The 141,581-nt window shown below is 41.9% G+C and overlaps 10 protein-coding genes across 18 annotated transcripts in view; 7 read left to right on the forward strand and 3 right to left on the reverse strand.

Annotated features, from left to right (window-relative positions):
* Window positions 1-5,723: 5,723 nt before the first annotated feature.
* Window positions 5,724-12,473, reverse strand: LOC139917207 (uncharacterized). The gene is made up of 5 exons (XM_071906291.2): window positions 10,447-12,473; window positions 8,172-10,404; window positions 7,574-7,638; window positions 7,341-7,486; window positions 5,724-7,232 (listed from the first exon to the last, which is right to left on the reverse strand). Exons 1-5 carry the CDS (start codon window positions 12,378-12,380, stop codon window positions 7,210-7,212), a joined length of 4,401 nt encoding a protein of 1,466 aa, XP_071762392.2. The 5' UTR covers window positions 12,381-12,473; the 3' UTR covers window positions 5,724-7,209.
* Window positions 12,474-26,432: 13,959 nt separating this feature from the next.
* Window positions 26,433-30,812, forward strand: LOC139914437 (uncharacterized). The gene is made up of 10 exons (XM_071902767.1): window positions 26,433-26,520; window positions 27,041-27,172; window positions 27,326-27,362; window positions 27,476-27,559; window positions 27,725-27,907; window positions 28,057-28,098; window positions 28,211-28,289; window positions 28,597-28,711; window positions 28,984-29,083; window positions 29,930-30,812. The coding sequence occupies exons 1-10, from the start codon at window positions 26,433-26,435 to the stop codon at window positions 30,810-30,812; spliced, it is 1,743 nt and encodes a 580-aa protein (XP_071758868.1).
* Window positions 30,813-32,997: 2,185 nt separating this feature from the next.
* Window positions 32,998-36,161, forward strand: LOC144537864 (uncharacterized). Its single transcript, XM_078281724.1, has 3 exons — window positions 32,998-33,258; window positions 33,883-34,194; window positions 35,089-36,161. The coding sequence occupies exons 1-3, from the start codon at window positions 33,127-33,129 to the stop codon at window positions 35,227-35,229; spliced, it is 585 nt and encodes a 194-aa protein (XP_078137850.1). The 5' UTR covers window positions 32,998-33,126; the 3' UTR covers window positions 35,230-36,161.
* A 350-nt stretch (window positions 36,162-36,511) lies between these two features.
* LOC139914512 (uncharacterized) lies at window positions 36,512-43,371 on the forward strand. Its single transcript, XM_071902853.2, has 8 exons — window positions 36,512-36,622; window positions 38,153-38,262; window positions 38,519-38,603; window positions 38,711-38,906; window positions 39,024-40,096; window positions 40,305-41,116; window positions 41,889-42,092; window positions 42,339-43,371. The coding sequence occupies exons 1-8, from the start codon at window positions 36,531-36,533 to the stop codon at window positions 42,581-42,583; spliced, it is 2,817 nt and encodes a 938-aa protein (XP_071758954.1). The 5' UTR covers window positions 36,512-36,530; the 3' UTR covers window positions 42,584-43,371.
* A 382-nt stretch (window positions 43,372-43,753) lies between these two features.
* On the reverse strand, window positions 43,754-48,970 carry LOC139914550 (butyrophilin subfamily 1 member A1-like). The gene is made up of 8 exons (XM_078281832.1): window positions 48,946-48,970; window positions 48,614-48,679; window positions 47,704-48,057; window positions 47,323-47,597; window positions 47,032-47,128; window positions 46,625-46,654; window positions 46,441-46,530; window positions 43,754-45,968 (listed from the first exon to the last, which is right to left on the reverse strand). The coding sequence occupies exons 1-8, from the start codon at window positions 48,947-48,949 to the stop codon at window positions 45,370-45,372; spliced, it is 1,515 nt and encodes a 504-aa protein (XP_078137958.1). The 5' UTR covers window positions 48,950-48,970; the 3' UTR covers window positions 43,754-45,369.
* An 845-nt stretch (window positions 48,971-49,815) lies between these two features.
* mfsd8 (major facilitator superfamily domain containing 8) lies at window positions 49,816-55,822 on the forward strand. Of its 2 annotated transcripts, none has more exons than XM_071902642.2 (12): window positions 49,816-50,219; window positions 50,475-50,557; window positions 50,952-50,995; window positions 51,678-51,918; window positions 52,249-52,362; window positions 52,566-52,710; window positions 52,936-52,994; window positions 53,150-53,258; window positions 53,400-53,534; window positions 53,628-53,731; window positions 53,883-54,109; window positions 54,620-55,822. In XM_071902642.2, the coding sequence occupies exons 1-12, from the start codon at window positions 50,161-50,163 to the stop codon at window positions 54,824-54,826; spliced, it is 1,527 nt and encodes a 508-aa protein (XP_071758743.2). In that variant the 5' UTR covers window positions 49,816-50,160; the 3' UTR covers window positions 54,827-55,822. The 2 variants fall into 2 exon arrangements, with proteins under 2 accessions (XP_071758743.2, XP_071758751.2); XM_071902650.2 differs by having other exon boundaries at window positions 50,187-50,219; window positions 50,475-50,553.
* Window positions 55,823-56,618: 796 nt separating this feature from the next.
* LOC139914558 (uncharacterized) lies at window positions 56,619-67,468 on the forward strand. Of its 2 annotated transcripts, none has more exons than XM_078281700.1 (18): window positions 56,619-56,784; window positions 56,961-56,983; window positions 58,551-58,617; window positions 59,053-59,267; window positions 59,384-59,464; window positions 59,582-59,650; window positions 59,801-59,992; window positions 60,667-60,834; window positions 62,101-62,164; window positions 62,295-62,385; window positions 62,520-62,661; window positions 63,055-63,159; window positions 63,438-63,537; window positions 63,853-64,105; window positions 64,228-64,302; window positions 64,645-64,747; window positions 65,337-65,452; window positions 66,347-67,468. In XM_078281700.1, exons 1-18 carry the CDS (start codon window positions 56,760-56,762, stop codon window positions 66,444-66,446), a joined length of 1,989 nt encoding a protein of 662 aa, XP_078137826.1. In that variant the 5' UTR covers window positions 56,619-56,759; the 3' UTR covers window positions 66,447-67,468. The 2 variants fall into 2 exon arrangements, with proteins under 2 accessions (XP_078137826.1, XP_078137827.1); XM_078281701.1 differs by having other exon boundaries at window positions 59,056-59,267.
* A 5,149-nt stretch (window positions 67,469-72,617) lies between these two features.
* On the reverse strand, window positions 72,618-104,518 carry LOC139914477 (zeta-sarcoglycan-like). 3 transcript variants are annotated; one of them, XM_071902807.2, is made up of 8 exons: window positions 104,419-104,518; window positions 95,709-95,903; window positions 93,518-93,619; window positions 87,254-87,341; window positions 85,855-85,977; window positions 85,632-85,704; window positions 73,521-73,644; window positions 72,618-72,812 (listed from the first exon to the last, which is right to left on the reverse strand). In XM_071902807.2, exons 1-8 carry the CDS (start codon window positions 104,455-104,457, stop codon window positions 72,618-72,620), a joined length of 939 nt encoding a protein of 312 aa, XP_071758908.1. In that variant the 5' UTR covers window positions 104,458-104,518. The 3 variants fall into 3 exon arrangements, with proteins under 3 accessions (XP_071758908.1, XP_071758916.1, XP_071758923.1); XM_071902815.2 differs by lacking the exon at window positions 93,518-93,619; XM_071902822.2 differs by lacking the exon at window positions 85,855-85,977.
* A 2,149-nt stretch (window positions 104,519-106,667) lies between these two features.
* On the forward strand, window positions 106,668-108,785 carry LOC139914497 (dynactin subunit 6-like). 2 transcript variants are annotated; one of them, XM_071902835.2, is made up of 7 exons: window positions 106,668-106,713; window positions 107,105-107,169; window positions 107,265-107,370; window positions 107,625-107,713; window positions 107,858-107,905; window positions 108,022-108,164; window positions 108,284-108,785. In XM_071902835.2, the coding sequence occupies exons 1-7, from the start codon at window positions 106,679-106,681 to the stop codon at window positions 108,380-108,382; spliced, it is 585 nt and encodes a 194-aa protein (XP_071758936.1). In that variant the 5' UTR covers window positions 106,668-106,678; the 3' UTR covers window positions 108,383-108,785. The 2 variants fall into 2 exon arrangements, with proteins under 2 accessions (XP_071758936.1, XP_071758944.1); XM_071902843.2 differs by lacking the exon at window positions 106,668-106,713 and adding an exon at window positions 106,721-106,880.
* A 7,352-nt stretch (window positions 108,786-116,137) lies between these two features.
* The window catches only part of LOC139914409 (RNA-binding protein with multiple splicing-like), a 33,965-nt gene continuing 8,521 nt past the window's right edge, over window positions 116,138-141,581 (forward strand). The window contains exons 1-7 of one of the 4 annotated variants that reach the window (XM_078291824.1): window positions 116,138-116,557; window positions 129,280-129,357; window positions 130,169-130,207; window positions 133,342-133,404; window positions 136,558-136,708; window positions 138,447-138,574; window positions 141,279-141,348. In XM_078291824.1, the coding sequence (XP_078147950.1) occupies window positions 116,495-116,557; window positions 129,280-129,357; window positions 130,169-130,207; window positions 133,342-133,404; window positions 136,558-136,708; window positions 138,447-138,574; window positions 141,279-141,341 (585 nt within the window). In that variant the 5' untranslated portion in view covers window positions 116,138-116,494 and the 3' untranslated portion in view covers window positions 141,342-141,348. The remainder of the gene's footprint in view (window positions 116,558-129,279; window positions 129,358-130,168; window positions 130,208-133,341; window positions 133,405-136,557; window positions 136,709-138,446; window positions 138,575-141,278; window positions 141,349-141,581) is intronic. The other 3 variants (XM_078291825.1, XR_013507998.1, XR_013507999.1) reach the window with 3 other exon arrangements.

Genomic DNA, 141,581 nt, shown 5'->3' on the forward strand with positions numbered 1-141,581 from the left:
TTCATTCCTTTCTTATGAAGATTTTATCAAATTGCCTTTGATATTACTGGGGTCTTTCTACTTGGCGTTTCGGTGCACTGAAAAATGATCGGATGTCTGTTTTTCTTTTCTCTGCCATTTTAACTGACCTGGCTGGCTGACAAATAGACACACACACACACACACACACACACACACACACACACACACAGCATGCAGGTTATTTACAGTAGTAGGTGAGATGCAACACCCATTAACTGAACTAAAGCTAATATATGCCTAATTAGATTTTGTTTTCCCGAAAAAGCAGATCTCTAATGTTTTGCTGTCAATGTGTAAAAGTCCAGAACGCTATGAAGCCTGCCAGAAACGTACTTATATTTAACATAATGTTTGTTGTAATTATGTCTTTTTTATTAAGTCTTCATTTATTTCCAAAATTATGAACAAAATAACATAGTGGCAGCCATTTTACATGCAGTAAGAAAAAAATAATATACTTAGAACCTAATTACATAGGGTAAGTTAATCTTAAATAATTTTGATATGAAAACCCGCATTTTAATTTAACCAAGTATCCTGTATCATAAATACATGTCTGGCATTTGTAACAAACCAAACCGCTTGAAAATCGGTCGAAAATTCAGCGAGTTATGATGATTTTAATTGTGGACAGACCTCCTGCCTCCATACACATACATGCATTAGGAGACGCGGCTCCGTACCAACACGCTGACGCACGAGATTCAACCGCGAGGTAACGGAACAAAATGTAGTCTGATTACAATTGTGAATGTGTTTTATTCTATTGAGTGGTAGAAGTAAAGAAAAATGTCTGACACATCCTTTGTTTTAAGTTAACCTCAGCTACTTACTGGAGGTCTGCCACCACTGACACACTTCCAGAGATCCTCCACACACACTCGTACAGAGGGCTAATGTGTGTGTGTGGGGGTTCGGGGAGGCAGGTAGGCAGTGGACCAAACCACTGTGAGGCATATGAGAGAGGGACTCAATCTTTCGAAACTTAAAAACGCATTGTTTTGCGTCTATAATTAGCACAAGTGCTTTCAATGCATATTATTATATTATTTAAAATTATATAGTTATGTTTACAATGATATATTGAGGGGGACAACTCTCTGTTAGTCCCAGGAAGGGGGGGTCCGGACCCCCCTGTCCCCCCCGTGATTTCCGCCCCTGTACACAATCATTAATTTAGGCTGCTTTGCTGCTTCAGTATCTCAGTGGCATAAACTGATGCCATCTCATTCCAGGATCTAAAGGCATAAAAAAGTTGTATCTATTCTAGATTTTTATACTGGGTGGGACTGAAAATGGGACTCAGAGAAACTAGATACCAATAAAAAAGTACACCATATTACTTGTTAAATCAGTACAGGTATGAAACTGCACTGCCTCTTTTTGCTTGCTTTTTCAGTTACCATTTAGCCCATAATGAGAGTCTCTGGTTGAAGAAGAATTACAGTTAATTATGTATTTGTCATCCAAACCTATATGTGAATAGCTGACAAGCTAGTTATCTGTGATATGATATGAAAGTAACAAATACGTTATATCAACTTACCTATGGGTTTAAAGTTGGACTGAAATAAAAGCAGAAAAATGGTTGTGAAAAGGCAATGCACAATTATGTTACAGGGTAAATCTTTTGTTTTCAATAATAATGAAATGACAATAATAAGTAAATGTTATTCTGCCACCAAGTAATATAGGCCTTGCACAGTAGCTAAACAAAGAGGTGGCTCGTTAATAAGTTAAAAGTTATATGGTTATTTTACAGCTTCTATTTGACTCAGCTAATCAGAATTGAAGATTAGATCTATCCGGTTCATGAATGAAATTTATTTGTGGGATATTGCCAATAAAAGGTTGTAGGAAAACAGTGCACCGCTTACTGTAATTTAGGTGTATCATTAAACTGCAAATTATACTGAATTGTTTGAATTCAGCCAATTGGGTGTCAATTGTGGATATGCACAGCAAATCCAGTTACGGATTCCTTGAAATGAATATTCATTTCTTAGGTGAACATTCCCTTTCAAACTAAGCTGCTCTGAGTGGAGGATGTACAAATATTAACCGAAAATGCTTTGATATAAATATTGTTTAAAAGTGCACACACTGGTAACACATTTCCAGATTCTAAACAAAAATAATGGTCATCAATTTCTCATTTCATTTGAACTTGAATGTACTTGAATTTGAACCATTTATACTTTACTTTTGACTTATTACGAAAATGTCAATGAGATCAGATGGAATAAGCTGCAGTTAACGCATGACAAATCATGAAGGATTAAATCATGATCTAGTCATAGTTGAAGCAATCACACTAATATAGAACATTCATCATCATTACCATTTTCTAGGGCTCTGTGATATGTATTTTTTTTCTTCCTGTTTTTGTAATGTAATATTTCTTTCCTGTCTTGTTCATATGTGTCTGTCTTAAGAACGGATTGCTGTAAAATTCGGCTCAGTTTCAGTCTCTGCTGCTAGCACAAAGCTCAATTCAAGTCAAGTCAAATCCTGGTTGAGGTCTTATTCCAGACAGGCTGTTTGTCTGCTTCTTCATTCCCCACTCGCAAGAATCTCTGTCTACATGAAGAATATTAGAAAACGAGCTCATGCAGATACCGACAGTAGATGGAAGAAAGCGTATGCATGCCTCAGCTTCCCATTTCTCCTTATTGGGATAAGAGCGTATCCAGGTTATTGCTGATGGGATATGATGTCTAAATGCTTTAACTGTAGTATAGTGAGTAAGGAGACTGCAGGATCCAGGTTCAATCAACGAGCATCTGCCCTGCTGAAGTGTCCTTGAGCAAGACACTGAATCCTTACAAGCTACAGAGGAGCTGTTGTCTAGCTGACACTGATTTTTTAATATCAATAATTATATCCAGAATGAACAGGATATTGGTGTACATGTAAATAATTGTGTTTTTATCATTTTGGTGAAAAAAAAAAGGCTCTTTGTGTCATCATAAGCTCTCAAATTGTCTAAGTGAGTTGTAGCTACAGGATGGATGAAAAAAAAAAAAGAAATACATTTAAATTCTAAAGATAAGATATTAGGGGAAAAAAATAGTACATTAATAACAACATGTAATGTTAAATATATTATAATGAGACATTATTTACAATTAAATTAAAAAGTGAAGATTTGTAAAGATGAGGGTAGAAAAATCTGTTACCCTTCACTTTCAGCTATGGGAGAATATGGTGACACCTAAGAAATGCCATTTGATTTATCTGTTAATAAAATAAAATAAAATTTAAAAAAAGTAGAATATCGACATAAAGATGTACTTACCCAAAAAGAAAGTCACCGATTATAAATTCTGCTGTTTGACGTATTTCAAATTCGTATTCTTTTTTTTAATACTATTTCCTGATATACCGATTTAATCCATTTTACATCTGTGGTGCACACCTTTTGTGGCAGGCCACAGTCAGGCCTTATATATTGTGCAGGGAAGGGAAGTGACGTGACGTGACAGACAGGTGATGACTTTTTTCAGAAATGGTTTCACACATTAGTGAAAGACAAAACAAAACAAAAAAAAGAAAAATCACAGGATATAGGCTGTCAGTTACCAGCTCTGTCAGTTCCTTGGCTCAGTCCCATACCAGAGAGCCTTCCTTTGTTCTGCCCTTTAAGGTGTGTTGTTGATGCATTCCACTTACGTGCCCTAACCAGATGTGTTATCTCGTGTCACAGGCTCGAGGAAGTTCCACCAAATGGGACAGTAAGTGATGGCATTATGGGTGCCAATCAATTTAATACAATAGAAATGTAACAAAATAAAAAGTAACAGGGAAAAAAGGTGTCTAATGTGATCCTTTCATCAAATTCCTCCAGACAAAGAACAAACCATGATGCTAACCATAAACCAACACAGCATCATTACTTCAGTCCTTAAATTTCTACTTGATGGATGATTATTTAATGTACAAAACTTATTTCCTGGACTCTTTCAAAATCAGATGTTTTGAAAAAAAAAACAAATGGTGAAACTGCTCCTGTATTCAGCTGCCAACCTCAGTGTCAGTGGAAAATACAGAATTTTGAAAGTTGACTAATGCAGCATGTGGGGAGTAAATTGAAGATTATCAATGTACAGATACACAGAAAATGAAAGGGAAACAATGGACAAGGCAACTCACTGATTATATAAAGCTAAGTTGAATATACAAATTCATTGAAATACTCAAACTTGACTGTCCTATTCCATAGAAATAACATAAGAAGTATAATTCCAATTTAGCTTTTCTTCTTTTCATGAAAGCCGACATTGTCCTCCACATGCAGAGTGTGACCCTGTGACCAAAGCAGCCTATTGAATATGCATAGTAAAATGTGGCCAGTATTTTATTATTGTATTTTAAAGTGGTAAATCCTCAAGATCTTTATTTTTTTATTTTGATGTCATCTTTGGTGCTAATTGATCACTTGTCAATCAAACAGTGTGTCCAGTACTGTGACGTCTTTTTTCCTTGGATTTCCTGTTGAAGTTTGAGTTTGTGTGGGCAGCGCTCTTTTCTTCGTCTGTTCAGTCATTATGGCTGTCGCTGCTCATGCTAATTACCCAGTTCTTCTGTTTATTTCAAACAAACCGCTGTTGCTGCACTGCAGGAAACAGAAAATGCATCACTTCATGTGTGTCAGAGGATTTTTCCCGGGAAAGACCTACCCGACCCGAACAGCCAAGTGGACATAGGCTGAATCATTCGGCGATAGAGTGAAATGGACATTTATTTCTATGAAAATGTCACTGATTATTACTTTAAAACTCCTTTAGTTTTTAATTTGAGTATATATTAATTATTTGCAATGAATGTACGGAATTGGATAGAAAACAATAATTCAAGGGACATCGGTGCAACTGCAATTTTCTTTCTCCTCTCTCTCATTTGAAGGTCATTGCAAGTCATGGATTTTAGTTTGGTGATAAACCAGTCTTGATAAAACCTTGACTTGTAAAATACTCACACAAAGAGAAGGCAACAACATTGTTTCCTTCAGTCTGACCTGAGTATCGAATCCAAATTTAGCATCGACTCAACCTGTTTTTAGATTGTAAATCGTAGATTATGAGATGTCTTTGGTAGGCAGGGGTTACTGCAAGTTTATGTCCAAATACTTTCATACAGTACCTGGTGTGTCTGTACGTCACCTTCCCAGCTCAAGACAATAAAGCACCAGGATATATTTTTATTCTGTGAAGGAAGTAATGACGGGTTTTTTTGCAGCCTCAGAGCCAACGGTAAACACTTCCTCCTTTGTTCTCACCTGATGGGATCTTGAGATATGGCTCTGAATCCCACTAAAGATCTGCTGTGAGAAATGTTATAAGATGCCTAATGCTTGTCATGCACATTAACAATAAAATGGGAAACTCAAGTATTCTGTATAAGAGATGTATCATAAGCTCATATCCCAATCATAGAAAACCAGGATATGAAAGCTGTGACTTCTGCTGTTGCAAAGACATTATGGCATTGGTTGTTGTTTGTAGTCTGTAGTACATTTTGTTTCCGTGCTAATGTTAAGAACATTTTCTTTAACCATCTATACACGGCTATTTGTGATCAGGATGTGAAGATACATATGGATCATCCTTAACACGACCTTAACAAGAATATGATTTAATATATGGAATACTGCTTGTAAATGTTAATACACTCACTGGGTTCAAAATATTTATTTCCTTAGTGCACCTATATAGATCAAAAGCCTCGGGCTCAGGATCAATTGACTGCCAAAATCCTGTGGATTGAGAGTGAAATGCCTTTACAAGACACATTTTCATAACGAATAATTTTAATGGTGAATCAATAGTCTATAATCATGACAATATCAGATACAGTAGAAGTCCATTTCACATAATTATGGTGAAAGGTCTGTCTTACAAGTACATATTCAACAACATAAGGAATATAATCATAAGGTAATAAAAACCAGACTAATACATGTAACTACAACAATTAGACCAGAAGTACACATATTGGGATGTGAGCATTCATACATTTAAAGAAAATATGTATCTTTCGAATCCTTCTTGCTGGATTCGAAAGAGGTGACAGTGCAAACCGCTGAGTCACTGCGGCGACCTGCAGCTAAATAATTAAACAAAAAAATTCATGATACATGCATGCACTTTTCGTGAGCAAACTTTGTATTGGAATTGCAGTTGATTACTGTGTCTTCAACATTTCATTTTCCCACACAACCTGAGGGGTTTGGATAATTAAGGTCCACTGTAATGTATCTTTACATATAGAAATGATAAAACACAGAAATTAAAAATCAAAAGATCTCACCTTAAGATAGAAAAAAAAATGCAAATGACAGAGACACAACTGAAATGTACACTAAATGGCAACAAAAAGAAAACAATAAAACAAAAAATTGCATAAATGTCAGGTAAGAGAATAAAATCATCAAGGCCATTCCATATAATATGCAGAGAATGATTATTTTTGTGTTCGCCTGTGTTTAAAAATAGAATTAGCATTCAAGTGTTCTGTTATCTTAAAACACAAAGGACATCTTGCTGAAACACATGCTCTATTACCAGTAATGCCTGAGGTACAAACTCAAATAGCACACGGATGAAGCATCACACACACACACACACACACACACAGAGGTAAAGTAACAGGCATACCGACGCAATCACGCAGGAAGAAAGTACTTTGACGTCATTTAATGCTTGACTTTACGTTCCACAGCATTGTATTAGGTGACAGACAGATCTATTTGTAGCTATACACTGTATGCTTGACAGCTGCCTCTTTACAGCGCTTTACAGTCCAGTGCACTTGAGGTTTGGACAAGCTAAGAATTAGCAACAGTGTGAGAAAATGTTGGTGTAACAGTGTTGAAAAGATCATGGTGGTTGATGTTGTTATATCCACCTATTTTGAGATGCAGGCATCCTTCATGTTATATAATATCGCTTCAGTAAACCAGTCACAGTTCTTGAGTGTGGCAAGTGCTTTGTAATTTTCAGTTGGACTTGTTTTTCTTTCTGGATTTGCTCATGTTATGAGTCATTTAGAAACATTCAAGTGTCTTCCACACTTTCCTCAGAGTGTGCGGTGGTTTGGGTGTGTAGGTGGCCCATTGAAGAGTGCTACTGTAACTCCAGAGACCATCAACCAGACTGACACCCCATCCTCTCTAGAAGGCTTCAGTGTCTAATTGTTCTGGCGGTCTGTATCTGTGTATGAGAAAGATGAATGTGTTTACTGCAGAGAATGCCTTTACACGATTGGTACAACAATCTGTCCATGGCTTGTAATATTTTATATGATTGGTTGGTACTTACTTGCGATGATGCTAGTTGGTATAATATCCAGAGAAGTCTCTCTAGCATTTAATGAGTCTTTAATGACTTGTACTGCTGTGTTGCTGCTTGGAACCGATTCCTGATTCCTGAAGGTTAGAGTCATATCCACTCCCACCGAGCCGTTCCTGCAGAGAAAACAAAATAGTTAAAATAAAGTAATATGAAAGACAGATTTAACCTATTGCATATTTAATTCTGAAATCAAATCTTACCAGAATCTGTTTATTGTGCTTTTAAGAAACGACTCTGGATATTTCTTCCTGAAAGCATTGCCAACCTGTGAACAAGACATATTAAGGACACACACTGAGCACATAGCTGAACACATACACTCACACTCACATATCACAACATATATACAATATACAGTACCAGTCAAACGTTTGGACACACCTGATTGAACATCTGCTATGTTTTTCATTATCTTAAAGCCATTTTGATCTAAAGGCTTATGCTTAAATGTTTGAAATTTGTTTCTTAGATAAATATAAATAGTGAAGTTGATCCTATGTATGAATTTCTTTCCAAAGCATTTGCCTTTCCATCAAGGCAAAGGGCGGCTACTTTAAAGAATCTAAAATATAAGATAGTTTTGATTTGTCTAACACTTTTTTGGTCACTGCATAATTCCATTTGTGTTATTTCATAGTTTTGATGTCTTTACTATTATTCTAAAATGTGGAAAATAGTAAAAATAAAGGAAAATGTGGTGTGTCCAAACTTTTGACTGGTAGTGTACACACAGCATACCCACATTGTTTAAAAAAAAGAAAAGAAAAAAGAATAAGGTAATAAGAATAAGGTAATTACCTCTCTTGTGATGTTCTGAGCGAGCCTTTGGTGCTCTGCGGTGTTTGGATTCAAGAGTGCAGAGTTGAATTCATCATTTAACCGCATCTGCATGTGCAGCGTTCCCTCTGACTCTTCTGAGTCCTCATTTCCCACATTGCTGCTGTTGGATGTTTTGGTGAGAGGAAATGTCCCAGAGTTCGTTGCATTAAGGGACTCAGTGGCCAAGGTTGTATCATTGGCCTTTGAAACAGGGAATGTGGCGCGGATAACAGTTGGATAAGCAAAGACAATGGGCCTAAAAACAGCAATTTTTGGGGTATGTCTGAAGAACACAATGGTTTCCCTAGAGGATGGGATAAAAGTAGGCGTTGCTTGCTCTTGTGTTGTGTTGACTGCCGTAGGTTTGAGGGCTGATGCTTCAGAGGAAAATGAGGATGTCGGCTCCAGTGAACCTCTGTCGGTGGTAACATCCGTGTTCGCTGTCACAGGGTGGAAGGTTGAATTTGATGTTTTTCGGGTGGCGGCTAAAGTGGTTTGAGACACAAGTTCAGGTGTAGGTAAAGAGCTGGCATCCACTGTCTCAAGTGTGGGTCTTAGATCTGATGAAACGGGGGCAACAGTTGAAAATGTCTGAATCTCGGTGCTTCTCAGAGCGCTTACTGGAGTTCCACTTTTGGGAGTTGTTGAGGTAGCTGTCGAAGAGCTACGGTTCATCACTCCTGTAACAGTAACTTGAGGGCTTTGGGTAGGCGTCCCATCTGTTGATACAGGCATTGAAGTCCTCTCCACATTTGTAGTCTGAACTGAAAATGAATCCACTGTTCCTGATGTTGAGGAAGATGTAATGGATGTCGAGTTTGGAGATGTGGTGTTGTACGGTACTGTGTTGGGGGCAGATGAGCCTGTTTGTGTAGTTTGTAATGGCAAAGCTGATGTTGCGAGGGATGTCTGTAATGTAGATGATGACTTTAAAAATGTTGAGGATGAGGATGATGCTGCCTGTGTGTTGTGTGTCATGGATGCAGCTGAATCTAATGAGTGAGTGGCTGTATTAGTTGGCAATTCAGTGGATGATATATGGGCGGCAACTGAAGAGTGTCTAGTCTGTGTGTGTACTGGTGTAGTCATTGTAGCCGAAGGGATACCTAACGATGCACTTAATGTGATGGGAGATGCTGATGTTGACCTCTGTGTAGGAGTGTTGATCACAGCCGAATTTGGGGATGTTGTTCCTGGTTGTTTGGTAGTCTCTACATCTGTGCTCAGGACCGGTGACACAGTAGATTTAGTTTGTAACACTGCTGTAGAGGTGTTGGTTTCAGAAGTCACTTGTGGCTTGTTTGTGGTTTGCGCTGCTGTGGAAGTAGTTGTCTCGGGGATTGGTTGTACTGTTGTGGCTACTGAAGGTTGTGGTGATATTGCTGTATTGGGAGTACTTAATGTAAAAGAGTTTGTTGTTTGTGATGTATTTCTTAAATCACTTTTAAGATCAAGAGTAGATGCTAAAGTTTCTGTTGGTGTGGTGAATACTGTCGCCACGGGCGGTGTAGTTTGTGTCATTATTGTGGTTGACTCTGTTGTGGATGCTGTGGGTTGTGTTGATGTTGCTGTGGATACTGTTGTCAAAGATGCTGTAGCTTGTGCTGGTGTGTTGGTGTAATTTGTTGTAGATAGAATATTTTGTGTTGGTGTTGTGGTTGATGTTTCTTCAGATGGTACAATTTGTGTTAGTGATGTGATTGGTTCTGTTGTTATCGATGCTGTAGTTTGTTTTAGTGTTGTGGTGGATTCTGTTACTACAGATATTGTTTCAGCTGGTGTTGTGGTGTAATCTGTAGGTGCTATAGATTCTGCTGTTACAGATGCTATAGTTTCTAGTGGAGTTGTTGATGGCGTTGTTACAAATGCAGTTTGTATTGGTCTTGATTCTGTTGCAATAGACGCTGCAGTTTGTACTGGTGTTGTGGCAGATTTTGTTGTTATCATTTGTGTTGGTGTTGCGGTGGAGGCTGTAGTTTGTGATAGAGTTGAAATGTACTGAGTTATTGCAGATCCTGTGGCCTCTTCTGGTGGTGCAGTGAGTTCTGTTGATGCTGTGGCTTGTGGTGGTGTTAAGATAGGTACTGTTGCCACGGATCCAGTATTTTGTAATGGTGTTGTGGCAGAAATTGTTCTTACAGATGTTGTACTATGTGTTGATACAGATGGTATAGTTGGTAATGGTGTTGTGGTGGGTTCTGTTGCCACAGAAGTTGTAGTTTGTGTTGGTGTTGTGATTGATTCTGTTGTGGATGTTGTAGTTTGTGTTGGTGTTGCTGTGGATACTGTTGCCACTGATGCTGTAGTTTGTGTTAGTGTTGCAGTGTAATTTGTTGTGGATATATTAGTTTGGGTTGGTGTTGTGCTTGATACTGTTGTGGATGTTGTAGTTTGTGTTGGTGTTGCTGTAGATGCTGTTGATGGTGTAGTTTGTCCTGGTATAGTTGCTGATTCTGTTGTAAATGATATACTGTGTGTTGGTGCTGTGGTGTGAATTGTTGTCGATGTAGTACTTTGTTTTGGTGCTGTGGGTGATACTGCTGCTACAGATGATGAACTTTGTGTTGGTGATGTGATTGATTCTGTTGTAACAGATGCTGTAGTTTGTGCTGGAGTTGTTGACTGTGTTGTTACAACTGTGGGTTGTGTTGGTGTTTCCTCTGTTGTTTTGGTAGCTGTAGTTTCTAGTGGTGCTGCCATGGATGGTGTAGTTTGTGTTGCTGTTAAGTTTGATAATGTCACGGATCCAGTATTTTGCAGTGGTGTTGTGGTGGATTTTGTAGCTGTAGATATTGTATTTTGTGTTGGTGTTGTGGTGGATTCTGTCACTACAGATGCTATTGTTGTGGCTGGTGTTGTGGTGTAATTTGTTGTAGATACAATAGTCTGGGTTGGTGTTATGGTTGATACTGTTGCCAGATATGATGAACTTTGTGTTGGTGATGTGATTGGTTCTGTTGTTATCGATGCTGTAGTTTGTTTCAGTGTTGTGGTGGATTCTGTTACTACAGATATTGTTTCAGCTGGTGTTGTGGTGTAATCTGTAGATGCTATAGATTCTGTTGTTACTGATGCTGTAGTTTGTACTGGAGTTGTGATTGATTGTGTTGTTACAAATGCAGTTTGTATTGGTCTTGATTCTGTTGTGATAGTTGCTGTAGTTTGTACTGGTCTTGTGGCAGATTTTGTTGTTACTGTTTGTGTTGGTGTAACAGTGGATGCTGTAGTTTGCGATAGAGTTGAAATGTACTGAGTTGTTGCAAAGCCTGTGGCCTCTACTGGTGGTGCAGTGAGTTCTGTTGTTACTGATGCTGTGGCTTGTGGTGGTGTAAAGTTAGATAATGTTGTCACGGATCCAGAATTTTGTAATGGTGTAGTTGTGGATATTGCTGCTACAGATGCTATACTATGTGTTGATGCAGATGTTATAGTTTGTAACGTTGTTGCGGTGGGTTCTTTTACTCCAGATATTGTTTCTGTTGGTGCTGTGGGGAATCCTGTTGCTACTTTAGTTGTAGTTTGGGTTGGTGTTGTGGTTGATTCTGTTGTGGATGTTGTAGTTTGTATTGGTGTCGCTGTGGATACTGTTGCCACAGATGGTGCAGTTTGTGTTGGTATAGTCATTGATTCTGTTGTAAAAAGTATACTGTGTGTTGGTGTTGTGGTGTAAATTGTTGATGCAGTAGTTTGTTTTGGTGCTGTGGAAGATACTGTTGTTACAGATGCTGTAGTTTGTGCTGGAGTTGTTGATTTCCTTGTTATATTTGTTGTTTGTGTTGGTGTTGCCACAGATGGTAAAGTTTGTGTTTGTGTTGAGGTGGATAATGTTCTCATGGATCCCGTATTTTGTAATGGTGTTGGGGTGGAACTTGTTACAGATGTAGTACTATGTGTTGATACAGATGTTATAGTTGGTATTGGTGTTGTGGTGGATTCTGTAACTACAGATATTGTTTCAGCTGGTGTTGTGGTGAATCCTGTTGCCATGGACGATGTTGTTTGTGTTGGCATTGTGGTTGATTCTCTTGTGGATGCTACAGACTGTGTGGGTGTTACTGTGGAGACTGCTGCCATGGATGCTGTAGTTTGAGTCTGTGTTGTGGTGTAATTTCTTGCAGATACATTAGTTTGGGTTGGCGTTGTGGTTGATACTGTTGCCACAAATGGTGAACTTTGTGTTGGTGACATGATTGATTCTGTGCTTACAGACGCTGTAGTTTGTGCTGGAGTTGTGGTTGAAAGTGTTGCTATGAATTTGGTAGTTTGTGTTGGTGTTGGTGTTGCTGTGGATACTATTGCTATGGATGCTGTAGTTTGTGTCTGTATAGTCGCTGATGCTGTTGGTGTTGGTGTTGTGGTGTGAAGTGTTGATGCAGTAGTTTGTTTTGGTGCTGTGGGCGATACTGTTCTTACAGATGATGAACTTTGTGTTGATGATGTGATTGATTCTGTTGTTGCAGATGCTGTAGTTTGTGCTGGAGTTGTTGATTGTGTTATTGCATTTGTTGTTTGTGTTGGTGTTGCCACAGATGGTGAAGTTTGTGTTGATTTTGTTGTTATAGTTTGTAATGGTGTTGTGGTGGAGGATGTAGTTTGTGATGGAGTTGAAATGTATTGAGTTGTTGCAGATCCTGTGGCCTCTATTGGCATTGCCACCGTTGATGTAGTTTGTGTTGGTGTTAAGATAGACATTGTTGCCACAGATCCAGAATTTTGTAATGGTGTTGTTGTGGATTCTGTCACTACAGATGCTATAGTTCTGGCCGGTGTTGTGGTGTCATTTGTAGATGCTAAAGTTTCTGTTGGTGTTGTGGTGGAGGATGTAGTTTGTGATAGAGTTGAAATGTACTGAGTTGTTGCAGATCCTGTGGCCTCTACTGGTGGTGCAGTGAGTTCTGTTGTTGCAGATGCTGTAGTTTGTGCTGGAGTTGTTGATTGTGTTATTACATTTGTTGTTTGTGTTGGTGTTGCCACGGATGGTGAGGTTTGTGTTGGTGTTAAGTTAGATGATGTTGTCATGGATCCAGGAATTTGTAATGGTGTTGTAGTGGATTTTGTTGCGACAGATGTTGTGCTTTGTGTTGCTACAGATTTTGTAGTTTCTGTTGGTGTTGTGGTGGATTCTGTCACTACAGATATTGTTTCAGTTGGTGTTGTGGTGAGTTCTGTTGCCATGGATAGTGTAGTTTGTGTTGGTATTGTGGTTGATCCTGTTGTGGATGCTACAGACTGTGTGGGTGTTACTGTGGAGACTGCTGCCATGGATGCTGTAGTTTGAGTCTGTGTTGTGGTGTAATTTCTTGCAGATACATTAGTTTCAGTTGGAGTTGTGGTTGATACTGCTGTGACAGACACTGAACTTTGTGTTGGTGACGTAATTGATTCTGTTGTAACAGATGCTGTAGTTTGTGCTGGAGTTGTTGACTGTGTTGTTACAACTGTGGGTTGTGTTGGTGTTTCCTCTGTTGTTTTGGTAGCTGTAGTTTCTAGTGGTGCTGCCATGGATGGTGTAGTTTGTGTTGCTGTTAAGTTTGATAATGTCACGGATCCAGTATTTTGCAGTGGTGTTGTGGTGGATTTTGTAGCTGCAGATGTTGTATTTTGTGTTGGTGTTGTGGTGGATTCTGTCACTACAGATGCTATTGTTGTGGCTGGTGTTGTGGTGTAATTTGTTGTAGATACAATAGTCTGGGTTGGTGTTATGGTTGATACTGTTGCCACATATGGTGAACTTTGTGTTGGTGATGTGATTGATTCTGTTGTTACTGATACTGTAGTTTGTACTGGAGTTGTAATTGATAGTGTTGTTACAAATATAGTTTGTATTGGTCTTGATTCTGTTGTGATAGTTGCTGTAGTTTGTACTGGTCTTGTGGCAGATTTTGTTGTTACTGTTTGTGTTGGTGTAACAGTGGATGCTGTAGTTTGCGATAGAGTTGAAATGTACTGAGTTGTTGCAGATCCTGTGGCCTCTACTGGTGGTGCAGTGAGTTCTGTTGTTACTGATGCTGTGGCTTGTGGTGGTGTAAAGTTAGATAATGTTGTCACGGATCCAGAATTTTGTAATGGTGTAGTTGTGGATATTGCTGCTACAGATGCTATACTATGTGTTGATGCAGATGTTATAGTTTGTAACGTTGTTGCGGTGGGTTCTTTTACTCCAGATATTGTTTCTGTTGGTGTTGTGGGGAATCCTGTTGCTACTTTAGCTGTAGTTTGGGTTGGTGTTGTGGTTGATTCTGTTGTGGATGTTGTAGTTTGTATTGGTGTCGCTGTGGATACTGTTGCCACAGATGGTGCAGTTTGTGTTGGTATAGTCATTGATTCTATTGTAAAAAGTATACTGTGTGTTGGTGTTGTGGTGTAAATTGTTGATGCAGTAGTTTGTTTTGGTGCTGTGGAAGATACTGTTGTTACAGATGCTGTAGTTTGTGCTGGAGTTGTTGATTTCCTTGTTATATTTGTTGTTTGTGTTGGTGTTGCCACAGATGGTAAAGTTTGTGTTTGTGTTGAGGTGGATAATGTTCTCATGGATCTCGTATTTTGTAATGGTGTTGGGGTGGAACTTGTTACAGATGTAGTACTATGTGTTGATACAGATGTTATAGTTGGTATTGGTGTTGTGGTGGATTCTGTTACTACAGATATTGTTTCAGCTGGTGTTGTGGTGAATCCTGTTGCCATGGACGATGTTGTTTGTGTTGGCATTGTGGTTGATTCTCTTGTGGATGCTACAGACTGTGTGGGTGTTACTGTGGAGACTGCTGCCATGGATGCTGTAGTTTGAGTCTGTGTCGTGGTGTAATTTCTTGCAGATACATTAGTTTGGGTTGGCGTTGTGGTTGATACTGTTGCCACAAATGGTGAACTTTGTGTTGGTGACATGATTAATTCTGTGCTTACAGACGCTGTAGTTTGTGCTGGAGTTGTGGTTGAAAGTGTTGCTATGAATTTGGTAGTTTGTGTTGGTGTTGGTGTTGTTGTGGATACTATTGCTATGGATGCTGTAGTTTGTGTCTGTATAGTCGCTGATGCTGTTGGTGTTGTGGTGTGAAGTGTTGATGCAGTATTTTGTTTTGGTGCTGTGGGCGATACTGTCCTTACAGATGATGAACTTTGTGTTGATGATGTGATTGATTCTGTTGTTGCAGATGCTGTAGTTTGTGCTGGAGTTGTTGATTGTGTTATTGCATTTGTTGTTTGTGTTGGTGTTGCCACAGATGGTGAAGTTTGTGTTGATTTTGTTGTTATAGTTTGTAATGGTGTTGTGGTGGAGGATGTAGTTTGTGATGGAGTTGAAATGTATTGAGTTGTTGCAGATCCTGTGGCCTCTATTGGCATTGCCACCGTTGATGTAGTTTGTGTTGGTGTTAAGATAGACATTGTTGCCACAGATCCAGAATTTCGTAATGGTGTTGTTGTGGATTCTGTCACTACAGATGCTATAATTCTGGCCGGTGTTGTGGTGTCATTTGTAGATGCTAAAGTTTCTGTTGGTGTTGTGGTGGAGGATGTAGTTTGTGATAGAGTTGAAATGTACTGAGTTGTTGCAGATCCTGTGGCCGCTACTGGTGGTGCAGTGAGTTCTGTTGTTGCAGATGCTGTAGTTTGTGCTGGAGTTGTTGACTGTGTTATTACATTTGTTGTTTGTGTTGGTGTTGCCACGGCTGGTGAGGTTTGTGTTGGTGTTAAGTTAGATACTGTTGTCATGGACCCAGTAATTTGTAATGGTGTTGTAGTGGATTTTGTTGCTACAGATGTTGTGCTTTGTGTTGCTACAGATTTTGTAGTTTCTGTTGGTGTTGTGGTGGATTCTGTCACTACAGATATTGTTTCAGTTGGTGTTGTGGTGAGTTCTGTTGTCATGGATAGTGTAGTTTGTGTTGGTATTGTGGTTGATCCTGTTGTGGATGCTATGGATTGTGTTGGTGTTGCTGTGGATTCTGTTGTTGTTGATTTTATTGTTACAGATGCTGTAGTTTGTCCTGGAGTTGTTGATTGTGCAACTGTGGTTTGTGTTGGTGTTTCCTCTGTTCTTCTTGTAGCTGTAGTTTCTATTGGCATTGCCACCGTTGGTGTAGTTTGTGTTGGTGTTAAGATAGACATTGTTGCCACAGATCCAGAATTTCGTAATAGTGTTGTTGTGGATTCTGTCACTACAGATGCTACAGTTCTGGCCGGTGTTGTGGTGTCATTTGTAGATGCTAAAGTTTCTGTTGGTGTTGTGGTGGATTCTGTCACTACAGATATTGTTTCAGTTGGTGTTGTGGTGAATCCTGTTGTCATGGATAGTGTAGTTTGTGTTGGTATTGTGGTTGATCCTGTTGTGGATGCTATGGATTGTGTTGGTGTTGCTGTGGATTCTGTTGTTGCTGATTTTATTGTTCCAGATGCTGTAGTTTGTCCTGGAGTTGTTGACTGTGTTGTTGCAACTGTGGTTTGTGTTGGTGTTTCCTCTGTTCTTCTTGTAGCTGTAGTTTCTATTGGCATTGCCACCGTTGGTGTAGTGGTGTCATTTGTAGATGCTAAAGTTTCTGTTGGTGTTGTGGTGGAGGATGTAGTTTGTGATAGAGTTGAAATGTACTGAGTTGTTGCAGATCCTGTGGCCTCTACTGGTGGTGCAGTGAGTTCTGTTGTTGCAGATGCTGTAGTTTGTCCTGGAGTTGTTGATTGTGTTATTACATTTGTTGTTTGTGTTGGTGTTGCCACGGATGGTGAGGTTTGTGTTGGTGTTAAGTTAGATAATGTTGTCATGGATCCAGTAATTTGTAATGGTGTTGTAGTGGATTTTGTTGCTACAGATGTTGTGCTTTGTGTTGCTACAGATTTTGTAGTTTCTGTTGGTGTTGTGGTGGATTCTGTCACTACAGATATTGTTTCAGTTGGTGTTGTGGTGAATCCTGTTGTCATGGATAGTGTAGTTTGTGTTGGTATTGTGGTTGATCCTGTTGTGGATGCTATGGATTGTGTTGGTGTTGCTGTGGATTCTGTTGTTGCTGATTTTATTGTTCCAGATGCTGTAGTTTGTCCTGGAGTTGTTGGCTGTGTTGTTGCAACTGTGGTTTGTGTTGGTGTTTCCTCTGTTCTTCTTGTAGCTGTAGTTTCTATTGGCATTGCCACTGTTGGTGTAGTTTGTGTTGGTGTTAAGATAGACATTGTTGCCACAGATCCAGAATTTCGTAATGGTGTTGTTGTGGATTCTGTCACTACAGATGCTATAGTTCTGGCCGGTGTTGTGGTGTCATTTGTAGATGTTGAAGTTTCTGTTGGTGTTGTGGTGGAGGATGTAGTTTGTGATGGAGTTGAAATGTACAGAGTTGTTGCAGATCCTGTGGCCTCTACTGGGGGTGCAGTGAGTTCTGTTGTTGCAGATGCTGTAGTTTGTCCTGGAGTTGTTGACTGTGTTGTTGCAACTGTGGTTTGTGTTGGTGTTTCCTCTGTTCTTCTTGTAGCTGTAGTTTCTATTGGCATTGCCACCGTTGGTGTAGTTTGTGTTGGTGTTAAGATAGACATTGTTGCCACAGATCCAGAATTTCGTAATGGTGTTGTTGTGGATTCTGCCACTACAGATGCTATAGTTCTGGCCGGTGTTGTGGTGTCATTTGTAGATGCTGTAATTTCTGTTGGTGCTACTACAGATGGTGACATTTGCCAAGATGCTGTGGTTTGTTTCTGGGTGATTTGACTAGATTGCAAATTTTGCACTTGAGTGACGTTTGTGGATAAGGAATTTTCACCACGAGTGGATGATTTATATTGTGGGAATGTTGTACTGTTCCTGGTGGTGGAGGAAGTAGTTTGCTGATGGAAAGTTCCTTGTGTTGTTGTGTTAAGGCCTGAGGTTGACTTTGTGTTCTCGGTGGCAGTTTCATTGTTAAGACTTGGACTACTCATGTTCTCATTTGTAAATGTTTGGTTAAGCGTTGAAGCCCTGCTTGAGCTATTCCTAACCAGTCGGGTTTTCACTGAATTCAGTGTATCTACAGTGGAAACATTTTGAGTAGAATTTGTTAAAAACATGGAATTCATGGCAGATGAATTTACAGTTGTTGCATCTGATGGATTGGAGGTTTTTGATACCTCTGAATCTGAATTAATGGTCGCAGCAGTTAAATGTATGCTTCCATCTCTCAGTGTGCTTGTAGTGGATGAACCATTCTTTGATCCTGCTGGTACTGGGGTAAACACTGGTGTTGAACCTTTATCAGTTGAATATCCAAATGCCGAAGAGGATAAATTCAATACTGCATCAACAGAGGCTGTATTTGACTGTGTGCCAGGGAACCCAGAAACAACTTCTGTAGCAGATGAATTCAGAGATGCACTTCTGGTTTTGAATGTGGTCACAATTGATGAATTCAGTGAAGTAACTGCATGAACTAGATTTCTTGATTTGTTGGCAGGGGTTACATTCAGATCCTCTGTGGCATTTTTCATGGATAGGTTTGTCTGTGTTTTGTTTAGGAATGTGTGCGTGGCTGTGGTTGTGACGACAGACAGAGTTCTTGTAATTGTGGATGCTGAATTGTTGTCTCTGGCATCCAAATCCCTAGGTGTGGCTGGCCTGGCCATCACAGAAGTCTTTGTAGGTGAGTAACTTGTGTGTGCAGTTTGTGTAGAGTTCATGGTTGTATGTGTGGGAACTTGATGCATCGATGCTGAAGGGGTGTCACTGGTTGTTGATGTATTCACCACAGTTGAATTCAGCATAGGGGAGGGCAGGGTCAGAGCTTGGGTAGAGTGAGTTTTAGTTGAGGCTGAGACTGTCGGTGCATTTGTCCCATTGGAGCTAGTATGAGTCACTTCCCTGTCATGTTCCGCTGCAGAAGTGCTAGGTCCAACAAAACCGTCCACTGGGGTTGTCGATAGGCTTACAGATGTCGAAGACAGATTCTGATCTTCGTCTGTCAAAGAACTGCTAAGGTTTACTACTGATGCCTCTGAAGCCAATTTGCCTGTGGTCATGTCAGGTGAAGAACTGGTTTGGGCAGGTGTGTGGAAAGCAGTCACAGGTGTAGAGTCAGAGCGCTCAGTGATACTGGAAGCAGTATTTCTTTCATTGGCAAAGGCTATATTCTGACTTGTCATTTTCTCTGTTGATGTTGCATTCATTTCCTGCTTTGGGTCTGATGTAAGTCCCATGAACTCAGATGTATTTGTCATGGCTGGAGCTCCTGCTGTATCTTCTTGTCTGTTAGAGCTAGATGTGGATACCCCAGTTGGAGTATTCATATCCGCCTGTGTGGTTGCAAACATTGGAGTGGTCTGTGTTTTTGGTGTCGGCGAATATTGCCCATCAAATGATTGAACAACTTGTGTTGAAAGTGCACTGACCTCTGTCACTGCGCTTGTCGGAGAAGCCACATCTGTTGTGTTAATTTCTGGAGTCTCTGTATGGGATGTAGCACTGAGCTGAGTTGGAATGAAAGCTGAGAGAGAGGGAAAAGTGGAAGGTTTCATATCAATTAATAATGCACAAGAACCGTCATTTATTACAAGCATTAGCGGCAATCAATATTATGGCTAAGATATATGACTTTTTATCTTGGAAACTGGGTACAACACTGTAACTGGGCAAATTAATTGACTGTATAATCCCTTAGGTGATTTTCTTTTTCCAGGTCCCTTTTTTTCCAGAATGTGGCAGTCTGATAAAGGCATCTGACGTCAGCTGAGGAGTGTATTTTAAGTGCAGCTATTACGTCTAGTCATGGAAAAGTCAGCATTGCGTAACCTGACTCACCCATTAGGAAGCTGAGCACAATTCCACAATTCATGGTGGCATTTCATGGGTTTGCACAGGCAGCGGGGATATCTGATCACAAAGCAGACAAAGTTAGCAATGTATTCAAGCTATCCGTCACCTGTTATTTGTAGTTACACACCATACAGATACAATAGCATACCATACAGATACAATAGCATACCATACAGATACAACAGCATATCGTACATTTCTTGCATATTTCTTGCATATTTCCATACTTTGTGTGTCCCCCACTTTAACAAAAGGGATGAGATGATGCACTGGAGATTGCATTCTGCATTCTTCCACCCAGACTGGACAAATTGCAGCCCTATGTTATATGGCAGCTCCATCCATCCCCAGTCAGTACTTTATACATTTTTACAGGGTTTGCATAGTAGGAACAAGGTTCACCACTTGAAGGATAATGCTGGTGGTTTTTAAAGTGTGTGCTAATTGTCTAGGTTGCCCGTCTTTACATTATTCCTGGTGTTGTCTGCACCGTCAGCATAGTTGGAGATATCAGGGCTCATTTTCCTCCCTTCAGAAGAAGCTGTTTGCTGCTATGAAAAACAACTTCCACAGATTTGAAAATTGCCTATAAGCTAAATAATCCATCACAATGAGCATGGAGCCTTAATTTGGTTTTGTCAAAGTTTCATTGTCAAAGTACATTGTGTACTGTGAATCACCTAACACCCACAGGAAGAAATGTAAGTCTCCGCCAGGAAATAATACATTAATAAAACTTGTTGCCTTACTTACTAATCGTCACATCTATGTCTTTTTTTATTTAGGGCGTCTTTGATGGCCAGGACAGCAGTTAATTTCAAGCCAGGTTTGACACCGTAAAGTTTGTATGTAAAAATGCTAAAAGCCAAGTATGCACTGCAAAATGACTGTAATCTAGACATGGCCAAAAGTAAATGGTTATATAACTCTATATGACACAAGTATTCTCGTTTAATGCATGATACATTCAAATAAACAACCAGCATTCATATCGGCTTCAATGTACATTTCCGTCACAACAAAATTACATAGCTGTACATTACTATCAAATTTGTATGTTAACTGGTCCTAAACAAGCTGTCTCTCTGTTGGGATCAAGAATCATTTCTGTCAAACTGACTTATGCCTGTACAGGAGAGTGGAGGGGAGTCATTTTGTGAAATTGAGAATGATTTTGAATGATTTCATATACAGTAAATGTGACAAATGTGTATTGAAGCTGGTAAATCGTGATTGTTCCATGAATAGCATGAATCATGTTATAAGACTGAATGTCTCATATGTTCCTTTACTCATTTACAAAACTGTTTGCCCCAACACCACAGTTCAAAACTTCAATTTGGAAAACAGCTTTTAAACAGTCTGGTAGCATGTGTGGGGATAATTATATTTTACAAATATCCCTATTATCCAAACCTCATCTCTCACCTCACTTGAACTGCTGACGTTTACGTATTGCAGTGACCATATAATATGTTTTGTGTCAGCCCCATTTGAGATAGATGCTTTCTGCTTTCATTACCCTGTCAAAGTTGTCATTTTCCGCAACAATTACTCTCCAACATAACATCAATTAGCATGCTTTTATTTTGCTTTTCAAAATAATGTGTCTCTGGTGATGGATGTGAAAGGGTTCTTCATTTCCTTGTAGTGAAAAATTTCAGTAAACACAGTACGGGTGTGGGAAATAACCTGCTGTCTTGGGCAGAATGTTGCTATGCAGGGATGGTGAAGAGAAGTCTGCACACTGCTCTTGCAACGCCACATGGATCATTTCAGTGAACACAGTACTAATGTTTCAGACCCATCTCGTCTTTCATCAGAGTTTATCAGATACAGTTTCAGATTTTGATTAAAGACCAGACTGGTCTGAAACGTTAGTACCGTGTTCAGTAAAATAACTGATGTATTGCAAGAGCAATGTGCAGAGTTCCCTCTACCAAGTTTGATGTTTTCCCTCGTGCATCTGCACCAAGTCTAGATGCAAATAACTACCTGCTGCTATATGTCATTAGTCAGGAAAGTGAGGTCTCCCCTTGTCCCCTTAAATATCACTATTGTTTAATTGCATTGTCAGAATCTATTTATGTCTTTCACTCTCTCCACTTTTAGTTCCCTACCTACAACATATAAAATATGATTCAGGACAGAATAATTTCTAAAAGCCCAAAATATTATCAGAAAGTGGTTCAGGGCTTAGATGGCAATCTTCGAATGTTTATTATTTTATGGTTCTTGGTTTGAAAAAGGTTTGAGAAACCCTGATTTAGTTAAATCAAAAGTACTGTTGGGTGGCACCCAAGGAAAATGACAAAATGCATATTTGCCACAAGAGATAATTACTATTCAGACTACTATTAATTACTATTAGCCTATAGTAATTCTCAAGAGTTTCCAGGAGGTGTGGAAGTCCCACCCCACCCTGCCAGAAAGACTACATTTGATTCCTGAAAATGCCAAGTCATTTGGACCGATCAAAATTTACTGTCTCTAACATGTCCTCCCAGATTTGAAAACTGATACCTGTGTCGCATGAGCCTCCGCTTTCCTGCCTCTCCCTAGTTAGACTATTGAATAAAGCAAAAACTCCCCAAATCTATTACAAGAAAACCCTCAGCGAAATGTAACTTCCAAACGATGCAACTTAAATAAATGGCATCTCAACTGGTCTTTGAGTGGGCAGGTAAAAGAGTGCAAAGAATGTGAAGGTTGTCATTGCAAAATCCAAAAATCACTCACCTTTCAATACCAATGAACCGTCACCTTACGCAAGTCTAGGATAGACCGATAAAGCTAGACAAAAATAAAGAAGCCCATCTTAGCCTGTCTCATCACACCAGTTTTACCTGCTGTAATCACGTCACTCCACCCTGTTCTGTGTTCTTGCTCTTAAACTCTGGTGTCTGCCTCAGCCCTTGTCGCATTCATACATGAAAATATCCCATCCACTAAACAACATATAGGGAATGCTCTACAGCATATGAAGGAAGAACTGTTTATTTTCTTTATTCAAAGTTAGCTAATACCATGTTTCACTACATTCAAATGTTCATTTCGGTTTGTCAAAGAGATGCTCTGATGGTGATAGCAGTGAGCAGGAAGAGGTCCAACCTGTTCTGCAGCAATCCGTTCAGTGCCAGAGTTTGTTCCTAACTTGGCCAATGCCAAGGAGCCATGAGACTGCAACTTAAAAATACCCTTGAGCTAAGTTAACCATGACCTGATGCACTTGTCAATGACTTGATTGTGGATAAATAAACAGCATTGGGTCTGTACAAGTGTCTTGTTTCTGTTGTTATTAATATTCCCATGATTGAAAACATTTCATGCTAGATTTGTGTACATAAAAAAATCTATCTAATCCCAAATCTAGAAACAAGAGAGCCAACACTCTTGTCTGATGTCCTCCAGAGACACAGCCTGTAGTTGCAATGTAGATAATAAATAGGAGAATGTCTTTATGGACGGTTGACTACCCAGGGCAAGTTGTCAAATTCTGTTAAAGATAGAAATAACAAATATGAATATTGTTTTGAGGTCAAATGTTCCATTAATTGAATACTTTAATTATACCTCTACTCTAAATTGCAGCAACTCAGGTAACAAACAACAACACAAGATAGGAATGACAAATATGGATTTCGTTTTCCAAAAACTAATAATTTAATTACACCTTTACTCCAAACTGCAGCAATGCAGATATTCTAGAATATGTGACTGGACAAGTATCGTTTAATCATATGAGGCTTTATGTGACTGACGCATCAAGCTAGATTTGATTATACTTCTGTGCCAAGTTTCATCAAACAACAATAGCTGACTGTTTCTAAGCATGTGCGTTGATCTAACCTTGACTGACAGGGCAGTGTTGGCACATCAAGGATTAGCTGGAAATCATTTTCAGTATGTGTAATGTAGATAACTATCGTATTTACATGACTCAGATTGGCCTTCCTGTAAACGGAGCACAAGATTTAGAGAATGAGGAACCTAACCACACTGTCCTACCCAACACATCTCACTACCTGAGCCCGAGCCCCACCCTACCTCACCACATTTTTCTCATTCAGCTGAAGACACTATCCGTGCTATCACTTCATCTGTGCCTACCCACGTAGGTGACACGTCGTCCAGCACAGTCACAATGGTTGAAGCAGCCATGCCTTGGATCAAACTTTGAGCTTTTTGTCTGGAAGTGAGACATTTTAAAGTTTTAACTTGTGAGTCATTCCATGTCAAATCATCATGATGCCATGACACCCACCACCTCTGATTGCTCTGAAAGGGTTCCTGTAGTTACAAACCAATGACACAGGTTTTTCTGTGACATAATTTTTTTTATTTTGAACTTAGAGAAATTAAGCTAACTGACTGCACCCAAATTGGACATTTTAATTGGGAAGGATTCATATAATAGTGAATATGGTATCCAACATACGATTTGGACCAAAGTCATTCTTGTTAATGATTCAGATATGAGTCCAAATAAATTGTCATAATCAACCCACATATCCCCCCAACCCCATGTCAATCCCACCCCAACAGACAGTGTAACATCAGTTCTCCATGTTTGAAAAGTGGCATGAAGCTGGGCCTTACATGTTTTGCTTCTTCATACTATCTGATGTATTCTCAGTGAATATGGTGATGTTTTTATTTTTCCCCTGTGCAGATTAATGAGATATTAAGTTGTCATTTCATCTTCGTGTGATAATACTAGGTTCTAACGACCAGATGGTTCTATTCCTGTTATTTAGTAAAAAAGTGAGAAGCAGAAATTTTTTTTTAATTTAAAGCTTTACCTTTAACTGATAATGATTTAGACATGTAGATTTAAGAAGTAATGTTAGAGAATTTATTTGTCAACCGTCAAAGCAACATTTCAAACAGATTATCATTTAGTAGCCTCACTAGTCAGGCATTAAGGATTCATGTCATTGTCACTTTTGGACATATCAGCAGGGCATGTTGGACACAGCTTGTTTCCAGGGATGACAGTGACATTTAACATGTCTTGTAATTCTTAGCCACATCTTAGACTAATTTCTCTGGGTGATCTTTTTGCTTGTTTCTTATGTTTGTTAAACATAAGATCACAACAGTTTGTGTGAAATTTGGGCTAGGAAGCCAATATGTTTAGCTCATGATGAAAACAAATTGTGTGGTCATCTTCACATGCTGACCCAATCCTTCATGACAGCAATTTGGTTTGTTCATCTCCAAGCAAACTCAAATGCTACCTCCAATAAATGACAGCTCTCTGAGAGGGCTATATACCGTACAGAACAATCTCAGATGGTGTCGAAAGTCACTTTTCTGTATTTTTTTTTGTACAATTGTAATTTTACTTTGTATCTATTCAATATTCTAATCCTGATTATTTCACATTTAACTGGTAAATTGCTATTTTTATTTATTTTTAGGACCTGATTGCTCTGTTTTGTGTGTCCCATGGAGGGATGGTGGAAGGGGGATGGGGGGCGAAATATAATCTTTTTTTGTATGCTCTTATGTATGTAATCACCCCCTTAAAGGGAATAAAAAACACTTAATTACAAAAAAAGAAAACGATATTGTAGAACCTCTTTAACTAAAATAAATTATTTTGAACAGAATGTACATGTGCCAAATAAACATACTAGAGGCTACTTAATGTATAACAGTTAGAAACATAATAATCTGCCATTTCATTATACATAGGACCAAAAAACCTGGGGGGGACGTTAACAGGTTTAGTGTCATTGTCTGTATGTTTGTTATGATTTATGCATTCTTAAATTGTCACTAAATGTGTTTGTATCAATGATAACTACATTTCCCATGACCACGCTAGTTCATCAGTATGGGAGCCTGTGTGTCCAAATGTGATAGTTGCGTGCACTGTTTGTTCTAACCGTTCTTAAAGGAGACGCAACTTATACAGGCCTTACCTCGGCCAAAGGAAATTTCAGGTTTGCTATAGCTTTAAGAAAGACCGTAAATATTGCTGAATCTTTATAACGTAAACATTTCTTATAAAACGTAACTTTTTTATTTAAAATGCTGGTAAATGTAAGGTTTGCGCGGAGATGGACAGTTTAATATTGACCTAGCTGGTCCACCAGGGCCTTACTACGTTGCTCATAACGTTAATTTTCCTATTTTGTCTCGACTGTATTAATATTACAAACTTAACTAATTACCAAACTCAGTGAAAGGCGTAGCAAAGAGGGGCATGGACTCGGGGGAAGACGAGTTTCCCGGCTCCAGTCCTGGGACAGGGACTAGCAGAGACACTGGGGTTTGTCCAGCGGAGGCCGCAAAACCATCCCCGATCTCGAGTGAAACGTCAGCCGGGAGGAGAGGGACTAAGAGGCGGGTGAAAGCTGGAGTAAACTCCCCGGGCTCCACTGACGCTGGGTCTGGTACCGGGGGTCCTGGACGTGTTTTGCGAGCCCGGACAGCCCGGGGAACTGTGGCTGACAGGACTAGCAAGTCCAAGAATGACTCTGGCCAGAGGAAACCTGAAAATGTCCACCGTCGCCGTGGGAGACCCGCCGGACCACGCTCCAAAAACACAGATGCCATGGAGTAAGTGCATGCACAGGCACGTGTTGCTGCCCTTTACTGTTCATAAGTATCACAACGAGATACAGTATTTGTTACATGCTGGTTAGAAGCAAGCACTCATCATTACTGGGTGTCAGTGCGATTGCAGTAGGAGGCTTGGAGCTGTAATTGTAGGAAGTGTCTTGTATCGCTGAGGGTTCTTAAAGCTATAGGTTAACCAAAACACTGAGTTCAATACATGTGTTTTCGTGCCTGTGTTCTTGTTATAATATTCTTGTACATAGTCATAGGGTACTGCATAAACTGTGTAACATTGTCATATACTACAGTAGATTTATTTTGCTTTGCACCTGGCTATCACTTACTGTAGACCTTTTTTCTCACACAGTGATGCGAAAAAGAAATCCACAGCCAAAAAAGGTAAAAAGACACCCATTTTATACAGTGTCACTTTGAGTCTGTCTCACCCTATGGGGAGGAGACCTCTGCTGGTAATTAATTACACTTGTCAATTAATACGTGGCCATACTGTCTACCTCAGCATCCTTGCACACTCTTGGACCAAAGCTGTCCAAGTCTAGAAAGGGCCAACAGGGAGCCTCGACCCGAGCGCCTCGCTCCGCACCAGCACCGGTGTGCAAGACTGAACCAGAGACGGAGGCTGCATCATGTGGTAGGAGAAAGTTGACATTCATACATTCATCAGCTTAATATGTAATCTACCTAACCTGTCTAGACTGCAAATGCCCCGAAATGACTTGGCAAAATGTTAAATGGAGACAATCATGTCAAAATGAGGTGACAAATCATTACCTGTTTTTTTCAGGAGTGGAAAAAGGAACTTCTAAAGGAAGCAATGAGAAGTGAGTGATATTGAACTTATCAAAGCACTAGCAGAAGAAATTTTTGACTTTTGTTTAATTTGCCATTGTGAATTTCATTGTGGCTAATATTCTGTTGTTGATGTCCATGTTAGTATTGCAGATGAGGAGCCTCTTGACGAGGACCCTCCATTCAGAGACAACCCAAATTATCTCATCGATAAACCTGAGGCAAAGAAGTACGCTGACTTGACTGCCTTTCCATTATGAATATTAGTCTGTTATTATGTGAAAATACTTTGGAGTTGAAGCATCATAATGAGAAAACCAGTATGATGAATGTGATATATTAATGTTCATTTCAAAAGTAATTTATGCTTTATCTCCCTCTCTCAACTCTTTAGGGAGAAATCAAGGCGACGTCCGACGTTAAAGCAGAAGGAGGACAAGAAGGAGAAGGAGTCAGAAAAGGAGGATGAGGAAAATGAGATTAAAAAAGAGGAATCGCCAAAGATGGCTGTAAAGATGGAAGTTGAAATGGAAATGGGAGACGATGAAGTGGGAGATGATGTAGAGCCACCCAGGAAGTAAGTGAAGTATGGGTGGGTGACTATTTAGTTGAAAGAAGGCATAGAAGGACTGAGGGCTGAATGCAAGTTTAGAAAGAGGGACGAATGTATGAACTGTTAAACAATGTTAAGTCCATACTAAGCTGTTGAATTTGTTTTCATCTTAGGAGAGGAAGGCGACGAAAAGATGAAAAGCTGCCCAAACGAAGGTAATGAGAAGGCTGCAATGTTAGACCTTCTAGTTATATTATATATTGTTAACAAGTATTACTTGAATACAACATGTTTATTACATGAATTTCCTCTTTTCCGTGCTCATAGGAAGAAGCCCCCAGTGCAGTATGTCCGCTGTGAGATGGAGGGCTGTGGTACTATCTTAGCCCACCCACGCTACCTCCAGGTCTGCCATCCTGTCAGCTGTAACCATGACAACCCCAATTCCTATAAATATTTTTAAAGCCACTATCTGTAATTTGACACGGTACAATGGCTACAGTATCAGCTTACACTGAGGTGCAAAACATCAGAAGGTCGGTGTGTTGATTATAGGATGTGGAAGGAAAGCCAGTGCTGTTAATGTTTTAAATAGCAGTGTTATTTCAGTGCACACCAATTTGGCTGCAGCAGTTTCACCAGTAAAGGATTCTGACTTTCATTGTACCTTTAACCAATTTGCTTCTTCTTTCTCCCCCATCTCTTTATTTCAGCACCATATAAAATACCAGCACTTGCTGAAAAAGAAGTATGTGTGTAGTCACCCCTCGTGTGGTCGCCTGTTTCGTCTGCAGAAGCAGCTGCTGCGCCATGCTAAGCACCACACAGGTGACGCCATGGCACACTTGTCTATTTACACAGACTTTGCATTGGCACCATACGGTGTATTTGTTTGCATTTCATTAGGCAAGTAATGTTACCACTTCCGAGGCTGTTGAAATGCCTGGCAGGGCAAATCAAGGTCAACTTAATTAATTCAAACAATTTTGCAAGATATTATTTGCCAGTCTAATGAGCTTAACACCACTACTATCTATATATCCCTTTCTGTATTCTGTCGTCTAATTCTTGTCTATTTCTGTTTGTCATCTGTCTTTCAGATCAGAGGGACTTTATTTGTGAGTACTGTGCCCGCGCCTTCAAGAGCTCCCATAACCTGGCTGTGCACAGGATGATCCACACAGGAGAGAAGCCAATACAGTGAGTAGGCATGACATTTAACAAAATGCCATTCAACAAAATGTCATCATACGCACTGTGGGAAAGGAAGATCTTTTACAATACACTGCTTACAAAAACTTTTGCTACAGTCAGTCCACTCTTGAAAAAAGGAAGCCAACAGGCGTGAAACTAATTCCAGTCGGTGCACAATCTTATTTATTTAGGCAAGATCGATTTAAAATAATCACATAATAAAAAATCTTTTGTTAAGTGCAATTCAAACATTCCTAGTTTTGCTTACATATTTTGTAACTAAGAAAGAAAGAAAGTAAACCTTTATTTATACAGCACCTTTTAAAACCAAAGTTACAAAGTGCTTTACAAATAATAGAACAAAAGCAGGAGAAGCATAACAGTGGTCAAAGGTAAAACATAAAACATCATAAGACAATTAAAATGAAAAGTGTAAAATAGAGATATAGTAAAAGGGTAAAAGGATCATGAAACTATAAATGAAAAGAATAGAACTGTCAAAGGCTAAATAAAAAAACAGAGGCTCTCAACAGATTAGAAAAAATAATATTCACATCAAACTTGGAACTCAATATGTATTGAAGCTAATTGTGTGCTCAGCCCATCATGTCACTCTAGTTGACATGATACAACCTCAGCCAAGTGGTGCTCAGTTACTTGAATCCTGTCCACTGCATGGGATTCACAGTATAATAATTATTTACATTGTCCGGTAACAATTTACTGTCTTAGTTACAGTTCAAACCCATTGGAATGGAGAGAGAGGGAAATGCCAAGGAGAGAAAAGTGTCATGGATGAGCTTTCCAGCCAGTGTTGACTATAACCCGTTCTCTGTCTCCCCCCTGTGGCAGGTGTGAGATCTGCGGCTTCACCTGCCGTCAGAAGGCCTCCCTGAACTGGCACATGAAGAAGCACGACGCTGATGCCTCCTACCAGTTCTCTTGCTCCATTTGTGGCAAAAAGTTTGAGAAAAAGGACTCCGTGGTCGCCCATAAGGCCAAGAGCCACCCCGAGGTGCTCATAGCCGAAGCCTTAGCAGCCAACGGCGGCACCGTCATAACCAGCCCCGCCCCGGTCATGGAGGCCGTCCCTGAGCTCACTTCGCCTGCCGCCCAGCCCTCCATCAGCCAGGAGAGCCAGGCAATGGAGCGCTCGACCCCCTGCGAGCGCTCCATTCCCTGGGTGGAGCGCTCGCCAGGTGGAGCGCTCGCCCCCCTGCAGCAGGTGGTGCTGCCCCTCGCCCCGCAGACTCAGATGGTTGCGTCCCAGGGCCAGCTCCTCCAGCTGGCCCCGCATCACGTGGCGCAGGTGAGGCAGGAGCAGGAGACCTCCGCCCTGCTGCACCTCACCGCCGCCACCACTTCCGCCGCCTACCTCTCAGCCACCTGCCACCCGCAGCTCGTCCAGCTGACCGCCCTGCCGATCGCCACCGCCGTGCCCATGGTCACCACGGACTGCCAGAGCACCCTGCTCACCCTGAGCTCTGTCACCACCCTGGCCCCCCAGCAGCCCGTGGAGTGGGTCAGGGAGGCGGATGAGGAGGTGCAGCTGGCCGGGGAGGGGGACCTGTGGGAGAGGGTGATAGTGGACGGGGATCACCAGGATGTGGGGGAAATGGTGTGGGAGGGCGATGGGGAGAGGAGGAAGGAAGACGAGGGGATAGTGTGGGAGAGGGAAGGCGAGAGGCAGATACTGTTAGAAAGTGCCGAGGTGCATGGCGATAGATTGATCTAGATGGGACGGGGTGGAGAGGAACCGTAGGTATGGCAAGCTGAAGGGGACACAAAGAAGTGGAAGTGGAAAGGATGGGAAGAGACAAGAGCGTGTCAGAATTTACTAAGCTTACATATGAAGAACAATTCAAATGTATATGAGTTAATTAGAGTTTGTCTCCATGGAGTGTATTGCAGTACTCACTTAGATACCTACACAGTACTACTTTATATCAGGGAGTATGATTTACAATAGATTGTGTACACTGACTATTTTATCACTTATTGAATATTTTAACACATAGCCTAGTTTGGTTCTGTCACCTAGTGTGTGTGTGTGTGTGTGTGTGTGTGTGTGTGTGTGTGTGTGTGTGTGTGTGAGGGAGAGAGACCTTAAACATATAATGCATATATTTACATTTGTTAGCAATGCAAAGACTGAAAGACGATTGTGCATAATGCAAGAAAATCCCTCATGCCGTTTATATCCCCAAAGTATTCCCATTCTTCCAGTTTGTATGGCTTTCATTGCAAGGTGAATGATAACGTACGAGTGTCACTGAATTACAGCTCATTCAACTTTTATTTATTCAGCATGCTTGTATATATGGCAATATAATGGTAACCTAAAAATAAAAATAATTTTCTGTTTAATTTTACAAATGGGCAATGTCACTCAATGTCATGCAAAAAAGTATTGAGAGCCACAACTACAACCAAATGAGGGTGTCAGAGTATAAGAATACATGAACAATCTTTGTAGCAATGTAGCCCAAATGACACAATTATAAGTTTCTATGATTTGAATTTATACCTTCAAATACATTTCTAGATTTTCCCTTTTACTTGACATGGATGACAGACACAATATCCCAAATATATGCATTTTGAAAGGTGCTCTTTTCAAGTAGCTGTATATTCTCCGTACCATTATGTGTGCTTGTTTTTATGTATTGTGTCACCCCAGTAGATGATGGCAAGCCGCTGACTGTAGGCTCTGTCAAATACATTGGGTCCCACTAATTGTCCAAATCTCAACTATAAAACTAAGCAATCAAGTTTTCCTGCTGTGCTTTGTGAAGCAACACTTCGATCGTCTTCCTCACCTGGTTGTGTTTGTATACGTATTGTATGTATTCCTCATTTGGTTGCATTTGTTCACTTTCCTGCACTTAATTGTACACTATGCCATCTGTTATAATTCTTCATTACAGATGCTTGCTTTGATATGTTTTTTCCATCGTCAAGATTTTGTCAACAACAGTTTTGGAACAAAAATATGTCTTTATTTGTCAAAATCAAAGAAAGAAAGTTTGCTTCTGTACGAAATGTTGTCCATTTACGCATTAATTGTTGAGAATAGGCTCTAAAATACCTCTGTACACTGCCACTACTACTGAGCACTCTTATGCCTGCAACCTTCATTTTAATTTATCAGAAAACGTGTTCAGAATAAATATAATAAACGGATTATGTTGTGAAGTCTTTGAATGGGATTATTCTGTTAGACACATCTTTTATGTGGTTAGATGATAAAAATCTAACATTTGTAAACTGATGATACTCTGCAGTGTCATTTGACCATAAAATAAGATAACATCCTAATTAAGATAATATCCTAATTAATACCCCCAACAAAAAAATCACAATAATATCCCAATAATATATTCCTGTAGGATTTACGTCTGTGTCTGTGTTACTCAATGGTGAGTTTATATTGACCTTATCTAATAGGCCTATTTATTGATCCATGACATCGCTATAATATTCCTATAGGGTATTATATGCACTTTATAGTTGTGCTGTGATATTTGTAAATCATTCTAAAATGTATCATGGGATTACTATCTTTTTTTTAAAGAAAAAAAATCCCAAATTGATGACACCTTCTAGCTTCAGTTGACGTCACGACAACGAAATATCCTGATTAATCCTATTTACACAATATGCAACGAGTGCAAAAGCTAGGATTTTGCTAGAAATTTCAAACAGTTATTCCCATTATTTTTCTAAGAATGGGTGGGCCACATGGTGACGTTTTTGGGGAAAAACAACCCTCCTGTGCGTCCCCCTAAAAACGCCCCTGTGGCTTGCGGAACCAATTAAATCCCACTGCGTTGCGTGCATGCCAACATGAACATCGACATAAACATGCTTCATTGACAACCACAAGGCACCCGGCTCGTGCGCAAAACCGTCAAGAATTCAAAAGATTCGCTAAAGGAGTGAAACTAACATTGTTACGGCTTCTGAATTCACCGACGTGGGGGGAATTATTTTTGCTCGGTCTCCATCCAGCTCGCCGCTAACCCACCTATAACAGGGCTGGAGTGCAAATGGCAGAGCAGGAGCAGCGGATAACCGTGGACGTGCTGGACATGAAGGTGCCTGGCCGCTCGCGGACCGGGAGAGCGGTGGCCCTTGCCCGGCTACTGCACCAGGAATGCACTCACCTCCTCCAGCTATACGTGAGTATCAGTTTACACGCTCATTACACTTCGCTCCTATTCGCCTGGCTGTGTGTGATAGACGCCCCGTCCCGTTACTTGTCAGAGTATGCGCGAACATGCCATATTTTCCATTCCATGTTTTTGTATGAGGTAGCTAGCTACCTGTCGAGTTTGAATGATATATTTGACTCTCCCAGTGTAGGCTCTCTACATTTATAAGTGTGCACTGTTTTCTTAAAAGGATTGAGTAATACTGCAGGGCATAATTTAATCATCCTAAAAGACCCCCCCCCCCCCCCCCCCCCCCCCCCCCCATCCATTTTCCCTGGGGTCCCAGCCTAATGGATATAGTGTATTAGATCTTCCTGCTGTCATGCTTCTCTACCTCATCTAACATTTAGAACACCTCTTAATTGATCATTATAATCAATATTGTTGTCACTTAGTCTTAGATTCATAATTGATCTTACACAAAATTAAGGACAAAAGTGCAAGGCCAATGGTGCTTTGTATCAGTTCTCTTGCTTTTCACTCAGCATCAAGTAAACAAAATTTCTCCACCATCAATTAGCCTTCTACCTCTCGCTCCTCCTTTCCCCACGCCTAATGTCTCCCCTCCTCATCCTCCTCTTGTCCTTTCAGAGGGATAGGGAGAGCTTCCTGTCGGACCACGCCCCAGATGGGGGCCGCATTGTGTCCCTCTGCCCAGACTCGGAGGAGCCCGGCACCGAGGAGCAGGTGCAGCTGCTGCATTCGGCTCTGCGCCAGTGTCTGGGGCTGCTCCACTGTCTCATCCTGAGGGAGGAGGAGGAGATGGGCGAGCTGGAGGGCGATTACGAGTCCATGAGGAAGAACGTCCGGGCCAGGCTGGAGCACCTGCTCCACAGCACCAGGGTGCTGGTGGAGACTGAGGACACGACCGTGGATGTCACTCCAGACGACCAGTGCAACGAGGTACAGTATGTACACAAAAAATAGGGCAGGTAGTCCATAAGCCCCCGAGGTAGTCCATAAGCTACCAGGTAGCCCATAAGTCCTTGAGGTAGTCCATAAGCTACTAGGTAGTCCATAAGCCCTGCAGGTAGTCTATAAGCTACCAGGTAGTCCATAAGCCCCTCCTTTCTCCATGTAGTTAAAGTTTTTCACCAGCATGCTATATGCCTTCATCAGGGTGTCATAACAAAAATTAGCGCCTAGTTCACATTCATATTCAGCATAAAAGGGCCCCACAAAGTAAGTATTAGTTTAGGAGTCAATACACCACACAGCCCCACGTTATACAGTGCTCTTTCATGTAGGCCAACAGTGGAATTGATTAATACCTACACTTGAATATGACCAATGTTAAGAAAAACATCATCCATGTACTTTTAGACCCAAGTCAGTCACTTAATCCCTCCGATGTCACAGGGCATCTTTGCTTGTATTTGAATGCATTTGACTTAGGGACTCAGCCAAACTATGACTCAGGTGCCAGTATATTCAAAGTAGAAATGGCCATATAGTGTCACAACCTGTTCATAAGGTGTGTTGCATATTTCCCTCCTCCTCTTCTTCCTGCTCTGACCACCCACGGTTTTCTCTGATCTCATTTTCCTGTTTTTCAAAGAAAGTAGACAGTCTCCCTCAGAATAGTATGAGTTTATCAGATAGTACAGTCAAAATGGACAGTGAAAGAGAAGGGATAATAATATGAACACAACATGAGCAAATTTTAAAGGGTAGTTACAGCACATGGATGATAGCACTATCCTATTTATCCACTGGACACCCTGTGTTATTCTTGCTTTCATATGTACATACCCAACGTTTATGTGCCAAAGACCTTCATCGCTGTCTTCTGTGTAGGAAGTTGATGGTGCTGTGGGGTCTTTCGCGGCCAAAATGTGGACCCATCGAGTGCTGCTGGAGCTCATCCATTGGGCGGACCATGCTGCGCAGACCCTTCACGTCCTACACACAGAGAGGGAAGGGACGGAAGAAATATAATGTGTTTTTCTTTTTTTATCCAACAGCAACTATGAACTGACCCCAAATTCTAACAGCCAGCTTTGATGTATTCCAAATGGAAAAAATATGTGATATTAAAGTACTCTGTGAATGCTGGAGGTTGCAAAATGTACTGCTTAACTAAAATCACAGCTAAGCCCTTTTTAACAAAGTCCACCAGACAGCTTTTCCCAGACATTGGTATTTCCACAGCAAGTGTTAAAATGACCTCTAGTTTGCCACAGTTGCCTATTCCTTTGACATAAAGGTGTGTGCAAACTTTTAGTCCCATTAAGGTTGGTTTGCTTTGTGCAGTGGCAGAGTTGGTTGAAAAGGTTTTTTTTTGTATACAGTGTATAAGTTATTTTATTTAAGTGGATTTACTAGGTGATGACAAATTATCTGCTGTTACTAACATGCCAGAATCAAACTAATTGCTAGAATGTAGCCAGAAATGATATGACTGATAAACTGTGACTGAAGTGCAACTGAATCTGTAGCCATATTGGCAGATGAAGTTGGCTATGTAGCTTTTAATGTACTACATTATCATATCTAAGCAAAATAATTCCAACTCAAACCCAATATGTTTCATGTTTTCATGTACAGACTGACTTTATGCTTGTGTTGTTTTTGGTTTGGCACAATCTGTGATTATCGAGTGTAATGTTTGCTGCTGTGTCCAGAAAGTTCTCTTAAAAGTTACAGCCTATTGTATAATCATACTTGAACGTGCTGCTATATTGTTTTAACAATTTTTGGACTATTAGATTAATATTGTACAGTAGGATTGTACCGCCTGTAGCCAAAACTGTCAAATAGTCTGCACCAAACTCCTTCACTGTAGTGTTTAATGTCCACCACAGCATACACTGACAGAATACTCTGATAATGGATGAATGAGATGTGACTTTGTTTCCAGACCTGCTGGTATGGTGATTTTTTTCAATGCCATGTTTTCCTTTTATCTGTCTGTTGATAATTGGATGTGCAGTGAAGATTAAAACTGAGTCATATCCATTGTGCCTATGTTGGATTCTCTTAAACCTGAAATAGGCCAACTTGAATGCAAAACACTGGTATGACTGCACTTCCAGATGGATAGATGAAAGATCACAACGCCCCATCAAATACAACAATCACATTTCATTCGCAGCATCCAATAAATCTAAATCTTGGGGTATTAAGTCTTTATTTTCTTTAGAAGTGTACCCCATTTTACCATTAGAACCCCCAAGGATATTCTGCACATGCGCATTGTGCAATCTACCGGAGCGCGAGAGGTAGGGAAGGGAGTCCTAATGGCGGAGAACGTACGGTCGCCTTTTGACTACCGGGAGCCACCGACCCTCGACAGCGACGGAGATGGGAGCAAGCCGCCGCCGCCACGGGGGTGAGTGAACCGAGCCCCCGCCGCCGCACCGGGTGTTTTCACTGGGGATTTGTAAGGAAATATCAAGAGCCAGAAACGCACGCGCTGCGAGCGTGCATGTTTGTTTAGTTCCAAGCCTTTATTCGCGTGCATGATTTTAACGTTATGTTGCAAAATAAAACGGAGCAGGGAAAGTGATTTTTGTTTGGTTTTGGGGCGCAGTTGCGGCGTTCTGCAGGCTTGCATCTTCTCGTAGCCGCCTCGGTCCATAATCAACAGTCAGCTTTTGATTTTTGATGTTTTGTCGGGAAAGAAGTCATTCTGTTAGCTTAACGTTAGCTACTGTAAGCTAGCTGGCTAGCCGTGGTTTAGCAAGCTTAGCATGCACCCAGCAGAAATCACCAGCTAACTGTTGGGTGTTTAACCTAGTGGTCTGCTCGCCTCCCGGTCATCCACTTGTGGACCAGCCCCGTCGTAGCTTTGATTTCTCAGATTGCAGATCTCTGAATATAATCTTTATCAAAGCACGCACGTCAGTATTACTATACTATAACACTGGTTGGCTGTGCAGCTGTTGTAGATGACTCGTGGCTATTTAGCTTTGGAGTAAACAAAGTTGCTGACCATGAACAAAATGCATCAGAAACAGTTGCACTCTGCCTGTCACGAGTCTGAATGAATGATGGATGGTTTGTTGTGTAAATACAAGTATCTGTAACTGACTTACAAAGTCTGACTGACGATAGAACGAAGGGGTGGAGTCAGTTTCAGTGTTTTAATAACAATCATAATAAAACAGATAAAAACATATGTTTAGTTGTCTGTTTACACTACCCAAGGTTGGTGGTCAGGCCACGATCAATGTAGTTCCAGTGAAACGGATTTCATGTCGTGTCGTGATTAAATGACACCTGCGCACTGTCTTCACTTGCACATATATAAATCTAATTTTGCACATCAAAACTCAAACATTCAAAATTTAAACGTTCATGTCAAGACATTGTGTGTGTTCTCAGTCTTTATTAAAATTTATTGGGGCATGCGTTTCTTCTCCTATATGCACCAGATACGAAAACTAGCAATACCAGTTGTTTGGAAGATTCCCACATTAAGTCATCCATGATGGCATTACAAATAGATCATAGAATTTTCATTTTTCTGAAGGTTAGAATTCCTCAAAGTTGAAAAATGTTGCAAATAAGACTAGACTAGAAAAAGACTCACAATGAAGCAGAGGCTGCACATGATCGTCATCATCAGCACCACCATCATCATCATCACTGTCTTTAAGTATCAGTATCATCTTCATTATCACTGCTACTATCACAATCAGTTAAACAGTTCAGAGCCTTTTGGTCGATGATTTGAATGATTCACCTACCTGATAGAGAAGTACTGTGAACAGACTGATGTATTGATTTGCCACAGACATTGCATGCTTGGCTCACTTCAGCTGCCCTCTGTCCAAACATTTACAGGAGTACAATCTTGAGCATTGCTTTGTCTGAATGTATCACTGTGCTAAATGAAGCCCTGGTTGTGTTTTTGTAGGCGTGTGTGTGGGAGAAAAAGGAAGGGAACACCTGTGAAGGTGTGTGACCGAGCGTATGTAACAGAAGATGAGGAGGAGGAGAGCATGTCAGAACACAGCTACAGCCCTGGTATATATATATATATACAGACACACACACACACACACACACACTCACACACTTTGTCACCTGCTGTTGGTGTTTTTATCCACTCCCGGTACTGATGGAGAATGTAAAGTGTACCAATGCACTTATTCGTAGGTTGTTGTAGTGAGTAGGAAACCTTCTGTCTCTCAAACACAAGCCTTGGGTCAGGGATCAATAGAGAAATCACAAAAGAATTTAGTGAAGATGTACTAGATTTAACCAGGCCACTCTTGCCCAGGTGATGGCCAGTACCCAGAGGGTGCAGAGGACCGCCTCCCTCCACCTGGCAGTCCCTACTACCTGGCTGACCCCGCCCAGCTCTGGTAAGGAAGACCCTCACCATGGTAACTGCGATGGGCCGCATGGCTACCATCAGCCGTTGCTGGTAGGTAAGGGATCTGCATTTCTAATCTCAGTTTATGTTCCTCAGTGTGCCGGAGCTGGGTGAGGAGGGGGCCAGTGGCGTCCGGGGACCTGTGCTCTTCCACCCCCCACCCAACTGCCGGATTCGAGAGGTCCACTGCGGCACGCAGGTGCGGTTGGTCGTCATAGCAATCCGAGACATCGCCAAAGGGGAGGAGATCACAGTGGACTACAGCCTGACAGACTGGGGCGAGAATGCCATGGTCAGTCACTTTATAACTTAAATACTGCATTTGGTACAAGGAATGTTTAACTTGTGTGTATTCACTTAAAATGTACGACCTGTTTATATTTCTTCTTTAAAATCTGCATCTAACCAGGAGGAGGAGGCTGGCCCCCACCCGCTGTCCCTCTCCGTCTCTGATTACCTCACCCCCTCCTGGTCGCTATCGCCCTCATCCTCCCCGCTCACCCACTCCGAGCCCAGTGACTCCGACCGCGAGGAGGACGAAGAGGAGGAAGACGATGATGACGACGACGACGATGAAGAAGAGGAAATGGAGGAGATGAGGGGCCGGATTCTACGCCGTCGCAAGAAACGCAAGATTGCCACGGTGGTCAATTCGAAGAAGAAGACCACGGCCACCGCCTCCAGAGGGCCCGGGCGCCCCTGTTCGTCTTTTTCCCGCCCAGCACCCGTCGCGCCCCCAGCCAGATCCCAGTCGCAGCCCCCGGTCGGCGCCCTGGCACCCCCAACCACCAACATCAACAATAACATTAACATAAACATTGGCGGCTCCAGCGGGGCCACGGTGAGCCGGCGGCAGCACTGCCCGTACTGCGGCCGCCACTATCGTTCTCTGGCGCGCCACCTGGAGAAGCACCACGCCAACCAGCCCGAGGTCAGAACAGCCATGGAGCTGGCACACCTCCACACGCACAGCTCCTCCAACGGCAGTGCCTCACACCCTCACCCCTCATCGTCCTCCACCTCCACTGCTCACAGTCACTCCTTCGCTGTCCCTCAGCCCTCTTCCTCCAACCCCGCCCCGCCCCCCCTCTTCTCCAGGGAGAGGGAATCACCCGCTACTCGCTCAAGCACGGGCGGCGTCTCGTTCTCGCTCTCCCTGTCCCCGCCCTCTTCGGCTCAGCCAGCCGCCACCAAGAAGGCGCCCAGCTTAACACTGCCCACCTCTAAACGAGCCGCGGCCCCGATAGCGCCACGGGTGAAGAGTCCGTCGCCGCCGCCTCCCCCGCCCGCTCCCAGGAGGGGTCGGAGGATGAAAAGAGAGAAGCAGGAAGAGCAGCAGAAGGTGGAGGAGTGCTCAAGAAGTAAAGAAGAGCTGGTTCCTCCTCCAACTCCAGAGCCAGACGTAGATCCAGATGAAGATCTAGAGCTGAGTGGAGAAGGGGAGGATGATGTCCCAGAGGAGAAGAATGGAGAAGTTGCAAGGTGTGGTTGGATAAATGTTGTTTTACTTTGGAAAAGAGTAAAGCACTGTTGTCAGTGATACTCCATTCTGAGTATCTGATGATAACCACTGCTGAAAAGTAATACTTTATTGTTTTTTTAGCAATTATAGATTTATCTGTGATGTTTTTGGGTGTTGGGTGGTGCGATGTGCTGTTTAAAGCAGTATTCTCTCTCTCTCTGTTTGCAGCTCTCACAGACATCACATGTCTCCACTTCTCTCCTCCCTCTCCTGTTTGGTCCTCTACCTCCGCCGCCAGCAGCACTCGTCCTTCCTGTCTCTAACCCGCTCCCCCCATTCTGCTGAGGCCTGGCGCCTGCTCTGCCACTCCAGCCTCTCCCTGCTCATCCTCTACAATCGCCACCGCGAGTGTGAGGTGGCCAAACTCACTATCCAGGACTACCGCAACCGTACCACCCCCCAGGCCAGCTCCACCATCAGCTCCCCATCTGGCATGGAGGCCCTCCTCTCCCCCTTCGAGCGCCAGGTCCTCTGTCACCTTCCGCGGGCCGGTGTGTTGGGCAAGCGCGGCCGCATCCAACCGCTCATCCTCCCGCCACACTGTGAGTCCTGCCTGGAGCTGCTCCTACAAACCAGCCCCAACGTGGGTGTGGACCCAGAGAGCCCCTACGTCTTCTCCCGGCCCTACCACTCGCCTGCCACCCCACTACGGGGCACGGACCTTCTGCGAAACCTGGCGCGGACCAGTGGGGCCAAGAACCCCGGGGCGTTGACAGCGACACGGGTGCGGCGGCAGGTGGCCATCCTGACCCAGTTGTTACTACTAGAGGAGGGAGAGGGCCAGGGCACGCCAGGGGCCGGCGCCGCCAAACGTCTGGAGGATTTCCTGGAGCGCGAGTACCATGTGACCCAGAACTGCTCCACTATCGTCCGGGACCCGGCGCTGATGGGCCGCGTTGGTCGGGTGGTGCTTTATGGAGAAAGGGAGGGCGTGCTTTTCCGAGGAATGAGCCTGCAGCACATCTGTCTTGAGTTGGATGGTAAGAAATCACGTCTTGCATTTTTCTTTTTTCAGTAGAAAATAGTGAAGCCTCTTGGGTTCCATCAGTAGGTATTCCACGCAACCTAAATAACATTTAAGTGCAACTTCTGTTTCTGTAAACAGTGGGCAGTGGTGGCCTAAAGGTTAGAGAAGCGAGCTTGTGATCGGAAGGTCGTCGGTTCAATCCCCCAGACCGGCAGGATAAATCTGGGTGGGGAAAGTGAAAAGCAGCGCTTGCCCCTCCCTCATTTCCACCACTGAGGTGCCCTTGAGCAAGGCCCTTAACACCAACCGCTCCAATGGAGCTGCTCAGTGGCCAGCAGATCAGACTGTGGTTGTACTGGTCAGCTTCCAGGTGTGCATGTGTGTGAATGTGATCAGGGCGTTCCTGAAAAGGAGAGCATTGCTCTCAGTGAAACTCCCCCTGCATAAATAAGGGCGGAAAAAAAAAAAAAAAGTAAGAACCAAAGGGTGAGCTCGCAGCACGTCCGTCTGAAGTTAGATCACAAGAAGTATCAAGATATGTGCATTTATTTCATTTGAGTGGAAAAATCATTGTTTATACAGTGAAACCAGTTACGTGTATAGGGCTCTAGGTGGTATTTCATGCCACTTAAATGACATTTAAGGACAAAAAGGAACCAATTTATTAACAGTATTGCAGCTTGTCCCTGAGGTTTACTCCAGATCACAACCAATTTGCCAGAAATTGTCAGTTGTGTGTTAGTCATTTGAGTTAGCTACCTTCTCTGTTATATGTCTGTCTACAGTGATGTCTGGCAACTCAGCAGACTCCTTATCAGAGGATTCGGAGGCGGAGGGAGAGAAGGAGGAGGTTAAGGAGAAGACAGAGGTGATGGTGAAGAAGAAAGGACCGGGCCGACCCCCACGGAAGAAGAGAGGACCCCTTCCTTCATCAGTTAACCCATCACTAGCCAGTGTCCATAAAAGGAGGTGTATTCAGCCCAAATCAGGTAACCATCTGTGTTTTGGTGTGTAGGTTGATAGATCTGTGTCTGTTTGATCTTGGCTTCCGACTAGCTTGGCAGACTACCTCCGATTTGCCAAGCGTCAGACAAGCTGTTCATGTTAACTTGATTCTATACAGGCTACAGATATGTCTTAGGAACAGGATCAGTGGAGCACATATACTACACCAGGCATTTGTTCTTTTGCATTTGTTGTGTACACTTTGTAACACCTCCCTCCCAATCTCTCAGGGAAGCGCGGTGTGCTGAAGCGTCCCTGGTCGGAGGCGGAGCGCGTGGCGGTGGAGACTCACCTGAAGAGGAACATCGTGGAACTGCGCGTCCCCGCCAAGGCAGACTGCGAGCGCTGCCTGGAACTCTGCCCCCTGCTGGTCAGCAACCAGCGAGACTGGCGGGCGATCAAGTTTTACGTCCACAACCGCATCCAGCTGCTGAAGAAGCAGGGGAGGAGAGAGAGCGCGGGCTCGGTCTGCTAGGTCAGAGGCTGAGGGCAAAACAAAGAGATGGAGGAGGACACGCACCATATTGTATACGCCACCAGCAGTCACGATGAAGAGAATAAGTCCTGGTTATGGTGGAGTGCAGCTTTTTCTTTTCTTTTTTTCTCTCTCTCTCCAAACGTGACTTTGTTTTTTAAAACTCCATGGATGCAGTACCTGGAATTAGGCACACTATCAGGCCTAGCCCCGTCACCCTGGTCGTAAGGGATTAGTGTAATAAAACTGACAGAACTGAGAACAGATGGGACGCTGAGATTGAAGATTATTTGTCGGAGATGCATGCATCCCATGCCTGTTTTTGACAGATATTTTGAAGTGGTTGGACACGATGTACTGAAAGTGTGAGTATGAGTTCAGACACGGTGAACGCTCTTAGGTCTAGTGTCCACTTCCACAAAAGGCTGATGACCAAACATGAATGTGTAAAGATATGGAGGAAGAAACCAATGGCTCCGACCCTTAAAGTCCCCATAGTTAGCCCGCGTCTTCTGGACTGAGACATTTATGAACCTGTATAGTTTGTGTTTGATATCGATAATTGACTGGCATTGCGCCCCCAACCCATGGCTCTCATAACTGACAAGTGTATTAAAACGTATTCTTCAAAGTCTTGGACCATGATGCACCTGTGAAGTGGTTCTCGCATACCTCTATACCACGATCGTAGTCAAACTAGTATGTATCAAGGCACGCCTACTTGAATTTGTTTATTGCGTATCAGACATTTTTTTTTATTCTTTTACTTCAGAATCAACATATGGTCTTATTCACAATGTAAATACTTACTAATCAATGAAAAGTATACAGTAGTGATGACAAAGTTAGTATTGTGCTATGGTGTACATATTGTAAATACTACCTGTACTTATTAAAGTGTATGACATTTTGCTGTGTTTTCTTAAACTGGATTGTAAAGTGAGGTTTTACATTGTGGACACATAATGAAACAAAGAAAATAGAAATCATGAATAAATATAAAAATCACAGATTATTGATTGTATTGGTTGATACAGTGAAAACTACACGGGTTAGATATTTTACTTTTTATTTAAGTATTTAAGTTGTACACTACATTTTCAACACGAAACACAAAATATCAAAAATTTCAAAATGAAGCAAACACAAAATATCAAAAATTTCAAAATTAAACAAAATATCACAAATTAAGCAAACGCATAAAATACAAAAATCGTCAAGAACATTCTTGGGTAGTAACTGTCTTAAATAAGACCAGCCTAAGACCAGCATAAGACAATAAAATTTCAACAATTGTCAGTGAATGTCACAAGGATGGGTTTGGGAGATTAACTGTCAAACCTTGCTGAGCATCAAACCCAGCTACTCAAACCAAGCAGCTCAGTAGCTTTGTGCTATTTTTCATGGATTATTTGGATCTCCATTAGTTATTACCACCAAACAGCTATTCTTCCTGGGATCCACAATAACATTAACCATTATTTGAGCTAGATATTAAGTGTACAAATAAAATTCAGACTTCAATGCTATCCTGTACAATATATACAATTATGTTAAAATGAGAGTCATAAAAATTACTTACTGACAACAGGTCCAAGAAACTCTCAACTTCAGAGGAATTAAGCTGCCTTGTGCTATAAGTATTAGCAATATATAGAAATATAAAGGCACAAAGTTTCCTAGCTGCCTTAAAATTCTAAGTTGACTGAAATAGCACTGAATAGTTTGGTCAAAGATCATTAGTTGCTCTAATGTAGTGAAACTGAGTGAACTTAAGACAATAAGTTCAATCATCAAATATCTAGTCACACTGACAAGTTTTCATTTGTTTAATCCATTAATTGATGAGCTGCAGTCCAGTGTTGTTGTGTAATGGCGGTAGGGATTGAACTGGATACTAATTTTCATCATGGTTCTCATTTTCATTTTTTATCAGACCCATGATTCACCTAAGATACAAACAGTACATAACAGTGTCCATCTTGTAACTTCATTCTAACCAGAAGAAGGAAGGGTTTATGGAGAAAGTCTGCTAATAAGCTAACATTGTTTCTTAATAAACTTTAATATGATGAGTTTAGTGAATGCTTCGTAAGGTGTTCTTACAACTCAAGTCACAAGACGTTAACTCATGATTATAAGTCATGAAGCAGATAACTAGCAAAGTTGACAAACATCTATACATTAATGATTAAACTTGATTTCACTAAATTTCACTATGAGTTTTTACAGTGTGGTATGAGCTACACTGGCTCAAAAATAATCCTTAATATTAACAACTGTTAATAATAGTAACATAATTGTTACATAGTAGTGGTGGAGTTCAAGTTTGGCTTGTTTTCATTTTTGTAGTTCAATTTCTAAACAGTTGATTACTGTGTGTGTTGGGCTAGTGCCAGTTATTGGATAGTGCCAGTTATCAAAATACTCCATATATCAGTACTGTGCCAATTTGTGGTGTCAATATTAATTAAGCTGTTGAAAAGATTGGTGAATTTCTTAAATCAGATTCTCAGATTTTCGACTATGCTACTCTACTAGTGGAAGGAACAAGGAACATTAGATAGATGTCAAGAGGACATTTGAGTCAGTCCTCAGCTTTCCCTGCACTGACATGAGCAAACCACATTTACACTTGGTTCAATTCATTTTGTGTATCCTGTTTTTTGTACCTTCAGCGCAGGAAAAGGTATATATAGTCAATCCCAAGTATGATATTCTCCAAGTGGTTTGCACATTATTTCATCTTGCCCTTCTTATAACAGTTGTTACTGTTGACATCAAGACTAATATTTGGTGGCTTTTGAACCTGAATCTAAAGTGTGCTCCACTTCAGAGGGCTGACACGGTTTGTTTTCCCTATGTAATATCTCCATAGGGGATAGGTCACCTTTACCAGGATTGAAAAAAGGAAAGACTTCTCCTGTGAACCTAGCTGCTAGAGTGACAATATGTCTCTTTTCTTCTACGTTGTAAAAGGAAAGCTCTCCACTGTCGTAGTTCAAATGCACACCAAGAGTCTTCGGTCTGGAATGGATAGGAAGTAAAATGGCTGGTTCTGCGTTAAGCTGGAATCTGTCTGCTGTGTTTGAGGAGAGGAACCAGAAACCATTGGATGGAGTTGGTGGTATCTTCAATTCCTGAAGGTTGACAGTTGCATTCGTCACTCCTACCCACCAGGACTTTTTGAGGCTTACGTTTTCTTTGCCCAACAAAACCTCCCAGTAGTGCTGTCCAGAAGAGAAGCCAGGTGTTCCCTTTATAGACGTGAGGAGAGTGACCTTGTCACCATCAGGAAAACCACCTGCGACTTCCTCTTCTCTCACAAGTTTACCACCTATGGTTTTCAGATGTGGATTTTCTGTCTTGTCAAGCGTGACATTCACTGTTGAAAACAGAGAATGAGATCAGGATGAAAACAGGAAAGTTCAGGATAGAGCAATACTTGATAAGTGCAAATCTCAGCAGATTGTCAGCAGATTACCTTGATGTTTGCTGGCCTCTGCTAGAGATGTGTCTTGGGCCACATCTGAAATTGAGAACAAATAAAAGCGGATCTCACACTCCAACAAAATGATTTGTTCCCAGATAAACTGACTGACATCTCATTAGTGCAAGAGGTCTGCATGTTGAGAAGCTGTCATGGATTGTGCTTTGCTTAGACTTTATGAAGTAAAACAGAGTGAGTTAATCCTTACCTACTGATAGAAGTTTTTGAGTTTCTGGAAGAAATAGACAAATGGTTAATAATTCTTAGGTCTAAACTATGGGATCGGGTTTTCCTTAATTATTAAATCACACTGATAGTAACAATGCATTTGATCCACTGAGTATCATCACTTGGTCATCATGGGCACAATTGTGGATTTTTATTGAAATGCTGAGTATGAATGAGACTGTGGTCAAAGTGACTGTGTGGTCTTCCTTACCCTCTGAATCGTCATTTCCTGAAATACAAAGCACAAATTACCATTTAAGGTATAAGTATAGTATAGTTTTGAACTTGCAAAGTAGCAGATATCTCTTTTAAAAAACTCTTACCGGTTTCAGGATCCGATTTGGATCTGCTCCCTGAAACACAAGACAAACACATGAGGCTTTGATTTCAGTCAGTATTCATATTTCCATCAACATGGGACACTGGCCACACTGCCAACATCAAGATGGGGGACGCTGCCAGACTCAACAAACTGGTTTAGCTGGTCGACTGCACACACACACCCTTCAACTGGACTGTACACCTGTTTGAGCACACTTGTTGTATTACCTTTATGTATTGCACTGCCAGATCTACAGTCTACTCTCTGCTTTTTGCTGTCGCTATCTATATTATTGCCTTAATATGTTTGGTTTTTGACTTGATTCTGCTGCTAAAATGATGCGATTTCCCCATGTGCATCGATTAAGTTTTGTCTCATTTCATCTCGTCAAAACCATTAGACATTTACCTCTGTTTTTGAAGTACATCGCTCCAAGTACAGCCACGGCAGCTAAAGCTATGAGGGTCACGATGAAGGCCACCCATCCAGCCATCGAAGACTCGGGCTCTGAATAAAAAGAAATGTATTCGTTTCAAGTTATAAAAATCACCAAAAAGGATAAAGACACACACACACACACACACACACACACACACACACACATATATATAGACACACACACACACACACACAAACAAACACACAGTAAACACATTTCCTGACAAAACCAGCTCTTTCCCCCTGTTCACCTGGCAGGACGAGGCTCTCCAGGCGCACCCTTGCCTCCCTGACGTCCTCCTCAGACAGGCCTACGGAGCAGGAAACCTTGGAGGGGCCGGAGACCAGCAGCCAGCTGTGGACGGACACCAGGCCGCCGGGGTCGCTGCCGTACACCAGGCTTTCCGGGGCCAGAGGCCGCTTGTGGTCGGACCAGCGCAGCCCGGGCTTCGGGTGCCAGCCTTCAGACTCACAGCTCACGTTCACCTGGCCGTCTTCTCTCCACACCGCCGACAGGAGGGGAGAGCTGCCCGTTTCTACGAAAGAGGGAGAGAGACGCAGCAGGGAAGGACATGTGATTTAAAGGTGGAGGGGATGTGATGAAACGCAGTGGACTTTTTCCCTGCTTTTGGTAGCGCTCACCGGTCACGTTGAGACTGACGCTGGCCTTGTCGTAGCCCTGGTCGCTGCTCACATAGCAGGTGTACTCCCCTGCGTCCTCCAGCGTGACGTTCACCAGCTCCAGGGTGACGTCGCCCGCCTTCAGCCCCTCGGACTTCGCGTCCCGCAGGCCGAAGGACACTCGCCCCACGTACTCCGCCTGCTGGGTGCCGTCGGTGAGCTGTCTGAGGACCGGGGTGTCGAACAGGTCGCCGCGGTACCAGCGCACCTCCAGGCCCTCGGCGCTCTTCGGCGGGGTGAGCCAGCAGGGTAACGTGGCCGTACGGCCCCGCCGCGCTGAGACCGGGGCCCCGGGGACCGAGACTATGAAGTTTTCTGAGACTGTTGAATGGGAAACATGAATGTTGTTAGTTTTGGGAGACAGTAAAGATGAGAGTGGGAGGGGGGTGACATGCAACAAAAGCCCCAGGCCAGATTCAAACCCAGGAGGTTGCAGGTACATGGTATGAAACTTAACTTAGGTTATGATATGACTATAATATAATACTAACATAGATGTAATTGATGATCACTGCCCTTTGAGCCATACAATCATGTTTTGTTCGAATGTGGACATAAAGCTATTCAAAATAACTGAGGCTTATAACAATAATAATAGCACTTTACTAGAGTTTAAAAAGTGCTTTAAAAGTCAAATAAAAGCAAACATTATAGACTACTCAAAAAAATAAAAAATAAAAAAGTAATATCAAGAAGGGACAACAAGATAAAAATGTGAATGAGGGTAAAAAAACGGGGGGGGGGGGGTTAAAACAATATACTAGTAAAAATAATAGAATAACAATAATAGTAATAGGATAAAAAGATAATAGCATCACATAAAAAACAACAGACTGCCTTGTCAAGTGTGACGAGACTTCTTCAGACTCACCAGAGGCGGCAAAGCACATAGATGCGCAGAGAGCAGCAACAAGGTACAGCAGCGTCATCTGAAAGCCTACGGAAGAATAATAATTAGTATTTGCTTTCATAGTAATACAAAATCACTGTCCAAACTGGACAGTGATTTTTTGGCACTGGCACAAACGCTATCGTAAGAGACGCAGGCCTCCACGTGCACATTCAGCGTCAATGGAGCGTAAACAGAAAAAAATATCGACATTGTATGACGTTCTTGAAATGAGAGGCATAACATACTGCAGTCGACAATTTTTTTATTACGTAGACTGATGATCAACCGCGCAAAAATGAAATCAGGCCTACCCATAGTGTTGATGTGAGTCCACAAATGTAGTCCTTCAGAGTGCTTCCAGCAAGCTGTAACTTATATAGAGATCACTATGAACTGTAAATCAGCTTTAACTTGTAGTCGGCTCCTCTTCTTTGTCGTTATTTCTGGATGAAATTGGAAAATGAATGAAATTTCCGCGCTAACAAAGAAAATGCGACACCACTCGATAGATTTTACTTTCACTTTTATTCACGACAAAGCTGGGGTGGGAGTGGGGGGGGCAATACTAAGGATGCCAAATGCATATTTAATTCAGATGAGTAATTCGCATTCTTCGCTTCCTTAAAACAAAATTCACTACGTTTTGTTGATTCTTTTAGAGGACTGGTCTTTGGACTCTGGTTTTTTATAACATGGGTTAAAAATGTTTAACGGCTGCAATTTTATTCCACACACGCGGGGGCGCTCAAACATCAAGGCTCACTAAATCAAATTAAGCAGAGTAAGAGAGGCGGAAGTGTTTATAAATATGTAGTCTGTCGATTTTCACGTGAGTAGGACCGAGCTGCGTCAAGCTACCCAGTAAGGGCAATAGTAACACCGGAAATTGTGTGTATTTCCTTCAAAATAAAAGCGCAAAGTTGGTCACGTTTGAAAAATGAAGGAATATTGGGGTATTCATTAACAAAAAACACTGTGCTGTGTGTGAAAAGTCCATATTGGAAACAAATAATTGTATTTTCATTGAAATACCGATTCTTTCTTGAATATATTCCTCATCGTCTTCTCTCTCGTACTCGCGTTACACAAAACCGTTGCAATTTTGAAATCTGTTCCCGGAAGTCTTTTTTATTTTGTCTAACTCATAGGTCTAACTTGACATTGCTGCTGTCTAGTGATCTCTGGTAATTTACCACATCCCACGTAAAGCTTTTGCAGATTGTCGTATTTGGATTTTAACAGCGGTTAGAAAAATACCCCACTTTACCATCGTGTGCGGTATAACTTAGGCTAACGTATAGCTACTAAGAGAGTGTAATGTTAGCTCCAGTGGTAAACTGATAGGCGAGAGCTAGCTTGCCTGGGTGAAAGGACTTTGCAGAAAAGAGCTATCTAACTTTACGTCTAGCTAACTGTCTCGGCTAAGTTACATGGCGACTTAACGTTAGACATATTGTCCTATATCTTGAAAGTCCCGTGCAGCTGCATAGCTTCGTCTTTGCTTTGGCTTGCTGTTTTTAGCAAACATGTCTCATCTTGTTGACTCTGACGAGAATACTCCATTGCTGAAGGATGATGCAAGCAGGTGAGTGCAGAGTTCACTGGCCCCTGGCTGTTGACAAACTGTTGGGTAAACATTCAACAACTGTTATGATCGTGTTTAAAGAAATATGAAGTCAAAACACCGGTACTAACCCTATATAATCTGGACCATGCGTGATGCTGTAAAACATAATGATCACATTGTTTTGGTAGAACCTTTCATGTTGATCAGCACCAGGAACAGTCACTCAAACTGCAAACTCCACCTTTGCTTTCTTGTCCTCTTGCCTGGAAACAGTGATGACTCCCAAGATGAAGACTACAAGAGTCGGTGGAGGTCTATCCGAGTCATGTACTTCACCATGTTCCTCAGCAGTGTAGGTGAGGATGCCATCACTGCCTCCCTAGTACCCCATGTATCAAACAGACTTCTGAGACAAGAAGTTCTGTGATGTATAAAGCATTGCTCCTACATTACTTTACTAAGGTTTTAGAGTAAAGAGTTGGTCACATGAATGTAGAAGGGCCTCCTGCATGCTTGGGTGCAGAGTGATCAGGGAGACGGTCCTTCAACTGGAAGGTGTTCAATTCCCCACAACAGCAAACATCTGCTTTTTTGCAGATTTTTTGAGTGTTGATTACAATCATAAAATTGCAATGAATATGATGCTTCCGTGACTGTGCCTGGCTTGTGTTTGATATGATTTGGTGCATAACTTAAGGCATAGGAGCTTTGACAGCATGTGACACTTGTTTGTTTCATGTCCTGTTTTAGGCTTCACTATTGTCATAACATCACTGTGGCCCTATTTGCAAAAGGTAAGCATGACTCCCCCTTTTCTTAACTGTTGACGCCATTAATGCAAATTAAGATACTGTGTGTCTAAAGGATGGTCTTGGCAGGGAAAAAAAGAAGTGAAAGAAGCTACATAGAAGGACATTTGGGTACATTAATTTCAGAGGAACAAAAACAAGCCACACTGCTCATGCTAAGTGTCACATTTTGAGGCATGGAATATTTTTTTTGTTTTGATTTTGTAATGCACAAAAGAAAAACAACACAGATTTACAGAATGGACAAATGAAACTATGGTTATGTATAACTGCTTAGGCCCTGATTAATATCTTGGAAAACTTGAAACCAGTTGGTCAATTAAACATTGTTGATGGAAATACTGGGTTTTCTGTCCGAGCAATTCTGAATACATGTGTGCAATGTTGCAGTAAAACATGGTTTGTTTTTTTTGTCTGTTGTTTGCTCTCCAGTCCCCTCAGGTCTGAATACTGAAATATGCTTTGTGGTCTAATTTGCAGGTTAAATGTTTTGAGTTTAATTGCATGTATCAGTAATAGAATTCCAACAATTGCTTAATAATATACAGTCCCATATTTTCGTATTATAGCATTTATTATAGCATTGTCAGAACGTCTGATAAAAGTTTACTGTAGAACATTCCTCATACCCATTACTAACACTTTGCTCGGTGTGTGTTCCTTGTAGATAGATGACAGCGCCAATGCCAGCTTCCTGGGCTGGGTGGTGGCGGCCTACAGCCTGGGTCAGATGGTGGCCTCGCCCATTTTTGGCCTGTGGTCCAATCACAGGCCGCGCAGGGAGCCGCTGGTGTGCTCCATCTTCATCAACGTGTCGGCCAATATCTACTACTCCTACGTCTACCTGCCCACAACAGACAACAAGTTCCACATGCTCATGGCCAGAGCCTTCGTGGGCTTCGGAGCAGGTGCTGTATGGGGGCCATGTGTTCAGCATGATCATTGGATGTTTAGCAGGTTTAAAGGGGAATGCCACCCATTTTAAGAATTCACATATGTTATTTTATTTCTGTGCCCCGGGACAGTTCATTCAATGACTGTGAACTTGCACCACTCTTTCCCAAAGCTAGAAAAAACCCTTGAAGTTGTGATGTCACTGGGATGTAAAATCAGGGGCTGCTCCAAAGACAATGAATGGGACACCGACTTTGTTGACCCATAAGATTGGGAGGTGTGGGGGGGGGGTGATGCATGACGGCATGTATCCCCTAACATTGGTGTTGGTCCTGTCTTGGCAGGTAATGTTGCCGTGGTGAGGTCCTATGTTGCTGGAGCCACATCTCTGAAGGAGAGGACCAGCGCCATGGCCAACATGAGCGCCTGTCAGGCCCTGGGCTTCATCCTGGGACCAGGTAAAGATGGCTGTGTTTTATTCTCATTTAATCTGGACAGTTTACTGAGCTTCCAGTCAGAGTAACTGGTCTTGGGAATGCAATCAAAAGTTCCAAATATTTAAGGACAGTATGGAGAAAGGCAGTGCAACTAGCCACTATGCTATGTAGGTTAGGAGAGGTTGTAGACTTGATTTTGATTCGTATATACTTTGATGCATCAGCTCTGCAGGCATGCCTGTCGTTCATTGGTGAGCAAGGCGTCACCGTGAAGATCATCGACCTGCAGCTCAACATGTACACTGCCCCAGCCTTACTGGCAGCAGCCTTTGGCGTCGTCAACATCCTGTTAGTTCTGTTGGTGCTGAGGTGAGGCTTTCCCCCGCATCCGAAAGTCACTGTCATGTATAAACAGTATGTGTGTGTGCTGGGGAGAGGGTTTCAGGATTTGAGAGAATTGAATTGAGAGTACTTAACTAAACAAAACAAAAAAATCTATCCTGGAGTTATGCTACACTTCTGTCAGTGAATTTGTACATGTTTTTTTATCCTATCATAATAAGCTAAGATGTCTATCTTGACTCTCCTCATCAGAGAGCACTATGTAGACGACCATGGGAGACAGATTCGAGCCATCAACTACCTGTCAGAAGGTATGTGCTGTCCTACTCTTGACCTAATTTGACACATTCCCATTCGTAATTACTTAGTCCAATAATTTGACTTGATATACCTGAAGTGCTTGTTGCAGGATATTGGTGAGTGTTTTGTGGTTGACGTCCATATTCTCCCCTTCCCTCTCCTGTAGATAGAGTTGACATTAGCCAAGAGACTGAGGAATCCATTGACCAGGTAGCGGTCCTGACCTCCAATGTCCTCTTCTTCATCATCATGTTCATCTTTGCTGTCTTTGAGACGTATGTATTGAATTCCACAGAGTATGAAGGCAATCAAGTCAGAATGAGGCAAAGGCATTTCTTATTACCTTAAGCCTGCCTCTTTGTACTCCACTGTGTTATTTGTTTGAGATCTGACTGGATGTTTTTTTAATTCCTCAGAATCGCCACCCCTCTGTCCATGGACATGTTTGCCTGGACGAGGAGAGATGCGGTGCTGTACAACGGCATCATCATCTCCTGCATTGGATTTGAATCCATCCTGGTGTTTATAGTTGTAAAGGTGGCCTCTCAAAGGTACCTGGGCGATTTTGTTCCACCGCACATGTGAATGAACCGGGTGAATAAAAAGAGATTGGCTAATCGAGGGGAGTGTTTGTTCCCTTCCAGAATCGGGGATCGTCCTGTGTTGATGGGAGGCTTGGCCATTATATTCTGTGGCTTCTTTATTCTGCTCCCATGGGGGAACCAGTACCCTAAAATCCAGTGGGCAGGTATGGAATTTTTTTATTTGCAAAGTTGGGTCCAGTTTCCTATGTTGTAGTGATTCATTGCTGCAGATGGAATGCCACTGGCATTGAATCTGGCTGAGAATCTGAGCATTTACTTAGCATGCGCGTGTTTGCTTGTCTTTTCAAAATGCAGACATCAGGAACAACTCAGTGGTCAATCAGACCTTTGACGCCACACTGGCCACCAACAGCTCTTTGGAGCCAACGGGCTGCCCGCCTGAACAGACCTGGTGCCAGTATACTCCTGCCATCCACCTGGCACAGTACATCACCTCTGACACCCTGATTGGAGTGGGATACCCAGCTTGCAATGTGATGTCTTACACACTGTACTCCAAAATCCTTGGACCCAAGCCTCAGGTAAGAACAGCTTTGGGCGACAGTAGCCTAAAGGTTAGAAAAGTGACTAGAAGCTCTTAGGTTTGATTCCTCAGACTGGCAGGGAAAGTCTTAGTGGGGAAAGTGAATGAGAAATGCTTTTCCTTTCATCAACAACTACCATCATATTGCCCTTGAGCAAGGCATTTAACCGCCCAGCTGCCCTAGTGGAACAAATCGGTGGCCAACAGTAGAAGGCTGGATGGCTCCTTTTGTTTTGTTTTTCATGGCTGTGGGCTTGAGATCAATGGGTCATTCTTATTCAATATCTTAATAGGAATGAGTGTGTTTGGCTCTTCTCTTATTGCTTCCTACCTGTACGAATCATCTTTTAACTCTCCACTCCTGAAAAGGTTTTAACCATTTTGCCAAATGACATTTCCAAAATTTTTGGTGTGCTTCAGACCACTAGGAGTGCATTCAGATATTTCTCAAACATTTATGCATTTTACTTATAAGTAGCAAGTGGATGTTTACCGTTTGTCTCTGCAGGGTGTGTACATGGGCTGGCTGACGGCCTCTGGCAGCGGGGCGCGGACGTTGGGCCCTGTCTTCGTCTCCCAGGTGTATACCATCCTGGGACCCCGATGGGCCTTCAGCCTGATCTCTGGCATGGTGGTGGGGGCCATCGTGCTCCTGGCCTCGCTCTACCACAGACTCATCGCCTTCTCTGTGCGCCACGGAAGGATTGTGGATTAACCATGGTGATTCCCTCACTTTTTAAACTGCAGGGGCTGAGGGCCATTTCCCCACTTTTTCTTTTAACGACTTGTAGCCAAAATGTTGGCTATAATTGAGGCTTTTTGTTGCTGTTACTTTGGGATGTGGTAACTGTTGAGAAATGCCTTTTAGAGTTTGCGACTCAGGGTTGACCTTTAAACTGTTCAGCGGAGAGATAAGGTCAGATCATTCCTTGTGAGCTGACCAATGATGGCCGCTTCGCTAGTTAAAAGGGACTAATGCTAGCACTACAGCTGCTCTTTCACTCAGTGTAAAAGAAGCCATCTTGTATGAATTGACTTGTATGAGGTGGACCATTGATATCAAATAGGCGGTACTTTTTTAATTCAGGAGTTGCTGAATAATACTTGTTACTGAATTATCATTTTTAGTACATGTATGTAATTGCGTTGTTGGTTTTAAAGAAATGAATTTCAAAGCATTTGAATGCACAGTCTGTCAAGCATTTGTCAGACCTGATAAAGTTCTCGCATTGAATTATACAGTTGTGGAATCCATAGGCATGTGGATTGTGTAAAGGAGCACCCATGATTTACATTAACTGTACATCAATGTAAACCTGTAATCAAATTGTTTAATATTCCATTTTTATAAACAGAAAATGTGCTGATTACTGAATTGCATGATTGGTTGGATGCGGCATTCTCGTTAAAATGTGCCGATTGAGCAACTGTTTTTAAGTTGTAAATATGGAGAATATTATGAATGAGATTTCAGAATTTTAATTTATCTACAATGATTCTTGTCAGTCAAGAAATGTGACTCTCAATCTTGCGAGATAAGCAAATTTTATATAGACGCTACAAATGAAAACATTTCCAAGCTCATGTATTTACCTCTACCTGAACAGGTTGATATTTATTGTCTATTTTCGTTAACAGCTTCATTTGTTGTTTAAAACTGCAACTACTGTTTTTCCCCACCTGAAATAGTTCATAAAATGACAGAAAACTTGTGTGTTTGTACTCATGACTAACTGAACGCATTGTGTTAAAGAATGAATGTTGTCTCAATTTTAAAATGGCACTTTCTTAATATTATATTGTGTACTATTCTTTGTTATATTTCATACGGACTGTTATAGCAATAAGTACTCTGTTACATCACCACACGGCCATCTTGGTAGGAAAATAACAGGTGATTGTAATCAATGAGCAGGTGATTAGAATCAAGTGACAGCCACACCCAATGAGCTGTGTATGTGGTAAAGCACCTTATTGGAAGAGTGTAATATGAGCTGAAGCCATGGATATTATTCTCTGGCCTTTTTCTACAGTTGACCACAAGACTAAGCTCTAATGTTGAGGGACCAGACCCTGTATTTACTGTGTACACTATACATACAGCATGGAGCGGATATCAAAAGTATACACACTCTTAAAGAAATCTAGCTTTTATTGTCTTGAAGGCTTAAATAGAAAGTGACTTTTCCCTTTTCTTTTATATATAGTAGCCCACTTAAGATGAAAACAATTTGTGACAAGGCATTAAAATAGAAAACTAAAGGGTATTTAGAGTTGTAATATCTGTGTATCAGTATATCAGTACCTATTGGCTGGTAACCAACCAGTCAGTCATTTATGTGACAAACGGGGTCAAACAGGATTTTATGGAGGGAGTGCAAGTAGATCTGTGCGAGTATGTGTCCAGTAGGGAGCAGCCAAGGGTCTCTAAGAGGACTAAGTGAATAAGAGGACAACAACGCGCATGCGTGCAGCAAAAGGCAAGTTCCGTTCACGCGGAGAAGCTGGTTCAGAAAGAGCGCACAAAGAACATGCGCGCAGTGGTAGTTGGAAGTTACTGACGTTAGCGTTAAAGTTAATGCAACTTATTATGCATTAACCCGACTTTCAGAGTGTGTCTAACTATAGCAGCATATGTATTATTGAATATGGCGATATTTAGGGAAGACGCAGGTAAGAAAAATGTTGACTTGCTTGTTATTAGAAGTTAGTGGCTAATGTGGCTAACAAGCTAGCTTGCGTTTACAAGTTGGGTTTTATACTGATAAACCAATCTGTCTGTTCCTCTTGATTTGATATAACGTTGTGGGAACACGTTTTGACATGGGTTGTTTCTTCATCTTTTCCAGATTTTAGAGAAGTCCGAATGGTCGTAAGTACACAATTTAACTGTCCCCTTTAATGCTTGTTTACAACAAGCTATTAAAAAAACAGGGAATCGCCCACATTTCCGCACTTGGTTCATGGTTGGCTAACGTTAGCTAGCTAACATGATGGTATTTCGAGCAGTATGGGGAACTGGCCTCCCTCTAGCAGCAGCTTTCGGCCTCTCTGTTGCTGCCTTTTACATCATATGCTTGGTGTTACTAATGGATTCTCCAGAGAGCCCTCTCCGACACCATAAAACTTTGTTGAGTGTGATTTGGACTAATAGTTTTGAGAGTTTAAACGGTACACCTCATTCACTTCCTGCGTGTGAAGTACCGTCTACCCCACACTGTTTGGCACTCAGAAGTGAGAAAACGCCCAAACTAAGTGTTTTGCGTTGTCATTAAAGAAAGTAGTCAACAAGTTAAAGGGCGTTTTATAACGCAACAAGAGACCGTTACTCAGTGGCTTCTTAAAAGGAAAATGCTTTCCCACCCACATTGGTTTGAAGAGAGACAGTACTTTTTTGTGTTTTGCTTCTTGGCTAGCAGGTACTTACATTTTGCCATCACCTCATACTGTCTGGGCTTTAACCTGAGACCCAGTTGAGGACTTGTGTCTTCATGAACAGTTCTTCAGATACAAGGAATTGATGTGCCAAACAAATTTAAGTTATAATGTATTTTGACCCAGTTGCAGTTTTTTTTTCCATTTGTGATATTTGTAACTCGTACTCGTCAAGCTTGTCTGTTAGAGTGGGGGCTGGGTCAGTGCGGGGAAGTGCGCACCTCACATCACTGATGATCACAGGGCTTAAAGTAACTTGTAAAATGTGCGACCTGGAAAATAAATGTGGACGCTCTGGTACCTGGCTTACGCGGGTACGCCCCTTTCCGTGTCCCATACACAGCTGGTACACCTACATACAATTGTCTTGGTGCGGTTTTTTCAGTAGAGAGCGAGCATGGCAACTCCTCTCTCGTTCTGTTGTAGCCAATCAAACGTTAGCTTCACTTTCTTTAGCTGTTTTTAATTGGCTGAAATTAAATCTCCTTCCTGAGCCTTCCTCTCACACGAAAGTAGCCTATTTTCCACAAGTGCCGACTGCCGGCCAGATGGCTAACAACGGACTTATTTCCAGACAGCTACTATTTAAAGGTAATGTCTGTTTTTAATACCGGTCATTTCGCCGAATCTGATCCCATCTCCACGCTGTTTCACTTGGGTTTAGTGCGGTGCCAGTGCAAGGCAAAGTGTTTGCCCCAGTTGTAGTTTAACCAATGAGTCAGAGCTTCCACAAAAACGAAAGTGAAAGTTATCCCTAGCTCCACAGTGCTTGCATGTACTTGTGCTAGACAATAACCTGAGACTTTCTAGTTGTCAGTGATGTGTAAAATTGCCCAACTCTTAATTATTATAAGGTGAAAGTGGTTGCTTCAAACTAATTGTAGGCTAATTGAAAGCTTTGACACATTTTCCCGGCAAAAGAAGCTGGGAAAATGTGATGGGTGTGAGCAACTATGTGGAACTGACATTGTTGACATCCCTCCCTCTTTCTCTTTTCCTTCCAGCAAAAGGTAGTGGATTTGTTTGACAGAAATCCTCCTGTTCAAAGGATAGTAAAGATTGGACTTCTTGGTAAGGAGATACTTCATAATGCATCTAATACTAGTCATGATTATATGTAATGATTTATTTTGTGTTGTATTTGATCTTAAATTCCTTTTTCCAATCATTCTCCTTGTTGAGTTTTAATTACATTTGTAGCATATTTATTTGGAGTGAGATGTAGTTTATGTCTTTTGGTCGTTTCTTGGGCTCATCTGCACAGTCAATATTCCTTTTTTTGTTATGAAAAGTGTTTAATTTGTGAAAATACACTAAACTTGAGTGTAATGAAATTACTTTGCTGTGCACATTCAGTAAATGGAATTTATTTGGCTAAAGTTGTCCAAAGCCTCAATCTTAAATCTCAGCAAGCAGCCCTAACTTTGCTTACGGCTCTCACTTTGGTACTGTTTGACCACTGCTGTTCACCCATTCAGCACTAAACGTCTTTCTCTTCTCTTCTAGCAAGTATGGATATGGATAATGACCTAAGTGTTCCTGGTGAAGACGATCTTTGGCATGGCAACTTCCATGGATTTCCTGGTCTTAATAGAAGATTAATTGGGAATCCAGCACGGTCTTCCAACTCTATGTTTCTCCCCCCACTGCATCGCTTCACATCATCATCAGCCCACCACCTTTCTCACCTGTCCTATGTACCGGCTGAGCCAGTTGAAAGCGTGAGTTTAGATTTTGTTTTATCTCATGAAGTCATATGAGTGTTTTCCATTTGATTCTGCTCAGTTGAAATGGTTGAACTCTGTGTAATGTCAGTTGCACCACCTCTCCCCATTAGCATGCCGAAAGAAGAGCCAGATTATTACAAGAGTCGAAAAAAGGCAAAGAAAAGGCTGAGAAGAAGCGGCTTAAGAAACAGGCAAGTTGTGCTCTTGTATCTCCCACTATTTCCCAACAGGATCTCAGCAGCAATGAGTGAATGTTAGATTGTGCAGATGAAGTCTAATCGCCTGACTCCTGTATTCTTGCCCAACAGAAACAGAAGGAAAGAAAACGGCTTGAGAAGTTGGAGAAGGAAAAACAAAATCCACAAAAAAGCGTAGAGGTAATTGTCACCTTGCAGCTGGATTTGTTTACCACATCTGTAAAAGTTAACCAAACCAAAGCCTCAAACAAAAAAAAAACATCAATGTGCATATTCATATCCTAACTGTTTTGTGTTTTTGTTTTTGTTTTTTTTCTTTCTGTTTCACAGGTAGAGGATGACTCGCAGCAGTCGAAAGCAGAAGAGAGTAAAGAGGTTAATGATAAATCTAACACAGGAATTGAAATTATCTTTGGTAAACCTGTGACGTCTTCTGGAGATACAGACAGCAGTGACAGCAGTGAAGAGGAATCCAGTGAAGAAGAAGGGAGTGAACCTGAGAGTGAATCAGGCGAATCAGAGGTACCAACACCATTTCCTTTGGGTTGGTTTCACCACAGTTCAGATTCCTATTCAAATTTGTTTCCATCAATGAGTGATGAGCAAAAAGAAAGCTTTTTTTTGTTCTTATTGAACATTTCTGAATTGTTATGGCATTGAACCCAACTTCTTTTTTTTGGGATTCATTGATTTGTTTATATTTCTATAATAACTTCTAAATGGGGTTTGTTGTTGTTGTCATACTACAAGTACATTTAGCCACTTAAAAAAAAGGTTTTATTTGAAATGGGCAGTGAAGCAATGATTTTTCACGCCCCTGGGAAAAGGTGGCCATGGGTACACAAATTTTAGTAACTTGGATTTTCTTTCAAATCTTGGTTGAAGCTTATTTTACATATAAACCATACATGATCCACACCCTGTATGCAACTGTTTTTATAGTGTAATTTGTAGTTCAGGTGCATGCCAACAAGACTGGTTCAGTGATTCTGTTCAATAAGTTTGTCACGCAATTAAGAAAAACCGTTAAGCCCCTGAATTTGGTTTTACATCACTTTGAATGTAACCATCACATTTGTTTTCTGTTCTGAGTGTCCTAACTACTTAGAAAAGTGATCTATTTGAATCATGGACCAACCCTATGTATGCTTTTTTTTTTTTTAACTGATCTTGGCTGTTCTTTTTGTTTTTGTCAGGAATTGGATATGAACAGTACTTTTGTGAGTAAAGCTGCTCTCATAGTTAAGCGTAAATTGGAGCAGAAGCCTAAGCCTGAGAGGAAGGAGAAAAAGAAGAGCCCGGTTAAAAAGGAAACTCGACCAGCCACTGACCAACTTAATGAAGACCAGAATGATGTAAACAAGGTGGGAGCATGGCAAATAATAGTCAGATTCTGTAAACACATAGTTAAGATTTGACATCATTCTTGCTCTTTTGCCCTTCCTAGCATGAAGGGAAGGAATCCTTTACTGGATTTTATCAAGGCCACTGCAGGGTAGATAAGAATTTCCAAACAACCGTGCCTGGTGGTTAGGCATTTGTACCGATACAGTTCTTTTCTCTTTTATTCATGTCTTGCATCTATGCTTTTTTGTTGCAGTATTTGTTTACATGCTTTGAATTGTTGCCAAACATTCACGTTAATTTTATTGGAACTGCAAGACACCACCTCAGAAAAAAAGTAATGCTTGATATATTTTACAGGTTTTCCCCAGACAGGCAGGGGTTTGTGTCATATGCCTTTGTGATTGTTACTAATGCTGAAGCAAAAAAGCTAGAGAAAGACAACTATATTATTGTGACACTATAAACAAACAACCACCCAGCAGAGGGGTTGTTTTGGAAGATTTTTGTTGGCTTCTTGTAAACAAGGTTCATTTACCCACTGGGATCCATTAATTATGACAGTTGACATAAATCATGAAGTTTTCAGAACTCCAGTTTTGGCTGTTGAAGTAGACTAAATATTGGATGAGATCACACTGCTGTATGTCCACACTTGCCTGAAAATGCCTCATGTGGCTGTATTTATTTAAATCTGTCTGCATTAGTGTCTCATTACTCTGCATTACGCTCTCCCTATCCATCTGTTTGTATTTCTTTCTTTTGCATGGTGGTTGGATTTTGTCCAGGCTTCATAAAATTGTGATTGGTGCGAGCCTGACCACTAACACATCCATATCTAACAATGTGAGGATTGTTTTTATGTTTTGTTTTTTCCAGACATGCCATTAAGTGAGTTATGGTGTAGCCACATCCAAAGAATCGGGAATAATCATTATTAGAACATAAAAATGAGATGGTGCACAATTATTCGTTTTTCAAGAAATTAAATTTGGCCGTAACACCATCATTACTATAAAGGTGGATGGGATGAGGCTAGGGTGTCGGATCTTGTGAGTCTGCAGGTTTTCATTCCAACCAAAGTCTACAGCAGCTGATTTCACTGATTAGTTCCTCCTCACTGGTTCAATTTGTGCTAATCAGTGAAATCACATTATGTAGTCTTTGGTTGCAACAGAAACATTCATACTCTCGGCCCTCCGTGGCACAAGGGTTGACCTCTCTGGGATAAGATATGCCCACTCACTCTTGTCACTTTAAATTTCTCTTTCTTATTGTCTCAACAGGATACTGCCACCCCTAACACTCCCACCTATGAAGATAATGTAAAAATAAGTACAGAGCTTGCAGGTGAGTTTTGTCCACCTAACATACACAAAATTTCAGCCAGCTGGGTTAATCATTGTTTGGAGCTGAATCACGGTTTCTATGTAAACAATACTTTATCAACAAAGCGTTTAACTAAAGTTCTTCTTTGCAGTTCTCGGAAATAAGTTTGCAAGTGCTGGAGAATTTGATATGGCTGTGAAGTATTTCACGGATGCAATTAAGTACAACCCTACAGAGTTTAAGTAAGAATACGTCTTATCACTTCTAACCAATTTGATTATATTCAGTACCAATATCCATGTAACATTGTCCTCCTTCACAGTGATCACCATCCACAGACTGTCAGGCAATGTTTATACTGTTATTTTTGTTGCAGGCTGTTCGGCAATCGCTCCTTCTGTTTTGAAAAAATGCAAGAATATGAGAAGGCGCTGACCGACGCCGAGTTGTCCCTCAGCATGTTTCCCGGCTGGGTTAAAGGCCTTTATAGGAAGGGTCGGGCTTTGGCCGGTCTAAAGGTAAATGGACATGTCCTAACACATCTGCACCACCCATACTTTCCCCACTATGTCATACATGTCATGTAGTTGAGTCACAGTTAATGTGGTGCAGGACTCCGATGTGGCATTTCAGGTTGGAATGACCTTGTGGTCACTTTGGCCTTGTTGCCACACCAGTGAATTATTTCCAGATGTCAGCTGACTGCCCAGGCTCACATTATTTACTCACGCTATTTACTGTTTTGACCATTTACTTCCCACTCCACATTCTGCAGAATTTGCCTAAATCATTTCTTTTTTAAGCCTTTATGACTGGGCTGATTAGTCCAGCAAAGTTCAGTGAGCCTGAATTTGTATTTAATCCTGTGTCAGAGGGTTTATAGATCTCGTGGTTGTTTCCTCTCCTCACAGAGGTATGATGAGGCCGCCCAGGCCTTTAAGGAGGTTTTGAAGCTGGAAAGCTCCTGTACAGATGCTGCCCAGGAATTGATGCGGGTGCAGATAACACAACTAATGGTGTGTAACAGTATTGTTGAACTGTGAACTATGGTGTTCTCTGTCGCGATGTTTATGTGGCATGTGAAAATTCATACTTTGATGCAGTGATGTGCATTGGACCAGTGTTCAAGTTTATTTAACCATATAAAATTTTACATGACTGATGTGAAAATGTTCGATACATGGTCTATATGTTGACAAGAGAACATTGTCTTGAAGAGAACTGTCAGGCAAACTGAAGATGGTGTTCATGCTTTGAAGTTGTTGCTTACCTGGGATCCTGTGGTTTGTTTCAGGAGTATGGTTTCTCTCAGGAGCAGAGCTCAAATGCCTTAATAATTCACGGGACAGTAAATAAAGCACTGGAGGTGCTGTCCAAATTAAATCGTACACCAGGTGAGTGTTGCCTTGTCTGTGGTTTTGCTGCTTTTTGAGGGTTGTATCCAGATGCTGCTTTGCATGAGAGGAAATGAAAATCTGCTTGCATGAGTGAGGCCCGCCTGTTTTTAGTACATCTTCCTAATTCCATGGGGTTGTAGCTTCAGTGGAATTAGCATATTGCATATGCACATGATCAACTTGTATGATTATCCTAAATTACTCTGGTTAATTCCAGTTGAGTAAAGTGTGCTTGCCTGCAGAGACCATTGCCAAAATTGAAACTGTCAATTTTCTTGCAATACTAATCTAAATACTTGTCACTGTGTTTAGGAGCTGCTTCTAATGACGGACTTCCAGCTCGTAAACTTCTCCCACCGGCTCCAGTAGAGAATATCACCAGAGCCTCTTCACTTCCTTCAGCCAACCCAAACCCCCATGCCCCTCCTCAGTCCCAGAATGCACCAAAAACACCACTTAAGAACAGACCTTTAGGTCCAGTCCAGAATATGTCAAATGTCCACAGTCAGCCAAAGCCCATTCCTAATCGGGCGATGAAGACCAACCATGATCGTCAACTGCCGCCGTGAGTATTGATACAGTTTACAGAGAGCCGAACCAGTCACAGAAACCAGTGACTTGCTCACACACCTCTGTATTTTTGAAATCTCTAAACACTCCTTAAACTTCAGTATTTTCTTTCAACAGGGAACTGTTTCCAGTATGGGTGGGAAACTTGGTTTTCACAGTGACTGAGCCCATGGTAACCAACCTATTTAGCAGGTAAGGGAATACATTAGCTTTTATAGGAAGGCTTTTATTCCACAATGCTGTACATCCACTTTTAGAGAAGGAACTCTTACCTGATGGTTCTACACACCTACAAAATGAAATTATAAAAATCATTATATATATATATATATATATATATATATATATATATATATATATATATATATATATATATATATATATATATATAAAAATATTTAATATGCAAGATTACTGAACTCAGTACATCTAACCCCCCAAAAATCAAGCTGACAGACTTCCCAGTTTTCTTGGTGTGATGATAACAATGATAATGTCCATCTCCATTCACCAAGGCCGTCTCTCCTCTTGCAGTGTTGGGGATATCTATAGTGTCAAGCTTCTGACTCCCAGACGATGTGCCTTTGTAAACTTTACCAACCAAGAGCACTGTGATGAGGCGATCCGACAATTTAATGTAAGTAGTCCCTGGACTATGGGTAATGGGGTTGGACTGGTGGGCGAGAGGCTTGAAGTCCTAACTGTGGACGACAGACTCTGCCTGCGCTGACTTCTGTTGCACTTGTTGGATATATTAATTTGGTGTTGTCCAATGTTAACCTCATTCTCACTTGCACAAATCACCTTATCGGTTTGAAGATATATTTGCAAATGTAGATGTAGGCTAAATGTAGAGTAATCTAGACATTGGTATAACTCATGGATCATGAGACAGATGGGTAAGGGAAGAAATAGTTGACATTGTCTATCTATCTACTCCCTCTTTGGAGCACGCCATGCCCATCAGCTCTCGGTCACTGATTAGGCCCCTTGTTTTGAGTTTCTTCTCTTAATTCAGCCACAAGTATCTTCTACTTTGGTCATGTTGAGCTCTGCCAATCCGCTTACTCTTGATGGCCCTTACCAATCTGGTCTCCATGACATACAAATTATTAGCTTCCCCCTACATGTACATAAGAGGAAGTAGGACCTTTACAGGAGGGTGTATCAACTCTCCTTCCTGGGTTTCTACTGGATTTTTATGCGATCTTTGTGCTCTTCATCAGGGCTATGAGCTAATGGGCACCAAGATTGTTGTGCGATACCCAGACAGGATTCCTCCAGGCATGGGCATGTCCAGGGCGGCCCTCAAAGCTGATGACCTGCAAGATGAGAATTTCAGGTGAGTGACTTGCAACCAATTTTGGATTAAAATTAAAGTTTTGTGGGGGTAGATCTACCTCTAGAGCCAGCATTCTTTATATTGGGAGAGACTCCAGAGGATATAGATACCAAAAATCAGACATTTACTTGTGGTGTTGCTGCTGATCGCAAAGAAGATGATTACAGTGTTATGGAGAAATGTTAAGCCACCAACTGTCCAACAATGGAGGGAAAGGTTAAAAAGTGTATGTTTGATGGAAAGCATAACAGCCAAACTCCAATTAAGGACTGATGTTTTCAACATTAAGTGGACACCGGTAATACTACAGCTATCGAGACTGACTAAGGACACAACTTTTCCGTAATCTTAGTGGAGGGGAGGAGTTCGACTGGTGCCGTCTACATGTAATTGGAGTCATGATGTGACTGTGATTGTGTATAAGTGCATGTATAATGATGGTACAGTGACAAACTAATTAAGATCTCTCCTGACCCTCTCTTCTTTATAATCCAGAGTTTCCCAAAGGGCATATGAAGAAGTGTATGGTTAAACATATGGGTGATTACATATTGGTTAGAACAAGGTTAATTGGATGCCTATGTCTGTGATGCCTCTTTGAATAGAATAAGATAGGTCGATGCGATGCTTACATTTGTTATGTGATCTATGTATCATGTTTGTATGTTCACTTCTATATGATTGCATATGGAAATAAAGGTTAAGTGCAAAAAAAAAAAAATTTTTAAGTTTTGGGTTTGTTTGCATTGGCCTGTCATTGGGGTGGTAACAGATTGACAGTGACTCTTTTTTTTTTTTGAAAACTGTAGTCGCTCTACCATCACCCCACATTGAACTGAAAATAATTATGGTGATTACTAAAAACCAAACTACTGGCTACTCCTGTGTTTACAGGCAAAATGAGTGTTTCGACTGGAGGAACGGGGGTGGCAGCCGGAGACCTGGCCCCCCTTACAGACCCGTCCCCGACCACAGAGGCTTCCACAAGCGCTGAAAGGAAAAAAAGATGCCCGACGAGATACCATGGGCCCGACAATTACCTTCAATAAAAGCAGAATCACTCATACTGTCCGATACAGAGTAGTCAGTGACATTTACAGGGTTTAAAGGCTTTGCTTATTTTTGAATTGATAACAGTATTTCTCTTTAACAGTGGTAGTTTTTTTTTTTAAGGATAACTACGAAAATTTTAAGTATTAGTCACCAAAAATGAAAGCCACTGATCGAGACTCTGATCATATATATATATATTTTGTTTAAATATATATATATTTTTGTCCAAAAATGAGAATTTTAATCGACTGGTTTACCTAAATTGATGATTCCAGGTTTCCCAAAAGCATCTTGGTGCCAAGATCATTGCAGTTCAAGTCAAGTGTTAAAATGTCTTTGGGGAAACTGGACCCAGTTAATTATTTCTCATGAATTGCTTGCAGCCAACAGATGCACACAGAGAGGCAGGGCTAAGTGGCAAAACAACTAGCAGGGTACATACATGTCCTCTGCTCAGATTCCCATCCAAACCACATTTTGAAATGGCCTGAAACAAACTGAAAAATTATTTTTATATTTTCACTTTAACATATTTGCCTGTCCTTACTGTCAGCAGCTGGGAAAATGAGAAATGACTTCAGAATGCTTATGGGCGTAAAGAGAGGTTAACTCTTATGGCCTGTGTGTATCGATATTCCTAAACTCATAATGATCATATCCATTGCTTAATTTAGTTTACTTTTCATTCAAGTTTCAGCTTCATGGTGCTGTCAGCCAAAAATTATCCTGAAAGGCAGTCTCAGTAACTTTTTCTTTTTTTTGCACTTTTATTGCTTTGTTATTGCCGTTCATCCATGTATTAAGTTGACTTTGCTCTACAGGTCGGGTTACAACACTTGATCAGTGGTGGATCATGGGGAGCCTTATCAGTCATTTTATGTTTAGATTTCAATCGGAAGCCTTTAATTATACCATTTGTGTTCTTAATCTCCTAAAAGAATTAAAGATTCTTTCATATTCTGAGTTGCTGTCTCATAACTTCATTTGATTGAAAGTTACTAGTGTAATTTTGAGGCCAGAAAACCAATAGATGGCAGCACAAGCTAAGTATTGCATCCACAGCCTGTTGGCAACTTACAGAATCCTTCAAATGTGTGAAAATCGTTCCTGGATGGTGGACACTGCTCCTCTTACAGCTGCTCAATTTACTGGTTGCTCATGTCAACAATACACTATTTTTATACCATACCACTGTATGCAGATGGAGCTCAAGTCATGAGCTGCATATTTCTGCACCTCTTATTCACTGCAGCACCTGAAAATAGCGTAAAGAAATGTAATCACTGGCTATTAATGTAGTTAGAAATTTGAAGGGCTTCATCAGTGTAGTGCTGGCTGAAAGGAAACTTCAGTAGAAAACAACAGCTGTGATAAATGCACCACACTAAGGGTTACAGGTGTGAATGTACTGCGTGCCATTGATTTTTCCCTGCAGCCTAAATTCCAACAAAGTGGTTCTTCTGACCATAAGATGCTGGTGGAGGTTCAAACTGGGAGCTGTATGCCACCACACATGCACATAACTTTATTGTTGCTGACTTTGCAACACAAACCTGCATAAAGAGTGTAGGATTTTAATCATAATGCTGTATGCCTCTGAAGCACCTGACCTTCGTACTCATGTTGAGCCGGGAGCTTTTACGTCTCAAGGTCGAGGTTTGATTTAGGAATGTGTAGAAATCCGTGTCGAGATCCTGAGATCAAATTTCATTGTTTATATTGATTTATGAGGCACTGACCTATTTCAATTATTTTAGGGCGGGGGACTGGAACTGGGTGACGTGAAACAAAACGAAAAAGTTGCATGCTAAGCTTAATTCAGCTGCGTTAATTTTATAAATCGGGCGTACCATGGCTACTAATTGAAAATGGTCTTACAATCAAGCTGAAAATTAAATCTAATTAGGCCGTGTTTTAAGATAAGATAAACATTATCTTCTTTTCATGGATTAGGCCCAAGATGACGTTCCCTGTGCTTGTGAGCCATTTCAGCCTGCTACTGTCTGAATGCACTAATCTGATCTGGGCCATATAGAGCGTCATGTGGACAGATTTGTCAAACTATCAGAGTGATCAGCAGATTAGATTTTGTCACCTGGCCTGAACGGAAGGAGCCTAAAATCCAGTCTACTGCAGTGAGAATAAATCTTCATTCTATCACCTTGTACTTGTCAAAACCATTGTGAATAGAAAACTGTACTTTAGCTTTGGTATAACCATTTCCAGGGCTGGGACCAAATAATTTTCACACTTATTCAATATTCAAATTGACCATAGTCTCATTTAGAACTATGTTACAGGCATTGATACTTTCAGATATGCAAAAAAGGAGATCTTTAACCAGCAGTGGAAATGTTTAATTCCCTCACACGGATTGATGATTGAATTCTTCCCAGGTCCACGGCACCTTTCAACCATCATCAAACTCGCCCAAAAATAGGGTCTCATTCATCAGCCCTGTCTGAGGGCAAATCTGAATTATTAGAGTTTTGGGATTTGAGACTACTTTCCTAACAAGCCCATAAGTCATGCAAATGTACAGAGCGATCCTTTGTCTCAACGTTAATTAATGTTGCCCTTACTACACACAGAGAAGGTGTAGTGCGGGATGTGACTTGGCAAGGCAATAAGCGGCAGAGTGGCTTGGAATACCCATCCCGTAATGGGACGGTCACAGGTTCAAGTCCTACAACAGCTGTGTCCCTTCGAAGAGTGTCAGTTAAATGCCTAAAATGTAGCTCTATTTCCATGTGTAATTTCTCTTTAACATACTGTAGTTAAAGGGAAAGGCACTGATTATTATATTGCTCACAATTTGAAATAGAGAATTAAAAGTAGCCTTAAGAACCAGGTGAGACTGCAAATCCATGATCCAGTTCTCCGAGGGTCACCACACCAACATCAGCTAAATTTATGTATCACGAATGCTAAACCAGTGGGTGTCACAGGAGCCGCTGACATGTTTCATAATCCTTGAACATATGTCCTTACAACACCAGCTGCTGCTAAGAACCATTCCACATGGATTTTGGGAAAAACGGGATTAAAATGCAACGTCTAGTTTTTCTTGCAACACCCTGATGTGGAAAATTTGGCTTGTGATGGCAACTTCGGGCTTAATTAGTGCCAGAAATCTTGCGGTGTGCACCCACCCTCGACTGTGCACCGACAGGCTATGACAATAGCTGCTCTCAGCACTGTTTTAAATACTCTCCTTGGGCCAAGTTTATAGATTGCCTGTGGCCACGGAGAACCTTTATAATACAGCAGCATCCACCAGGTGAACTGCAGAATCCTCTTTGCTGTGTACTAGCAGGATGCACATCAAAAGCAGGGGGAAAAGAGGAATAATGAAATATGCTGATAGAAAGCAGCTCATAGCGGCTATAGAAAGTAGTTGAACAGTCATTTCCACAACTCATTTTACAATGTTATACTCAAAGTCCTATACAGGCCATCTTTAATGTATGTTTTCTTTTTGCCTGACTAGAGGGAGGCTGGACAATTTTCATGTTTTGGTTAGTAAACAAAGTGATTTTCTTCTCTTTGTCTTCTATACTAAATCTCCGATCCAAATTTTCTCCCTTTTGTTGTCTGAACTCTCCCAAATACTCTGGCAAACATCCAGTAATCCAATACCCAGTCACTTTAATTTGTTCTATACACAATAACATCAAATTCAATTAAGAGGGAGCATAACAAAACCCAACTGATATGACTTGGTGTGATTTGGGCCTGCTATGTATAATTGTATTGATTCCCATCAGTTTGCCTGTTTTGTTTAGTGTAATGAGTATTAATTTCACCGTGCTTCCTGAGGCTGTTGTGGCATCACTTTCAAATCACTTCATTAGATTCTTTTTTTTTCTTCAATAAAGCAATGTTCTCCGTGCCTTTATGTTACTGTAGCTGAGCTTTGCGACCTACTTTAACTCCCAGAAAGGGCATCAGCGGCTCCAATTTCCACCAGATGTCCTCAAGATTTGGCATGCGACTTTGCGCAATTTCTTATGCAGGATTATCATTTCATAATCATGTCAACCAATGAACTTCAAAGCAATATATCCACATACTGTCACGTCTGTGATTCAAGTGTGACTCTTAAAGATACAATCCAGAATTTAATCTAAATTCTGGTGATATTTAAAATGTTTACTCATCATTACTCAAGATACAGGTCCGTTTGACCCCAGTGTTTATGAACATGACAAATGTAAAAAATCTAAATACGAGTACAACTCACACTGAGCTGTAATATACTGCCGGTCCTAGTATCAAACATTCAGACAGTGAGTTTCCAAACCCTGTAGCGGTGCAGCAGTATATCAAGCAGGCGTACCACAATAAAGCTCCAGGACAGTTGGACTTATTGGACAGTTAAAGCTGCAATAGGCACCTTAGCGCCTCCAAATGGTAGTGAGGCAACTGTTTGAACTTCACCTTCAAATTTGAATGTTTATACCCAGAAATCCTGTAACGTGACGTCAGCAACTTGCACACAGCATGCTCATGTTTACCAACCCGGCCCGTCTGTGATGCTTTATACCAAAGGAAACCAAAGGGGTGAAAGAGACAAAAGATCTAATGGTGAGTCCAGCTTTCTGTTTGTATTTCACTCTTAATTTTGAATTTGTCCCTTGCTGCAGGCAGAAACGTGTCCATACCCAACACCAGAATGTCATTTGAGCAAATAGGGTGAATCTAAGGAGTCTCAATTAGTGGTGATGGGACGCTCTTCTCTATTGCAGCCCCACTTAGTGATTTAGGCTGACAAGACAGGTGTTTTTTTTAAAGAAAAATCTTGCCTCGTGCAGCTTTAAAGCTCAGAACCTTTAAAAAAAACGATCATCATGCTACTTACAGAGAGCTCAGTGAGCGGGTGGCAGCGAGGGCAGCTGAGCTCTTGTTAGAGTGGCATCATGGCTCTCACCACCCTCGCTCGTCTCTGCCGGAGGGCGGCGATGCTCGACGCGGGAGGACGAGGAAGCGGAGTGGAGCAGGACCGCTCCCGCCGACAGCCCCTGCTGACACGCCGCTGCCTGTCTGGCTCTCCTGTGAAACTCCACCATGGAGAGAAGAACATTTCACACAGCGATTTGGGTTATAACATACAAGAGTTACTGGCAGGCAACTTGAGAAACTTTTCTTCAAACTTAGCAAGGTGGATATGTACTAAGACCTACAACGGCACGACTTAACTACATTAATTCATGTTTTTACTAAATTAAGGTGTTATAATATGAATTTTCTCATATGTTCTCATCTTCTGTACTCAAGAAAAGGTAGAATGATTACCTTAGAGTTGGGAAATCTTGTGAAGTGCATGCTTGTTCTAGTTATGACTGGATCATCCAAGACAGCATATTTACATCGTTTCAGTTGTCTTTATCAAAGTTAAGCTTCAAGTACAATATATGCCACATAGAAAAACGTTTAATTTCAACTTACACAGCTCCTAATATAGTGGAAAAAAAATAGTAAAATTTCTATTGAGCTTGCTCAAAAACAAATATTTCAAATTCTGGATTTTGAAAAAAATCATGGCAGATTTGTGCTTGCATCAGTTTCTACCGTCACACCTCCACAAACCTCTGGCTGTCCTTCCCTGATTAAAAAGAGAGTGACAGGTTTAATATTAGTCACGAACGTTCCTCTTTTCAAAGCAGAAGGCACCTGTGTTTTATCTTCTCCCCATCTATTCCCTCTCAATCCTGAAGACTGTCACTGCGTATCTGCAATAATGAACCTAGAGTAGAAAAATAAAGGGCGGGTCCTCTGGCTTCTGATAAAACGTAAAGGAGATGTTCCTGTTTGTGTTTGATATTCCTGACACTTGATTTCAGAGAGCTGCTCCGGCTGCCGTTCCCCCCCAGAGACTGTCTGTGGTACAAGAGTCCGGACCTCCATTAGTTCCCCTGCAGGCTTCGGACTAGGACGTTCCCATACTAATCTGAACTCAGACCAGCTCAGATGCTGCAGAGGTTGAGCTCCACCTCGGCCCAGGTGAGTTCCGCTCTCCGACAGACATTATATTGAAGTCCCGTCTCGGTCTGAACGTCGAGCAGCTCCGGGGCAGACAGACTCGTCCCGGATCAGCAGCGCTGCTCCCAGGTCAGCTCCAGAGGCAGATGTTGCTCATGGCCTGGCAGGTGGAGCTGCTCTCGGCGGGGGAGAGGTAGATCTTGCCGCTGGGGCAGACGCACACCTCGTATACGGGCTGTTTCTGCGAGGCCGGGCCGGGGGGGGAATCCGTGTAGACGCCGAGCGGGAGGCTTCCCAGACGGATGGTGCCGGCATCTAGAAGTATCTGATGGGTGAATATTAAGAGACATGACGGATGTCATCAAATCATGAATTGAATTGAGAATGCATGGTACATTCAAATTCAATTCCCGGAGTTGAAATTGGAATTGTATACAGCTCTAAGGAAACAGAATGTGAATTGAATTGGAATGACAGGATTGAAGTCTATTAAATTCCATTAAATTCCACTTCTAAGAGAGTTCGTCTTGACTTGCTAAACATTATAAATCACACATCAAACAAATCAAATACATTCAATCATAATGTATGCATTACGTTTACATGTTATATATCAAATACCACCTGAAAGGTCCCTTCAACATTTTATGATATTCAGTTTTGATAATATATAAGATGTGTAATCTCAGATATGTGGTAAGAAAAAAGAAAAAAAAAAATGGAATTTCACAAAATTGAACTGAAATAAATTCAAATTCCTGATATTCCAAATAAATTTCCTGTAGGTTTTTTCAAATTTCAATTTCAATTCATCAGTTGAATTGTAACTGATGTGTTAATTCATGAATTGACCCCCAAACCTGCATCCAATAACATCATCAGACCTGCCCTGAAGTGATGCAACACCATCTCCAACAGGTAAACGAATGCAAATGCAGTCAGTGAATGCGGCAGGTGGACTGGGGGAGCTTCTACTCGCGGGGGAAATTCTCATGCTAATTTAGGCCTTTTCAGGAGCGTGCATCCCGCTCACCTCTCCCTCTGTGGACTGCAGCTGCAGGTCCTTTCGCCCGCCGACCTTCAGCGTCCCCGTGGCGGCGCTCACCTCTACCCCTCTGGGAGCCTCCATGGTCAGCGTCCGTGTTGGAGACTCCAGCCTGGGAAAAAACAAGCAGCAAGCACCAGGGTTTAGATTCAGGACGTTTGTATTCTTCCAACTTTTGCCTTTCACTGTGATTTACTAGCACATCACTCAAGACTAGAATACAAGACGCATTCAAGGTTAAATTGATTATTCTTGTTCTGTTTATAATTTATGAATATGCCTGTGTAAATTAGGGCAGGTGGACTGGAAGTTCTTTTGTTTCAAAACCAACCCCAAGGCAGCAAGTCGGTTAAAAATTCATACCGTCTCATGAAAGATTATCACTTTTGTGCATTTGAGAAAACAAATAAGCTCATTGATATTTCTGATGCTTGAATCTCGCTCCGTAAAGGTTTGTATTTTTGGGCTTTAGTTAGATCGATGGCTGCAATAGTGTGGAGGAATTGGCACCATTGTTCATGTCGGAGTAGCTCTTCTCATTATTCCAAGCTGGTATGGCTCCTAAACTGCCCATAATTGTATCAGCTGATTCTGACCTTCAGCAACACTGAGGCTGATGCAATTATGCATTTTCCTGCCGTGGAATATTTGTTTACACGGGCAAGATAAGAGCGAGAGCCAATCAATGTGGAATTTGTTTTCATAACTCATAACCGTTTCAAATTGATTTTTTCCCCCCATCTTCCCCAAATCTGTTTTCAATGAATTTTAAATGGAAGACTTTAAGGAGCTGTCTTGAAATCGCTTAAATCTCCATACCCTCTGAAAGTGACACACATTCTGGATTATGTGCTGTTGGAGAAAAAAAAGGCAAAAGCAAATGAATTTCATCTGCATTCGAAAAGCCTGTTTGACTTTAAATCAGCTTTCAGGAGATACACTTCGGAGAGGATCTGTGAAATGTGCCTTTGACCTGGGATTGTTTGTGCCCATGAGAATAGAAAAGGTGGCAGGTGTCTGCTCCCGTAGTTTGTTACTCATCTTCTGCTCATTTCTGTTTTTTGATTCCCTGAAAAGCTGCTCTAACAAACAGAGCAGATACACCTTGGAGCAATGTTGTTATGATATGAGGTTGTTTTTTTCTTTATTTTCTTATCTCCTTCATTTGATCCACACTTCTCAGTCTAATTGATGTTCTTGGTTAATTCAGAATGCTTTTGATATTTTATCGTGAATAATTACTTTGTGATAGTGACCAGAATTTGATTGCTTTGATTGGCTTTTTTATTTTATTTATATGCTATGTCAATATATATTGTTAGGCTTTGCTGAAGAAAAAATAGTAAAAAAAAAATCCACCTTCAATGAATCAAGAATAAATACATTCTATCTCCCATAGCAACGGAACATGCACATTCCATTCCTTCTCCCCAAACCCAGCAGTTCAATAGTGAGATTCTGCGTTTTAGTGCTTCTTAATTTATTGTGTAGCTTCAATAATTATTTCTGAAGGACATCCTGAATATCCATGGACTGGATAGCTGAAGGACGGGTCATTGAAAGACCCATTTTAAACATTTTGCATTATGATTAAGCTGTGCAGTAAGAAGTTAATGAGTGATATTTTCACTCAATGCACTGCAATGAACGGGGTCTGCAATTTTGCTTGTTTGCTCAGTCTGCTTGTTTCAGGCACAGTCCAAAATCAAACACCAGATAAACTCAATTAAATTGTCTCCTGTGTTTTATAACCACCTCTGATCACTTCCATGTCCATGTAGACAGAGATTATGGTCCAATTTCCGAGGCTCCAACAGCACAATAAAGTCCCCCAGAGCATTGTCCCATCAAACTATATTCTTTAACTAAAAATGTAAATGTTGCTGTATCCAATTGTCTTTATGACCTGGGAGGTGAATGTCAACATGAAAATGACAGATATTGACTTTGAAGCTCGCATGTTGCTCTTGTCTGAACGTGACAGCCTTCCTTTTCACATTAGTCACCAGGAAGAAAAGGCTAACACAATGAGGGGAACTAGATATATTGATCCCAGACTCATAAAGCATTGACTTTGTTTTAAATCATCACAATCTACAGGAACCCTCAGATCATTAGACTGACCAGGCAATCAGGAGCCTGATGGAGAAGCATGAGGAGGCGAGCTCCAGCCTTCAGGGCTTCAGGGTCCATCCACCACGCTCTCATTTGTGATGCTATCGAAGCGATCTGGTTATCACAGTCACAAATGCTGTTTTTGACAAGCTCTCCTGCTCTCTGGAACATCAGACCAGCTTTTCTTGGTGCATCGGGATGTCAATGTCCTTTCCATCCAGAGAGAAGTCACTGCAAAACTTATCGCAGAGATCTGGAAGAAAGAGCGTCGTTGCATTGGCCCACAAGTGGTGGGCCAATGCAATGGTTGGCCATTGTTGATGCCACAGTGGGTGAAGTTGGTTTGATTTTGGAGCCCCTCAAAGAAGGAGATGCACCTGCTCTCGTGGCTGAGGGGATTCAGTGCTCAACATCAAAGAGATGAGAAGCACTGCTCAGAGATGATGAATGACAGAGTAACAAAAGACGCTGGCAGCTCATAGATTTCATTCATTATCTCTTCCCTCTTAGTCCTTCTCATTGTTGCAGAGGGCTAAAAGCCTATCCCAGCATGCACTGGGCGGAGGGCAAGTGGACAGGTTGAAAGTCCATCATAAGGCTAATACAGATTGACAGACACTCGCTTTCATTCTCCAATACACCTGACTTGCATGTCTTTGGAATATGGGAGGAAACCAGCGCATGACGACATGTAAACCCCACACAGAACGGGCCGGGTATCGAACCCGGCCCGTTCTGACCCTCAGGCTAGAGCCTCCATCAGGCCTGATGGAAACGGGCCAGATGTCCAGCCTGGTTGGAACCCAACATCAGCCCGAATGATGGACTCTGCCATTGAGCACACTAGCTTCCCTGACCTGAGGTCCCTGCCTCTACTCAGGGCCGGGATTCCTTGGACCCTAGCTTTCTCAACACAGAGGAAGGGGAAGAATTGTCAAGGATTTATTCATTTTGGAGAGTCTTCAAGTTCTTTCACACTATATTCAATGGCTTCTTCCATCAAGATGGGTTGAGGCATGGACTGTCATGTTTCTATTTGCAGAGGTCAGCAAGCCCACGACAAAGGGTGTCTGACGCCTTCGCTACAGGTTGAGAGCAGCAGTGTGCTGCTGCCAAGGATGCAGACATGGACTGAAATTCTCACTCCAAAAAAATGAATTCTATGTTGGTTTGCAGTCGGTGTCAATAATGTGTTTTAGCTGTACAGGTTTAGTTTGCCCTCATCAAAAACTATTAGGTGCCCAGGAGCACCTCTGTAAGAGCCGGGCCCTGGGTGTTCGTTGGTGCCGAACACTTTCTGTAATACACACTGCTCAGGGGAATTACAGTGTGCACTCTTTAGGCAGCACAGAGCCCTAAAAGGGAGATATGGTGAGCACTCATCTGCCAAAATGGTAGAAATCAGCAGGGATGGGCTAGCTTGAGTTTGGTGCACAGTACATTCACATACCAAGAAGTATCTTGAATTTTCTAACCATAGAGGCCAAGTCAATGCATGAATTAAAGAGTTTTTTTCACTCACTCCAATCATGCATAGAGCACCAATGAAGCACTAGCACACTTGTTTATACACACATGCATGTGTAACCCAGTCACAAATTACCATATAAATATATTTGATACCCTGAATAAACAGAGTAATACAGAAATAAGGAGAATTATTCATTGTGTAAAATAAATTAGACAAATTCATGTTGGATTGAAATGCATTGCATTTATGTAAGTTCATTTCATTATATTTTGGTTAGATTGGTTAAAAAAGACTAAAGGGTTAAAAAGTCATCCTTACCAAAACAAACCTAGAATCTGAGACGTGTACTTAAGACACATGCACATGTGAGAACACACACACACACACACACAAACAAAACTTAGTAAAACAAGTTCAAAGTCCCAGTGTGAACATGTGGAACTGCGTGAATGAAAACAGCATGGTGCTCAAGATAAAATAATGTTCTGGCATTGAGGGATTTTTTGTAACAACACTAAAACACCAACACCAAAAACACCAACAAAACACCAAAGTAAAGTCAAAATATTTTTATTTTTGGTAGACTCAAGGGTAGTTGAGAAGTTCTTCAGATCTCCTCACAGGTGTCCTCTAGCAGAGACTTCCCTGGGCTTTCCTCCTGAGCCTCTGAGTCATGGACCTGGTCACCATCCTGCTTCCCAGCCAGTCATCATCCATCTTTTGGACTTTCCTGGAGTTTCCTTCCTCCTCGTCCTGTGAGCCGTCGAGGCTCTCATCACGGCAGCGTTTGCGTCTGGTGATGCCAGGTGAGCTGCGGGTGTCGGAGGGAGTCGAGGTCTGACGGGGCAGGATGATGGCGCCACTCTCAGGGCTCCTGTTGCCATGGTCACCCCTCTGAGCTGTGGCTTCAGGCTGGGCAGAGGGGATGCTATAGGCATTCACAACAGCAGAGCACACACGTCTGATATGAGAACAGCTCTGAAGTGGACGGTACTGTCGCTCGTTTGACCTGTTGGCTCCTTGATTTGACTGTCCAGTCACAGCGAGTTGAGGAGCAGGCCTTGGACATCCTGGAGCTGCATCGCTGAGGGCTACAGCTCTCTGTGCAAAGGCTTCACACCGACCAGTCGTTATGTCGGTTGTGTCAGCTGGGCTACCAAGTGACTGCCGGGTGTGGTGTGGAGTCACTCTGTCAGTCTGACATCTACCAGCATCCTCTTGGCGACTGTAGGAGCTGTAGGCATGTGGTGTGTTCAGTCTAGCTCCAGAGTATTTAGCCGGCCTCCGGCGGTATTCGGCAAACTCCTGGCTCCATGGAGCGCTGTGGCAGGTGGTGTAGTACAGATACTCAGCCTCCTCTGGAGAGAGTCTGGGCTCATGGGCCGGTTCGTCTGAATCCTCTACAGGAACACAATTCCCCAACAGGGAAAAAAAAGTTATCGGAGAACATCATATTTTTCTTGTGCTTTGAAATCACACAGCGGTTTAAGGCATGTAGAAATTGACAATGTAAAAACTACTGCACAATGTAATAACTTGTCAATATGGCCTGTTCAAAGTGGACCATGCCATCTCTATGTCCTTCAGAGTAATGCTGCAGTAAAGCTTGAGTGAAAGATGTAACATACCTGGTGTGTTCGTCCTTTGGAGATGGTGAAATGGAATCATTTTGGCAGCAAAGTCTTATCAGTTGGGTCTGTGTTTAGTTAGTTTAGTTGGAAAACGCAAATGTGACAGAATGTGACTTTTGGGTATGTGTGTTTGACTTGACATCATAATGCTACCTTACAGAGACAGCTGACATCACAGAGAACCATGTTCTGTCCAGTGTAACAGTGTATTACCTTATTTTGAATTGAAATATAAGAGTATAAGAATTAATTAATACCCAAGTATACAAAATAGATATGAAGCATCTCTATTTTTCTCTATTATTTTTACTCTGGGGTGGTTGGGGGTGAACTGGGACACTCAGAGATTATCCATATTTTCACTACTCACACACCTCTATTGCTTGGTTTTGAGAAGCAGGCTTGTGACCAGAAGGTCGCCTGTTCAAATCTGTGGACTATTTGCATAGCCAGGATTTTATTGCCAAGTGGCCAAATAGAATTTGTGGGTGGCCTGCAATATTGAAATGTAAGTTATAAAATCTAATTAGGTTGATTCTTCACCATTGAATGAACAGTGAATTTCCTGAGTGTAATCACATTGTAGTTTGACCCCTCTAAGCTATACATAGCCTGACACCTTAACAGCCAAATCACATGTATTTTGCAATTCTGCATAGATTTATTATTTAACATTGGGTCACAGACAAGATTCACCTGCTAGTGTTGAACATCAAAGCATTGTAGGTAATCTAGCAATTTTTATCAACGAATCTGTGAAGTAGTAGACCTAATTGCAATTGTAATTTATTTCTCACAAATGGTAGATGAAAATCATTAATTATGATGATGATTTGAACAAATACATTCAAATACATTCATTTTCCTTCTTGAAATTACAGTGTTTTATGTACCATTTTCCTACAGTGTTTACAGTGTTTTACAAGTCCAGGTACTCCGGCGTCTATAAAACTTTGTCTCCTGTAAATGCCGGAATGCCATTGGACATGCCTCGTAGAGGTCAGTGTATTTAGGAGTCAAAGGTCAATGAAGTTGACTTTCAGGCGAAAAACCTGCCGAAATATCAAGGTGGTTCGCACCGCTTTCGGTTGCGCAGCTGTTTAGGAGAGTGCAGCCGCGTCCTTCATTGAAAAAAATGACATTGAGACAAACTTCAGTTAAGCCAAATTATTTCCACAGTTTCCATATATGATGTTTTCTGCTGTCCAAACATTTCTCTCATGCACAAATAAGATCTTTGCCGTATCACTTAAACACCATATCTCCCTGCTGCAGTAAAAACCAAGAGAGAGAAAAACCCAACTACATCCCGCTATACTACACCCCGTACCTATCAAAGCCTCAATTCCACCAGGTTGGTGGTAGAAAAGACTGACCAGAGCATTAAGTAGGACCATGAAGAGTTGTTCTGTCCTGTCTTTATCTACTTAATGAACCTGTCACTCTTTTCTGAGGACACGGCTTCTGCAGAGACGGTCCTGAAAGCTGCTGGGATCATGATGCCTGGAAAGGGGTACGCAGCTGCCCACAGCGCATATAGACTTTAAACCCAAGTTGTTCTGAAGAAGAGGGCTCTACTGGCAGCATTGGTAGAGAAAATAAAGACAAGAGTCTAAGCTGTTCCTCCTGCTCTCTTATGCTGGACCCGGAGATGCACCATGTGATGTCTGCACCGCAAGACAGCAGAGAGCCCTCAAATCCTGTCTGGTGTGCCTGGCTTCTTAATGTGAGACTTTCCTCCAGTCGCACAACAAATTCCTATGTGCCTTTAAGAAGCACAACTTGAGCAAAGCCTTTGAAAAACTGCAAGAAAAGGTCTGTTCATGTCATGACAAAGTCCTGGAGGTTTTCTGTCGCACCGATCAGCAGTCCACCTGCTATCTGTGCTCTGTGGATGGACTTAAAGGTCACAATAAAATCTCACCTGCAGCAGAAAGGACTAAGAATCAGGTAAAGCATAAAACACAAACTTATTTTACTGCAGGGAATAGATGACAGTTGAATGTCCAGTGATTGTAGATGCAAAGCAGCTATACCGGGAGTAATATCACAACAATTATCATATATCATGGAGAAGACTGACCATAAGAAATTTGCAGGGAAAGTTGTATCCTGACATTTTCTCTCCTACCTGTACAGATACATCAGAAGACAAAGAAGGAGATACAAGAAGACAGAAATTGACAGATATGTTTACATATTGCAACAAGCTATCTAGATTTCTGTCCTGAATAAATGATCATCCAAAACTGAACACCTCTGTGTTTTTGTATTTGCACAGGCAGCATCAGAGAGACATTTTGAGAACATTTTTCCAGTATTGATCGACATCACTGACAGTCACTCTGAGGTGAAAGAGCTGATCAGAGCCCCACAACAAACAACTGTGAGTAAAGGTAATGAAGTTCTGATGGGACAAGAACAGGCTGTGGCTGAGCCGAGAACAGGAGAGGACAAGCTGATGCCGCTCTCACAGAGAACCGTATCCACCTTCACTCACATAACTGCATCCGCTTTCCATGGAAAATGCTTTAGGGAACTCACTGTTAAAAAGGAACCAAGGTCACTCTCCTTAACTCTGCAGTCTATTCTCTGCAAAAGTACAATCATTCAATGTCGCTATGGCCAACATGCACAATCATGTTACATAGAGTTACAGGGTTACAGCTCATACAAAGGATAGATTGAGGAGTAAGAAAAGAAAGATACATAGGAGGCAAAATAATAAAGTAGAGTTTCATTTAAGTGTCATTTTTAGGGTCTCTCCATCATTATCAGTATCTCAGCTAAGAGAGAAACTGGTGAAACTAAGAGAAACTAGAAGGGCACTCGGAGAGCGCAGACCTCCGCCAAGGTTCGTGCTATTATTGCTTGTTCGTGAGTCGGATCCGGATCCGCTCCAAAATTTAATGGGTTCTTCCTTGGCCCAAGCTACACCCTTCCATGAAGTTTCATGAAAATCGGGCCAGTAGTTTTTCCGTAATACTGCTAACAGACAAACAAACCGAAAACATAACCTCCTTGGCGGAGGTAAGTAGAGTGGAATGCCACAAGATCTCAAGAATTGGCGAGTTGAGATTTTGCATATATAGTATACAACTACCTTTAGAAGCATTCACTTTACTGTAATTATTGATATTTACTCCATGTATTGTTTCTCTTTTTAGTGATTGCAGTGGACGTTCAGACACCAGTAAAGGCCAGGGAGGGGATGTTTGCTAATCAAAGTCCCATAAAGCCAAAGACTAAAATTTACATCTGACAAGGCAAGTGATTCAAATGTTAGAAGAATCTTCCTTCAGTCTACTGGCAAGTTATTATAGTATTATAGTATAGCAGAGCTGACCTATGTTTTATATAGTTTAAAAGGTATATAAAAACTCTCCATCTCAAACATCATTCAATTTGTGTGTTATATGTCTGTTTATTTTGTTTCTTGTTCATCACTGTGTTGTACTCTGCTTCTAATACACTTTATTTGCAGCAAAGTGATTCCAAGTAAACATATTTCAAAAAATGTTGTAAATCTTGTAAAATGTGTAAACAAATGCCAGTGCAATTATTATACTCTGTATACTTGATTATTAATAAATAATGTGATGTAATACAAATGAAGAGAAACTTGATTTGTAGTAGCGAAAGCAGTAATTTATAGAGGAAAAAGCATGATGGGCGAAGAGGTTCTTCAAAGACGGGGAAGATCTCAGGTGGATTTCTTTGATTTCATCTCTGCTCTGTTCTTCTCCCAGATTACCGCTGGCTCGCAGCAAAATAAAAAACACACCACAAAGGGAACTATCTTGGTTAAAGATGAGCAGAAGGGCGACATGGATGCGAGCCAAGCCTTATCCTTATCATCCAGAGAGGTTTACGGACAGGTGGCAAGTGGGTTTCAAGGAGGGTTTAACTTGTCACTCTTACTGGGAAGTGGAGAGTGAGAGAAGAGGAGAAATTCCCGGATACAATGAAAAGTCCTGGGGCCAGATATATAAACGATGCAGTCGCACAACAGTATGCCTACGCCACTTTCCACACCAAAATCTGAATTTATAAAAGTAGAAGCGTGAGAATGTGCGTATCTCCACGCCTGCTGTACAACACACACTTTTATCAGTCGGCTGAGCTGAGTGTGATCTAGCGAAGTGGGAAGGAGAAGGATGAAAGGATCACATCAAAGAGGAATTTGGGTGACATTTTATTTGGAGCTTTAATCTTTTCAGCACACCATGTTAAACTATTAGCCTATTAGGTCTCAATAGTGTTTCATGATGGCAACATTTATAGGTGGATGCATGTGATTAACAATTTTTTTTGTTCTAGTGAGAGGAAATATTTTTAGATGTTGTCACTCAGCTTATACAACATTATGGAATAAGAATAACACACATATCGGATGATAAACCAGACTTTATCAATCAATTCACATTATCAATCAATAGTCTATTATGGCTCACAATATATAGCTGCATAATGGCTGCTTTGGCGCTGTTAGAGGACATTTATTTGGTTGTTTGGTCTGTGGTTTAATTATTTCCTAGTTCCCATACTGTGTTGGTTTTTCTCTGCCTCTGCGATGTATATATTCCATATCATGGTTTTTAACATCTGTGTCAGATAGTCTTATCTGGATTGTTTTTTGTTTGTCTTGCTTAGACTCTTATTTACTATTTATTTATTATTTTCTTCTCTTCTTTTTCTTCCTTTTGTCCTCTTGCCAGGCCATCATTGTAAGTAAGAATTGTTCTTAATTGACCTGCCTGGTTAAATAAAGGTTAAGTAAATAAAAAGAAATAAAATATTGCCAAATTCAAGACTAAGGCGAGAATGAGTCTTTATTTTCTGGCCCATGATGATGACTGGCATTTATGGGCAAACCAGGTTAAATATGGGTGTCGACATGCATTTATGGCCAATTACGGAGTGGGCATTTGGCTGATACACGTGCACGCAGTTTCACAATGAAGCAAAGCAGGATTTTATAAATCTGACAAAAACATTGTATGCATCTTTCTAATTTTGAGTGTACATAGATTTTTGGTCTTGAATATAGGCAGTTTTATACATCTAGCACCTGGAGTTCAGAGTGGTAACAGTGGTCATAATTTCAGCCGCACAGTTGACATGGTGATCCGAGGCTCTCCGTCCTCCTGGATAAGGCTGTACCTGGATTACAGTGAAGACAATCTGTCCTTCGGCGTCTCTTTACACCCCGAGCCTCACCATCTTCCACAGATCCAGACCACATTCATTCCGGCCCTCTATTCTGTCCATGTGAGCGTGATGAATCCAAACGGACTCCACTCTATAGGCCGTCAGATCAGCAAGGTCCTCCTGTGGCTTTCATACCTTGCTATCACAACAGCGAACTGATTATAATATTCTGCTCACACTCGAATCATTTTGCCTTGTTCATTATTTGAGTCTTGTGCTGAGAGTATAGATGGAATTATGAATACAAAAAACCTAAAAACATCAACCTGAAAAGGATATAGTGCTCGAGAGGCGAAGCAAATGAACACAGTGACTCTTTGAAAGCTCTCTTTGAATTTCACATCATTAAAAAGGTGCCACATTATTCAGTTATTCAAGATTTTGTTTTCAAATATACTACGGCTCAGAATGAGAATAATGTTCTTCATGGTGTTTTGCAAATAAATGTAGCTTAGTTAAAACAGTCACAGCATTTGACTCTGACTGGCTGACAATACCAGGCCTTCAAATGCTGTAAACTTGCCTGATTGGAAGGATTTTAGCAACTGTTTAGTAAGGAGAGCCAATCAAGACCAAGTGCAGTTGTGATGCGTTGACTGGTGTAAGTCTGAAACGGCCTGCAAAAAAGGATGGATTTTTGAAAATGCAATAACTTTAAATTCAACCACTCAAACATAAGCAAATTTTGACAATAAATATCTTTGATCATATATGTATATAAATTGAGGAAAATTAGAATTCCAATAATAGGGGCCCTTTATTTTTTATTTTATTTTTTTCCCCTTTTGTTTTGGTTGATATACTGTATGTAGGGATGTGAAGATGAGGGATTTAAAAGAAAAATGTGAATTTTATTGTATTAGTACTGTTTTCACCAATAAAGACATTTGACAAAAAAATAGGGGCCCTTTACGTAAAAATCATGTCGCTGCTAAATCAATCTTTTGATCAGTTCCAATGTCAAATGCTTGTGTCCAAAGTGCCTCTCGTTTGGCTGCGTATCGTTGAGATTTTGGCCACATTGCAGATGGTCACCCCTGCACTGAGCCTGTGTGTGTGAGCCCTGTGTGTGTGTGTGTGTGTGTGTGTGTTTGCTTTAAAGTGAGCCACATCAGTATTCCGCTCACTCCAAAGGAATTAGCTGCCAGAACACTGCTTTTCTGCCAACTTTGATCCCAGCCCTCCCTTTAGGACCAGTAAGGTGGACAACAAACCGCACTCGTTATAGCTTGTTAATGGACCGACGAGGCCCACTGCCTGAGGCAAAGTGCAGCGGGGCGTGCATGCATAGGAGTGTATGTGTCTAATATATACCTCAACCTCGCTCATTTTCTCACAAAGCCTTGATCTAATCAATTCCTGACTGCTGTGTACAACAACAAATGAGTTCACCCATGTGCTGTGAAATGGATATAATGGTAAAAATCTAGTTTAGGAGGATTTAAATTCACGCGTTAATGAGGCTGGATGCTCGAGTTTACTAGAGGCTCGAGAATAATGATACCAGTGAACGATGGTTCCTGCCACGCATGTTTTTTTCAGCATTGTCTCCGAAATGCCACGGGACATTCATCATCATTATTTAAAGATCTTCATTTTAATTGAACAGGATATGAACATGCGACATTAAGCTTTAATGAATTTCTGTTAAGTCAATGAATTTGAACTTACTTCAGGTCTTCAGAAGCCCTCGCCTGGATTAGCGGAGTTTCCACCGAATGTCCGAAGACGGCGCCTTCTGAGCCTGGCAACAAAATTCACACTTTTACAATAAAATTTAATCAAACTGAAAGCCTGTTCCATGCCAAGTTTACTGTTTGTTCATTCCGCATAGATTTCAGCTTCTTAGATATCAGCGTGAAAGATGATCGATTAAGAGTGCAGCACATTGTACCTGTGACAGTGAACTTCTCTGTCCTCATGCTGACCTCCTCCTCGTCTGCAGTGAACAGCAGTCTGCCTCCGTCCCTGCTGCGCACCTCCAGCCTCTGACACTGGGCCTCCACCGCCTCAGATCCTGCAGAGAGTGCAGCCCAGGTTGGAGCCCCTGGGTTTCAGCTGGCTAGCTAATGGAGGCATCAGCATCACCACCACTAAACACATCTAAAGGCCTCTGTGCATACTGGCGAACATTTACTGAACTGAGGGGCTGGGAATGGGAGTACTGCCAAGTCTTGGATCACTAAGAATTACAGCTATGTGTTTGTTTAGGCCTACTGCATGCATAATACATCAACATGTGCAGGACTTACAATGCAATGCATATTTTAGTTAGATAATTAAAAAGCATTGGAATCCAACCTTTGAAAACCAGTTTGACACTAAAAAACGTTTTACTGGAATAGACAACAGTGCTTTTTGGAAATAGCTCTTTCAAATAAAGGTGTTCTTATGTGCCTCAAACGTTGCAAATAAGCCTTGGGAAACTAGGTTCAGGCAAGTGAGGCTACTCTCAATCTGAATACTTCCTGGAGTGCTTTCTCTGCAAATGAAAAGCACCCAACAAAGCTCGATCAGCCATGCTTTTACAATGGGTTAGAGACAAATCAGTAATCTGTTCCACTGGTGGAGAATATTAATTCCTGTTCTCTAGCCTTTGGTGTTTTTCCAGATGTGCTCACAGAAACTTGAACATCTCTCTGTTTCTCCAATTAATCCACTGGGAGTGACGACTGGGGAATTTAATTATTCTCGCCAAGTTTCTTCTCATTTCATACAAAATGCACTTTCTACCTAATCAGGTACTAATTTTCAGAGGAAGGTCAAGCGTGACCAAAAAGCGTCATATCACAAGTCTTGTCGAATCACCATCAGTTCTCAACTTATGTTGGCTAAAATCAATAGCTATTAATGTTAATAAGCAGGTCATTTTCTTTCCAGTGGTCATTAATCACATAAATGACTTTGGTAATTTGGACTGACTGATGGTTAAACTTGATGATAATAAGAAGAATCCATTGCCCTTTCAATATGTGCTGCAAAGGTTAATGTCTGGAAAAAACTACCCAGTGTCTCCGCAGGCCCAGAGACGATTTGTGATGAGTCAAAGATAAATTGTTGCTCTAATCTTGATTAAAGCCATTAATAAAATGAGATTGATCAGGCAATTTACAGTTGGAGCCAAATTAGACTAAAAACTGAAACTAAACTAAAACTAAACTGTTTTTACAAAGTTGTACTAAGAAATGGACATAAAGACTAAAACATACAAGTATAAATATACAAAATGATTAAGGGATCTTTAATGTGTAATGGCTTACAAAGCAGATGCATGGGGATAACTGGAAACTCACCCACAGTGAGCTGGCCAGTGAGTTGGCCTTGGTGGTTTCGTGCATTCAGCGTTACATTCTTCTCTGACCGCAAGACCAACGAGCTGTCCTGAGGGAAGCATGATGGGGAAAGAGAGAGAGAGAGAGAGAGAGAGAGAGAGAGAGAGAGAGAGAGAGAGAGAGAGAGAGAGAGAGAGAGAGAGAGAGAGAGAGAGAGAGAGAGAGAATAGAAATAGTACATTATATGGTGTTAATATTTATGAAGGCTGTTCACCGCTTTGCATGTGTGTTGATATGTTGATAAGATATTGATAAAAAATGTTATTTTCAATTTTAAGTTTCAAGCATCAAGTTTTTCTTGTCATAAATTTATAAAACTTTTTACATTTTGTAAAAAAAAGATAAGATGATGAGTATGAGTATGATGAAAGGTTTTCACCAATACTGTACTTGATTCATGAACCAAAGATCTAAAACACCTTGTTTAGAAATCTATTTTGGACGCTCCTCTCTTCAGCAAATTAATTGCAGCCTCTGCGATTTGGAAATTGCATAAGTTCATATTGCGATTTAGATTTTTTTTCAATTAATTGTTCAGCTCTAAATTAAACTCAACTAAATTAAGACCAGATGAGAACTAATTAAGACAAAAATTATTAAAAGATAACTAAGGGCAAAATGAAGTGCAGATAGCGGTGGAAGTTGGAGGAAGAGGATGAGATAGGGAGCGACTGCAGTCCTCACTGCGGAGGGAAGATCACTCTGTCATATGGGAGGAAGTACAACAGTGTGTCCGTGTGTGTATGAGCTCACGCAAGTGTGTGTGTGTGTGTGTGTAGTCTTTGTGTGAGCAAGTGAGAGGCATACATTAGTGTTTGCGTACGCACGTCTGCCTGCCAAAGCCCAGTAGCATTTGTGAGAATAAATAAGCTGCTAAAGGTGTTTTGATGGCTCTGCTGCCTCTCTCCCCTGCATCCTGCATGGCAACAGGTCTTTGCTGTCGGTACACAGACTCTCATATACTGTGAATGAGTTGACAAGAGCGTGGTGAGCGGAGCCTGGATGTTGCATATTAGGATAAATATATGCATGAAGGTTGTTGATTTGAACTCCCGACCCGCTTCACATCTGAAGATTTTTCGAAGGTTAACGTCAGTAGTGGGGACACGTGTACGAATAACACAATGCATGAGTTATGTGCAAAGCTCAGATATAGCTGAGTGGGATAAGTGTCTGGCTCCATGATCAGCACCTGTGATTCTCAGAATAGGTTTGATTCCTTGTGTTATTGCGAAAAGCACGTGCTAGAAAATGATCCTGCAATTTAACATGATTGGCAAAGACACTGGCACCGCTTACAGAGAATACACATACTGGCTCCTATAAGCTGCTCTGAAGAAATACATGCATAACCTCAACTACAGAGAGGCTGCTAAACACATTATGGATCCTAGAGATGGGCATGTAATCAAGACGCACTATAGAATATGTGCATTTATGAGCAGCTCCAAAGAAATTGAAGCCTGCAGGGCTCGCTGCCACTTCACATGTCTGCCGGCCATGGCTTTCTCTGCAATAACTCCCTTCTAACATCTTTCTGGAGGGTCAAGGAGGAACCATCAGTGAATAAATACAATAAATATATAAAATCAGTATATGAAATTACATAATACAGACTTAGATAACTCTTCTGCTCTTGTATTTGTGTCACTCTTCTGTGACATTTTAATTAATGTGTGGCAATTTTATAGTTTGATCATTTCTCTTTTATTATTTCTAAAATACAAATGCCACTTTCCACTTTTAGCTTGATTATCAGTTTTGCAATTGATCTAATAATTTTTCTGCAAACCAGTATTTTAGTTTTGGTTAACTGCATGCTTTCCCAAAAGAGGCATCAAATTGTTGTAGATTATCTGCCAAGTTTGTTAGGTGTGTAACTTTGCGGAGGTCATGCAGATCGTTTTCATTCCCCTGCTTGCTCCCTCTCGATATAAATGCGCATCATGAATAGAAGTTCTCCAGGAAGCACTGTAGCGTGAGGAAATTCGAGTTCTCGATTTGAAGTATCACTTTAAAGAGTTTACAGGTCTTAAACTGTTTCCTGAGGGGCCAATGGCTGAGACGCCGCTGCTCCCCTGAACACTTCTTTGGGATCACATGAAAGGCTTTTCAGTCATTGCGCCTCTTGTGGAAGGTCAAGTGCAGATCAGAGTGAATGCACATAAATGGAGGCTGTTGTTGTAGGTGCAGCGGGCCCCGTCAGACTGAAAAATTACCATGGCTGCTGGAAGGCAAAGGATGCTTCCTTGCATACAATGAATAACATCACAGCCAAAGGCAAGAGCATGGCAGACTACTTCAACAAAGTAGTTTTAAAGAAAGCAAAGTTGTACGATGCTCCTATCTTGCTGTGAGTGTGTGTAAAATAAACTGCGGGCCTTTAAAGCGTAGTTAAAGGATGCTGCTCGGGGTTTAGCTGCCACACTGTATAACCCCAACCAAACCTGTGCTGAAAAATATTTTAAAGTTGAATTATAGTTTGTTGTTGTAGTAGAATCTCATTTACCTAAACTGCAGACATCCTAACTGACCAAATAAGCATAATGAACTAAATATGCCACAAGGTGAAAATATATTCTAGTGTGTTGTCATGTCCTTGTTGAAATGTTTAATTAGAAACCAGCAACAAACTGGATGCTACAGGGAGTTTTGGAACGTGTCTGCAGGCATTTTTTGAAAATTAACCGCCCCCAGTATTTCAATGCATTGCTGTTATCCAAATTTAATTGGTTTGAGCAAACTCTGTTCCAGTGATCTTCAGATTTCTGAGGCACTAGTGGAGTTTGCTGGAAACACCTGTGACAACAATGAGTGAATCATTTTAGCCCACATCCGCAGCCTTGGATTCATAATTGGCTGTTACAGTGGCCTTTGTCATGCTTATCAATACAAGTAGATGCGCCTCGGTGAGGGACAGTTTTCACTCCAATGAATTACACCTGCATCCGCTGCTATTTATAGACCAGTCAGGGTCCCCAGAGACAACAGCTACAGCCAACAATCTGAATGGCAGAGATTTGATTAACTACATCACTGTGCTGCCTGATACCTGATGCCTAGTACATTATTTTTCAGACTGAGGCAGGCAGTTAAATTCAAAAGGAAAGATGCAAATTCAGGTTTCTCAGTTCGATTTGAAATAGTTCAGCGCATTTACAGTGTGACACTTACCAACAGGGGAATATCTTGAAGGGAAACTTGTAATATCTGGCCATGTCAGCTGAATGTTGAAATGACAAGTGGCCATTTCCTTCATCACACCTCTATTTTAAATAATCCATCCACCCCTACTATTTTACACTATCCATTACATGCAGGCTTTGGTATGATTTGCATGGCTTTGATACGATTCAGGCCAATGTTCCTTCCTAAAGCGATGGATCATAACTGAGTACATCACTTGACGTCAGGTGTGATGCTCACACATGCCCAGAGACAGCCGAGTCGTCAAGTCTGCCTTCTGTCTCCCTCTCTGTTTTCCTGCTGTCTGCATCAGTGGTTTTCCAGCCATGTGCCATCGAGGCCCGAGAGTCTGCAGGCTTTCATTCCAACAAAACACTCACAGCAGCTGATTTCACCTCTCAGCACCTTCAGCCAGAGAGGAGGAACTAATCAGTGAAATCAGCTGCTGTTGTGTTTAGCAGGAATGAAAACCTGCAGACTCTTGAGCCTCAAAAGGCACATGATTGAAAACCACTGGGCTATATACATTTAAAAAAACACTAAAAAAGTTGATGGACTGCCCACTCTCCTAAAAAAAGTACATCACTGCTCACGAAGACAAATTTGACCACTGTTGCTCTTGAGCAGCGTCAGATATCGGCCCAGTGCATGTGCAAAAGACTCGTCTAGTTTGTGCAGTGCTTTCAGTTGTTTGCCAAGAATCTACCAGGAAACTAAATGATGTGTTAGGTCAACAAAGTGAAATATGCCTATTGCAATAAGAAATAGTGTGTACTGAATTACTGACCTTCAGTTTACTCTTACTTCACTTCCTCTTGTCTGGCTGAATAACAGGCAATTCTCTCATTGGCAACTGGTGAAGTTATTACACTTAGTGGATATGTTAAAGGATAATTCCTTGTATTTTCAACCTGGTTCTCATTTTCCTAGTTTTTACCATCATGACGATTGATTGTGTAAAAAATTTCGTCACTTATTTCACTGTAGAGCTTTACGTACCCCTCTGCTACAGGGAGCGCTGCTCTCCAACACACACCCACAGGGCAAACACAATCCCCAGCAGCTGAAACCAAATTTGTCTTTTCAACACAATAACACTCACACTGCAGTTACACATACCTTTAGATAGCTGTGATCGAACAATTATCACTACATTTCAGTTATAATAGTCCATTTGACGAAGAAGTGGAAATTAATACTTTTAGCTTGCTCGCACACTTCCTTGATTACATATCAAGTCATATTAGAAGATGCAGAAAAACAGGATTTTGTTGCTTCAGTTTGGAAACATTCGTTATGTATTTTACTCGTTGGAATGCCCACATCCAAAATCATTTGTATTTCTGAATTTAAAAATCAACCCGACATGAACTGAAGCAGATATTTCTCGCTTTTGGTGAGTACGGTTGATACCTTGGACTGCTGACGTCGGTGGATTCCCTGCTATGTTTACAGCTTGTGTTGACACGCTTACGCAATTTATAATGCCAGCTGGGAGATATCGCAGTCCGCAAAAAATTCCTACATATGCTAAAGTGAAAAAAACAACAAAAACATGCCTATGAGCAGTGAAAAGTAATCAAGGTTCAAGGCTTGAGCAGACGTAAAAAAATATTGTGATGCTGTTATTTACCTTTTATAAGATATCTCCAATATACTACTGTGTCCAACGCTCTTTGTGGTAATGGCTTATTGATCAATGGTGGTTATCTGACTGAAAAAAGGCGCCGTTCACCGTGGTGTAAACTCTCTACCGCTCATTGGATAACCCTAATCCCTGCTCTCTCAGTGCTTGACATATTTCCTCAGGTGAGAAATATTGAGTGACCCACAGAGATTTTTGTCCTGCAAATATTTCTGGTGCCAGTAGATAAGGGTGCCACTGCACAGCCTGTCTGTAAAACAAGACAGTAAAAATGTCTGCAGGCGTTATTGCACCACTACTGTGTTAGCCCACGGTGGGGAATGAAATATTGGCTTTGTCGAATGTTCGGCTCGGGCGTCTGCAGTGGCCTTGAGGTGTTTGCCATGTGCTAAGTGCGCCACCGTTATATTTAAATAAATGTTTAGCTTGAACTAGAACATCAAAGACTCTGAGTAGGCAATTCCAACTTGTTTCTCAATCTGGTGTGGCAAATCCTACCCACTATCTAGCCACTGCCTCCATCGACATCCCTCAAAAATCGAATCTACATGGAACCCCAGCTTCCAGCGCTTGAAATTGCTTTCTGCACCATGCCTAATCACTCAAAAGGGAATGATCCAACTGGGTGTCTATGATTCGTGTGGGAGAAGAAAATTTGGATCAACTTTGCACTGGAGCTGTGTTGGTTAATCTACTGAACATCAAAGAGGAGAAGGAGGAGGGAGGAAGCGGAGAGGGGAATTTATCGCGTGGGCTTGATTGGAAATCCAGCGGGGGACTCTGGTCCCTCTGTAATCGTCTGTAATCTCCTGTAGGGTTGTATGTGACCTGTGAGCAGCCGAGAGGCAGCCTATTACCCATCTCCTGCCGATGGCAGCCCCTGATAGCACACCGTTGGAGGATGACAGGAAATGAGGAGGAGGAGAAGAGGAGCGCACAAGAAAGAGGGAGGGAGAGAGAGAGAGAGAGAGAGAGGGGGGGGGAGAGAGAGAGAGAGAGAGAGAGAGAGAGAGAGGGGGGGGGGAGAGAGAGAGAGAGAGAGAGAGAGAGAGAGAGAGAGAGAGAGAGAGAGAGAGAGAGAGAGAGAGAGAGAGAGAGAGAGAGAGAGAGAGAGAGAGAGAGAATCTCTCCAACCCAGGCACCATGCAGAAATATAAGGCTACATCAAAGTGCCTTCAAGTCGGAGAGCCTTGGAGGAAAGTTGGCCTTTGTTGTTAATGAATTGATTATACTTCCCCAACACTGAGAGATCAATACCAGCTTGTCAATGGTTTTGGCAAGATCTTTTTCCGTAAGAGCTTTTCACATAGGTTCCAGTCGATGGTAGTTATTCCTAGTTCATGAGTGCCACACTGCATTGATCACCAGGCACCTTGAGGACAGTGAGAACTTACCCTTCTGGACTGGATCTCATTCACATAGAGAGGCAAAAGAAACTCGGAGATTCCCTCCAGGCGAATCCCATCTTGGTTCAACTGCAGGTTTCCCATTCCGTCCTGCAACATAATCATGAATATCAGAGGAAGAAATACAGCAATATGCATTAGTGTTCCCATCCTATGCTGCACTGTGTGCTAAAGGCCATATCAGTGTTGCTGTGATGAGCAAAAAAGTATTTGGTGCACACACACAAAAGTCTATTAACCTCCTTGTCAAAATTCATGATTTGATTGAAAGGATCTTAGCGTACATGCCGTGTCTTCCCAAAAGCATACAAAATTGAATTCTCCTGTCCCTGAACTGCATTAGGCTGGGCAATAGCTGTTGTGTATTAATGCCGGCAGGCCAGACAGGCAGGTGGACGGGCGGTGCTGAATGACAGGGCAGAAGTAGGACATGACACCAAGGTGACAATGCCACAGACAGTCAGCGGTGTCAGGGTGACAGGCTGGGTGCAGTGGGAGGCAGACTGAGCAACACCATGGCTAATGTGGCAGCTATGGAAGTGATGGTGGAGGAGAGTAGCACACCGACGACAACTCTAAAAACAAATACCAGATTTACATTTACACAGATTTACATGAGTTGGCTTGCGGCTGATGTGTAGTTTTAAATAAGTCAGGTTTAATTCCACACCCAGACAAAATGTCAAAGTAGATTAAAATGAAAATGGCCATTGTGCCTCATCTTCAGACCAGTGAGGAAGTCAGGGAGGAATGAGTCGGGCATCTTCTCTCATACATCCAGGTGTGCTTGTTAAAAGGAATATTATGGACCTCCGCAAAAGGTGGACGATGGAATATATATATTATACTGTATATATCATATCTTCAAAGAGTGCACAGTGTATGTACAATTTTTGAGAATAAAATTGGCCGAAGAGGGTGTGTGTGGCATTTAATGCATGTAAATAGTAAATATGCCATATTTATTACCTCTGCCAAGGAGGTTATGTTTTCACTCGATAGTTTGTTTGTCTCTCTGTCAGCAGGATATCCCAAAAACCTATGAATAGATTTCCATGCAATGTGGTGGACAGATCGGCCTTTGGCGAAGGAACAATTGATTCGATTTCGGTGGTGATCTGGATCTGGGATTTCCATGATTAGACAATTACAGTTTTTAGCCGTAACTATGACAGTAACAGAGATAGAGACTTGATTCCAAATCCTAAGGGTGTGTTTGCAGGGTGAAGAAATCAATTTAACTTAAAATTTAAATGATAGGAATGATGCCTTTGGGTGTAACAGAAAGTTGGAGAATTATTCAGCGTTGGCGGTGTGATTGTCACCGATGCTTTTCAAAACAATAGTATAAAAAAAATAACTTTCTCTCATGCCAAAGTCTATCTGCTCAGAAACAAACTTATTATAATTCCAGTAGGAGGGGGGTGCAGGTTGGCAGGCGTCTTCTTACTGAGTTGCCCAAGTCCTGAGAGATGGGGAGCAGTGGAGTACATTTTCTGGAGCGACACCAACAGCGCTGATAAGGTCTTTTACTCATGACACAGATTGATGGGAGGCGAGGGAGTGGGGGAGTGATAGCGATAGTCGGGGGACGCGTCCGTCACAGAGGGGGGATGCTGCCATCAGGAGTTTGTTGACAAAATGGTAGATTGTGTGCATTGTCCCTGAAAATGTCACAGGGACTCGCAGCATCTGCCTGCTTGGTTTTTCTTTTCGAGATTAACACATTGTGTGTCAGCCGGTGCCGCTTCCAAGTCTTTTCTAATTCTTTACCAAATCCAAATGAGGAAAAACTCACAGCATGGGAGACGGTTTTAAATGAGCTGCCGTGAATACAATTCTTCCCATCAGGCTTTGTATTAAGGTCAAGACTAGGATTCTATATCCATATAACTGAAAATCTATACTTGACCCATATACTGCACTAAAATTAGCATTTGTTGACAAACTATTTCTTAACCTTGAGAAAGTAAGGCATGCAATTTAGTGGATACACTCCACAAATGTAAGGTTTGGGATAGTGTCCTGAAGTGTCCTTGTTTTGACATGACTGAATATGGAGGCCAAAAGACTCATTGTGGATTATTTCTTTAATATGTTAACAGTTAAATTCAAGACGCATAACATCACCTGTCCAACTGAGTCAGTGTTATTGGCAAGGATGCCATGGTGTACTCACCACTGAGAAATTCATGACCTTTATTATCCAGACAGTGAGCGCCAGGTTAACTATCATGATGACCAGGAGCAGCAGCAGGAAGAAATAGAAGCATCTTTTCCTCCAGCCGTACAGACCCACTGGGTAGACGGCATTGCAGCCAGGGCGCTGGAGGTGCAGGGACTGGGACGCAAGTATATACTGCTCCTGGGTAATCTGCAACACAACCAAAGACAGCGGCCTTTATGTAACATGGCTGTAAAGATTATATAGGCTCCACAAAAGCAATCACACGTACGCAGTTATGGCTCTGGGCTTGCAAAGGAGCTTAGGCACGATTGAGAAAGTACCTCCTAAACTGTTATTTCACAATTTTGAAAAGTTCTGCTATTAAAAAGAAAGAGCAAAAAGTGAAACCATCCCATGAATGTAAACTGGGGTATTACTACAGGCTGAAAAGTCCATGCATGGTAATTGAATGGAGAGTTCGAAGGATACACTGGGATGTGATTGTTCAAATTTTCAAAGTCAGGATTTCAGTTTTTGCATGGCTGATTACTACTTTCCTGCTTTTTCCGGCTTCTGTGATCACATACCTGGGTACACTGGCTCTATACACTTCTTAAAATTGAACCGATAGAGTAATCCATCAAGCTCTGCGCCTAACAGACAAGGTTGTTGGGGTGACTTGATTTTATTAACTGAGATACCACATCAGAGTTCCCATTTAAAGAAAAAACGGTGTGTTTCATGCCGATTTAGGAAAGAGGGATCATCAGTCAAGATTCATTGCTGACAAGTTAGTGAACAGTCAAGGGAATGATTGGCCCAACAGTGCCGCTAAGAACCAATATGCCAAAGCTCTTGGAGAACATTTCCGGTTGTTGTATTCATGTACAAACAGGCCACTACATCGCTAAACATCATTTGTATGGATTTAATAACAAAGTGTCACAGCTTTGTTTTCCATGCTAATTAAATGTTGACATTTTATCGAACTGGGTCCCTATGTTCACAAACAATGTCACCATGAGTGACAGCTTCCTGCAGCCAACCTGTTTATTTCCCCCCTGAGACTTGAGATCTTGTGAACGTTGTTGCACATGGTTGCCCATCAACCTTTAAAAAACGGCAAAGTATTTCATTTTCCATTTTGCACTAAGTGTGTCTCAGCAGGCTTTATGGAAGAATGACCAGCAAATTGATGGAGAAGGTTGCTTTGAAATCAAGTCGGCCCATGGGCTTGTTTATCCCAACCTTGATGGAAGGGTATGTTTCTAGCACGTTCTTCACAAAGGTCATGTCATAAACACATTAGACGGTCCATTTCTTCCACTCAACACTAATGAAAATAGGAGGTCGATTTTGGGACGGAGGGTCAGTTTGCTTCCGGAAAATGATATACTGTATATAGTCTAGGTGAGTAAGTCAGTCCCTGGCAGGCAGCACTCAAAACTTACTACATGTGAGCTCTGATCTAAGATCAGAGGCGCTGATGACTGTCAAATGTGGTCGTCCAGGCGAGTGTCAGCAGTTGCTGTTCTTCTGCCAGCGGTGACCGCAGGGTTGACAGGGTGTAACTTACCGTCACAGGTGGCAAGGCTAGCTGAGCTACGAACACCGCTTTCTGTTCAGCTATGGATGAATTCATATAGAGTCGGCCTGCCCTTCCACACTTTTGCATAGCTAATAAATAAAGCCAAGTGCTTGGTAGTACACAGAGAGAAACCGCTTTGGTTTATTATACGTCTTGCGATGGAAGAATGTCTCATGGCCACACATCCATAACTGACACACCTGAGCACAGTCTTCCCCAAAGGAATACTCCAGAAGTGCTATGCATGCATAACTGAAGCAGGGATCCATACATGCTTTATTCATACTTAGCATGTCATTAGCATAGGACACTCAGTGGTGCCAGTTGTCATTAGATTGTATGTTTTCCTGACAGGTCCTCATTAACAGTGGCAGAGCAAGGATTCTTTAGCTCAGTGAGCTGATGACTTTTTCAATGAGGAACGAAAGTACTTGGCAAAGGTTAGAATAGTGGCAGAAATTTTATTCCTTACTACTCTCGCCAAACTTGCATACGGAGCAGCAACATGAAGCCTTTGTCTGCTATAGAAAATTGACACACACAGCCTATATTCTACTGCTTTAACTGGATAGGTTAACAAACAGGAAACATAAACATGCCCTATGTTGGCATTTCATTGTTGCAATAAATCAATATCTGTTGGAGCTATATTTCACTGATTACAAAACCACTACAGACACTGAATCCAGCTGTATGGGATTGGGTGAGAGTGTGTATCAGCTGGTTAAAGGCTAGTGCTAGAAATAGGCGCCGTACATCGTTACCTGCCCTCCTGAATTTCCCCAAGGGGATTAATAAAGTGCTAACTTATCTTAATGAACAGAACTCAGGGAGCATTTTTATGCAAGCATCCAATGCTGGAGTCTTGGCTTTACATAATAGAGCTATCTTTTAAATATCACCACCATTACTCTGAGGAGAACCTACTGTACATGGTCGGCCTATTTAGTACTGTAGGGAAAACTTAAAAATGGGAATCACAGAGTTAGAAACTGACCGGTCAACCGAAGAGGAACAATCAACCCTAAACAATAAAATCAGAATTCTATTGTATGCACTAGGGATGGGACGATATGCTTACCTCACGATACGATTTGATACGCGATATGGGGTTCTCGATTCAAGTTCAGTGACAACAAAGTCTGACTGTGCAGAATTATGTTTATTTTTGAGCCACAAATCTTTCTAGCAATGGCATTGGCTTCCTAGAATGTAAAAGTCCAAATCATATAATTTGGATAGAGAGTTTTTGAAATTTTGATGGGAAAGTCGTCTCATTTGTGATTACTTTGTGATTACTACAGCAGAATAAAATATCTAATATCACAATTCATTTTTCTGCCCCACGATACACATTGTCACATTTTTGTATTGCGATATATTGAATTTCGATATATCGTCCCATCCCTAGTATGCACAAATTATTTTGAAGAAATTACGGCCAAGCATTCCATTGGCGAGATTTCAGTCTTCTGAAATTCACAAACCCACCAACAAGTTTGGCCTGGCGGTCTCTGTGTGCTTCAGCCTATAGTTCCTATTCACTTGGAACCGCATGAATTATTGGACAACCTCCTCCAACACAAAGTAATCATAATGCAGGCTACGGCACTTCAGACCTGGCATCCAACAAAAGTCTTCAACAAGCTTACTACTGCGACACAATTTAATCCACTCCTCTAGAGAGCGTTTCCTTGGAATAACAGTTTGGGTCACATCTGCCGGTGGTGGCAGATGTCTCACAAATGGATGTTGCGACTTTGCAGCAAATACAAATGACCCATATCGCCGGCCTAGAAATGTCAGTGATTCCAATTTAGCCGGTGATACAGCTGAGGGACAAGAGCATTATGAGAGGTGGGAACGCTAAGGCTGGTAAGCACGTTATAAGCTCAAGAGCTAGGACATGCAAGTCATTTTCACGATGGATTAACTACAACTTTCCATAAAAACTTGTGCTATTACTGTGTTTATGTTTCAGAACACGATCAGTTGCATCTGTTAATCTATCAGGCTTGGAGCAGAAACTTTGGAGGATGCGTTTACACTTTCTTCAACATAAAACCACTGAAGTATTTTGTCTCTGAGCGGCGACTACTGAAGTACTGAGCACTCAAGATCCTCTTTGCTATAGTTCTAACGTCCTTACACTTAATTGGAATCTGAGAGACACTCAAGGGTATATAAACATTGTATAACACCCCAAAAAAATGGCTCAAGACCAAAGTTTTAGCCTACAGCCATGCCAGCGCAGGACAGCTCCAGTCTATTTTCAATCCACTGTTGCTAGGGGAAACTTCAGCACTTCTAATTTCTATGGCAACCCACTGTTCCCAGCGCTGCTGGATCCTGTGATTTCTTTGCAGAGTTTTAATGCATATATTACTCCGGTCGAGTCATGCCTCCTAAAGCTTGGTTTATTCACAGAGCAAGTGGAGGAGAGTGCATAGCAGAGTGAAAGTGTTTTGTCAATCAGTCTTTTCAGCATGCTGGTCACAGTTGACTCTCACAAACACGTTCGCTGTACTGATCAACGTGGCTAACTACAGGGGACGGACAAAATGACAGAAACACCACATGAAAAACACCTGTAACTAAGCCACTAAATTACAATAACAAAGGCAGCTATGCAGGCGAGTCATATTAAGTCGAATGCCAATTAGCAGCGTCAGCTTTAAAAGAGGTCTGACATTAATTGTGATTCAAGCGAGACAAGCGGAGTTACTAAGAGGCCAAATAATCGGTGTCCAAATTAGAAGTACATCGGTCAGAAAACTGTAAGATTATTAATTTTGCATCACTAATGTGGCAAGGGGAACATTGTTGATAATCATTGGAAAAGAGGAATAGTGGTCACAAGTCAAAGCTCACTGACGGGGATAAACAGACAAAACTACAGCCTCAAAAGTCACCCCAGAATTTATTTAATGCCTCTGTTACACAGTCTCAACAAAAAATTCACAAAGCTGGTATTTGTGGTAGGGCTGTCATTCAGAAACAGCTTGTATTCAAGGCCACAGCACAAAGACTCAGAATCTGGTGAGAGCAATGGGAGAAAGTAATTTGGTTCATGAGTCGTCTTTCATCCTCTTTCCTGCATCCGGACCGGTTTACGTCCAGAAAAAGCCAAAGGATGCCTTCAACCCAAGATTGCCCACTGTTAAACCTGGTGGTGGATCTGTAATGTATGGGCAGCCATGTTTTAGCAGTCATTAGGACTGATCATTGCTCTGCATGGTTGTATAACGGCTGAAGAACATGAGGCCATTTCAAGATAAGATGAAACTTTATTGATCCCCATGGGGACATTAAGTTGTTGCAGCAGCAAAAGTAATAGGATTCAGCAGGGAAAAGGAAAGACAATATGAGCGCACAGCTCGAACATAAAGATAAGTGATAAAACAGTACCTACAGAATGTTGGCAACAATTTCAACAAGGACCAGGCGCACCCTAGGGTACAAATACTGTTCCCTCATGATCTTACCATATTACAGGATGATAACGCTCCCATACACACTGCTAAACAAAACCTGAACACCAAGATAAAGTGAAACACCTTCCACGGCTCCAACAACATTCAACCTTTAGAAAAAGTTTTTTTATGGTGATCAGTTTTTTCTTTTATTAGAATGATCTATATATAGTAAACAAGAGAGATAAATGCATATTAAAACATTTTGAAGTGCAGAGTGCTTAGTTGATTTCCAGCTCCTTCATCCCTCAAGGTTTTCCTTCTTTAAGAATGGTCCAGTATCCCATTACACACAGTTCAGGTCTTGTATAACAGCATTACAAGGATGAATGAAGCTGTTCTGAAGGCAAAAGATGGCCCTACTCCTCATTAGGTAAATTACATTCATATATTGCTAGGTGTTTCCTTTATTTTGTCCATCCCCCTGTAAGTAGTTTTGCTCTTTTAAGAACAAGAGACGAACACAGATTGCAAATATAGGCCAGAGAATCAATCAATGCACAGACTTCCGCACCAAATAAAACTGCAAACTATGTATTTTGTAGAAGTGAAAAGTGACCATTTTTCTCTCCACGTGGACACACGAGATGAGAACACATTTTCTGGGACAACAATTATTTTTAATGTCTGCCATCATCATCTGAAAAAGATTAAGATTAAGATCTCTCTATGATGTCAAAATATACTCTAAGATTCAAGAGGAATATCAACAGATTATCAGGAGCAGCCGGGTCTGAAACCCGCTGTAAAGCTACGGATGGTTTACCACCTACTAGCCAAGTCCTGATTACATGCAATTTCTATTTATAGCTCAACACCTCCACAGCAACTTGCATCTCCAAGGTACAATAAGCTATAAAAGCCTCTATCTTTATAGATTATGCACTGCAACAGAAAAGTCCTTGCGAATTTGATACAAAACCATATTTATCACATTTTCATAGGGTACTTCATCAATCCCTATTAAGTTTTTGCTGAGATGTGACTGTCAGTTTCTTTGCTGGGGGGGAGGTGGGGGTCCTCAGAGCTTTGACAACATACAGTCCGTTGCAGCTGGAGCAAGCCAAGGCTAGCAATTACCCAGCAGTCCCTTCCCTCTGCCAGCACGCCTCATCTTCACCAATTAGCGTAGAGGGCGATATTCTACATGCTGTTTTGATCAAACAGTGACACGCTGCAGAGGCAGCAAAACACAGCTGAGAAGCGCCTAATGAAAGAAAATGAGACGTTATTAATGCCTGATGATGTTAATCAGCAAATCGGCTGACGCTCTCTCACTCAGCGGTGCCACAGGAGTCCCACAGGGCCTCCTCAGCTGGAGGTAAGGCAACATTTGAGGTGCACTAATGATTATATACTAGTGGTAGTCATCCATCCTGTATTTTATCTGCATATCACTGCACAGTAGCCTTCCAACTGTCGCTGAGGCAGCAACAGGGAAAGTGGTTGGACACAGTGAGCGTAGAAGTGCGACATATTAAAGCACCTTATCTTTTATTTTGTCAGAAGGTCTAAATTAAAAGACACAGACAGAGACGCCTGAATACAAGAGTGTAACTGGACAAGCCCATCATATGCAAGCAACTTCTCAAATAGGCAACTCATTGCATTGATGTAACCATTTCACATGGTGCTGATGCGACAGAGAAGATGCTGCAGTCAATAGATGGTCGACCAAAAATGTGAAATTCAATTTTGGTGGCTCCATCTGCCCTGCGGAGTAACAATAGGGCTGGTGCTTGTCAATGGTTTGAACTTACGCTGTGAGGTTGCCCTTTCTTTGTTGTTGGATGGCGGTGCACTTTCCTCAACTGAAAGCAAAAAGATAACCTACTGTAAGCACGGCACCAGCAGGGATCAAAGATCTCCAGTAAGACTTCCACAAAGAAAGGTCGCAGCTGTTCAATCAGAACACAGAACCAACAAGATTCCTCTGAACATCACTGGCAAAAAAAAAACGTTTGAAAAGGTTTTTCACAGAGAATTTCCTTGTGCTTGTGGTACGTGGCGGCCGATACCTCAAAGCTGTTCTTTTGATGACAGTTTCATGAAAAAACCCGCAAAAATGTGTGTTTGTGGTCTACAACAAAAAGTGTGCAGCAAACCGCCGTGATATGCTGCAACCCTCTGACAGAGAGACTGAGGAAATTGAATGAGATCTTTGACTGTAACCTTTGCAACACTCATTAATGTCGACATTCAGACAGCTGGCTTTGTTACTGCCTGGGCCTTGGATGTTTGGGGCTCTGTCAGTTCCCGTCTCAGTGTTGATGGTGCTGGCAGCGGCAAAAGACGACAAACTGCTGATGTAAACAGACAGACACTTCACAGTACACTAGCTCTCCTTGCTAATCCCCAGCAAATCCTTAGACAGCCAACGGGGCCATTTTGGACAGCACCCCCATAGACATCATTTGCATTCATCAGTCGAACACACAGGGGAAGCGGCTGACTGATCGGAGCATTATCGCCAATAATGGAAACAAAGATTTTAAAACAATGAAGTCTCCTTTACGAACACAACAGTCTCCTTTCTTTTAAATTACAGTAGATAGTACAATTCCTACACTTTCAGCAACCTTCTTTACAATTCAGCACATTTAAGTTTCAAAATAAGTAGCTTACATTGAATATGATACAGAACAAATAAGCTGAAAGAGAAAACTAACTTGCAGACATCTTAGTAAGCGAGGACTCAACTTAGAGCCCAAGCAGGAGTTATTTCTTGACTGATAAGCATTGACCCTACACCAATCCCAAAGCTGTCTGTGCAATGGGCCAAACAGAGACTCTGCTGTTGTGTGGGTTCCTGACACCGGGTTTTTCTTTTGCACTGCAGCACTGAGAGAAGATGCATATATATATATATATATATATATATATATTTACACACACTGTATCCAGAGGTTACTGCATGCCTCCCCCTGCTAGACTGGAATGATAATGAGAATAGTGCAGGCAGAATATGCATAGGCTGTCACATTACTCTCTTTCTTGAACTGGAGAATGGGTGGAGTGTGAGGTATTGGTGCAAGAGGGAGAAATTCACATGTGAACATAATGACCCTCAGCAACTTTCAATTCAAGGACTTCTGTGGTCTTTGAGCACTGATAAATGTTTGTTATTTCCTCATATATTAGCCTGGACTAAGTAGGCTGCAACTAGTGCAAAATTGGACAGAGTGAGCAGACACTTTACCTTCATCTTCTATTAGTTGGAAAAGGGGGTTAGTATATCATTTTTATGGCAGAAACTAACTGATGGGTGCACCTGTTACAGAAAGGACTAAGGTGTAACTATTAAGACAAGGGCATTAATCTTACAACATCATTTGAATGGCTGAAAAACACAATAGCTGTTATTTAAATGAATGAATGTCCAGCAAACACATTGTTGAACCCCTTATATTAAAGTCTTCTTCATTCTACATGCTTCAAAAGTGCTTTTCAAATTTGTCCGCATACGTTACAGCACATTTGTTCAAGTGAAGGAAGACGGTCAAGAAGACTCTCTTGCCTGTTGCATAATGCTCGGTCCGTGCCACAATTTAGCCAAACTGGGATCCTCTCCACCGACAAACTTTGGCAGTTTTAGCCCCAGAATTTAAAACAAAATCACATAAAACATGCGCATGTCAAGGTTTGGTCTAAACTGTCTTACCTTCAGCGTCTCTATGTCAAGGGTCGTCGACTGCTCCATGTTACAATGTCATCCCACCGTTACATATTTCCACAAAGTTGACACGAGCTGCACGCACGGGATTCAGCCCCGCTGTACGGGCCAGCTGCACTTCCTCACTCCCATTTAGCAGAATTAACATCCAACGCTGCTCTCAACTTCGGAAAATCTAAAATGTAAACGCATTAGCAGAACAAAAACGAGATTTTTTAAGTAGCATCATGTCAGTAGTTTTTCTAGGGACTGGTCTAGTTATGTGCGGGCTCAGGTGTATCCGTCTGCCGCTCACTTTTGAGACAGGAGCCGATGTCACGATGCGTCCTTAACCGCTGTCAAGTTAGCCGCTCCAAGTCAGACTTCCGGTGAGAACTTTCAAAATAAAAGCGGAGCATACCAGTATGATGTTATGTAGCCTATGCATGTATGCATGTCTGTATATTATTATCCCTCCCCCCGTGATTGTTATTGTTGTATTGTACTGTAACATGTATGTTGTATTGAACTGTAATAAGTTAAATCAATAAATTAAACATGTGGCTCAGTGGTTAGCAATGTTGCCTCACAGCAACAGGTCCTGGGTTCAAATCCTTTCTGTGTGGAGTTTGCATGTTCTCCCTGTGTTAGCATTGGTTTCCTCCCACAGTCCAAACACACTCTAAACTGCCCAGATGTGAATGTGAGTGTGTTTGTCTATTTATGTGTTAGCCCTGTGATGGACTGGCGACCTGTCCAGGGTGTTTCCCTGCCTTCTGCCCAATGTATGCTGGGATAGCCAGTCCCTCCATGGAATAAGCAGGTAAAGACGATGAATAATTAAATTGAAAAAATAATGCAGCATTTTTGAGTAATACAAAGTACCAATAATAAACATAAAAACCTTTACCTTTTATTTTGAAGCAGAATCGCTCTCCTTCCGGTTTTACTCTAGCGATCTCTGTCTCGCTTGACGCAGCACGAAACTCAAGAAGCAACGCATTAGATTACAAAAAACATTTAAAACGATCTTGCAGCCAAAGTTGGCCACAGGTAGCAGAAGGATTCATATCCGCCTCTCTCTTTCTTCATGAAGGAAAATCCTACTTGGGCTCCTACTTGCGCATCATCATCATCATCATCTCGCCCTCTCTCTCTCTCTCTCTCTCTCTCTCTCTCTCTCTCTCTCTCTCTCTCTCTCTCTCACGCAGCCTCTGTTTTGGTGTAAATGTGTTGTATTTTACATTTTACTCCTTCTTCTTTTACCCCTTATGAAAACAAACTATAGTAATCCTATAGTAAAATTTAGAATAATATAAATCACAGCAAAACTTTAAACCATCATGCAGCTGCTGTGAGTCAAAAACTTCTACCACACAAAACAGTAACACCATAGGAGATATAAAGTACGATATGGTCACTATAAACTCGCAGACACACTATTAAGTCCCTATAGGAATATCATAGTGATTTCCCTTACAGTTCCAGTGATTCAGTCATAAGCTAATAATTGCTTAGTTAGTGGGCTTTGTCTGCTCTCATTCATCGGTAGTGGATGCACTCTACAGGAGAAACGGTGACAGTGCAATAAAAGTAAAAGCTCTGTCAGTTGAAATTGTCCTAACAGGGAATGTACAGTAAATTAGAGGAATCTAGGCTCGCCTAAATTCTGTTTACCCGCCTCTTTATTTGTGAAATAGAATTAACCTACCTTTACCTAAAGGTAATATACTGTACATCTTTATCTTTATAGTTTTTTTGTTTATAATAGTGGTTGTTCACCTTATTGTGGTCACAGATTGGAGTCCACAGTCTACTCACATTTACAGGCTACTATAGTATTTCACATAATGGAAAGGTAGGCTTAATTAAGATTTTTTAATTTTAGTTTATTGTTAATGTTTGGCGACTAAACAATCTATATGGAAATGGTCTGTGCATAATAGGTAGAAACTATTGAATGGAATAGAGGGACAACATAAGAAAGAGAAAGTTTATTTTATATATTAAAAATATTTTTTATACATAAATTGTAATAATATTACATAAACAAGAGGACTATTAAATAAGAGTGCACAGTGTTTGATTGGAAAGGCTAGTTTTCCTTTATTCACACACATTGCAGTTCATCGCAGTATCCAAAAACATACAGTAGAGGGCAGCAAAGTTTCAGGATGGTGTTTTTCCAGACAAAAGCAATCGACCCTGAGCTGCGACTCTGCTCTACAAGGAATAATAATCAATTGTCGATGGGTTAATCGCCGTAAGGATGTCAGACGTCAACAAGCAAGCCGCACAGAAATGGTAACAACATTTCCTTAGCGTTAGCCTTCTCGCTACGAGCTGGCGACTTTTTGAAATACTGCATTTAATTCTGAAAGAGGCGTTAAATCTCAGGCATTAAAATCGTTTCTGTTTTGAAAAACCCTCTGGAAAAAATCACTGATGGCAACACCCACATTATCAGCTCGGTTCGTTATGCTTTTACATCATTTCAAAGACATCCAGTTAGCTTCTGGACTGAATCGTAGACATTGTTTGTAGTATTTGCTGTTGGTGAAGATGTAGGCCTAGTCGAAAACTACCATGGCATTTCTGTTTACCAAGACAGATTAGCTGCTGGTGGTTTAGCTAGCCTGGTTATGCTGTATGAATATTTCAGTGAAACCTAAATCATCTCTGTGTTTTCTTGCAGTACCAGAATCGCAGCTGGAGCTGTCGTGTGTGTAGAAAGCGAAATAAGAGGAGATGTGACCATTGGTAAGAATTTGTTTTTCTAATTTCACATGCGCCATCTTTTATCCAAACTAAATGCTGCAATAAAACGCTGTCCCATCCTGTTTCTGTTTCGCTAGGTGCCAGAACAGTTGTCCATCCCAAAGCACGGATTATAGCAGAGGCAGGCCCGATTGTCATTGGGGAGGGCAATCTGATTGAGGAGCAGGCACTTATCATTAACAGGTATGCTGTCACCACTATTCATACCTGTTATGTTTTTATTGCTTATTGTATATTCTATTTGTTCTATTCTATATCTATTTGTGTGCGTATTCTATTTGTCTTATTCCCTGCTGAATCCTATTAGTATATTAGTTTTACGACCCAAGTTCCCCATGAGATCATTAAAATCTTATCTTATCACATAACCTACTGTATACTCCCATGTATTGAAGACCATCAATACTGACCACTAGTATCACGTGTTCTATCTCTAGTTATCCAGAGAACATCATGCCAGACACAGAGGGCGTTGAGCCAAAGACCATGACCATTGGGACCAACAATGTGTTTGAAGTTGGATGTGGTATCCTTTGATTGGTAGTCTGTAATGGCTATCAATTGAAAAATGTTTGAAAATACTAATGCATAGATTTGCCATGTAATTGCATTATTTAAGAATTGGTACAGTTGGTTGCAACATTTTAAATCCTTAATGATTCTGCCAAAGTCTCTCAATCTTTGAAAATTGGAGACAACAACGTGATCGAGTCCAAAGGTAACTTTACATTCCTGTAGCCCACACATTTACATTTTGCACCTCCTCTATTACCATTTTTTTCATTGAAATATTTTTTGTTTTTCTCCCATCTGTTTGCTGGTGCTGAATCGTAGCTGATCTTGGGAGGAATGTGATCCTGACCAGCGGCTGTATCGTGGGCGCCTGCTGCCAGGTGAACACATGTGAAGTCATACCAGAGAACACCGTCATCTACGGCTCAAACTGCATCAGGCGCGTGCAGACTGAGAGGCCACAGGTCTGACTCCATTGATGCTTATTTCATCCCTGCGAGACTGTTGTCATGAAGTTTGTTGGCTGATATACGGCTGCATGAATAACCAGTGGTGAATTTTATCCGTTAACTCTCTGTTGCAGCCTCAGACTCTGCAGCTCGACTTCCTCATGAAGATTCTGCCCAACTACCATCACCTGAAGAAGACGGTCAAAGGAAGCAGCACGCCTGTCAGAAACTAACATGGGACCACCTCAACATGGCTAACACCCTCTGCCACCTGAAGCATCTGCACCAACACGCACCAGAAGCCCTGGTTTTGGTCTGACAGGCGTACGTCGCTTCAACCTGCACCTTCAGCACTCCTCTTGCAGACCGCTGTAGTTCCTTAACTTCTTGTACATCGCCTCTAGTGTTAACGACAGAAGTGCAAAAGTCACACTACATTTCTCCCTCCATATGAGGAACGCCTAGGTCCTGCATTTTATTCAAATTTTCATTTTATTTATTCGGTAACATTGACATGATATGCTTCTTTTGATCCAACACTATGCTTTTTTTCTGATATATTTTGCATCTGAAATGCTTCATTTCCACTGCCATTTTTATGTTAATCAGTCGTATTCATGTTTATTTATAACTGATCTAAATAAAGATAATGGTATTTAAAACTGTAACAAGGGCTGATTTTATAATGCCAGGGCTTGTATTCTTATATTTTATAACCACAAGGAGGAACTATTGAGCAACTGTTTGTCCACCATCTACAGGCTATTCAGAAGGCTTTGCTTAGGTGATACAAGATATCAAATAGTATTTATTAATAATAATACTAAAAATAATACATATATTATTAAGGTGTTGCATTAAAAATAACAGCAATTAATAATACTCTGTCAAAAGTTACATACTCCAAGCATTACAGTACTTCATCCCATCGTGAGTGTGAGCTTGAGTTGAGAAATAATATTGACCTAACAACAAACAGGTGCTGATGGGTGACAGAGTGACAATCAGTAGGTGTAACAGTCAGAGAGATTCACTGATTTACCTAAAAAACCTGGAAGCATTGAACAAAGGTGATGTCTAAAAAGAGCGGTGTGGGAGTGTTATCCTCTGTGCCGGAGAGGAGGATCTTGTGATTCAGTGGGTTGCCAGTTGCCACTCCAGTGCCCTCCCACCGGGGGTTTGGCAAATTGGTGCTGCGGGTACAGTGGGAATTCCACACAGAGCCTGCTTTATTGTAATTGACATGGGTGTGGTTGCTACTTGCATTTCCACTGCAGGATGGGGCTGAATAATGCCCGGCACCCCGCCCCCCCTCCCCTCTCCCCCGGCCCCATGGCTGTCCCTCTGAGCCCCTTGTGTGGTGCTCCATCTGCACCACAGACTCATGGATGTGTGTTTGGGTGGGGATGGATGTGTGTGTGTGTGTGTGTGTGGTGGAGGGAAGGGAGTCTGTGGCCTGAAACACATACATAGGAAGTTCAGCTGTCATGTTTTACAGTTGTTTCCATTAAACTCTTCAGTATGACGCTCAGAGAAGAAGCGCACTGCCCCCGCTCCGAACAGTTTAAGGGTTTCCGTCGTGCTCGGTGGGGCCGGGGCGCTGCACAGTACAGTAGCTCCCTGTAGGACGCCCGCAGCTGGTGTCACACACTGCCAATACTCATTTGAATATGTCACGGTGGAATCCCACGAGGAGTCCAGATCGACCGGGGGCTAATTATTTCACCGGCGGAGTGCAGCCGGGGCCCCGTCTAGGCTCCTTTCCATTCTCACTTTTTTTTTTTTTTTTTTCCACTACCAACATTTTTATTTTGGGGGTGTCGCCAAAGCGTCAGTTTACTTTAATATGACAAGGAAGACAGATGCCGGGGACAGTTGCACGAATGTGCAGAGTGACAAGGACCTCATGGGGGGCCTCTGTGGCTTTTTAATCTGGGTTGTTGTCTTTTTTCAGAGGCAATAGGCCCATGATGATAGGAACTCATAGCAGGAATTTCAGAGGAAGTTGAAATGCTGTTCTATATTTAGAAGCAGTTATTTATACCACTCCCTTACTGTACTGTTCTCAAACACAATTATGCAGCTTCCATTGGTACATTAAAACAGAAGTACATCATGGTGATCTGTTGAGTTTGATTTATAATATACAACACATTGACTGGCTATTCCCCAGGAGCTGATATGTTATACATCAATCCTTCTCCAGTGTGTATAACAGACAGAAGTTGATGTTTGCTTTTCTTTTCATATGATTTATCTCAAGCTAATATTTGGCCTTAGCTACAATATACAGCATTCCTTGCAGCGTCAATAGTATCTTATCTTAAACAAAGAAATGTCTGAGATTTTAGTTTGCCAAGCGAGTTCTGCCTATTTGGGATATTTCTATAAAAATGTGAGTGACAACCAAGTACACTCACATTTCTTCACCACTGTTTGGAAAGCAAGCAGCACCACTAACAGCTACAGTCGGCTCCTCACAGGCGAGAGTGGAAATGACAGCGAGTTATCAAACTGCAGCGTTTTGCTCAACAAACTCTGTTACTGGCTGTACTGTTGTGGTCCTATAAGCTCAGCGGCACATGCAGTTCAAGTCCAGTTAGTCGTGTTCAAAACAGGCCACCCGTTGCTTTGAGAGGATAGAGGCTTTCTGACAGCTGACCTTTGCATCCAGGTCCACACCACCTTTGAAAAGTGAAATGTGACCTATAGGGCACAGTGGCTTCCATTGCATTTCCACAGAAATAATTAATTTCATCGCAACAGGCACCGAAAACCGCTGGATGGCATGTCCTCATCCATGCCTTTTTAAAAAAAAAAACAGAGTTGCATCATCTTGGTTATGTTTCTCTGTGGCAATCGACAATTTTCCGCAATCATGCATTGTTATACATGAGCATCCTTTATAATTGTAGCTAATAAAATCACATTTGTTGTTTTTTAAACGCTCTAACCTGACCGTAAAACAACATAATAACGCTGTTTATTGCTTTTACAGACACATGAGGAGTGATTAAAGTGAATTTGTGTATCAGTAAACAGTGTACACCGTAATTGCATGCCATACCATTTGTGTTAATCAGAAAGATTTAGACTCTTGCCTTTTAAGGAAAGGTAAATATACACAGTTCTGCACCAGGAACGAAGCGATGGAAAGCAAATGAACTATTTTGTTGCGCACAGACTGTTCAGCTAAGATTAAAGGCAGCGGGAAAGACAAAGACATCAGAGTTTGGGTTTTACTTTAACCTTTTATTGTTCCGCTGCCCAACAAAAGGAGAGATATAACTTTACTTACTTCCTTTTCACCTGTTTTAAGACATTTCAGGACCACTCAAAAGCATTCCAAGAGTGCATTATAGTCCATTATACAGACCTGTGTCAACAGCTGGGAAGTCAAGCCTAGGAGACACACATAGCAAAGTCTCTGTTCTCTACTCAACCCTTTATCTGCCTGCTGACCCGTGAAAGCTTATACAGTACACCAAAACAACACAGACTTGTGCCTGTTTCTCCTGTTTGCATACAGACATCCTGTACCTCGACACAGTTGCAGGTGTTTTGATATATGAGAGAGGATGAGAGAGGAGGAGAAGGGATGAGACGGTTTGATGAGGGTGGCTTGCAGTCGAGTTCTTGTTTTTCGTTCGGTGCGCGTTTCATTCTCGCAGCTTGTCAGATTTAACACGCACCGGCACTCGGTGACCCCGACCGTGCCCTTGAGGATAAACTCACGTTCTACCTCACTACTCAGCAATGCAGCCTGCTTAATCACAAGAGCTGCTCTCTCTCTCCCTCTCTCTCTCTCTCTCTCCTTCTCTCTCTCTCTGGCCCAGCGCTCCGTCCAACAGCAGAAACACGTCGAAGAGCGAGAGCGAGAGCAACAGTGAATTTTCCTCAACTAAAATTCAGCATTTTTTTCCCACACCTGCCACATCAATTTGAGCTCTTAAAGGAGAATACCGGTGTCATACATTGTCGAACATTGCTTTAGAATTAACTGCTGTCCCTGCTAACAAAGACGCCTCACATAAAAAGACACAGATGTGACAATAAAGTTTGTAAGTTTTTGACAAGTTTTTGAAGAATTATTTCCTGGCAGAGACTTCCACTTCTTTCTCTGGGTGTCAGGTGATTGACAGTAAGCAGAGCGTAACATAATGTGTGCATTGATATGAAAACACTCAACTCAAACCCACAATGAAATAAAACACAGAGACTTGGGCAAAACTAAATGAAGGTTTGTTGTTTACTGTGATGGATTATTTCAAATCTGTGGAAGTTTTCAGAATGAATAGCTGCATTCTGAAGGTGGGAAAACAAACTCTGTATCTCCAACTATGCTGACTGTGTGCAGACAAACCAGGAATAATGTCTAATGTAAATGAGAGGGCCCACCTAGACGACTGGCAAAAAACACAGGTATTATCCTTTATGTTTATGTCACCCAGAGCTTGAATGAACAGAGCCTTGGCAACGAAGAAGCCAAACCGCAGTTGTTTGCCACTGACTAAGAAAGAGCATAATGACACGCTGAAAACAAAGAACCAAGTCAGGCCTCACATGGCCAATTAGAGCGGGTCAATATGACCACAAATTGCTCATTAGTGATCTTAGGGGGAGATCAAAGGGCACTAACCATAAGGGAGGAACTTTGCGTATCACTAAGTCAAAGGAATGGAATGGTCTGGCCCTCCGCCCAATGAGAGCCACTTACTCCACATCACTCAAAACAGTGAAGTGCACTCTGCCGAACCCAGTGTCAGCTCCGAAGGCACGCTCGCCTCTTTTTCCAGATGACTTCAACACTGCAACATTGTGTGTTTTTTGTTTTGTTGTTTTGGAGGAAGGTAGTAACCATGAAGTACTGTGATAAACGGCTTGCTTTGATACTACTGAGTTGCAGGAATGCAAAGGAGGAGTGGAAGGAAGAGGAAGGAGAGCGTGTCTTTGAGTCATCTGACTATTGACCGACTGGACTGCTCGTACCACAGGGGGTCCTCCCTAGGGGCAACACCGTCAGTCAATACATTGGCATTGTGTCATGACAGATTCCTGTTTCAGTGCTCATATCAAGCTGGTCTTTTAGCTATGAGTCAGTGGTCAGGAAGACGACACCGGTTCATTTAATTTGTTTTACTGGTTTTCAACTTTTCCATCGATCCTGCCTCTCTCCCTGTCTCTCTTTCTGTCTGTAGATGTTCTGACAACACAGATTAAATGCTTGTTAATTTTAAAACAAAAGATTTTCTATCCGCTTAAATCAACATGCATGCTCTCTTTTGATATACGCTCTTTCTCTGTGAAGTCAAACCAGCATAAATGCATCTTAAAATTGTTTAAGCCTGCATTTTCTTTGACTGGCAATCTCTCGGATAACATAAAAAGCATGCAAGTGTCTTCATTTTTAAGGCTGGACCATGTCAAACGCTTGCTGACGTGTTCCCCAGGACACCGTGACTAGACGTGTGTGTGTGTGTGTGTGTGTGTGTGTATGGGGGAAGGGGAGGTGGGTGGGGGGGCAGTGGCACCTCCCTACTCAGAGCATCAGACCACACAGCTCAGCCCTGAGACCTGTCAAACACAGCTGGGACATCTCTCTCCCCCCCTCCCCTCCCCTTCCCTCCTATCCTACCCCCCTCTCCTCCTTCTCCTCCTTCCTACCTCTCCTCCCCCTCTCCGCTCCCCAGAGGCCGGCAAGAAGCTTTGATAAAGGGATGTTGAGAAGCAAGGGGAACATTTCCATTTTTATCTGCTTGGAAGACCTGAAGACCCTCCCTCCCTCTCTCCCCATCCCGAACTGTTTCTCATCAGCATAAAAAGAATCTGCCATGTCCCTTCTTCATTGTGTACGCTTCAGACGTAACGTAATTGATATAGACACGACTGGGGAGGGGAAAGAGCAGAATTCACCAAGACCGATCCGCAGTGACTATTTTTCCTTCTTTTGTTGCTTTTGAGGTGCAAGTTCAGCGAAAACGCCGCACTCTGTTTTCTGCACTGGCTGTCACAAAATACGGGTTTCTGTCCTGTGTAATAAATGTCACACAACATATAGTCAAAGTCTCCGAACACCGAGCTCCTGTCAGTTCTTGAACATTTCATCGCAAAAAAAACAACAAAGTGAAGCAGTTGCTCAAAATAAATGTTTTGAAATGGGGAAGTGTTCAAGGCTGCCTTGTCACCTGATAGCTTCTTTTAAAGGCTGTTTTGCACCGTGGGCTATAGACAATAATAGGTGTGCCAGTAAAGTTTTTAGTGTTTGCTAATCTCCGAACCCACTCCTCGCAGCACTGTTGTTAATTGAGACATTGCCTTCATAGCCAGAGGGTCTGGTTGTTTCCACACTCAAAGGTCATAAATTAAATATTCTTGGGTGAAAGCCCACAGTGTATTTGTGCGACTTGTTATCGTCTTCCAATCTTGACTGAGTGACAGGCGTTGTCCTCCAGTACCTCTGTAGATACACAACCTGTTAATCTGAACACAAACAATAGGCTTTACCTGTGATGTCCCAGGAGAACTATTTGCCCGAAACCACAAAAGTACTCAAGGGCCTTGAAATGATAAACTAAGAGCCACGTGAAATTTATGAAACAGTCAAGTTGATTATTGCCTGTGTCCATTCATCTGTGCATCTTTACACATGATGAATTGTGCTGAGTGCTATATTTCAAGGTATTGAAAGCAACAGAGACAGAGAGGGGGGGTGGGGTGGGGAGAAACTCATGAGTGTGCATGACTTGCCAGTTAACAAGACATCTTGTGATGCCAGATTTATGACGGAAACCCACGGTATGTAATTTGACTCGGTTAAAGGTTAAGCAGTCAACTGGTTAAGATATAAAAAAAAAAATAATCACTGACTCTTCAGACTCTTCTTATATTCTGAAACAAAGCCATGTCTGGATTATCCTCAGGGAAAGCATGTATCCACCCAGTCAAGAGCAAACACTATCAGATAGATTAAGCAAACAATACTAAAAATAGATCAATGTGCAGCTATTGAAGTTGAGTCTGAGCTGAGCTGATAGTAGACCTATGCATATTTATATGAAAGGACAAATTCACAGTTAAATTGCAAATGTATCTATATGTGAAGCCTTTCGGGGCCCTTGGTGGTTCATGTGTCCTGCATATCCTATATGGCATGAAGTTGTGTTCTCTATGTTCCATCATTTGATTTATCTGCCATGTAGCCCAGACTCAAATTACTGCAACTTCAATCTCATTTAACTATCCCTTAAGAACTACAGTAATCCTACAATACATTTTAGATTCATACTATACAAATATTAAGCAAAACTTCAAAATATCATGCAGAATGCATGCATGTGTGGCTCAAAAACTATTTAAAAAAAAATCCTATAGTAATACAATCAGAGGTAAAAATAAATAAATAAATAAATAAATAAAAAATAAAAAAACATTCAAGTACTATAAGGTCACTATAAAACTATAAAGGTCACTCTTGACTGAGCACAGACACACTTTAAGTTCCTATAGGAATATTATAGTAATAATATCACCATACGACAATGTCACTATAGACTCAGTATTGGCTACCATACGCCTATAAAACCGTATTATATTTTATTTTTATTATAGCATTAACATAGCAAATCAAAATTAAAGTCACTATAAACTCACTATTGACTACCATAGACGCGCTGTAAATCACTATAGGAATATTATAGGAATATTGCAGTGATTGTGCGCCAGAGATTCCTCATTCAGATCCGCATGTTAAATATACACTAAGAGATAACATGGAGCCGGTCGAAAAGGTGACCGGTGATTGAGACTGATTTTCCATTGTTGCTCTTACAGCACTTGATAAAACTTGATAAAGCCCAGAGGAAGGCAGGCAGACGGTGCATCCCACCCTTTACCCCACCCTAAATCCCCTCCCACCCCCTCCATCCCTCCCTCCATCCCTCCCTTCCTCACAAGGAGATGGGAGAGAAGTTTGCCTGCGGAGCGGAGCAGTCCACTGAACATTTACTGTGTTTCATTTGGGGGACAGCGAGAAGAGCCTGCGGAGAAGCTTTCCAGGGAATGCTCAAGTCCAATGAGGAATATCTGACTGCGCTGCCGGGCTTACACAGTCTCAGAAATACCACTTGCATCTGACTTTTTTTTTTTTTTAATATTAGCTTTACTTATCAGATTGATGTCGCCAAAGTAGTGGGAAGCTCGGGTCAGTAGGACAGCGGCCGGACGCGGACTGTCTATCGGGGTTTTTTTTTGCCTGGGAGAAGGACAGAGCAAAGCAGAATCAATTCAAAATAAAACAACAGAAGAAGAAGACGGTCCAAGAGAAAGTCACCAGAGTCCGACTCAGAATGAATAACAACAAAATCGAGAAGGAAAACGAACAAAATGAATTCACCAACCACGAAGAGGAGGTATGGTTGTATCACCGCGCGAGCACCTGGTCTCGCTGCTATTGTAGTGCTTTTTATTTTCATATAGGTATATGACCTCTAACGGGAAATCATTATTGTATTCCTAAAGCGATTTATAGCGTGTCAGTGGCACTCAATAGTGAGTTTCTAGCAACCTTATCGCACTTTATGGTATTTCTGTATCTCCTATGATATCACTATGATATCCCTATGATATTCCTATAGTGATTTAAAGTGTGTCTGTGGTTGGCGAATCAATTGTTTATACTATTCTGACATTTTTCATCTCATATGGCATTACTATAGGATTTTCTGTATTATATATATATTTACATTTTATTGTGAAAGTCGCAAGTTTTTGCCGTGATAATCTTAGACCTACAGTATACTTAGAAAATGTATTATAGGGTTTCTATAGTTCTTCGTAAGGGGGGATGAAGGAGACTTGTTTGAATTGATGCAGACTAGTTTGCACCTGTTGTCTTTTTCTGTTTTATTGTTTAAGATCTCATCATATTACATTCATATATTCTCCATCCACCACACCACTTTTTAATCTGGCACTATAGCCACATAAAAGTCAAATTCAGCCAAGTTTTTTTTTTTTTCTAGGTCACTGTACCATAAAGCCAGACTTCACACAACAGTGAAACGCTGTAGAAAAGGCATTCTCAGCCAGGGCACATTAGTTTTCATTGAAGCTGAGGGAGCAATTGAAGTTCAAACAACTGCTGCTGCAACATGTAGGCAATAAGTCTTTGTAACCCAGACCTACAGTGTACTGCATTACAGTCAGGCAAGGGTAGCCTCTCCACGAATATGACTTAATTACACTTTAACATCCCAGAATGTTATTGTTTGTCCAAAAATGTAATCCATTTAGCTGAGGTTGAAAATGCAATTTCTCACTAACATAGCTGGATAATGGCCCAGTCCCCCCCTTCCCCCCCCCACACTCTTCCTCTATAAATATTAGGATGGTTGCACAATCTGGATCCAATTTCCTAATATCTCTCTCTCTTGGTAAATAAGTTTGTAGTGGTGTTCTTTGCATGGGGTGATTTACTTTGGCTCGGAAATATCTCTATTCAAATGACAGACTTGTTATTTCAGAGCTCCACTGTCTGCAGCCAAGTGATGTAAGAAAGGTATATCAGATTATATCAGTTATTTCTCTTGGAGCAATTTGATTAAGGCTCAGTGTACGATTAGTCACTTTGTAACCCAATAGCCAAACATTCCATCCTGATGTAATTCCATATTTGGTTCACTGTTTAGGTTACTATGGATGCGGACCGCGTACTGTAGCATTACACAGATGATGTAAAAAGAAAGGAACTGACGTCTTTTAAACCCAATGGAGAGTTTTTGGTTAAATCTCCGCTCACCCGGAAAAAACACACAACTCAGAATGTGTCCTGCAGCAGCTGGTATACAAAGCCTATCTGTATAACAACACATAACTCTGAACATCCTCGCCCCCAGCAGAAGAGGGATGGTTCCTAGTCATTTCCATCACAGATAAACAATCATTAGATTAACATGCAATCAGCAGCTCATACACTTAACTTTCAGCGGTACAGGATTACAGCGTAGCTATAAAGGGTAATGTTTGATAAAGAAATCTGTAAACCAGCTCCTCACTGACATCAGTGTGAAATAGTGTAATGTAAACGAAGAGGAGGACTAAAGAGAGTTGACTCTTGCATTGTGTAAACAGCAGAGAGGAAGAGAGATGGATTAGAAACTGCAGTAATGGACGGAGGAATCTAATGGTTGTGGAAACGTTTGGAAGCCATCCAGACTGGCAGGGGCTTAAATTTACTGGGGATATTAACATGAAGTTAGACAGCAGCACTTTATCTTTTGTTTAATGACGTACCTTGTAATATTCGGGGGAGGAGCACATTTTTTGGTAGATTGTACCTCACATCGACACACACACACACACACACACACACACACGGCTACACACGTGAGCTTCAAAATGTGCTCACACACTACAGCAAGCCTGAAAAGGTGCAATCACACACACACACTTGCAAGCATAAACATGCACTCACACACAAACACACACACTTCAGACTGAAAACAACATGCCTAAATTCTGAGTAATGGTTCCTCAAGTCTGTCCATGACTTGCAGTTTTTCCAGGTTATTCATCATGACCATCAGATTTCACTCTATCTGGATAAAGATAGGGATGGGATGATATATCGAAATTCAGTGTATCGCAATACAAAAATGTGACAATACGTGTCGTGGGGCAGAAAAATGAATCGTGATATTAGCTCCATTTTATTCTGCTGTTTTAATCACAAATGAGGCCCATCACAATTTCACATGTTCTCCATCCAAATTACATTAGTTGCACTTTGTAATGTCATTTTTAAACTGTTGTTTACATTCTAGCAAGCCTTGAACTTTTATTTATTACATTGTATCGTGGTTGTATTGAATCGTGAAACCCATATTGCGTATTGAATCGTATTGTGAGGTAAGCATATCGTCCCATCCCTAGATAAAGATATCACATTTTATTTTAATATCATTCAAGTAAAGATCTTCCTTGAACATTAAAAAAAAGATACTAACGTTTTCAAATGGAGGCCACATGTCAGTATACGGAAATAACTTTTATTTCCAAACCCTTGCAAATCCCTTGCACACAAACATTCACAGAGCTACTTTTCCCCATGCAGTCAAAAACAGTAACTATAAAATGTGAAACAGCTTTACAGTCACCGGCACTAAAGTAACCGTAAACCAGAACCTTAGGAGAGCCAAAGTTTAACAACCTTTCTGGCATGACTCTCACAATAGCAGTAGTCCAGTGTAGTATGCGACTCAATGGATCACTGATTCGCACCAGTAAAGCCCCGTAGCAAGCTTGGCCTCTCATGCCTGCTCCATTGCTCAGCCTCACACACCATCATCCGTGTACACCAAAGCCCGACCATGCTGACTGTTTATCTTCTGCGGACCGGCGCTCACCAAACATGGTCTTGCTGCAGACAAGGTATGCAGGTTTCAGTTGCGGCCCGGCCCCGGCTACATCTAATCTCGCGAGTTGGTTTGATAAGCTTTATTATCAGGTGTTCTGGATGCTTTCACATACTGCGGCACTCAGCGGCCCACTGATGCAGTTTAGGTGACATACCATCCTCTTACATGGTGAATGTCAAAGATAAGGTTCAACCAGCTGTGGTTTCCAGACCTTGTATGGACAAAAGCACCTGGACTTGTCTTCTAAGCAGGTTTCCCCCCCTCCCTCAAAAAAAAAAAAAAAATGATTCGAAGAGCAGAAGGATGGTGTAAAACAATGCTGTCGCAACATGTTTTGCTCACTCTTAATTGTAGAGAGAGTGATGTGATGCAGGTTCATAAAGAGCGAGGTGATAAATGCCAGACGTGTTTGTTTCATGGTGGTGTTATCCTGGATGTTATCATGGTGACATATTGTGACAGAGTGCATGTGCAGTGCAAAAAAACCTCCATCATAACAAGTCATTTAGTCTATTATTGAGTCCTAAAATAAGAATTTTCTTAAAATAAGTGAAATAATCTGCAATCACTTGTTTCCACTGCAAATCAACTCGTTTCAAGAATTTCAAGTGTAATTTCTTGATAGTAGTGCTGTGATCTGCCTTATTCTGACTTGTTTCAAGAGATTGACACTCATTTCTAGAAAATTCCTGAAACAAGTGAAGCTGCACTGGAAACAAGTGGAATGATCTCATCTCATTGGCAGAATTTTTCTCTTTGTTAAAGAAAAATAAGATTTGAAGGCTGAATATGAGACTAACTGACTCGTTGTGATGGATGGTTTTTGCAGTGGGGTGAAGGAGCAAGCCCCGATCACCAAAGGTTATTCGTCTCAACCTTTCATTTACTTATATATTTAAGATCATTTTTAGGTCCTTTCTGCTTTATTGGAGTGTACACAGAAGGGAAAGACAGGAGAGAGAGAAAGAAGGGAAGGCATGCGACACAGGTTGAGAGCCGAATTCGAGTGTATGGAATGCGTCATAGCCCACCAGGACGCCCCACTCTGCTTGACCTTTAACCTTCATGCTGTCAATTTCCCTCTAGCCAACGCGTGTTTACTTAAATCAAGACCTACGCAGCCTCTCCTTCCTTGGAGGCCCACCCTCATGTTGCACCAGATTGAAAAACCAGTGAATGCAGAGTGTATACTTGTTTCTTCTGCTGGTTGAAACTACTCTACACTGAGGAAACTTAATTGGCTCTTTCCTAATAAAACTCCTAAATGTCTTACCTCAGCCTAATAGACTAACACAACAGGGGTTTTGAGCCTTGTAAGACATCTGTTGATTTTAGACCGTAGCTGACCATGAACACGTAAGTGGATCTTTACGAATGCCTGGAGAGAAACAGAATATCACTCAAGCAGAGTTCAGCAAATGCGGCGTATCTCCCTGGGGTGTAATTGGATTGTGCTTGGCCTGGTTTGGGTATCTACCAGGTCCTCTTCAAATAGCGGGTCATGTGGCCAGCGTGACCTTTTCCGTGAAGCGATCTAGGCGGGGAGCTACGCTGCTGGAGAAGCTACGGCGAAGCAGAGGGAGGCCGCGCTGCTGCTCTCTAGCACGGTGGCTCGGATGTGTGTGTGTGTGTGTGTGTGTGTGTGTGGTCTGTTGCACGTATCTATGAAAAGGGCACACGGATATATTAACTCTCTGTGACATGAAACATTATCAGAGGGGAGCGTAAGAAGTGGGGGGGGGGATAATGCGGCCATGATGGGGCAAATGTGAATACATACAAAGAGTCGTATAGGTTGAGGAAGACAATGTGCGGAGACGCACACACACACACACACACACACGCATAGGCAAGGAGGTCAGACATACAATAAAGTACACACAGTAAAGTATACATTAGGATATACAATAAAGCGACACAAACCATTATAAACACCTATCTTTTACACCGTATCAGCCCACCCATACACACACACACACACACACACACACACACACACAGAAAAAACCCTGTTCCATCTCCCCGACTGATAGGTTGGAGTTTATTTATAAAAGCGCCTGGGGAATTGTCATCTTATCTTAGCCATTTGTCAGCTGTGCGACAAGAGGTATTTGAAAAGACAACAACAAGGCTTAGCGTCAGGAGCGGCTGGCGCAGGAACCTGCTGAATTGATGTGAGAAGAAAAGAAAAAAGAGAAACCGTGAAGTAATTGTCAAATACTGACCAAATATATATTTATAAAACTATTGAAGTTGACCACCGGCAAGGCAGATAAGATTCTCTTATACGGCGCTGCTTTGCTTGAAAGGCCCGCGTTGTTGACTTTGAGTCTTATGATGCTTTGCACAGAGTGAAGGCAGTGGGAGCTTTGCTTAGACAGCGTCAGCCATCTTGTCTTGCTTTGTCATGCCGTATTTATGTGCTTATTCTGTCACCTCCACTTAATATTGCTTACTCACAAGCTATAATTATCCATACAGTACACCGAATCTCTTGTCTCTCTCTCTCTCTCCACCCCCCTTCTCTTTTCTTTTATATTCTGCTCACTTTTTCAGTCAGACATTATAACGACTCCTTAATTCTCGTGCTTTTCTTTTTTTCTCAGCCCCCCCCTATCCTCCCCTCTCTCTCCATCTTTATCTCCCTTCCCCTCTGTTTCTCTCCCTCCTTCCTTTGGTCTCTCCCTCCCCCTTTCTCTCTTCCTTTCTCTCTCTTTATCTTGCTCTCTCACTGTTTCCTCCCCACTTTTCCCGTCCTCCGCCCTGGTCTCTCTCTCATAATTTGCCGCTCCTCTTTCTCTCTCTTTCCTCCCCGCTCCCCCGTCCCTCCTTTTCCTCCCGCTCTCTCTCTCTCTCCCATTTTAGTCCCGGTAGACAAAACTCCTTATCCCTTATCGCCCCATAAGTTGAAGGCGTGACCCTGAGATCTCTGAACAGAAGGACCGTTTATGGTCATGGGAAGAGCCCTAAAGACAGGAGCGAGCCAGGCAGAACGGTAACACGCAGAAGCCTGTCTGCCTGCTGACTGTTCAGCTGTGTGCCAGCAGCCTTTTAGCCGGCCAGCAAGAGTTAGCCATCCAAGGTCAAACCCCACAAGATCAGCAGGGAGAGGTGGGGCTGCAGGGGGGCAAGGAGTTCACTTCATTCATACTGTTTGGAGGTGAAAGTAGTTTGTTTAGACGTTTAGCGGAAAAGTTTGTGGATTTTTTTTGCCCCTTGTTGGAATATGGATCAGTCTCTGTCCTCTTACTGTCCCTCAAGTGCTCATCTTAAAAATCCACTTAACATAAATTTTATTATAGCAATTCAAATTGTCCTCTCTTTATATACACATATAATCAAAGATGTTTAATGAAGATGTTTAATTGTTAAAATTGGATGTTGTTTGAGCGGTAATTGCATTTTCAAAAATCCATCCTTTTTTACAGGTAGTTTCAGACTCTCTCTCTCTGCTCAATGCATCACAACTGGACCTGGTTTTGATTGGCTCCCCTCTCTAAACAATTACTAAAATCCATCCACTAAGGCAGCTTTGCAGCATTTGACTTAGAGGAGCTGGTATTGTCAGCCAATCAGGGTCCAGTATTGTCGGGACTTTGTCTTTAAATTCATTCAATAAATACCCTTTTAACCAATCTACATTTACAGTATTTGCAAAACATAATGAAGAACATTATTCTTATCCTGAGCCATAGTACATTTGAAAACAAAATCATGACAACTAAATAATATGAGACTTTTAACTGTTGTCACTGACACTGACAAAGGAGCAGCTGTATCATACGGAGGGAACAACATGTTATCAGTTGGCTTGGATTTTCTTTATGGCGACACAGTGGATGACTAAGTATCTAATGTTGTTTTTTCTGGCCACTTTACCCCTGCCCACCCAACCTCAAAACCAAACAGTGTAGGCGTCCACTTGGGCAAGTGGTAACAAAGGGAATTCGGGGAAGGTTGATGCGGACTTGGCCAATTAGTCAGCGTTAACGAGCGGCTTGGAATGTTGTAAAGTCCGTTCACAGAGACTCATCCGATAAAGGAAGGGAGCGGACGAGAAGAAGAGAGTGCGCTAGTATGAGAGATTTTGATGAACCCTAACCTGACAGCCAAGGAGCCCAAGTGATACGTACTTGACAATCTGCGAATGGATCCCTCTTCCACACATGTCAGCTAAATGACACCTTAAGGCTTTATCGCCGAGGTTCAAAATGGTCGACGAGAAAAGAAGACCACATATGTGTGTCACGAAGGGACGAGAGACATGGCCGGGGGAATGTTTTTTCCCAGGTTAAATAAGGGAAAACTATTACAAAGAGAGGAGGAAAAGAGTCTAGGAGCATAGGAGAGTAGGAAAAACATGTTGAAGTGGGTACTTGCTCGCCTTTCCTCGGTCATTTGTTTTAAATGCCTTTAAAGGTTAACCAGTTAGAACATTTACAGACCCTTACTGAGCAGTAATTGTTGGTCGAAAGCACTTGTGGGAGGAGTAACAAAAAAAAACCACCTCTCTTCTTTCAGCCTTCTGTCGTGACGTTGGGAGTGTGTTCAACCTCACAGTTGACCCCTGACCTACGCAATAACCCGGGCTTAGCCCCCGACCTTTGACCCTGAATGTGAAACTTGACCCGCTGAACTGTGGCGATTAACAGACACTTGAAACGGAGCCATCCATTTATGGCCGTTTGACACCTAGCAGGCCTGCAGTCTCTCCCTCTTCACATTCTCCGGTGCTGAAGATGAAAAAAAACAAAAAAACAACTTGTGAGGATGATGGAGAGTGACGCCAACACAGAGCAGTGACAACTGAGATAGCAAAAGCAGTGGGAGTCTGTCAGTTAGCTTATTTTTATATAACGCAGCGCTCGACTGATGCAAGAAAACTCAACTTGCCCTGAGCTCACTTGGGTGCACCGCTTTGATTTTAACTCGGTCATAGTGGAGGGTTGTGTGAATTTGAAAAGCAACTGGTGTGGGTGTGCACCGAAGTATTCCTTCACCGCTTTTTTAGCACGTTTTGAAAAGCATATGCAGTAATGACAGTGTTGCTGCATGTATTCACACACACAGACGAGCACACACACTCTACAATAGGCTACTGTACCCTCTCTTTCTAGGCTGCAAGGTCAGGGCTTGGTCCCACCACATCTGGCTTGAAGGACCCCCTATCTAGTCGCTTGGCTGCAGAACACACACACACACGCACCCCGGGAGAGAGGGAGAAACACACAGTAATCATCTCACATCGCTCCAAGGTCGTGTCCCTCATTTGAGCCGAAATGAGCGGTCAAAAAAGCACTCAATTAAAGTCAAATGTCTGAGAAGGAAAAGATTACGATGAGGCATTTCAGGCAATAGGTGTAACAAATTTTATGAGTAGGGTGAAATGCAAGCTGAATAGAAATGACACATGAATTGGTTGTTACAATAGGTCATGTAATTAGACAAGTCAAGCTCCTTTTATAATGGCTGACAAAGTGCATTTTTCAGTTTGTAAAGAAACTTAAGAAACTTAAAGTTTAATGAACTCAAACAAGCAAATTTTTTTAATAGTGTTCCAATCATCCAGTCACCCAATTATGGCTCCAGCCGTCAAGCAGTTATGGTGTCAGTTTTGTCTTTGTTAATTAAGGCTTCATGATGTTTGCTAGGGGGGAGGCTGTTTTGTAGAAGGTTAGTCTTTTGGTGTAAGAGCCTGAGGTTTTTTCCGTCCGTGACACTTGATCAGGAAAAGCACAATCAGAAAAAAACATCATGCTGTAGCTGATATTTTTAGTGCCAGTTGGCTCAAAACTAAATTGATCAGGCTTTGTGTGGAGAAGGTGAGTTTTTTTTTTATAATAGAGAGGCTATCACACCTGGATGCTCCTCTGTCTGTCTCTCATTTGAGACAGACTCTAGTTGTTTGAGCGCAAACCCTCTTTCGCAGATGAGCTTAGGGTGGCACCAGAAAGCTTGCGGGTGCTGTGATGGAGTATCAATAAGGTGGCGACCTCATCGGGGGCCCGTGGAATCAAGGATCTCTGATTAGAGGTGCATTGTTCCCCTGGGACACGCTGCAGAAGCGGCCTTAATAGGATCTGATGTTTTTGGCCCGGGGCTCCACACTCTGCCGCGCTCCGCTAAAGCGTTGCCAGGGAACTGCACTGGTACGCCGGTTGTGAAGTTCTCAGCTGGCTTGTGGTAGGTAGGGACTGCTGTTTTTGATCGGAGCTTGCCTGCGTGTTTGTGTGTGAGCACGCCATAAATGGTCAATGATTCAAAGGCCCATACCAGACCACTCAGCACTATGGAAATGCAGGTATGTGGAAAGCTCAAAGTGACTCACGAGGAACCAATAAAACGACGGCACTAAAACCCAATAAACTGTGGCAGCAGGCTTATCCTTGTTTTTTATGAAACTACAGGATCTGCCCGACTCCTGACTTGACCTTCAATTTAGTTTACTGCTTCACAAAAGCTTGATGTCTCACTCGATCTGGTGGCAGCATGTTTACAACTGTGCCGTTTTCAGAGGAGTCTGAGAGCGACATAAAGAGGGAGAGATACTGTAATCGGCAGCAGATGTCTGCAGAGAGAACTGTTGACACATTTGCCTGTGAATCATCCACTATCTACTGTACTGTGCGGTGCAGTCAGCCCAACACCAGACACACTCCAACCGATCATATATCACAACAGCTGACGTCAGGAAGTCTCAGGAATGAGAGAGCACCGTCCAACACGGCCAGGACGGTCCCATTGTTCGGCATGTATAGAGAACTCATTGTTGCATGGGTTTGTCTTAACTTGTATTTAGAGTATCCAGCTCTCAAGTCTATTAGCTTCGTGACTTGAGATAGTAGTTAAATCAAAAGTGAAATCTTAGATAACTTGGCTAGGTAGAGAGGCATGACTAAGGTTTTCTGAGTATGCGTGCCAACACCCTCTTCCAGGTGCCTTTGGAGAAAATTTGGTGAAGGATTAAAGCTGCACTAGGCGAGATTTCTAAATAAACCCGTCTTATCGGCCTAAATCACAAAGCAGGGCTGTAATAGAGAAGAGCAACCCATCCCCACTAATTGAGTTCCCGTAGATTTGCCCTTTTTGCCGAAATTAAATTTTGGTATGGACACTCCTCTGCCCACAGGAAGAGACGAATCGAAACGTAAGAGTGAAATACAAACTGTCTCCTAAACAGCAGCGACAAACAACAGCGCTCTGTGCAGAGAAAACTGGACTCACCAGCGTTAGATCTTTTGCCTCTCTCGTTCGTTTGGCATAATTTGGTATAAAGCATCACAGACCGGCCGGGTCGGTAAACATGAGCTTGCTGTGTGCAGCTTACCGACGTCACGTTACATGATTTCTGGGCATTGAAGTTCAAGTTTTTCAAGCATTTGCCATTTGAAGCCCCCAACATGCAAAGTTGCGTAGTGCAGCTTTAAGAAGATTTACTTGCATATTGGCTGATGTGGTGATTGGAACACGGTTTTCAATGGTGAAAACAAAACCATGGCAAGAAAGCATCAGACATAAGCCAAGGCCGCTTTGGTACCTGAGCAGATTTTCAGTTTCACCACTAGTACTAGTATTTTTTACAGCACTTTTTACCAACACACTATTAGTTTTATCAGCCTCAATAGCTGCCAGATTGCCCTTGCCACTGTCTGATACCGTCCTTTTCTTTTCGTCTTTGTTCCCATGTATACGCCGTATAAGGAGACCCACAATAAGAGTTTATTTAAACCGGCCTGCCAGCGACAGAGTCCAGTGACAGCTCCCCAGGGTGCAGCCCGGCTCAGATAAGATAAGACAAGATAAGATAAGATAAGATAAGAGTTAAGGTGAGAAAGTCACCAAGGTAATATCTGGCTGGTTGGGTGGTTTGGTGCTTGCCAGCTCTAGCTCCCCAGTTGCTAAGCTCCTTTGTTTGTGTGTTGGTCTCCCTTTGGCACCCGTGGCGTGTATCAGGTTACTTTGTGGGAATGAGGCGTAGTGTTGGTTCAGCAGTTCCTTTGTGCCTTGAGCTGTGAATCCACTATCAAAGTCAATATGATGAATCTGGGAGCTTTAAATCTACTGTGTGTATTTGCAAACCTACTGTATGGCTCTATTCTGAATTGAGCTTCGAATAGAATCAAATTATTAAATGAATAATTAAATAATACTTCCAAATGCATTGGTGTGGGGTGGTGTTGTTGGAAGTGGGGGCTTTAACCTTACCATACACTGACCAGGTTTAGGTAAATCTGTGTCACCTTAATGTCTAATGTCTCCTGTAAACTAAAGCAATTATTTTCCTGTACCAGACCAATTTTATGTAATGATTCCAGGTTGGAAGCTTGATTAATGCCTGCTTGGATAATTCAGCTGTATAAAAGAGTCAGGCCACTTTGATTTCATTGATGTGTGTGACATGTATAACAATTTAATGAGAAAGGTGAGGGATTTGAGATTTTGCAAAAACTGATGGTGAAATGTGACATTCTAGGAATTTGTCAGTCTTTTCAATGTCTTGTAAAGCATGAGAGAGGTTAAAAATGCTTAAATTAAAGCTGTTATTGTGTTAATAGTCTTGCTAGTCTGGGAAATGTCTGTGTTGACAACCTTTAGCTGCACTGACCTGACATTATAAAGAGACCCACCTGATACCACATGTAACACACTGAATTATCCTGTTCCATCACACTCCAACATTCAGAATGTAACCAGATCTGCATTCATTAGACATGGCAGGACTTCTCAGCTTGTTGATATCCCGTAGCGCTGCTAAGCCCTACATAGTTGTTAAAGCGATATTTCATGTTGGTGGAACATTTTCCCTTTCATACTCTACCTCTAGATGAGTTGAGGATCATTCACCCACTGATATCGGCTGCTCTGGGTATCTTTTAGTCTCCGTTTTTTTTCTCCATCTCCCATTTTTTCCATCTCTCATAGTCGCCATTGTGGTATTTTGTACTGTATTTGTGTTAGAAGGATGACTTTTAGACCAGGTTCTCAAAATGTAAGTAAATCGAGAGACAAAAAAAGCTAGAACATCATTTGGTCATGACCTCATGTGGAGATTTGCATACTAAAAAGTGAAAATATTCCAAAGGAGTTATTGCTTAACATTTCCACCCAGCATTACCTGCAATGCACCTGGAGCGATCACACTGTGTTCAGATTCCTTCACCTCTCTATCAGCACACAGCAATAACAGCAACTTCCTCGCCAGCGAGCACTTCTGGAGTCATTCTCATGTTATTCCTCCAGTGGTTTTCCACATACGCGGACTCAATAGGGACCGCAACAATTAAATTCCTTCGGTCTCTTTAAGCTTACATATAAATTGTAATTCCCCTAACTCACTTAAGTCCTGCCAAGTTGAAAAGTTCAAATGTAAAACAGAGGGTAGAGCTGTGGGGGAGGAACGCCATAAAACTCAGTAGGCTGTAGATTACACAGAAGAACACAATACGCTTACTGTAGAAAGGGGTACGAATGATAGGGTGTGTGTGTGTGTGTGTGTGTGTTTGCCGAGCTGAAAGACCTCCCTATCAGCACACCGCATTTCAAAAGCCTACCTTTTGGCCTAAAACTACTAAACTCGATCACATCGTGTTCAGTGTCCCTTCCTTTGGCGTCCTCCTTCGCCACCTCATCTGTTACTGTCAGGTATGCAAGGTAGCTATTTATAACTAGTGGAGGTTAATGAAAAATACATGATCTCTCTCCTGTCTCCTCCCCAGGTCCGAACGCTATTCGTCAGCGGGCTACCACTGGATATTAAGCCGCGGGAGCTCTATCTCCTGTTCAGACCATTTAAGGTATGTTTGTATGTATTAAATGGATGGCGTGCGGCTATTCTTAGCGGCTTTTCTTTCCAGCTAGTCAATGGTTCCCTCCATTAATGGTGATGAAATAAACGGCAATGGAAAATCTCCCGAGGTTCGAGTGTCTGTGTTCCTAAAGCTGAAGTTCAATCAAGTCTTGATCCGGAGGAAGCTTACGGGGAGTCTAATGGAAAATGACTGGGTGCCTGTGATACAAAAACAACGCTATCTGCTTCACCGTAGAAACACAGAGAACAGGATTCAGTTTGAGCCACGACCACGGCACAAAGTGGCGATACCGAGGGGAGTTAACGTTCAGGAGAGAGCGTCTAGATGTTCCAAGCTTTTTGGACCCTCGCCCTGCAATAATGTGCTTTAATGGCACAGTTAAAGTGAATAATGGGACAATTGCTATGCATCTAATCCCTCACTTAGATAATGCCCATGGTATGTACTTTGAGTAAATGGTTTATATCATGAGTGTTGAAAGCAGTAAATCTTGACTAATCAGGTAAGGCACCGCAGCCCGCTCCATATGGTTTTCATAAGAGCCCATGAGCCATGACACAACCTGGCTTAGTCGGTTGTGAACCTGCACCGCAAAAACATACAACTTTTACCTCGAAATGCAGTGTTATGAATCACCAAATGTTGCAATATCTTGGCATGGCCTATTGTTTTACCCAATGATCTGTTCACCAGTACCCCTAAATATCATATATTTGTAGATGAAATGAAAGCTTTTGTTTCTGTTTGCAGTGCCTTTTTCATTGTTGTGACATTTTTCGTTTGCTCTCTGTTTCAGGGCTACGAAGGCTCCTTGATAAAACTCACTTCCAAACAGGTATGCTGAAGAGTACCAAGTTTCTATAGAGCGAAACGAATGAATGAAGCCGTCACTCCGTCCCTCACCGTGCTGTAACTGTTTGCGTTACGCAACTGCCCCGCTCATCAACACCTTTAATTTTTTTCTCTCCTTTTTTCCTACTTGTTTTTCCCCCTCTCGGTGCGTCGGGGGTGGTTGAGTATGAAGGATGACAGTCTCCTCCTCGTACACCCGAGCTCAAGAATTAGCACCCTTTGTCAGGAAATGACTGGAGTAGAAAAAAAGTTTTTCGGGTGGGGGCGGGGAGGGGAGGAAGGGATAAAGCGTTGCACCGACTTGCCTTTGGCAGTGGGATAGTATGCTTGTAGTCACAGACAGTCAACTCTAGTGGGATGTGTAAGGGATGGGAAGGGAGATGGAAAAGAATTTTGAGGTGTCAAAGCGAACGTTTTGACAGGAGCAGCACCGACGGTTGAGTTTTGCCTCCAGGGGCGCAGGACTGAAAATGAGCTCAGCTGGCAGGTGTCCACATCCAGACTTAAGCAATTTAGCTTCATGTCAGTATTACCACATTACAATGTCTCCCATAAAGAGATGACATGCTCATTAAAAGGGCTTAGGGCGATTTAGAAGTATAAGACCTTTGAAAGTAGGTACAAAGGATTGCTCTTTTTTCCCTTAGCAAAATTACTCCAGAAACTAGTATATCTGAAATGCAGATGTCTGAATTGCCCATTTTGGGATTTCCCCAGTTTTCTGTGATTTCCTTGTGGTTACTTGCAATTAAAAGCATTCAAGATGTAACTAGACTGTATCACTGAAGAGCAGTCAAGACGCCCGTGCACAGACACTTATAATCAGGCGCTGGTTCAGTCGCAGGAATACAAAATAATCCACATAAAGAAATTATCCAACAACACACTGTGAGGATTTGCTGACAATATAGTAACATCTTTATTTTTCTTATAGCATTTGCAAATAGGCTTATAAAAGGGGCGAACAATGCGTTTTGCTTTTTGCTTTCAGGTTCACCTGATATTTTCACAGTGTGCGGTTGGATAATGTACCTAGACTGTACCACAGAAGGCGTATACATGCACTTTTCATATTTTTATTAAGCTTAGGTCCAGTTTGGTTTGTTTTACACTACCAGTCAACAGTTTGGACACACCTGATTGAATGTACTATGTTTTTCATTCTCTTAAAGACATTTTGATCTAAAGGCTTATGCTGTTATGCTTGAAATTTGTTTCTTAGACAAATATAAATAGTGAAGTCGATGCCTATGTATGAATTTCTTTCCAAAGCCTTTGCCTTTCCATCAAGGTAAAGGGCGGCTACTTTAAAGAATCTAAAATATAAGATAGTTTTGATTTGTTTAACACTTTTTTGGTCACTGCATAATTTCAGTTGTGTTATTTCATAGTTTTGATGTCTTTACTATTATTCTAAAATGTGAAAAATAGTAAAAATAAAGAAAAATGTGTGTCCAAACTTTTGACTGGTAGTATATTCTACCTTTACTGCATTGTGAAGAATACAGCTTTATTGTTCCGTGTTTTTGTTAATGATCCTCAGGCTACATCGGCCTACTCAACCTTCTCTAGAGATGTTCCAGTTTCTTAATCTAGCAAACGCAGCCTCCCTCGGTTTCACACATGGGCTTTTGTTTTCGAATGTTTACATGTTAATGAATAAGTGAGTCAGTCAGCATTCTCCATGCACTTTGCTCTCTCTTTGCACCCCCCCCCCACCCACTCCCACTCCCAGAGTTAGATCATTGCCATCTTCCACATGTCAAATACCATCTGACGCTTATGTACAGTTCTCACAAAGTACTGTACAGCATTCCTCGGGGTCTGTTTGCTTTGAGCGGCTCTCCCATGCTCCCTTGCTCTTGTGAACGCCTCCTGACTGATGGCAATGACAATGGTAACGTAAATCAATCGATCTCCCTCTTCATTCCAGCCGGAGAACACGCAGCCATCTCCATATATAGCAAGAGCCAGATCTCGGGCCCTTTCTATTTATATTCCTGCTACGCTTCTTCCTCCTGACGTCTTCACTCAGTCTGTCTTTCTTTTTTTTTCCCTTTTTCTTTTCTTTTTTTTTTTTTTACTCCTTCTGCTCTTAGCCTTGTTCAAAATTCCCATAACCCTAGAAAGCTTTCCAGATCGCACACTGCAGCGCGACCCCATGAGAGCACAACATGTTTAGAGAACTCTTTTCCCCCCTCCTCTTCCCTTTCTTTCCCTCTTCATCCTCCCACCCCTTCTTCTGTTTTTTGGGGACTGGGGAATCTGCGAAAATGTGTTTCCTTTGTTCCCAGCTGCGAAGGCGGTTAGAGAACTGACACTTCCAAACCTGTATCCTCGCGCTTTGTTTTTGTTTTTCGCTCTCCTTTACTACCGCGAGCGCAGGGCTGAGAGTGATGTCACCAGAATGTAAAACGAGCGCCGATGTGCTGGTGAGAGAGATGTAGAGCAAGTGTGCATGCTCTGCCGCTGACAGGCCCTGTCTGTTCGGAGAGAAAACTCCCTCTCTCTCTCTCTCTCTCTCTCTCTCTCTCTTTCTGCCTCGCTTCCTTCCCCCCCGTCACATTCTCCCATCTTCATTCTCACCTTCAACCTCGCAACTCTTTTTTTTCCAATCTCACTCTCTCGCCTCTCTCTTTCTCAAGCCCCCCCCCCCCCCTTATTTGTCTTCTTTCCCTCTGTGTGTCTCTTCTCCTTAGCCTCTCTCTCTCTCTCTGTCTCTCTCTCTCTTGCTCTCACTGCCCCGTTGCCCGTATTTGGGCATAGGGGAGCTATGCACAATCCCCCTGAATGATGAACTCTCCCTGGACTTCACAACGTAAGCTCCCAGCCTCCCCTTCTCCCTCCCTCCATCTCCCTCTCTCTCTCTCTCTCTCTCTCTCTCTCTCTCTCTCTCTCTCCTACTCCTCTTTCTCACTCTCTACCCCTCTTTCTGTCGCCACGGTTTCATAAACAGGGAGAGAGAGGGAGAGAGAAGCAGGGGAGGAGGAGGGAGGGGAGGGAGGGGGGGTAATAATAAAAAAAAAACATGTCTATGTCACTCAGACAGAAGTGCCGACTCAGATTTCTGCCTTAAACCATGTTTCTTTCTTTTGTTCTGTCTTCTTGTCTCCCCAGCCAGTGGGGTTTGTCAGCTTTGACAGTCGATCAGAGGCGGAGGCTGCTAAGAATGCCTTGAACGTAAGTGTCATGCCCTCCTCACGCTGCTCTCCACAGCCGGCTCAGCGCTGCTATCTCTCTCTGTGATGACTCGGAAAACGCATCTTCGCCGCCCGCTGTGGAAATGCGTTTGATATCGGGGAATCGTGTGTCAAAATTCCAAGCTGCTGCCTTAATATTTTATCGTAATGCGAAAGGTAGAATAAGCAGGCAAAACAAAAGGTGCGCCAAAATGTCTCTGAAAGCTTCAGCGAGCATCTTGGAGTAAATAAAGCCTCTTCTTTAAGCATAAGCTTCGCCGGCGGATCTCGCAAGGTCAATCAGGAAAATTAGCACTTCTTCCACATATAAATAGAAGACATTGATCTAGGGTTTAATTTTAATCTCGCTTATTTCAGAATGTGGCTTCCGAGCTCCTGGGTTGGAAAGCCTTGATGAGACAGACTCAGATGTAAAACGCTCATCCTTGCAGGGTTTTAGTCAAACTCTTGAAACAAAAAGTATAGATAGAGAGTAATGAACGTTAGCTCTCACACGGCTTTATTTTCCCATTGTTTTTTTTTGTTTCGTTTGATGTGTGTAGATGTATTCCACCCTTTTATTGCTCCTTAAATTTGTGTTGATCTCTCACAGAAATAGATCAGTTTTATCATCCTCCTAAGTGGGACTGTGACAACTCCAGCAGCATCTGTCAACTTTCAGATGTTGAGATATTGGCGCGCATCAAAGGAGAGAGGAGAGAGTTGAGGAAGGGATAAAAATTATCATCTTATTATGAGCGAACAATAGTCGGAGTGTTTCCGTAGAATCGCTCAGTGGGGCTGAGAATTGAACAGTGCTCTTGTTTTTCGGGGAAGGCTATGTCCCGGGGGTCGTATGGAGATAAGCCAGATTTTTGCAAACATCTATCTGCATATTGAAACATGGGAAAGACAGAGAGACCGAGGGAAGGAGGGGATTTACTCCCTCGTAGCACTGTATTTCCTCCAAACTCTGACCAGATATAGCCTCTCGAAGGACATCGAAAGCTTGATTCACATGACACAGCTGCATAAAAATCCCATTATGGCAATTACAATCATCGCCGAGGCAGCACACGTAGAAGCGCAAGGGGGGCCGAATTTGCTAAGAAGTTGAAAAAGACACGTAAACATGTCAAGGTGGAGATTCAATTCCTCTGCAAACCCCTCGGCCGCGGTTCAAACCGAGAAGTGCTCAGGCCTCATTATAGCCGTGTACCTTATTATACCTCTGCAGCTTCCACTGGCAGAGGCTGCGAACGCGCTGAGCCAAGGCAATCCTAGTTAATTCCCTCCCCTTCATGAGAAGAGTCATCCCTCGCTCGTTTCAGCTCAGCTCCCCTCCAGCCTGCAGGGACACGCCGAGAACCCCATCCTCCTCCTCCTCCTCCTCCTCCTCCTTCTCCTCCTCGCAGCTTCTCGCTCACTTGCTGCACCGCAAAACTTTTCTCTTGACCGCCTTTTTTTCTTCCATCGATCCGACCTGCGCGTTGTGTTTTTTCCACAAGACGAGAAAGACTCTCAAATGAGGCTGATGAGAGAGGGATTATAGTCGCTGGCGAAATCCCGCTCGGCCTTGTTGGTTCCAAACCAGGCAAACAAACAGCGGCTTTGTTTTTAGATGAGGAAGACCTTTGTTTATGTCACATTCCATATTATTCGACTCTGTCCTGGGGCGAAAGTAATTGAGAAGAAAAATATTTTGCTCCAGAGCGTGTGCGGAGGTTTTTGATGTAGATTACACTGTAGAAGTGAAAAGGAACCCTCAGTTTTCGCGAGCGCCGGTATGTCAGGATGCTTTTAACAGTGCAATCCCAAGAATTCATCGGGACGTTTGTCTCACACTGAGTGGCATGTCACGTATGTCATGGCGATTGGGGGATTTGATGTCATGATATTAAATTACAGCTACAGCAGAGGGCCTTGTGGCTTGTCTGCCAGTGGTGTGAATGACACCATGCGTCAGCCAGGTTTGTGTCACCATGTTCTGTTTCTCAATTGCGGGTGTCACCCGTCATCACATGCGCCGAGCCAGAATGGCACCCTAATCCGCACTGAGCCATTTAGATCAGGCTTTAAAGTGAAAGCAACGGAAAATGACCTCCCACCACGAAGATTCCTGCAATAAATTCTGTTGTGAAATACTGCTGATCAAAATATGATGAGAAATATGCAGTGTAACTACTGCCGGATATCACCCAGGTCGCATCGGAAATCTAAACAAAATGCAAGCTATGTAGTGGAAGAAGTGCATGATAACTAACTTAATGTGGTCTAAATGACTCTCTGCCAACAGTTCAAGTCACAAGACAGCAAGCATATCAATTTATGATGTCATGGATAACACTCCAGTGGTGAAAAAAACACTAATTTTGTCAGGGAGTTTGAAGTACAGTCGCATTACTGATCTAATCTGTGCCGTCATTAAGAGTCATCATGTGGTGAAACCTAATCTCACTCAAAACAAAACGTCCTGACAACGTTTCAGGAAAACAAGAGAAAATAAAGAAAGTTGTTGGGAAGAAGAAAACATCTTGTCTGCAATCATCATATTTGTGCCGGGACAGAACAAATTTGTTGTTGCGCATAGCAACATTTGAGCAAATGCTTTTCCAACTTTGATTTGCATATAAAACATCTGAAACATGCTAAAATTTTTAGAATATATGAACCGAATACATACAGTTTCATAATACATAAAGTATCTGCAAACAAATGTATTTCTTCCTCAAGCCAAACTGATTTTTTGTAGCGAACTATGAATGTTAAAATTGTGTATTCAGGTGGGCGGGGCTCCAAAAATGTCTGCATAATTTTTCAAAACTGATTGCATGTCCTAATGAATTTTTTTTGTTTATGATGATGCAGTATATAACAGAGGCACCTTTCTATCACCACATTTGTATTTTTCTAAAATTATCTGATGCTTACCCTTTAAACAATTCTGTATCTGCTTTCACCATTCCTCACCCAGTTTCACTTCATCACATCTCACAACCAAAATATCAATTACTACATCAATACACTGACGGAGTTATATGATGTTTGAGCTTTTTTGATGAGATGATCCAAGTATTCCACAGACCACAGAGAACCTCTTGACATGAAAGCATTTTTTGCTGACCCGTCCCCACATCTTCCCATTTGATCTCAGGGGGTCCGATTTGATCCGGAGATCCCCCAGACCCTGCGGCTGGAGTTCGCCAAGGCCAACACCAAGATGGCCAAGAACAAGTTGGTTGGCACTCCCAACCCCCCTCCCTCCCAGCAGAGCCCCGGCCCACAGTTCATCAGCAGAGACCCATGTGAGTGCTCCTTCCGATCCGTCCGTCCGTGAGCTTGTCGTGCTTTTTGTCCGTCTCCGCTGCTGCTTCAGAGTCTTTTCGCCATGAACCGCCCTCGTTTGACGGGACGGGACAGTTGTCTTCTGTTTACTGTAGTTCTTTGGTCTCTACCAAAGAACTACAGTAAGTACAGTGTTTGTGTTTCAGCTGTGACTACGAATGAAAAATGGAGACGGGTACTGGTGTCTGCTAATCCCTGAAAAGTACACTACCTGTCAAATTTGGACACATCACATTTGTCTTTATTTTTGCTATTTTCCACATTTTAGAATAACAGTAAAGACATCAAAACTATGAAATAACACAAATGGAATTATGCAGTGACCAAAAAAGTGCTAAACAAATCAAAACTATCTTATATTTTAGATTCTTTAAAGTAGCCGCCCTTTGCCTTGATGGAAAGGCAAAGGCTTTGGAAACAAATTCATACAAAGGCATCAACTTCGATATTTATATTTGTCTAAGAAACACATTTCAAGCATTTTAGCATAAGCCTTTAGATCAAAATGGCTTTAAGATAATGGAAAACATAGTACATTCAATCAGGTGTGTCCAAACTTTTGACTGGTACTATACATTGGTGTTTTTTTTGTAATGGTATACGACACTTTTCCCTCAGTGACATGATGTGGTTTTGTTAGTGCTATTCCTCTCAGGAATCGGCCATCTAAAACGACTCTTGTCCAAACACCCATGCAAAAAGTTTACTTTGAAATCAAGCACTGTTTAGTTTTAATGTGCTTTCGCCATCACGGGTTAACTTGATTTCGAGAGCTTTCTCCCCTAGCGACACTTTCCCCCCGGTAGATTAATGTTTCATAAACAGAACACGCTCACCATTAGCCGTGGCTGTAATTATTTGGAGCCGAACCTTTGAGTTCTAAGCGTGTGTGGAATTTGCCGATGTAGCCCTGCACTTTCTTTTCCATTTAGTTAAATATTTGGCCAAGGGGTTAAGTATTCCGCGAGAAGCAGACGCTGATAGTTGAACATAGGCCAGCTGTGGTTGTACATTCTTCCTGAATGACCAAACTGCTCTTATCTGGGATCTTTTTGCCAGAGAAAGGGCGTGTGTAGTTGGGTCCCAGTGGAAAATGGAAGGAAACGATTAATGAAACCATGACGTAATAACCAGCAGAGAAATTGCTGTCATTTCCTGATAAGGGTTGTTTAAATCAGCCATTTTTCTGATGGTGCTTTGATAAACAGTTACCAGGAGACACGGAGAGCGCAGGGAAAACACTCCTTAAATCTGATGGTTCTCCAGTGAGATGCTTATAGCTGATTTTTTCTAATTCTGCATTTGAACTTTTAAGTTTCCTTTTGACCCCAAACTCAGTTCAGTTGCTGTGTATCAGTGTTCACTCACTCTGTGCCACTCCGCACCTCACTATTACCACCACTCTCTCTTCACTCATGCACTTTGCTCTGGGTCTTTTTGTTTTTTACAATCACTCTATACTTGACTCAGTGGGTAAATCACTGTATCTGAGATGGTTTCCTCTCGTTTTCAACCGAATTAAGAACTTAAGACTTCTTTTTTAAATGGAACAAGAGGAAACTGCTTCAGATAACTGGTACTCACCCGCAGTGCACCTCCACCTCCACCACCACCTCCACCCTGTCTCTCTCTAGCCACCCACCCACCCGTCCACTGGCCACTCTCCTCACCCCACTCCTCCTCTTCTTCTTTCCACAGATGAGCTCACAGTGCCTGCTCTCTATCCCAGCAGCCCAGACGTGTGGGCGTCATACCCGCTGTACCCGGCGGAGCTGTCGCCAGCCCTCCCACCCGCTTTCACCTACCCCTCCTCGCTCCACGCTCAGGTAACCCGCAGCGCCAGCCCCCCCCCACCCCCCACCCCACCCCACCCACTGCCCCCCCAACCTCCTCCGCACCAAAAACTGCCGCTGTCGGCCTCCGAAAATCACTCTCCGCTCCATCCTGCAAAAAACGTCCATCTTAACGAGTCTTTTAGTCTCATATTCAGCCTTCAAATCTTCACTCTTCAAAAATTCTGCCAATGAGGTGAGATAACTTTTCAATGCAGCTTCACAGGATTTTTTTTAACAAATGAGTGTCAATATCTTGAAACAAGTCAGAATAAGATGCTTGATTCTACAAAATTCTTGGTGATTTGCATTGGAAACAAGAAACAACAACTTACTGGCAGATTTTTTTCACTTTAAGAAAATTCAGATTTTAGGACTCAATAATAGACTAAATGACTTGTTAAGATGGAGATTTTTTGCAGTGCACCTCAAACCACAGACCACCCAGTCTCATCCATTTGCAGTTTTCCATGGCTCCTCATTGGCTGCAATCATAAACATCAGCGTCAGCATTAAAAGGCAATGAGCCCTTAGACTATCATGCTAGTTTCTAAATTGTCGTAATGAATGTTATCTAAAATCTCATTCCAGTCCTGCTGGTTAAATATGTATTGTTTTGAGTTGAAGTGTACAGGTCTGGTATAAGAATAAATCTGATCATTAGCAGGTTTTGAAAAGTCTTTTGGGAACTGTGTTGTTTTGAAGAATATTCATCAGCTACAGAGCGAAGAGGCCTAGCTGACAGTCACACTCCCCAAGGTATCTGTAAGTTATACTACATCATTACAAATTCCTTTACGCTGCCCAGTCAGTGTCAGCATACATCATACTGAACCTGGGTCCATTCAAACAATTCGAGGCCCAGGAAAAATATGAAGTTGAAGAAAATGAAGATTGAGAGTGCAGTTTTAAGCATCAAAAACAAACTCATGTCTAGTAGATGAGCTGTGAATTTTTGAATTTCTGTATCCCAATTAGCGGCATTATCCAGACTGTTTGATGCCTGATTGAAACCTTCAGCTGTCTGAAAGGTTTGCATCACTCATCTGACCGTCACCTATTTCATTAATTAAATGCTTGGGTTCGTTTTTTTGTTTTTTTTTCCCAACCATGACCCAATTATCTAGGTCTTCTAATCTGTGCGGCTCTACTGCGAGTTCACATAGGAGTTCATTATCGATCTCTTGAAATTCTTCTCATGAAGCTTGTTTGGTGCTGGCTGGCCCTGAAGAGATCTCGATATCAGCTGTCCTATCTCTGAATGTTTTTTTTTGGTTTTTTTTGTTGATTATTTTTCAAGCTCGCATTGATCTTCGGTCACAGATTCTCAGTACTCTGCTGTATTTTAAGCTCAAAGGATCGCAGTATCTGGCTTTCACTCTACTGGTCTTTTCATAGAGTTGTCTCATGATTTTCATCTTTGATATTAGAGGGACTTCAGTGGCTGCTGTACATATTTCCATATATAATGCAGATGCTCAGTAAGGTTATTTAAGTGTAAGGGCCGCTAGCAAAGACACTGAAGCTGAATCTCTGGTGATGTCAGAATTCGAAATAAGCTCAGGCTGAATCTGCCTAGCTGGCATTTTCTCATGGTTGGGTATGTGAGCACACACAAGCAAACACACACACACACACACACACACTGACATGCATAAAGAGAATGTGGCTTTGTGATTTCTGTGGAGGGTTAAGGGTGATGTTAGTGTCCCTCAGTCTCTTCTGAATGACAGGTTGACTGGAGCAGAAGCTGACATGAGATATAAAAAAATTAAACAAATACAGATTCTGTGTAGTCCTACGGTGCCTTATAGATCCATAAATGTCAGTTTATGTGAATATGATCTCAGCTCCAGCTCCCTAGTTGATCAGCTGCCTTCATCTCTTCTATGGAGAATACAGTTATTGACTTGCTAGTTAACATTAGCAACTGAACCATTAGAAAACATAGTTTAGAGCATATTACATACTGTACATAACAGCAGTGCTTATACCATAATGTGATTTATTATAAAATGCCGGAATATCTGTTGTCTTATGATCATACAATTATTAATTGATATATATCGCCATGCACAACTGTATCACAACAGTCCATGCAGCTGCATGCAACTAATAGATGAAGAATGTGTGACATCACATGAATTTCATTAGAATACAAGAACAAGATTGTAGGAGTTACACTGTGTGAAAATTGACAGCTAAGGTGTGAACATTCGTAGATAAATGTTCCCAATAATACAACTTTTACTTCCTTCTATTAAGTAGATACTGTTCCATAAAGAACAGATGTTATTTGTAGAAAATATTTTCTCTACACTGTGATGAAGTTTAATAGCGTCCAGGTACAGAGGAGCAGAGAGTCTCACTAAGGCTGATCATTGCTGCGGCAGCTGCAGCGTGGTAAAAATATGAACTGGTCCAATCAACTAAAGGTTGATAGTATAATGATAGTATATGAGTTAAACCTCAGTGGTTTGTCATGTTACAGAATGAAAATGAAAAGTTACTCCCATGAGCAGAGACATCTGAGTCCAACTGAATTAGTCAATAAACTGCAAATCATATTGGAGTGACAAAGAAATTATCTGATAAACTTAAAGATGATTTTATTTGTGCTGTGAATTGTATGTATTCATGCCATTTGTGTGTGTGTGTGTGTGTGTGTATGTGCATATGTGCGTGTGTGTGTGTTTAGATTCGTTGGCTCCCACCTGCAGATGGAACTCCTCAGGGATGGAAGTCCAGGCAGTTCTGCTGAAGTATGTGTGAGTAACAACACACACACACACACACACACACACCCTGCTATGACAAAGAGGTATACATTGTACCGTGCAGGGAAAATACTTTAGTAAATGTTATGACACTTGGCGTAAACAGGCGCAGAGATGTTCCTAAACATCTGTGAGAAATGGCACACGCGGTGTCAGAAGAGTCACGTGTCCGGAGCGTTAACGGAGCGGCCGATGCCCGCTGCTCGTGTTTTTGCCCTCAGAGC

This window comes from Centroberyx gerrardi, chromosome 23 (assembly GCF_048128805.1).
Source record: "Centroberyx gerrardi isolate f3 chromosome 23, fCenGer3.hap1.cur.20231027, whole genome shotgun sequence".
NCBI classification, from domain to species: domain Eukaryota; kingdom Metazoa; phylum Chordata; class Actinopteri; order Beryciformes; family Berycidae; genus Centroberyx; species Centroberyx gerrardi.

Coding starts and splice junctions, on each gene's coding strand:
- LOC139917207 (XM_071906291.2), bottom strand. CDS start 12,380: ATGTCACCAACACAAAGTTCACCATTTGTGGCAACAGTATCAACCACA. Junction 7,639..8,171: donor CTCAGAACATCACAAGAGAG/GTAATTACCTTA, acceptor TCTTGTTCACAG/GTTGGCAATGCTTTCAGGAA. Junction 7,487..7,573: donor AGCACAATAAACAGATTCTG/GTAAGATTTGAT, acceptor TTTTCTCTGCAG/GAACGGCTCGGTGGGAGTGG.
- LOC139914437 (XM_071902767.1), top strand. CDS start 26,433: ATGACTCTGGCCAGAGGAAACCTGAAAATGTCCACCGTCGCCGTGGGA. Junction 26,521..27,040: donor AAAAACACAGATGCCATGGA/GTAAGTGCATGC, acceptor TGTCTACCTCAG/CATCCTTGCACACTCTTGGA. Junction 27,173..27,325: donor GACGGAGGCTGCATCATGTG/GTAGGAGAAAGT, acceptor TGTTTTTTTCAG/GAGTGGAAAAAGGAACTTCT.
- LOC144537864 (XM_078281724.1), top strand. CDS start 33,127: ATGGCAGAGCAGGAGCAGCGGATAACCGTGGACGTGCTGGACATGAAG. Junction 33,259..33,882: donor CTCACCTCCTCCAGCTATAC/GTGAGTATCAGT, acceptor TTGTCCTTTCAG/AGGGATAGGGAGAGCTTCCT. Junction 34,195..35,088: donor CAGACGACCAGTGCAACGAG/GTACAGTATGTA, acceptor TCTTCTGTGTAG/GAAGTTGATGGTGCTGTGGG.
- LOC139914512 (XM_071902853.2), top strand. CDS start 36,531: ATGGCGGAGAACGTACGGTCGCCTTTTGACTACCGGGAGCCACCGACC. Junction 40,097..40,304: donor AAGAATGGAGAAGTTGCAAG/GTGTGGTTGGAT, acceptor CTCTGTTTGCAG/CTCTCACAGACATCACATGT. Junction 42,093..42,338: donor GTGTATTCAGCCCAAATCAG/GTAACCATCTGT, acceptor CCAATCTCTCAG/GGAAGCGCGGTGTGCTGAAG.
- LOC139914550 (XM_078281832.1), bottom strand. Junction 47,598..47,703: donor CGTCAGTCTCAACGTGACCG/GTGAGCGCTACC, acceptor CCTCTTTCGTAG/AAACGGGCAGCTCTCCCCTC. Junction 47,129..47,322: donor GGGTGCGCCTGGAGAGCCTC/GTCCTGCCAGGT, acceptor TTTTATTCAGAG/CCCGAGTCTTCGATGGCTGG.
- mfsd8 (XM_071902642.2), top strand. CDS start 50,161: ATGTCTCATCTTGTTGACTCTGACGAGAATACTCCATTGCTGAAGGAT. Junction 52,711..52,935: donor TTAGTTCTGTTGGTGCTGAG/GTGAGGCTTTCC, acceptor TCTCCTCATCAG/AGAGCACTATGTAGACGACC. Junction 53,535..53,627: donor GTAAAGGTGGCCTCTCAAAG/GTACCTGGGCGA, acceptor GTTCCCTTCCAG/AATCGGGGATCGTCCTGTGT.
- LOC139914558 (XM_078281700.1), top strand. CDS start 56,760: ATGGCGATATTTAGGGAAGACGCAG. Junction 56,785..56,960: donor GATATTTAGGGAAGACGCAG/GTAAGAAAAATG, acceptor CATCTTTTCCAG/ATTTTAGAGAAGTCCGAATG. Junction 65,453..66,346: donor CTGCAAGATGAGAATTTCAG/GTGAGTGACTTG, acceptor CTGTGTTTACAG/GCAAAATGAGTGTTTCGACT.
- LOC139914477 (XM_071902807.2), bottom strand. CDS start 104,457: ATGGAGCAGTCGACGACCCTTGACATAGAGACGCTGAAG. Junction 95,904..104,418: donor TTGACATAGAGACGCTGAAG/GTAAGACAGTTT, acceptor GTTGTGTTGCAG/ATTACCCAGGAGCAGTATAT. Junction 72,813..73,520: donor TGCAGTCCACAGAGGGAGAG/GTGAGCGGGATG, acceptor TTCACCCATCAG/ATACTTCTAGATGCCGGCAC.
- LOC139914497 (XM_071902835.2), top strand. CDS start 106,679: ATGTCAGACGTCAACAAGCAAGCCGCACAGAAATG. Junction 106,714..107,104: donor AAGCAAGCCGCACAGAAATG/GTAACAACATTT, acceptor GTTTTCTTGCAG/TACCAGAATCGCAGCTGGAG. Junction 108,165..108,283: donor TGCAGACTGAGAGGCCACAG/GTCTGACTCCAT, acceptor TCTCTGTTGCAG/CCTCAGACTCTGCAGCTCGA.